Raw genomic sequence first — 141583 nt, 5'->3', positions numbered from 1 at the left:
ATATTCAAAAGTTTGTCTTCATGTATTATCTAATGTTTTTATTCCTTGACTAGTTTGTAGATAGGCAGTCCAATGTAAGGATTTCTATTTACCAAAACAGAAATCTCTCCCTTCCTAGTTTAGCAGCTAATACCACTCACTTGTAACAGATCTATAAATAAAATAAAATTTTAAATTGAAATTTTAAGATAGCTTATGAACCCAATATAAAGAATGTGATCTTTCAAATTATAGAAGAATCTGTGTATGTGCATTTCAGTGAATTTACCCTATCGGACACGAAAAAGACTATTTACCATAGCTAATGAAAAGTTCACTCCAGAAAGTGTAGATAGAGGAGAAAATAGCACTGTCATTACTGTTCTTGCGTTCACTTTTGGAAAGGCTGATTCAATAATGTTTGAATTTAAAATTAGGGTTGCATGTTAGCACTTCCTTTGTGCTTCTGTTCATTCCCAGAATCACTCTAGCTATTTGTAGAAGAATGCACCATAATTTCAGAATCTCTGTTCAGAACAGTATATCACTGGAAAAAGTTTGGTGTGGCAGATTATGCTATCCTGGCAACAGGATAACATTCTGTTCCTAGAATGTTCTTAACGTTCTGTTTGCTAGCTCTGGGTCTGACTCAACTTTATAAATTCACTTTGCTTTCATAATAATTCAGGCCACCCTTACATGTTAAGTGGTTCTAAGACAACAAAAGACTTGCAAATATCACTTGACTTGGTTTATAAAACTTTGTTAATATATTAGAAATACTTGAGCTCAGATGAAATAGTAAGCAATATCTTTTTGTAGATAAACTTTCTGGCGACAGAATAAAGCAAGTCATGGAACACATCTGGAAACTTCAGGAGTTCTGTAACAGCATGGCCAAGCTTGATATTGATGGATATGAATATGCATACCTTAAAGCTATAGTCCTTTTTAGCCCTGGTAAGGAATTTAGTAACCATATCTTTTTAAATAATAATCCTTAATATGTCAATTCTTTACATTTTTAAATGAAACTAGTATCTTGAGATGAGACTCATCTGTTTAGTTGCAGATAAAATTACTGTTTCATAATGTTCATCACAATATGTTTTAAAATAACTTCAGGGCAACATATCCATGTTATTTACAGTTCCAATCTATGAGGTGTTTCCTGTACATCCATCCTAGAAGATTAGATTCTCAAGTTACTTTATTACTCATAGATTCTCAGCTGAAGGTATCTGGAATGTGTACTAGCAATATTAGTGAGGTAAATGGTGAGAAGGATTAGAAGAAATGCATTCTCTGAGTGACAAAAAGAAATTTGCTTCAGTTTTAGTATTTTTAATATACTTTTAAGAGGAATAGCTGAAATATGAGCAGAAATACCTATTTTATATGAAACTTCCTCAAAATCTCAAAGATTGAATGTAAACAGGCTGTCTTCCATTTGTTTTGAAAAAATGACAGCAGATAGCTAAAGCAGAGTCAAGTGTTTCTGAAATACGGAAATTTACTCAAAGAAGATACTTGAAATTTTCTGGAATGATTAGGTAAGGACATTAAAGAAACTGGAAGTGGCAGTCTTTTCAGCAGAGATGGCAAATGTTTCTAGGACACACAAAGGTTAATCTACAACTGCTGACAGGCTGAGTAAAAGGGAAAGTTTTGCTCTGAAATGCATATTATTTATTTTAATTTGAAGGTATTTACCACTTTGTATTTAATAGAATACAAAGTAAAAGGATATATTGTTATTGGTGTGTTTGCTTGGGTTTTTTTTTTGCATTGATAACTATTTTTCTCTTTGTAATAAAACTTAATTAGAAGATTGTGGTGTCCTGAAATGTTCTTTTGAATTTTTCTGGGGAGATTGTCCCATTAGAGTTAGGTTTATTAGGGGTTTTATTTGAGTTGGAAAAGCAAGACACACTACCCAAGCTCAAGGTAGCCTTTCCTATTTCAAGGGACAAGCAGTTTGGACACAAGAGTGAAGATATTTTGGCATACAAAGAGAGGTGATATTTTGTGGGTTTGCTTTTTTTTTGCTCTGATCATGTGGCTGTCTGAGGAGCTGAGGCAGCTGGAATTAAAACATGAGACAGACTAAAGAAGATTAAGACACTGATCTATCAAAAAAATAACCTTAGATACTGCTTAGCCAGCCTAGTTAGAAAAAATAACAGAGGCAAACATGTTTACATGTAAACAGGCAAAGTTAAAAACAAATGCCGTGTCATTGCCTGGTACACACATACAGGCTTAATCTTTGTCCACTTTCTTATGGACCCACACAGCTCTAGAGAGAAAAGTGAACAAACTAATTCTGAAGCCAGGAAGTAAACGCTTACCTTTATACAGCTAGCATGTTAAACATCACAATACCAGAGAAATATTTCATTGAAATTAAATGTGAGAGTCTTATAAATACATCTATTTCACAATGTATAGGGAAACAATCGACATACAGAAATGTTTTGTTTCTTTAGATCACCCTGGTCTGACCAGTTCAACCCAAATAGAAAAATTCCAGGAGAAGGCACAGATGGAATTGCAGGACTATGTACAAAAAACCTATCCAGAAGACACTTATAGGTATTTATTGTCTAAAGTACCCAAAGTAATGTTGTGGGCTGTAACTAACAGAACTACAAAATAATGTAATCAATGTTTTTGACATCTGGGGTTTGGGTTTTTTTCTGACTGTGGATGAGAAAGAACTAAAACCTAATTTGTAAAAGCAAGCAGGTTTGTTTAAAAATATGTAGAAACAAGAACAGCTGTCTAACTTCCTCCATGTAAATTGAATTTATTAGTACTTTCTTGGTTTTTGAGTGGGTTTTTGAGACTCTCATAGTTGTGTTTAGAAAAGTAAACAGACTTACTTACTTACTTATTTTTTTAGAAGTTTGGGGGACAACTGCTTCAACTGACTAATTCACACTGCTTCTTTTTTCAAGTTATTATTTTAAAGTCTCTCTGACAACTAAAAGATGATTATCATCCTTGAAATGTTTTTCAAGTTGCATATGCAGAAAAATGTTAGAACTGTCAGTTATAGCCCTTGGAAAAACAACAATTACATATAACAAGGAACAATAACCACTGCTCAAACTTCTGTTTGTAAGAAATTCCCACATCCTAGTTATTTTGTCCTCTGGGTTTGTTTGGTTTGTTTTTGTAATTTCTAAGGACTTCTCTGAAATTATCTAGCTTGCTCTTTTCACTTCTCAACTATTCTGTTTGTTATGTGCTAGAAACAATTACTGTATTTTCTAACAATCTCCATTAAAATGTAAAATTCATCAACAAAATTATTTTCTGCACTATCAGGGAACTTCTTACCTCTGTCTGCAAGATATACTAGAACATGTTCTTTTTTTTACTGTGAAAGGCATCCTCATGTAAAGAAGAAATCCCAAACACTTAAGCACTGTCTGGGGGTAGAATAACTAAAAAGGAGAAAAAAAACTGTCTGAAAAAGAGAGTTTTTCCCATCTCTGTTTTCTGCACTGATCTTACAGAATTAACACTGTGGTGCCATGAAAATAGGATTCTCTGCCTCAGAAATATCCTCAGATCCCACATTCTTCCATGTACAGTTGAGGCGTTCTGGTTTGATTAGTGAGAGCTGAATATCTACCATAAAACTAAATATAAAATTTGTTCCATATACTTACTTCTCATAATAGTGTCTCAGAGAAGAAAATCAGAGTTGCATTCCCCAAGCAGTGTCTTGTATTTTAAGTAAATAGTGTCTCCATCTCCATGCTCACCCATAGACAAGTTTACAGAACAAATCTGATTATTTCTGAGCAACTGAGATGGGGGACAAGTGTTACAATTTTCATAAAAACAACAGCATAGTTTTAATATTTTTGCCTTGAAGTTTACAAGGTATGGTATGTTAGCAGAATGGAACATAGATATTTTCTCCATAAATATTCAAGCATTTTCCAGAGCACCTGTGGTCAGTCCTACCTGAGGTGTTTCCTATTACAAGGTTCTGGTTCAGAAAATTTATTTGGTTTAGCATTTGTGATGCACATCTGCCATATGAATGGCAGCAAAATGCTTTCATCACTGTCCTAAATTTCATAGTAATGGGAAGTCTAGCATTTCAATAGTCACTTAATTGTACTGGATATCTGTTAACATAGTAGTAAATAAAACACCAAGGCAATTTGGGAATATTTATGCTTAACAGTACATTCCCCCAAATTCCTTCTCTCATTAGAAGCAGATTCTCTTTTTTTCTGTTTCTACACATCCAGTCCCCTTCCTGCTATCTCATTTGGCATGAAGTTGCTAGGCAACTGAGGACTATGCTGTTTATGGCTGAAATTTTAATTAAGCATTGTACTCTTAAAATGGTACAAATGTTCACACCAATCAACATGAATATTATTAGTCCCAGCATTGTTTGTCCAGAGCTGGGAATTTCAAAAGCAGGCCAAGAAAACTGTGTGCTTGTACATACATGTTCTATCTACAAAAGGCATTAACATGTCCCTTTCATTGGAAAACTACAAAGCTACTTGGCTTTCATTTTGCTTGCAGGATAGAACAGCAACCGTTCTTTTTGTCACATAGCCAAATTAGCTTTAATTTCCTCTTTATGCCTATTCATGAATTATGGTAATAATAAAGGCAGATCCAGCTCTTTAGCCATAGAGTCTTAAACTGGTCTTACATGTATTTATAATCCACTGAACTTCTTTTTCAGGCTAGCCCGGATCCTAGTTCGCCTGCCAGCACTAAGGCTGATGAGCTCTAGCATCACCGAGGAACTGTTTTTCACAGGTCTCATTGGAAATGTTCCCATTGACAGCATAATCCCCTACATTCTCAAAATGGAAACAGCAGAATATAATGGTCAAATAACTGGCACGTCTGCATAGAGGGAACAATGTCATATGAGGGATTGAAGTAATTTTCACAAAAACTGTATAATTACAAAGTTAAAACAGTAGTGTTTTGGTATGTGCAGATAATTCCAACTTGTTATCAGTTTCCTGACAGATTTCTCCTTGTCTTTTTCTGATGTTGACAAAATTTAAAGCAGCTATTAAAACACCTACTATAGGACCTTTCCTGCCACAAGGAATATTTTTGATGCCTTTCATTTAAAAGGCCGTAGATTACTGAACATACTTTTCACATGCTTTGTATTTAGAAACTATCAGTGGTTAAAAAGAGTTTTATAATATCAGAGTAGTAATAAAATTACTTTAAAAGTAAAAAGAACAGTATGTATATATTTAAAAATATCCTTGGAATGAATGTCTAGCAAATGCCAGGGTATAATACTAGCACTTTGTAATCACTTCTTGTCAGAGCAACAGCATCATCAACATCCTGCTTATGAGTATGGAAAATGAAAAAAATGCATATGTCCTTAGTCAAAATGCTAGTGATTTTTGTAAAAATGTAGAATGCTAAAGAAGACAATCATTTAATCTACAGAAAGTCACTTGCTGTTATGTTATGCATGAAATATTAATGTGGGTCCTTAAATCAGATATCCACATTATATGAAACTATATCTGTTAAATTAGTGCAGTTGTAATACATGGTACAGTGCAGTCATAGTGACTATTATGTGCTACAGGAATTCCCCACGCTAGAGAAAAAAAAGTGTTTGTCACAATAATGATTAAATATGCAGGTTCCTTAAAGTGTTTATTCAGACAAACACAATCATGCCAAATGTTATTCTAAGAAGCAGCCTTTCGACTTTGGGGAAAAGCAGTCATTAACTGGAAGAGCGGTAATTTTCAAATAGAGCGGTGTGATGCTCTTTGAGTGTGCTCTTTGTATGCTCCAAATTTACTCCTCCTCTCTGTACTCTGAGCACCCTCATAATGTGGCCACAGGGTACAATTTAAGACCTGAAATGTGTAGAACCTCTGGTTGTCAGCATGAGTTTATTACAAAGCTCTCTCACTTTTATCTCTCGCTCCCTCCTTCACGGAGCCCTCCCAGTTTTGCAGTGTTCTCAACTTTCCTGTCACTCAGTATGAAACCAAAATATAGTTAGGATTTACTCTCACTCATGTACAATTGCAGTTGATGATTGATGCACCATGGAGGTATTAAATGAACTACTTTTTAATTGTCTCGGGTGATGAGCCATCATCATGTTTGCTACTAGCTGCTAGCATAGGTTTCATTTTAGTATAATTTACTATTATGGCTGTTCACTATTTTAAAATCAGTAGGGTTTTTTAAGTCATAGCAATTAATACCTTCATCTGATCCTGGCACATTAGATGCATTAATTATTTTAATTATTTGTGTGTTAGAGGCATTCGTACTTTAGTAGATTTATGTGACAAAACTTATCTAATGGTAAGTTCAGCACTTTGGTTTTTCTTCTGTTATTGATACTTATTTAGAAACATCAACTAGGTTGGTGTTTGTGACTTTTCAGAGTCTGAATTGTAGCCAGAAGACCTTAAGCAGCTTTAGATGAGGCTTCTAAAGTAACAAAAAGAGCTTGTATACTTCATGCTTGTTAGGAGGCTGACATTTGTAGCACTTACTGTGACACAAAAGACAATTTAATTTTAGCTTCTAGATGCATTAAAGTCTTCTACTGTTACTATTTTTAGCACATTCAGAATCTTCTTTTCTCAGAAGGGTATTACAGAGTCCAGTATCCTTACAGAGATTTGGAGTCAAATTATCACAGTCACAAAGTGATTCCAGGAAAAGTTCATCTCACTGAAGCTCTACTTCGTGCCAATGTTTATTCTCTTCAGAACTTCTGAGGTTCTATTTCTGCTGCTCTTGAAATGAAAATATTTTAACTTGACAGACATACAGTAATAAATTATCTGATTTATCTGAACCTGAGCAAATGTGTATACTAGTCACAATTCCATCAGAATTGTTAGAATTCTATGCTGACTGAGACTGGGGCATGATAATGAGGCAATGTAGGGAATGATAATGAGGCAGTAATGTCCACTGTGCTTCATTTGTTTTCCAACTCTTTTGCAAAGGAACTGGATTTGAATCTTGTAGATAAAAAGCACTTGGGACTAGCTTTGTCCCATATGATTTTAATCGCATTTGTGACAAATGTAGGTATACTCTTTTCTTCCTTTTATTTACTTACATGGGACTGTAGAGTCAGAACTAACATCATGTACAAAAGTAATCTTTCTCAGCGTATTTACATTGCTTATGAATTGGCTGCAATGCTTTGGTGTCTGTGAAGTTACTCTGGCATGAAACTGGTAGAAGAGGAAAAAATCTCCAGGGAGAGATCCTTCTAAGAAGTCATACAAAGCTTTCTTTTAGCTGCCTTAAAATGTTAGATCATTAAGAAGGCTTAGTTTTCAGAGCACACTGTGGCAAGAAACTATGGTTGCTCTCCACTGATTAGCTGGCGTCATTGGCCAAGTCTCCTTTCACCATCTTCTGAAGCCCATGGCCCCCCAGACAGCCACGACGCCTCTGGTGAGGAGCTCTGGTTCCAGATCTGTGCGCAGAATCCAGCAGCTCTGCATCACCATTACAGTTCCCTTTGGCAAAGGGCACATTCTGAGGCTGCCATAGAGAAGCCAAGTCAGGGCTGAAGCTGACTGAAGTAGGTGAAATCAGTTTCCTGACTCTTGTTTCTCCTTTGGCAGAGACTGTAAAACACTTGTGTGGTTTTTTTATTGTTCTGTATAGTACACAGAACTCATTCTTGAATGAATTATTTCATTCAGGATACTGCAGGTGTCAGTAGATTTTCCTGCCCATTAAAGTTCAGAGAGTAGTTAGGATTCTTTCCTGATTACCTGCTGTTTAATTAGTAAAAGACAATTTTAAATAAATAGCACCAAATAGCATGACTAGGAAAGGGTTTCAGGAATATAGATTAACCAGGAAGACAGAACTGGAAATGAATGGGCTGAGGGTACTGCTCAATCAGTGACAAAGCAGCTTCCTGCACTAACAGCACCAGTCAGGGTCCTGTTTGAAACAGGAGAAGTGAGCAGTAGAACTGGCAGATCAGTCAGACACACAGGTGTACCAACACATACCTATTGGATGATACCATCCTGGAAAGAACAAAAATGTTGATTTTCTATTTGAGATCCCTCTCTTCCTCCCCAGTTACTCTTAATAGTGCAAAACCAGGGCATGTTGGGTTTTTTTTTCACCTACTCTTGTCCATAAGAGGAAAAGAATAAACGCCAGAAAACACAGGCAGATTCCCCCCTGTTCCCAGGGTTTGCCACATTGGCCACACAGCAACAGAAGAACTTTTGCAGGAGTTGGCTTTGGTGATAAGCATGGGCCAGCTGACAACAGCACACAACAGTGTGCAGTCCTAACAGCTCCAAACATCCAGGACGAAACAGCCAAATGAGCGCATGGTCACCCTAGAGAGGAAAGTGAGGGCTAGAGGAAGGACAAGTTGCCAGCATCTACTGGATCTTGAATGACAGGAACTTAGTTTAGAAACAGCTTTATATGAAAAATTATCAAGAGGGGATGGAAAAGGAGAGAAAACGAAAGCATTTACTTTTTGCACCTTTTAATTCTAAAGTTGCTGAGTCATTTTAATAGTAAATACTCCTGAATTAAGTTCAGGCTTATTGTTTGATGCCATTAGCCCTTGTTAGATAATGCTCCAACCCTACTTCAGCTGCAATCAGTGTTATCAACATATGGGAAATTATTTGTGAAAAAAAAAAAAAATAGAAAGTTCTTTATACTGGGGTTACAAGTTAAAGTAAAATTCTTTGTAAAGTTTAGATGCTCTAAGTTTAAGCATCTAAAGTTTAGATGTTTTTTATTGTGAAGTCAAGCTAAGTTCATCACAGGTAATACTGTTGTAATGTTCCATTAATGCCCACAATCTGTTCAATCCTCTGAGTTACGTGAATGCTTTATGAAAATGGCTTATTATTGGAAAATTCCTGCCTTTCTTTTTAAGGGGTTTGATAGAGTTATACATGTCTGTTTTGTGCCTCCCACCATGGTGCATTTCTGCATGTTCAGTTCTAGAACTCACTCGAGCAGCTGATGCATATGTACATAGCTGTATGTATGTGTGTATGAATGTATATGTTTATACCTGTCTAAATATATTCTGTACAGTGTATAGGAAATGTGTAGTGTATGTATATATGTACAGATATGGAGCCATTATTCATCTATTCTGTGTGCTAAAGTTTTTTATTCATTTGCTAATCAAGAGCATCCTAATTTGGTGAATCCTCACAAATTTCAGAGCTTTGCACCTTTTTTCTAAAGCAGTCTGAATCCACTATTTGCTGTTCAGAACTGACACATATATTCCATGAATTTTCTTGCTTTTATATTATTCTCTTTACCTTTTCTCATTTGACCTATAGAGGTCTGCTCATCAATAGTCAATATTAAGCGTATAATGCCTTTTAAAAATAATGAATAAATAACTATAGTCATAGAAAATGCTTCCCTGCTCATTATATACTCATTCTTTTCCAGCCCTCCTGAGATACTTTTGTAAAGTTGTATTTTTTGTGAAGCTTGGTAAGAGACTGATTTTTTGGTTTTAAGTCTTCATCTATGGCTAATTGAAAGTAAACCAATTTGCCAGTTATCACTGAACTGCAGCACACAGAACAGGAGGTGACAGATGCTGTTTAATAAATCAGTAGTCCTATTGTCATAGCAATCTCATGAAATCAACCTGTGAGTTAGAGACTGTGTGCTCTGGTCAGTGAAACAGCAGCTCTGGTATAATGGTAATTAAATAGTAGGGACATTGCAGGTTGTTTATTTCTTAGCAAGCATCAAGACATCTTCAGGATTTTCACAATGCGTTTCAATTGTATATTTACTTTCCAAAGTTTTTATTTTCCAACCTAAACTGAACATAGCTAGTTTCTTAATTTAGTTGTCAGACTAATGTCCCTTTCCACATTCTGTCCTCTCCTGGGTCTGCAATCTGTGCAGCTCCTGCACTGCCTGTGACAGTGCCACTGTCCATGTGGGACCTGTGCACACAGTTGGGAAATGAGATGTGGAGAAAGACAATTTCTTATTCATAATGAGGACTCAAACATTTACATTATCAAGGCTTGTTCTTCTTCCCTTTAGATGAAGTTAAAAAGGAAGCCTTCATAAAGTAAATATGTTTGTTAACTGTGGGTTTTTAAAAAACCATTTCGCAGACCATGCAGTGCTGTAGTTCGGCAAGTCTTGTTTCAGTCATTAAAAAGGTGAAACAGAATTTTCTGGGCATTTATTTCCACCTTTTGTGCTCACTGTGACAAAGACTTGTGTATGCTTAATCCGATACTAAGACACTAATCAAAACAGCATGAACTTTGTGCATGCTTAAAGTGAACCACAAGTCTGAGGAAAGTTTGCTATGGAAAATGCTGAGAATGCTCTTTCTTAGTATATTGGTTAGTGAGCATTTGTAAGCTTTTATTTCAAATACAGGAATAAACCTATAGCATTTCAAAACCTTATTTCTGTGATTTTCAGCAGGAAAAATATGTAAATTAATGTCAGGAATTTCTGTGACAGATGTTCCTTCGATGGTGTCTGGACAATTGGTGGTGTTTGAATGCTTGCTTTCCTCTCTAAAGGTAAACAGAAACCTGAAAGTCTGTTAAAGTCACTGTACTGCAGGAACACTTTTAAAGTTTAGGATGCCAATTGGGGCATTAATGCAAGACTGAATATGTTTAAAAACTCAACTGTGAATTCAGGAAAAAAAAATGCAAAGTTCAGTGAACCAAATGTGTTATATCCACATTTGAATTGTTTGCATTCTGAAGGACAAAATGTGCTCAAATTTAGTGGCAATAAAGGCTCTGCAATAATACAACACAGGTCCATTTTACAGTATTTTCATGACTGTGGGTTAAAATAGGACTTAATAAATTTGAAACAAAAAGCACAGTCTTTAAGAAGAAAACATTTTACTTACAGCCGGTATATGTTAAATTTTCTGTATATGGAATCAAGATCAAATGTTGGAATATTTTTAGTAATTAATCTGTACTCTGAAATACACTGGAAGCCAGTGTTCATAGTTTCCTAACTGAAAACTGCACAGTTGTATCTGCATTGGCATACTATGGAGTGCTGAGCTCCTAAAAAACAGCAAATTTTTTAAAAAAGGAAGTATCTGCTTTCAGTTCCTTGGGGTATTTTCTGGAAGTCTGTATTCCTTATAATTTAGAAAACGAAAACTGCAAAAATTTCTAATTTCTCACAGCTTCTTTTCTGAAATCGGTATTGTTGTGTGTGATAGCATTTAAAAATAATAGCATGTTCTTTTTTTAAACTAAATTTTATATCCAAACAATGTTTTCAGTCACAAAGAGGAATTTGCATTGTCGTGTTTGTATATAGAGTATTGCAGTGCATGATTTAGCTTATGCATTTTATTAAATGCTGTTGTGACATTATATTGTTGCAGTTAATACTAGTAGCTAAATGAGGTTTCTACCATTAAAGTGAATTACAAATGTAATTGCATTCTTGAGTTTTATTTTGAAGTTCATTTAAGTTCCTCATGAACAGGAGCTGCCTAAGCCAAAGACATAATTTACTATCTTTTAGGGAGAAACATAATTTTGCCTTCACCACAGTGATTATCTTAGGAGAGATTTAACGGGGTCTGGTATAGAAAAGAAATTCCATTACCTTACTGACTCCAAGAAGCTTCTCTAGGAGGAGACAGAGCTTTTCCTAAGTTTTTAATTCATCGTGAACAGATAAGCTTTGGGTGGCCCCAAAGCTGTCGCCGCTGTGCGCGGGGCCCCTCACGGGCCCTCACAGCCCCCTCACGGGCGCCCACGGCCCCTCACGGGCGCCCACGGCCCCTCACGAGCCCCTCACGGCCCCTCACGAGCCCCTCACGTCCCCTCCCGGCCCCCGCGCGGCCGGGCCCGGGCACAGCGCGCGCCCTCCGCGGGCACTGCCGCGAACGGGATGGGCGGAGCCTCCGCCAGGGGGCGCGCGGGAGCGCTGCCCGCCCTTCCGGCCGCCGCCGCGATGCCGATGAAGGGCCGCTTCCCGGTGCGCCGGACCCTGCAGTACCTCAACCAGGGCGACATCGTGTTCAAGAGCTCGGTGAAGGTGATGACCGTGAACTACAACACGGCGGGAGAGCTGAGCGAAGGCGCAAGGTGAGCGCAGGGCGCGGCGGGAGCGCGGGCTGCCCCTGCAAACACACCAGGGCTTGCGCGGGACGCGCCCTCCGCACCGACAACGGGCCAGCCCTCGTGTGCTTTTCTTTCTTTCCAGAAAGTTCGTGTTTTTCAACATCCCCCAGATCCAGTACAAGAACCCCTGGGTGCAGATCATGCTGTTCAGGAACATGACTCCCTCGCCCTTCCTCCGGTTCTACCTGGGTGAGTCCCGCCCGCCGCGGGGCCCGCTGGGCCGCACCGGCAGCGTCGTTACCGCCCCTTCGTGTCGCGCTCGCTCGGCCCTGCCTGGCTGCTGTGGGGAAAGAAGCTGCTTGATCGGAAAAGAGCTTTAGCCGTTAGCAGCGCCCCTAGACTCATCCTCATAGAGATTTTGTTTTTCTACTAAAAATATTGCATTACACATTAACCGCCGAAGGGAGGTAGATCCTTCATTTCTGTGCGTTTAAAGCCTCTCTAAACAGCATGCAGGAGGAAGTGGTATCCTTTGATACACTATTATGAATTTTTCTTGACAGACAGTGGAGAACAAGTTTTGGTTGATGTGGAAGATAAAACAAACAAAGAGATAACAGAGCATGTCAAAAAAATCCTGGGGAAAAGCAAGTAAGTAGCACACAGTAAGCAGACATCATCTACCACACATATTACAAACTTTTGTGGAATACAGAAGGAAATACCACATTTCCTGGATAAAAGTGACACAAGCAAGGTAAAGTCCATAAGGTAGGAACTATAAACCCATCTTTCTGATAACCTGGGTCCAGGGAAGGGAGAGGAAGTATTGCAAGTCAGACTTCTGATAGTAACAAATAGATCTCTTTTCTAGAGAAATGCTTGACAAAGAAGAAAGAGAAAGGAAAAAACTATCACATCCAGCAACCTTCGGGCCCAAGAAGTATCATCTGCGAGAATGCATGTGTGAGATTGAAGGCCAAGTTCCCTGCCCTGCTTTTGTACCATTGCCCAAAGAGATGAGAGGAAAATACAAAGCTGCTGTGAAAACTGAGGCATGAGCCTGATATTTCAACATGTCAAGTCATGCAGCTGTTTTTCCTCAGGGCTGGACAATGAAAGTGCTTCAGTGAGAGAAGAGCCAACAGTTCCTGGGAACAGGAACAAGCAAGTTCATTCAATACAGACAACTCTGCCTCATAAGCCTTCTTACATCTGCAACTAGAATAAAGTGAAAAATAAATAAAAGTTAAAACTGGCACAAAAAAAGCTGTGGTTCTACAAAGTATTGCAAGTCAACACTGGAAAACAAAATTAATATTGTCTTATTTCTTATTCGTGCCTGCAGGTAACAAATTATGGCAAAACCAAGATCATGTTTTCTTTGGGATAGAGGCTAGACTAAAAAGTTCAATCTTAGAAGTAGAGCAGAATTCTGTAATTTGTAGAAAGTGGTGCAAAAGTCTGTATTGTACCAACTGACAACAGCCAAATTATAATAGAACTCCAGTCTCAATTGAATTTTCCTAATTTATGTAGTTACCAATTAGAAACAGTTCAGAGTTTCATTTCCAGCAAGATACAACTTTTGCAGTTGATACAGCAGCTCTGAGAAGCACTGATCAAGTCAGGAACATCAGCAGGAAAGAAGAATGGTATATGAAAGGTAAGTTTTACAATTATAAAAAAACCCCCTCCTAAATCATCACAGTTTCTGCCTCACCAAACAATGACACCATCCCTGTAATATGTATAAATGTGATACATTGTACTCTACTGTACAGACCTTTATGTCAGGTTTATCGAGTCACTGTAGAACTGTACTGCAGCACTTCTGAATTCACAATTGAATACAAAATTTCACACTGATGCAAGCACCCTGTACAAACTGTCAAGGACAAACACAACACAAAATAAACATGTTGTTTTATTTAATCTCTTTTACAAAGTTTTCATATGGAGTAGTGCATGCAGTTGTAACAAAAGTCCATGCTAATTATGCTAATTAGTTATTGAGCTTTATGCTTAAGACATCTTCATTCCCTTGTGCCTTGCAAGCCTTACAGCAGTACCTATACCAACAAAGGTCTTCATATTAGAGACAATTTTAGTATTAGCTGTCTAGTCTATCACAGTTAACACTGACAAAGATCATGAGGTATCCTAGTCTGTTATCTGCTTGTAAAAATAATGTATTACATATACAATAGGAATACTTCAGGTTTTAGTGTATTAGCCAGAAAATATAAACAAGGCAGGATAGTTGCAACAAGGAAAAGAACACTTTTTAATGTGAAAGCTGAAGCCACTGAAACATTTTTTCATGTTGATACTTAAAAAAGCATTAGGTTAGAGTGCAATCCTCCTGACTAGCAACCAAGTATGTCCTAAATAACAACCTTATACTATCTCTTAAATAATTCCAGGGATTCTGCTTAGCTATCAACAAATTTTGCCTTCATGAATCTGGTGCCAAGCACCTATGTTCTGTCAAGACCTTTCAGAATCCTGTGTTCTTCTGCTTGGTGCAAAATAACACTTGGAGATTAAATCAGCTCTAATAAAACATCAGTATAAGAACTTCACGGTCTTAACTACCCTTTTCTGCACACCTTTGAAACCCAGAATTAGGCTACACCAGGCAGACCATCAGGTATCCTTGACTGGCTGGTCTGAGTTACTTCAACCCTTTGCTAGTGGTATTAAGTGAGGATATAGGTGGCTTGGTCTTTTTAAACAACAGTTCCACAAGTCCCTACCTCCACTTACAGCTAGGAACCTGAGTTCCTGCTCTTTAGGTAACAGAATTATTTGTCTCTAAAATTTTAAGCAGCGTTGGGTTTACAGCTCTGCCAATATCAGAGACATAGTTGAAAGATAAGTCCCATTCCACAGAACTTCACACTTCTGAGTAAGCCCACTGTTGTTAGTGCTATACAGTGTGATCTGATTTTCCTCTACTTCAGTTTAAAAAAAAACCTTTTAAGATTAACTCACCACCACCACTCCTGCAAACAGTGATTCCTGCTGATGGATCTGTGCCTCTCACAGATAAAAATCAATGCAGTTAGATTTCATCTTTCTCAAGAACCCTGCATTTGCCCAGCTGTAGGCCTCCTGCATCACAGGTACTGGCTGTCACCTGGTCGTCCCCTAGGCCACAAGATCACAAGAGGTCTTCAATCTGAAGTTCCTTATTTAAAACAGGTATGCCTGATTCTCATAAAAACTGAGGGGAATCTAACATGAGAGAGAATTGCCATTTGGCACTATTGCAGCTAAATTGTCTTCCAGCTTTCACAAAATTCCAGTGGCATCTCAGCTTTCCATTATAAACAATTTTTTCTGTTGCTTGGGTGCTACAAAATATTCCAGTCTCACAAACACAACAAACATGATCATTCTGTCACCCAGAGGATTTAAAGGAATGTGTAGATTCCATAATGTAATTAGCAATTGGAGCTTCACCTTTTATATTGCAGATAGAAGTTGGCCTGATGCTCCTTTCCCTGGAAATGAGCAAATGCTTGCTTCCTCATGAGCAGGTCTGAAGCCAGCATGATGCTATGACACAATTGCGCTCAGAGCAAATGGGAAACCGGAACTGATGAAAAGAAGCATCCAAATTTTACTTGGGAATCTTTATACAGACACTAAAAAGTTACTCATACTAAGATCAGTTAGAAAGTTTTTCTCAGTCTTAAGATCCCTTTTATGTATTTATTAGCATTGCATAAACTTGATCTGCGAGCCTGTACATTCAGCACCCCAGAGAATCACAGCAGCTCTTTAACAGCACATTGCCAGAACACCATTAGCTGTTCAATTACCCTGGGTCAGGAGAGGATGAAGAAGTTTTGGAAAAGTTTTCATCTCTCTTTATTCAAAGCCACACTTGAAAGACCAACACTACAGCAGAAAGCAGGAAAGAGGGCAAACCAACATTCCAACCACTTCCACATCATAGTTCCCTATTAGCACTTAACCCCTGGACCAAAATAAGCATTCAGTAAGACCAGTTAGAATTAAAAAGTGCTGTAAGAAGTTATTTTAAAATTTCTTACTCCAAGCTTTTGAGACCAGCAGCATTCCTCAGTAATTCTTTCTTCAAGACTGTGTAGTAGTGGCAATATAAATGAAAGTGCTTTAAAGTCAGGATTCTCCCAATTCCCTCTTGTGAGCTGTACTCCTGTCTGTAAGTATCTGCTTTACCTTCCCACATTCAACAGCAGACTGAATTATTACACTGCCCTATTGCTGCTTCAGCAGTTAGATTTCTCCTTCTGCTTTGCTAATGTGTGTTTCAGTTCCTTTAAGTTCTCTGTCAGTACCTCCACCTCATCCAGTCGTCCACTATGTTTGGCATCAAATATGTAAGCTTTAATATTATCTATCTGTTGGAGAAGCAGCTCTTCCTCTATAGCGTCCTCTCCAGAGATATCACTGCCATCCTCCACTTCAAAGGGATTCATAGAGGATCCCTCTTCAAATGGATTCCCTGAATTCCAACTGCCCCCAGGCTTTTCAAATGTATTTTCATCCTCTTCAAAGGGGTTTGAAGTACTGCCAGGTGCTCCATTACTTTGTTCATCCTCCTCCTCACTTTCAAATGGATTATATTCTTTTTTATCCCTTTGCTGAGGTGTGTTACAGAAAGAAACCACTGGAGAGGTGTCTTTGGCAAATGGATTAGCAGGATCTTCTTCTACTTGAGGGATATCTGCTTCATCCTCAAAGGGGTTTAGACAGGCTGGCTGATTGCAGTCTTTGTCACGCTGTGGGACATTCTGGGGTTTGAGTGTGAAGGTCGAGTGCTCTTTTGCTGGCAGCTGCTCAACAGCAGGAGTTTCAAAACTCGTGTCCCCTTTGATCCAAGTAACATCCAAATGCTGTTTGACTTCTCTGAAGTCTAAGGAGCGCGTCCTTGAATGCTGAGATGTGAATTTATGGTGCTCTCTTTCCCACTCTTTTTCACGAAGGACCTGAAGTTCCTCCCTCTGTATCTCCTCCTCTTCTGCCTGTTTTTTAGAAAGCTCAATAGCTTTCAGAGTTTGTTGTTGATCATATTCATCCTGAAGCTGCATCAGGTTCTCTTGCAATGTATGAACCTCATCTATCCTATTAGCTGCCTTTGCTTGCTTAATAAAGGATGTGATATTGTCAATCTGCTGAAGAAGTGGGTCTGCTCTCTCGCACTCTCTCGAAATGCTAGATGTGGGTAACCAGCCTTCAGATTTTTTGACTGTTCCTTTTTTTACGTGAGTTTCATCACCATTAACTGCAGATGCAGATATGGAGACAAACTCCTGCTTTTCCTCTTGTTTTCCCTGTGTTTCAAGAGTGACCTAAACCGAAAAACATGTAGTAAGAAAACACCACAAGCTTGAAAATTTTCATTCTAAGTATCCATAAGTACAAGTTAGCTGATCTTAAGACATTGTTGGCTGATGCTTAAAGGGATCAGCTGCCATTTTGGTTACTTTGCAGAAGATTCTTACTTTCATACCATTCCTTTTCTCCCTTGAGTTTGTGATGATACTGATGAAAAATTGATGACATCTGCATCTGCAAACTTGAGGGAAAGTAGGAGCAATAATTCTCTTTATAGAGGAAAAAAAAATGCCTAATGCAGCTGTGCAAAGAGTGATCTAGATTGATTTGGACATCAATCGTATCACATAGAACACATCAATGTTTAAGGTCACTAATATCACTGGCTTTTGGAGTGGGATTATTCTTATTTCTCAACTTATACCTCAAGATGAAGTTGGCTTTAGTTTATAATTAAAGATATCCTCCCTCCTAAACGAAAAAAAAAGCCTCTCTCCCTGCAGGGGCATCCTTATTCTAGTATGTCCTTTCCCACCAACAAAAGAAGTTTCCAAATTCTACTTATGTGAGTGAATTCCTGAACACAATTTCGAAGTCAGTGCAAACTAACACACTCACTTCAGGGCTTGCTCTGCATGCACTGCAGCAGAAACAGTCCGTGCACCCAACTTCCTGCTGCTTTCTAGAAGTGTCCAGCTTTGTGCCCACCTACTTCTCTTCTGGGCAGAACAAAGCAGCAGTTAGGCAAATCCCTGGAAAAGGGGGTGGGACGACATGGACGAAAAAATAACAAACTGAAATCCAGTATTGAAGGCAGCTACGCACATGCCCACGCAGCTCCCAGGCTTATATCTATGAGAAAGCCTGATGCAAGATGTAACAGATCCCAACCTGTCTTACCATATGCAGTCTTCTCTTCTTCAGTTCTTCATACTGATCCTTAGTTGGCAGCGACATTAGGCCAAGCAATTTTTCCTGGCAAAAATTGAAATATTTACAATATTGCTTGCAGGTATTCAGCCCATTTTTCAAGTCCTTGAGAAGAGAGATGCTACCAGCAGAAACCCCACAAACACATTTAAAATGCTTCTATATGCAGTCCCTGCTGCAGGTCTCCATGCACCTCTGCTGCCACAACTGCACTGCTGGATGGGCTCATACCTCAGCAAGAGGAAGAGCCAAGGCTCACACACCTCTTGGGTTCCCCAGACCCAATGCTGCTATGAATGAAAGATCTGTGTTCAAGACACCTTGTTTAAGGCTATCATAAGTCATTAGGGGAGCTACAAAAAAATGCAGAAAACGTATAGAACTAAGGCCCCTGTCAAAATAGTTTCAAACCACAGGGAGGCCTGGAAAAGAAGAGAACAATATCTAAAATGAACATTCATCTCGCAGCATATGCTCTACTTACCTGAACAAAAAGTGTAGCTGAATATCTTATCATTCGCTGAAGTTGTAGTATTTTAGGATGAGGTTGAGGATCTTCGTGCAAGCCAAGACTCAAAATCTTCTTACTGAATCAAAGAAAACATACAGCCTCATCAGTTCAAAACCAAAATCGGGGAAAATGCCACAGAAGTGGAGAGACAATACTGGATTAAAGACTTCTGATGTTCCTTTAGATAAACAGTTTTGGACATTAAAATTTGCAACACTTTCCACTCTCAGCCTTAGAAAAACAAAGAAACCCCAAACAAACAATTCCTTTCCCCTCAATGGTGCTGCTACTTGTTTCCTCTATGCTTACTTATTCCTACTGCAGAGGAATGCATGAATTTTAAGGCTGGAGAGGAAAGTAGAAATTGTTAGTGTACAGGAACAGCATCTACCTTTTCAAATGCTCTTTACAACTGAGCAGACAAATTGATCATCCATATAATCAGTTAAGTCATAACAGAGATACATACATGCTGGGGGGAAAAGGGAGAGAGAATCTTTTACCTTAATGAATCTATAAACTCATACATTTTTTGAATCTCCACCCTCAAGTCATTAGCATGATCAAGGTTGTAGGCTGACTCTCCAGCACTAAAGAATAAACAGAAATTTACTGTAAGCCATGCATCCAGTTAACAACATGTACAACACCACTAGTTATTCCAAGATGACCAAGATTCAACAATGGTAAGAACTGCTAACACTAAAGGGCTGAATGATTTTATTTCAAGCTCATGTTTAAAAAACCTTTTCTTGTGACAGAAGTGGAAAATTACAATAATTTTGTGAACATGAACACTTCACAGAAGATAACTAATTATGATTTAATACAATTATTTAATCATATACATATATATATATCATTATTGTTACTTATATATTATTACTTTCCACTCTATGAGAAACTGTATTCTAACACAAAAATGCCATTCTATAGGCAATATCTAAAATATATATATATATATATATACTTAGCAAATGTCTCTATTTTGTGGGGATTTCTTTTGAGACAACTTGGTGGGAAAAATCTCTGAGTAACTAACTACACCATTAAAGCAAAATACTATGCTGAACAGGGTGTAGTATTTGAAATGCCAGTAAATGACTGCCCACATGGGGACACAATCATTACAGGCACTTTACTAGAGTCTCCTCTTTATTGATAAAATAAATTAGGACTTAGTGGAGAAAACTCTTCACAAGTTTTTAGCTTCCCTGTCCTTTTGTATTTCAAATATAAATAATAAGAATCACTTTCTCAAAAGCAACTTCACTGTCCATAGGATTCCAATTTCCAGGACACACTACTAGTAAGAAATCTTTAATTTCATCCATAACAAGCCTGTTGTTTTCTGACATTTACTTCCATTATCTAGGACATCTGTGTTTTTACTTTTCTCCAGCTACCAAGCCACAACCCAATCTTTCATAAATTCGTGAGAAAAAGCAGTAAGATCTTAGCAGGCTTTTCACTTTCTGTACTTCTTCCTATTGCAAGGAGTGTTTTTACAAAGCACTTTCGTTCTTAATTTTTCTACAACCAATAGATCTAAAGGACAGGTATAGCAATATTTATTAACTTTAACTTTTCAAAAGGAAAAGTCAAACACCAATGTGTGTATTTCTCTTACTATACGAGCCAAAAGTATATCTGGCAACCTCCTGCAGAGAGAGTTGGAGAGACTTAAGTTGCCCCAGTGAGAGAATACTACCGCAAGAAATTATACACAAAACTGAAATACGAGATTGTTGCTTATCCACTGCAGCACAGGGTACCCAGCTACACTCAGAACAACTGCCAAGTAAAGGTGCTTCACACAGAACAGAAGCGTTCTAATCATCTGCTTCTGCCGGCACTCCTTGGAAGCCAGAGCATCCCAGCTGACAGCAACAGCTTACTGCAGCTGTTTTGAAGAGTCTCATTTACACAAGAACTGTACCCTTGTACTTCCTTTTTTTGGAAAGATGATGTGTCGAAGTATGACAGTAATACCTCACTGGGAAGTGGCTTTAAAAAATTAACAAATTGAACTCCTCTGTATGTTACCATTAATAATTAATTCAGTACACTTTGTTTGAAAAGCATCTAGAAGACAACAGATAATGAAGCACTGATTTTTCTTTAAATTTACACAATCTTGCAGCCTTAGTACACCACTTCCTTACTACTTCTCACACCTAGAGGACAAATACACGTATTCATTACACAGCCAGCAATGGGACTTACTTTAGTGATTCTGCCATCTTTATGTATTCTGGTGCCTTCTGGTCAACCTTCTCCATGCAGAGTCTGAGTTTCTTGTTGTAATATTAAAACAAAATGTATAAAAAAAGAACTGACATTAAAACACTAATGCAAGAACATGTTGACATGTTGAATCTTTTTATGTTGCTGGTGCAGATTTGAAGTTAACCATGATGAAAAGCACTTTAACTGTTCAGGATGAAAAGACTCTCCAGTTATCTCCAGAACACATATGGCATTGTCAGGAACAGACAAAGACTCACTGTACCACTACAAGGTCGACTTTGAATCTTGAAGCTGTTTGAATGGCTGAATTGGACAACTTCTAGCCTTACATGTCTTCACCAACAACAGCACCAACAAAAACTTCCACTAACACAAACCAGGGGAGTTTGTGGACTCTACTGAAAAGATATCTGGTGATCATCAGTACCTGCTGTGAAGCATTTGAATGTAATGTTGATAGAGATGGTGCAAAAAAAGCATTTGTCATCAGTGTAAAGACTGATGGCAACAGTGGTGACATTGAGTGCTATGGTTCCAGTGCAGTCCACCACTCAAATGCACAGCATATCACACTCACTGGTTTAAACAAGTTCACAATTTTAAGAGAGGCATGTCTGAACTACTAGTTCCAGATGATGAGAATGAAGATGTATTTTAAAAATATGCATGAAGTTAACATGGGCTGTAAATACTATATTGCAACTGATTCCAACATTTCAGGTATGTCTTTGCTACATGGCATAAACGCCCAATGGTCTCTTCTAACATAAGTCAGTATTAAGTCACAGAGTTTAGACATAAGGTAACAAGCTGAAAGTCAAGTAGTGACCACTGCAGACACGTACGCTGTAGCACAGAGCTCGACTTACCTCATAGAGTTTCACAATCTCTGGTGTGTATTCTTTCTCATCAATCTGTTGCTCTCTTTTCAACAGGGTGTCTTTGCAGTGCTGACAACAACGGATTCGTTCATCATCCTTCTCATCCAGAACAGAGCTCACACTGCTTATGCTGCTCATGCTACCACGGCGGGAGCCATGGACACTGCTGGGTGAGGAGTTCGGGCTTGTATGAGAACCCAAGGCTTCTTTGCTGGCACTAGTGAGTTTGCCTGAAAGTTATACACAGGTAATTTTACAGTAACTGGAGAAGCCAACAGATTTTAACAACACAAACAAACTGCCCTTTAACAGAAAATTTACATTCAGGTGGTACTAAAAAAAACAGTCTGAAAGAGTCTGCTGAAAGACATGCAAGGATTGCACAACAACCACCACTGCAAGTCAGAATTTGGGTCTTCACTGCAAAGAGCAGACTGCTGAGCATCACCTACATTGCTTATGCCTAGAAGCATTCTCAGGTTTGAGCCTGCACAATCAAAACAATGTGTAAAACAGGTATGATAATGGCTTCCAGGCACTGTCCTTGCACACTCTAAATGGCACAGTTAATGTCATTTATCTCCACAGAACACACAGTCTCCTATCCAGTGCACCAGGTGAGAAAAAAAAAAGTTTAAAGTCGTTCTTAAAGACCTACACATGAATTTCCCTAAGTTGTTGTCTCAAGTTCTAACATTTGGACAAAACAGGCAAAACTCGAAATATCCACAAGATTTTCAAATGTCAGGAATCTTGGCAGTTCCTAAAGTTAATAGCCCCATAATTATAGTACTCAGTAGAATACCTGTATTTACCAGGACTTACTACTTTTTTACTACTTAGTATTTATTTACTATTATGACTATTACTGCTAGTAAATTTTTCAGTGTTATGCAACACTTCCAAATCTGAAGAAGGAACAGAGAAAAAGAATGGAGAAATAATTCCTTGTATTCTGCTTCACAGACAAGTGTCTGCATGAAACTGAATGGAATTTTTCTGCAGAGCCAGACTATTACCAGCATATTTTTTTCTAATGGCAGAAAGCCAGGATCCACCCTAAGTGAGCTAAGAAAATGAAGAATTAACTCTGCAGTACATACTTGCCAAAGGAAGACTGACAAATTCCATGCACTTCTTGCACATAATAGACCCACAAAGGCGGCAGTGGTGACGTCGGTTTCGGATACTGAACTTACTGCCACAGTCTGGGCAAAATGGAACGTCCTGATCACTGACCCAAGGCACAACAGACTTCTCTATAGCTGTGAGCAAGAATACACACCACGTAAGTGTTCAATTGATTCCTCAGCTGGTTTAACTATAGGGGCAAATAGTCTCAGGTAGGCTCACACTAACCTCTTATTTTAGCTGACTCAGTGTTTGCTCTGTCAAATGATGTAAGCTGGTTGAAGATAAACAATATATTCAAGAGAATTATACTTTTGCAAGGAAAAAACTCAACACAACTCAGCCCAACAAGAAAAAGAAACCTGATATTTTTAAGAGAGTGGTTTCAGCTGGTTTTACACCAGACTTATGCAACTATCTGTTTGTTTTCTAATTCCATGTTCATACCAGTGCTAAACAATGATTTATCAAACCTGTACAAATCAGCACATTTTGGACATAATCCTTATTACAGCCAACATTACTGCATCTGAGCCAAAATGCAGGTGTACCATTGGCAGATTTTGAAGAACACGAGGCTGGAAGAATCATGACAAAAATATTGGGGAGCAATTTAGTAAAGCAAAACATGGAAAAATAAATCAGGAGAACAGATGGCTCTTGAAGCATGTGGAAGTACCATCTTCAGCTTGAAAATAGTGCATAGAACCAGAAATCATACCTATGGCACAGAGTCAAATCATGACAGTTGTCAAGTTAATGTCCATAGAGAGTCACAGTTTAGTATTTTTTACGAAGTGTATTCCTAGATAAGTGGACACAATTCATATGCAAATATCTTTTTTTTTTTTAATCTAGGAAACATTTAGAAGGCTGGAATATTAAAAAGCACCAAATTTACCTTTTCTAACCTGATTATTAACTTATTGACTTCAACTACATAGTGATCAATCCTGGCTGCTCGGTGTTTCTTGAATTCAGAAAGATGGCTTCTCACAGCACCTGCAGGGATAACAGAAAATTGTCCTGGTCACCCAAGTACTCTACATGGATTTAAATGCCACTTGAATTTCACCATTTATTTCTCATGTTCAAATTTGATTTTAAAGACACATTGGAATCCTACATTTTCACAGTGTTGCTGTAAATAAAACATGCTGGTTAAAGACTAATATTCAGGCTAGCAATAAACAGTGTTTTACTTCTACTACAGAAAACAAGCAGCACTATGTTAAAGAGAAAATCTGCAACAATTTTTTTTTCTCCATCTTCATCTGTCAGTTACATTTGGTAAGCTGTTACCTACTAGTAGTGCTCTCAAAACCAACTCCCTTTAGTTTCCTGGCTACATGTTAGGCAAAGGGAAGAGGCAAGCCCAAGGATTACTGGACGTCTATGCAGCAGAATTTTGTTTCAGATTTCTGATGATCTCTCTACACTTTTAGGGGCCTGAACCAAATCCTTGATGACAGTTTAAATTGCAGAAATCTGACCACCAAATATTTAAATGAACTATACAGCATCTCTAAGACACATACAATTCATAGTTGATAACACTGGTTTAATATTACTCCTTTTCCAAGTAAGGTGGGTGAGGTGTTAAAAATCAAAGTTACAGACAAAAAACTAAAGACCCCAAACCAATCAAAAACAACAACAACAAAAAAATCTTTCTTCTAGCTGGTAGAACTCAAAATCAGATATTGCTTTTTGATGCAACCTATGTAAATCTGAGAATCTCATTTCCTCATGCTGATGAAGTAACCAAAAATCTCCAAAGATGCATTCATAGTAGTGGAAGAGTCCCTCTGGGTAACTGATTTAAACCACTGCTTTGGAGACACAATCCCTTTCACTGATCCATCAAATCACATGCCAAAAGGCAGTTTTCACTCCACTAATGTTCATAAACCTTCTCCCTAAATTTATTCTTAGCTAATATTTACACTATGATTGCTGCTCAAACAGTTACAAAGTCAAAAGTAAAGAAATATACAGAACACAGATCCAAAGGACTCAGTCCTAGTCTGTCAGCACCACAGTGGAAACTTTCCCAGGATCCACAAAAGATGGTGCTGCTTCCTTCTCCAAAAATAACCACAGTATTTCAGTTATGGTACAGGCAATTGCCAGTAGCAGTATTTATAATTACGGGCTCAATCAGCTTATCACTGAAATTCTACAAATGTAGATTTATATTTAGAGGAGTGGAGTTTGTTTGTTAGTTGATTTTTCTAGCTTGGTCTTTTTAAAGTAGGCCCCCTTTTAATAAGAGGTGATTGCCACCTCAAAGGAAAAAGCTGAAAGTTTACATAGGTGGGTAATCTTTTTGTCAAACATGCAAACTAACAAACTACTTCAAGTGTAGCCCAAAAGCTAAGAGATTTTATATACTTATAACTTAGCTTTTAATTAGTGGATTATCTGTTTTGTAAAGTCACAAGATGAAGCTAGTTGCACAGAGGTAAACACAGATTAAGCAGATCTCAGCAGGACAGCAACAATGACATGACTAACAGCTACCTGAAGGGTAGTTTAGGTACTAATTCTATACATGTCTTTTCTTCTCCCCATTAATTGTTGTTTTCCCCACATTCCACACAATGCAGATAGGCTGCTCAGTCTGTGCAAACCATAACCCCCTGCTAGCGAATCCAGTGCAGCACAGACACAATTCCAAGCCACTTCAGCAATACTGTAGCACTTTCCTAATTCAGATCAAAACTTATCCCCACTGTGTATTGCTTTCTAGCTCTCCTACCTACTTCCTGGGGCTCCCACATGTATGGATCTACTCCACCATAGCTGAATGACTCATATCGTTCCTGAGATCCAGAATCAGTTCTGTCATCATCTTCTTGTTTCAGCAATTTCTTCTTTGCTCTTTTGGCCTTCTGGACTAGATCTGAAAAAAATAAACCCAAGTTATCTAACATATCAGGTAATCACCCAATATTTGTCATGTGAAGCCAGTATAGAATATTCCTCTTCTTTTAGCAGAAATCTTTTTGGTGGATAAATTTATCCTCAAAATATTCTTAGAACAAAAATGCAGTTCAAGCACCACAGATAACACAAAACGCTCTCTGCTGTCTCTCATAAAGTAGCATGGGGTCCTAAGGACAAGACAGTAGATGAAACCATTCCATTGTCGGACTTCACTGTAAAACAGCAACATGTCTTAAACTATGGGACCTGTCTCCCTGCATGGGGCATCATATAGTTTTATCTTAATTCTCATATTTCTCTATTATTTTCTTCAGATTCAAGGACGTTCAACACATCCTTATCTTATTGCACAAGCTACCAATTTCAGTGTGCCTGTACACATAAAGACTTTTTCAAATACTAGTTCCTACTTTAGAATCAATTTATGGAAAGTATCGGGAGAAGGTAAATACTATGCTTGGCCCAAGGAGTTTTACAGAAGAATGTAACTGCATACCTCGCCTGTAAGTCACTTCAATTAATGTTTTATTATTGTCAGACATTTGGGAGCACTCGAAGCACAAGCAGGGACTTCCCACGGCCAAACCGAACGCGTTTACCGCGGCCGCCCTTACTTCGGAGCTGCGCCCTGACGTCCCGGTCTTCGCCCGAGTGCTGCTCCTCGTAGTGCGCCTGGAGCTGCCGGAACGCCTGGAGATCCTTCAGGCACAGCGGGCACAGGAAGCCCTCGCGCACTTCGGTCGGGTCCCCGAAGGCCGCCGGGCAGCCCGACGCCATCGCGGCCGCGCGTGCTGCCCTCACCGGCTGCCGGGATGCGGGGGCCGCATCGTCCCGAGACACTGCCTGAAACGAACCAGGGCAGGGCCGTGCGACCGGCGGCGCAGGGGCCCGGGCTGGACGCGAGCCCCTCCGCGCTCCCCGCCCGCTCCCCGCCCGGTCCCTCCGCGCCCCCGCGCAGCCCCGCCCGGGACAGGAGAGAGGCCGCGCAGGGAGATGGGCGGGGCTCGAGGCGCACCGCCCGCCGGGGAGAGGCCGCTGAGGGCTGCTCCGCCCGCCTGAGGGTCCGCGGCCCAGCGAGAGCCCAGGGACGGCCCGGGAAGAGCCCGGGGCAGGGTCCGCCTTACCTCAGCGCCCGGGCGGCCGGTGACCGTCTCCAAAGCAGGGCGGCTGCGGCCTGTCCCGGCTGCCGGCAGCGACGGAGCGCGGCTGAGGGCGGCGCGAGCGCTGAGCCATCGATGAGAGGAAAGGGCGGGGACAGGAGGGCTCGTCCGGCACCGCGGGGAGGCTGCGGAGCGCAGAGCTGTCGATGGCGGGCGGGAGCGGAAGCGGAAGCGGAGGGCCGGGCCGGTGTCGGTGTCGGGGTCGGGGTCGGTGTCGGTGTCGGTGTCGGTGTCTCTTCCGAGGCCGGGCCCGCTCCTAACCAGAGCAGCCGGTGACGTACTTAGCGCAGGAGTCCAGCAGGTGCCTCCTGAGGAAGAGCTGTATAAATCAACGGCAGGGCATTTTCAGTGCGCCCTGTCTGAGGCCAGCTTTTGTTTAGTCTCAGCTGGCAGCAGTCCCTTCTCTCACACACTCTCAAACAGAAACAATAGGACTGTGTAACCACACTTCGGCGTCATGCGTTAGGATTACAAGCTCTTGGAGGCAGAAGTTTTCTTACGTGGCAATGCTATTTACACTTGAGTCCTGTCCATTAAAAGTGGGCTTTGTCTCATCATGCCCTGCTCTTCTACCCTCCATATTAAGCCCTTTAAAACCTTTTCAGCACGGATCGTGATGGGGTGGGGAGGAAGAGAACGAGCCTGAGGGTCGGTGTCTCGGAGGACTCTGCTGCGGTGTCATGCCCTGGATTTGCTGGAGCCGGGCAGGTTCCTGGCGGTGAGCCATACCTGTGCCACCGAGTGCCACCAGCTGCCCTTGTTGTTCCTTGCTCCTTTTGCCCCCAGTTGCGGCCAGGGAGTTACACTCACCGAGCAGTGAAAGAACGCTACAGCGGTACGCGTGTGTCTAGAAGAACCGCACGATGCCTGTAGGCACAAAGCCCTTAGGGGGGTTTCTGTTGGTGTTTCGGTTTTCTGATCCCTGTTCCACGTGCGTGGTTTGTCACCAGTGTGTAGGGAGCGGGCAGAAACGGGCGGGTGAAGGACGGGAGCCGTGGCGGTCACTAGATGGCACACCGAGCCCGGGGGAGAGCGGCCCGGGCCGCGGCCGCGTTTCGCACGCCTCTGCTGTAAAGGCTCTTCTCCTGCCTGTGTGCCTGCTGCCCCTCAGGTGTGCAGCAAAAAGCGGGGCTCTACTGCCTCTGCTGTAAAGGCTCTTCTGCCTGTGTGCCTGCTGCCCCTCAGGTGTGCAGCAAAAAGCGGGGCTCTACACAACAGCAAGCTCTTTCTTCAACCCTGTCTCTCCACAGCTTCAGTAACTGCTCTTTTTTCAAAAACAAAGTGTTAAAGGCTAATTAAAGTGGTAAAGAGAACAATTGAAGCCTGGTAGCCTCCTGTTGGGATACAAGCCATGCAGCGAGGACTGTCTGCAGTGAGTTGTCAGGAGGATGGTGGCGTGCTTGGGTGCACACAAGAAATCAAACATTTCATTGTATCTTCAGTTATTTGTGCTCCTTTGCATGTTCTACATGACCACAGATTTGAGAACACATCTCACCAAATGACTCTTTTTCAAGTACTGATAAAACACCGTGTAGTGTCAATCCCTTTTGCAAAGAGAAATTTCATTCAACATTTTTAAAGAAAAATGCCACTTGTTTGCCTGTCTCTGAATATAAGTGGACTTTATCCCTTCCACTTTGTTTGTTCCCCATTAAGTGACTGCACCTGCTCAGTATGATTTGGGTCTTTATGTGGGTATTAGACTTACTGGGAATATCTCAGAGTCAATTAGAGAACTGATACTACAAAGTTAGGCCAGATGCAGTGATGTGTGGAATGGTATCAGTTTGCTTCCAAAGAGAAATTTGAGTTTCTGTGTCCCTTAACAGGTGTTGAGCATGATCTAGTTTTGTGCTGGTATAAACAAGAAGACTGGCTGCTGTTATTTGGTCAGTCTCTCACACTTCCCCATACAGAGAGTGTTCACAAAGTGAAAACATCCAGATCAGTCTAAAGCAATTCAGTTTACAGTGCTTCAAAAATTAATTTGTCTCCATCCAGCTAGTTGCAATAAGAAGAGGTATTTGGACACAAATTAAACCTTACTGCATGTTATCGTTGGGTTGGACGTGACATACACACACGTGATCAGGGTTCAAGAAGAAAAAGTTTTTATTCTGCGTGTTTTCTAGCTTATATACTTTCAACAAAGCATGATCTTAAGTCATTAACTGCATCACAATAACTTATTATATTTATTGGTGTAAAGCAATTAACGTTAATATAATTGGCAAAAGTTTTACAGAAATTTAATAAGGTACGTATACACATCTACTTATGCACGTAGCTTAGCATACAAAAATGTTCATGTATCTTTTCTAATCTGTTTCTATGCTGATGGCCTTGTGTTTTTCTTTGCTATGGATACACTTGAAAATCATCAATTGTTATTTCTTCTATTAACAAAGCTTTACCTGTAGGCCAGCTGTCAAGACCCTCCATAACTGCAATTCTACAGGTTCTCTTGGGGACTGCATTTGTATCAGTAATGTCTCACAGAGAATGAATGCAAACAAGCAGTAGCACAGAAGGACTCACTCCAGCAGCAAAGTCAGACCTGTATGGCCCATCCTGCTGGTGGGATATGAAAGCTCAGATGACAAAACCCCACTTCTATTAGGTAACTCCTCCTCTGGCGCAGTCAAGGTCCTTTGCAAACAGTGAGAAAGTAAGTGGTAAAATATGTTTGTGAGTTGTGATAACTCTTAACTGTGAATTTTAGGACCTGGTCTGTTGCTAAGTTGGTAATTGCTACTGATGTCCAAGAGGAGAAATTTCAGTGGGCTGAATTTCAGAATACAGAAGGGGGACCCAGTTGGCCCCATAGCCATGGCAAAGCTCAATCAGAAATATGTTCCAGTTGGGGTCATCTGTGTTCTTTGACTTCTTGTAATACCTTCAGTACTATTTGGAATGTTTAATAATGGAATCTGACCTCAGCACAGGAGAGGTAAATGCAAAAGCTACCTGTCTACTTCTCAGGGTATTCAAGTGGAATGTTTTTCACAAACATAGTGAAAAAAAGGTTTAAAATACCTGAAATTTAACAGCATTGAGTTCAATATAGACTCTCTAAACAGAGTGTAAGCAGAGTGAAAAATCAGACTGTTCTTGGGAAAATCAGAATGTTCTTTGTAAACATTCCCTACACGAAATGGTCACTTAATTTAATGCAGTTTTGTAAATTTGCTTGAATTCAATTTTATAATTTAATGATAGATTTTTTAAAAATTCATTTCAAATTTCCTAACATTGAAATGGGTAGTACAAAACTCATCTTACAACGTTAATGATCTTTAATTTTAATTTATCAGAGGATTTGTTTTTGTTTGTTTGTTTAGGTGGATCTGATTTCCTGTATTTTTCATTTTGTTCAGAGAACTAAAATATTTTCATGTTGCTGTTCATTTTACCAAAGCTCATATATTCAATATACTCAAGTTGCTCATACTAAACATTTTGATATATAACGAATCTGTTTAATTAGTCTGTGTAGACAGGATAGAAGCTACATTTCCATGCCAAATCCATGATTTTTACTGTGTTTGCAGTCTCATCAATCTAAACTGACAGCCTCATGGTTTGTAAGAGTGGCAGCTGACTACTCGTTGTGCCTCTTTTATCTGATTTGTTCATTAACTGCTTTGTTACCTGCAAGCCAGTCATCATCTCAAGTTTGATTGGTCCCTTAACACTGCTGAATAATGTCATATTGGTCCAGAGTGCCATGGAGTGGCAGCATTTACATAAAGTAGGTGAATTATAAAGAGGAGAGGTGGGAAGATTTGTAATTCCTTTGCATTTGCATTTAATTTAATGGATTACTCTGTAAGAGCCATGCACCACAATGCTTGGATTCCACTCAGGGCTCGTTTCAAATGTCAAGTACTCCACATTTGGGTGCTGGCTCTTCTAGCCTCTCATCTTCTCTTTTGTCTACAGACTTGTGCAGCAAGTGATGCCCTTCTTGAAGACATCATGTCTAAAAGCAATAAGTAGAATACCCCTACCCGCTGGTATTTGACAGGGAGTGATTTATGATTTTTTTTTTTGTAGGTTTGTCATTGCTCTCTTTTTCAACACCGCTTGCTTGTCCAAAGAGATTGCTTTTTGTCTTTCCTTTTTTGGCTCAGAGAACCTTTCATAAATTCTTACTATATTTTTAATTTGTCTAGACTTTTCTCCTCTTCCTCTTCTTTTTTCACAAAGCTTCTTCAGACACCCCACACAGTACCAGCTTCAAAATCAAGAGGGAATTCATGGTGGAAATATATGCTCCTCTGTGAAAATTACTTTAAATCAGCAATCATATTTCAGGCAGACTCTTCAGATCACTTCCCCTAGTTTTCTGAGTCATAATCTAACATTTTTCCCTATACCGATCAGTCTATGCTGCCTATTAATGACATCCATTATAGAGAGAAGATGGCAGTGAACTAGCTATGGCATGTTGAATCCTTGTTTACCTGCATTCCATTTTGTAGGAGTATTCGTGCAATCTATGATGTCCAGATTCCCCCTCTTTCCAAAGCATATGAACAGGAAGAAAGTGAGGAAATGTTAGCTGTAAGTAAGGAAGGTGTTCCTTCAGTCAACCCTTCTGTGACATACTGCTGTCTTGTCTGGACCACTGGCTGTCAGTTCAAACCAGAGTGTCTGAAAAAAGTTCAAGAGTGGTTTCATCCTTTGGCTGGGATCATTCCATTGTATTGGTATCTGAATGCCCCAAGTCTACCAGAAATGGGTATCCTGCTCTAGCATACCACTACAATTTATGATCTACTAACACTCCTTCAGCCAGTGTTCCTTCCATCTCGTGGAAGCAGTCAAGGTGAATTGGCTGGTAGCTGACAAATGTTCTTTCCTTGGCTTCCTTCTTAGTACTTTTAAGCTGTATTAGTTTCATCAAGGAAACAAAGCATGAATGTCTTCACACAAGTGTAAAAGTAGTCTTAAGGCAGGTACATTAGCTCATTTTTTTCAAGGAGTTTCCCATCTGATTTTATTGAAGGTCTCTGTGTCCAATCTTTCCTCATTACCCTGCAGGGGTGTTCATGCTGTTCTTATCATAAGGGGAAGAGAGGCTTCTGCACTTCAGTGCTGATAATCCACATACCCATTTCCTAGTATCAAAAGGATTTCCCTGTCTTAATTTTTTGTGTCATGTCTCTGTACAATCTAGACCTCACAGTCTCATCCCTCTTGCATTCTCTACTTGACTTCTTTCAATCATATATTTTATTTATAACGATGTCCTGACCTGACTGATGCTTTAAAGTTGCAGCTGACCTTTTAATGTTAACTGAGTGAGTCACCAGGCAAGCAGTGACTCTACTTCAACTGTGGTTATGATGCTGTTTTCAAACTTTCTTCAACTAATGAGCTATTATAAGTAGTAATAAACGTGTTTGTTGGGGCCACATGTCCCTCGGAAACACTCAGCCCGTGCTAATTACAGTGGGTCAGTAAAGAGGTCAAGGCTTATAAGTGTGTGGGAGGGGACATTGAATGGTGATGCTGAGAGATGTTGAAAATAGTTGCAGGGAATGTTAATTACACAGCTGGTTCACATGAACCAGCTTCTCCACCCATTAAAAACAAAACTCATTTTGAAGACACTTATAAAACCTGTGCTTTATGAATCAAGCTCCCTTATGTCTCAGTAACTGGTAATAATACCCAGATATGTGAAACTGCAATGGAATCAACAAAGAACTCATCTGTGCGAGGTGGCTTTAGTCTCAATTAAAGCTAGAAATAAGATTTTGCGTGACTATGCTGCCATATTAGAGCCATTGCACAGCTTTGCTCTGTGGATTTAATTCAGATTCTGCAGATTTTGCTACTGACTTCCATGACCTTTGGACCATGTCTGCTGCTGGTTTGTTCTCATTCCTGAGGAGCCCCAGCCTGTCTGACAGACAGACAGTGCACTTCCTCTGGGAACAGTGCAACTGTAAGGGCTGGTTCTGCAGTTGTCACAGTGTGAGTGACAGAGCAAAGCTAGTTATTGTGGATGTTTGCATGGCTATTAAATTCTCTTAAGTTCTAATAAAAAGTGACAGTGAGGGGAAGGTATACAATATAAATAAGATGATGAGAGAGAGATGTGCAATTGATTAATTCTTATGTTATAATTGAACAGTATATATGTATCTAAGTTGTTCATATTGCTAAGATATTGCACTATATTTACTATTCAAAGAAGCATAGCATTACAGGATAAAAGCTGTATATTTTCTGCTTGGTTTCTTAGCCAAACTCCAGAGCCAAAAAGCTTTTAAGGTGTAGATAAATCTGACAAATACTTAACTTTGAACTTGTACTTGTGTGTGCTTCATAGTCACAAAAGATTGAAATCCACTGTGGTAGTCAATGCTCTGAGAATGATGTCTGTAGGAGAAAGAGTGTACTTGCCTGTTAGTATGTCTGCAACACCGCAGGAAACAGGAAGAAATTAATAAATAGAGATGAAATTTTCATGCAGATACTGGGAGAAAAATGTCCTTTTGGTTAAAACAAGAATCAGACAATTTGAAATATTGGAGTGAGTTAAAAAACAAAAAGGAACTTTTGAAATATATAATCCTTGCCGTCACCCATGTTTACCCAGTTGATATTTTTTATTTTGTGTTTTTCACTTATTTTGAAGATTTCATAGCAAGTAGGTTTCCCCAAGGTTTAAGAAGCATTTGTTCACTGCCAAAAGTGGTATATGAAATGGTATTCTTCAGGGAAATCGGTTTTTCCCTGATAAAATGCAAATGAAACATTTTAAAAAGCATCATATACAGAAAGTGTGCTGAAGGAAGTTGAAGTACATGGAATGTCTCCACATATCTTTTCTAAGGGTTTCTTCAGCGCTTTTTTATTAGAAACCCCCTGTCAATAGATTATGTCTGTCCATTGTCACATACTGAACATCATATTACCTCCAAAGTTAGAAATTGTTTGATAGACCACGTTAAGAGTTAAGCCTGTGAGGATTTAACTTCAGTGAAACTTGGGAGATGATTAATTATTTTTCTTCAGGGTAGCTAAACTGATTTCTGCAAAGCTGACTTTTGTAACTGAGGAGGAATTCCAAGTCAGCTAATGTGTCTCGATGATATTGGATGAACGTTTATGGAAAATATACTCATTTGTTCATAAAAATAACATTCTAGCAAAATATTGACATGCTGTAACCTCTTTGAATGTACAAGAAGTGATATGAGTAACACAGTGTGCTCAGTAACTGCGTATTAATTGCAAAAATCAGTAAATCTATTGTTTAGACCCACAAACAGGAAATCAGCTTCTTGTCAAGGTCCCTGTGAAGTGGGTGACACAACTGATGTGAGTTTCACCCTGATGGATAATTATGTGTGTCATACAGGTGGAAGATTTTAAAAGGGACTCCATCATCCTTCCACTTCAGGATGTGCTGACCACCAGCATGCAAGGAGATTGTACATAGAAAAATACCCTTTGATTTTATTTTATTTAGCTTGAGTTGGTTGTATGTTTTTCACACTATTGCAGTGTGTTTGCACAACCAATAAGGACACCAGAGTTGACTATTCTTGTTTATTGAATAATTCATATCAAATAAACACTTTTGGAAGTCTGACCACAGAAAGGAAAAGCATTTCTTTGAGAGGAAAGAAATCAGAAATCCTCACTGCAAGGGAAGGATCTCTTCTTGCTTTATTATTAAATGCCTAAGGAGAAGACATGATTTCAAGTGGCATGACTGAAGTGTGGGCACACCAGGGTGGGAGTTCTTGTGTGGGCTGTACACAGTCAGGGGGGTCACAATGTGTGCTTGAGATGTTCAGGGATGCATTAACAGTTTGCACTCTGTAACCTCTTAGGTGAAGAGGGTTTTCCTGTGCCAGTTTCAAGAAAGACTATGAAGTCACTCATTTATTTTGCTCCAGTTGAAACTGTTCCTGTCTCTCTATAGTGCTTACTGTCTGGACAGATTGTAGTGTACAAGGACTCAGGTGTCCAGAATGTTATCATTTAGAACTGAAAACCTGTTCTATTTAATTTTGAAACAATTGGCATCTGTTCTTTTTTCTTCCTCACTATTTACTGATTTCACTGATGTGAGAGGAAACCATATAATTATTCTGCTTCAGTAGCGTCAGAACAGAAATTTAAGAGCCTGTTTTATTTTATTTAGGAACACACAGTCAGATTATTCTGGGGTCTGGACTCCTAAGAAAATGAGCACTCTTCCTAAAGTGGGGGAATTGAAGATTCTCAGTACTTGCCTGTTCCATTCAGATGGGTTCTTTAGTTCCTTTGCTTTAAGTGTGTGACAAAGCCATTAACTTGGATGGGAGCATTAACACACTGAAAGGTAGGTGCAGAGGTCAGCAGCAGGAAGCCAAAAAGGAGTGAACTGGATGTTTTGGTGATCTGGCAATTTATTTCACCAAATGAAAGTGCTACACAATTATTTTCTCATTCCTCTGTTTCACTTTCCCATGCTGATCTCTTTCCTGGGTGCTGACGCTTTTCTTCTACCCTGTCTCTGCTAACATCTATTAAATCAAGCAACAAGCTGCCTTTGTGACAAGTGAGTGACTCCTGAAAATTGCAGGGACCTGTGTCATCTGAGCTGTCAGAATTCCAGTGCCTTTTCCCAGGATGCTGGCGTTTCTCATCATATACATCTACCTCATAATTCCAGCCTCTTTTGCTAGGACGCTGGTGCTTGTACATTGGATATCTTCTGCCTGGATGTTCTGTTTTGGATAACTCGTTCATGTAAGTTAGCTGTGCCCTAGGACTGTAAGCAAACTGATCCAACAGTGACTTTCTGCTGGAAGGCTGTTGCCTTTTCAACCCCAGATAGACATCAAGGTCATCTTCCATCTCCCTTTTTCCGGGATGCTGCCTCTTCTGAATGCCTCCATAAGATGTCTCTTCCTCAACATCTCTTTTTCCAGGATGCTGTCTCTTTTCCAGGTTACTTAGGTACTTTTCCCCAGGGTGTTGTCTTTTGGAAAGCCGTTGTAGCAGAGGGGCATTTGAGTCTGTCCAAGGAAAAGAATAAGGTTAATAAAACACCATAATCCTCCCTAAGGAAGTTGTAATGGGAATTTGTGGAGCAGGATCATAATCTTTTGAAGCCCAACTCAGTATTTCCAGCTACCAGTCATAACACAATTGGTATCTCTTACTCATTCTTAGGCTCTTTTTACTATTTCAGTGCTTGGATCAACACAACCAATTCTCAGCATTGATGTGAAGAGGGAGAATGGCTTTTCCTGTGGGTGCTTGTGGCCAGCTCGTCTTCCACTCTGGAAGGGCCCAGTGCTCCTGTTTGCTGGCAGGTACCTCTGTGCTGTTTCTTGCAATCCCTGAGTCTGATCTTCCCCTGCTGTGACTACTGGTAGCAGAGCATCTACAAGGTGGGAGATGCAGACACTGGAGCATTCCCATCTGTGGAAAAAGCCCGCCTCTGTTGGGGAGTAGAAACCAGTGGATCAAGGCAGTAGGTGAATGGCAGCACCCCCACCTCGAATTTACATTAGGTGCAGGGTCCACAGCTGCAGAATGTGCTTCATGGGACCTCTTAGAGCTTCCCTAGGGAAATACCTGCTGAACAGGCAGGTTTTCTGTAACAGGCTTCTACCTTTTTATTGTGCAGCAGCTGCTTAGTGATAGTACAGCCTTTCCTGGGCAAAGAGATCTTAGAGAAAAAAGCATCTGTGAAGAACTGTCAGTGTATTGCTGCAGCCCTCTTATCCTTCCCTTCCCTTTAGTTCCAGTGATAAGTATGAACATTAAGACCTGGAAATCATACATTGGATCTAATGATCTCAGTCAAGTACTATGCCATCACCAAATGGGTGTACCCAGTGAGATATATACCTTTATTAATCTCTTCAGCTTTCTTGAGGACAGACTGAAGAATGAGGCTTTCAGATCTCTGAAGGATGTGATCTAGGGGACTTTTTCCCATGTTCTCACTCTCCTCTGGAAGGAGATGTCCCCCGTTGAAGCAAACACCACACGAGGTCAAGCAGAGGAGTAGCAGTGGCAGCTGGATGGATGTCATTGTGGGTTCCTGCAACTTCCATTGGACAGAGAACAACAGGGGAGGAGGATGGAGCAAGCAAACCTAGCAATAACAGCAATATTTCCAGACACTGAAAAACAAATATGGCACTGCTGCAAGGACTGAAGTCTCAGGGTCTTTCCTCATTTCTGTTACTAACCTCTCAGTTTGTTTTTTATCCTTCAAAACATCTAAATTCTTCATAATCAAAACCAGGTAGTTGTTAATTTTTCTGGCTGAATAAATATGATATTAACTTCCTGAGACACGGGTGATTCTGAAAAACAGTGATTTTACTCTGCCTTCTGACAAGAGGCAAACATAATTTCTCCCTTGAACTCTGTATGCACAAGGTATAGACATCTATATCTGCTGCCTTCATCAGGCAATTCCCTTTGCTAAGAGTTAATTTTAAAATTATACTGAGATTAGCAGCACTTCCATTCCACCTTTAATTAAAGCCAAACCTAAATGATCCACTAGTTTTTTGCTATCTTTTTCTATACATTCAAAGTAGCTGTGTGCCTGGGTATTCATCAGGCTAAGAAGACAGCTATGCTCTGTGTGGCAGGGAGATTTCTTGCATGGAAAGAAATGAGGGAAGTATCTTATATTTTTTTCGGAGACGTAATAATAATGGTATCCTCTATTACCTCTTGCCCAGATACCAAGTGTTTTCCTATTTCTTCTAGCTAGCACTGAATTCCTAACATGCTTAGGGATTTATTTTACAGTAAGCAGAGTTCCTTCAGTAGAATGGAATATATCTTTAATACTAGTATAGCAGTCATTTATATTTATATCTTCAGAATGTAAAAGAAATGCCCAATTTTATGAAGTCCTACAAATTTCCCAAATAGAGAATGAGTTCATTACCTTTTTTATTAGCAGGTCTTTGTCAGTTCTGATAAAATCCTTGAGTAACAGTCCTAAGAACATCACATAGGCAATTTGACTCAGAGCAATCTTTAGACAGAAAGGTAAAATCTGCTAAAAAGGAAATTATTTGATAAATTACCTGATTTGTAGTTTCAGATTTTTGCTTGATGCATCTGCCAAGTCCTTTAAAGCTGTTTGTGCACCTGAGCTTCAGTTGCCCTTTTGCTGCTGCAGGCACACAGAGTGTCCAACAGAAGCGTTGCCGTGTGCTCTCTGCACGGCTCACGTCTCTGTACTTATAGTGTACTGCCTCTGGACCCTTTATGCAAACAGCTCTGAGGTAATTTAGGGGATGTGATGGGGGGGTTTTTTGGTTGGTTTTTTTTACTGCTCTCAGAGAGCTGCATTTTGAATGCATTTTAAGATTCACAGGTATCTGCTGGCCTCCATATATCCATGCTCGGCTCCCAGAAACAGTTATTTTCCCATTCTCTAAAGAGATTATGTTGAACTTTATGTAACTCAGCATAAAGAAAAGGAGGTTTTCTTTGCTTAACAACACTAAGCTTGTTTGTCCTCTATTAAGCAAGTGTTTTGGAGTAAAAGCAGAGAGGTAGGTAATTAATTAGGCTAGGGAAGAAAGACAATGGCAAAAATGTAATGGATTAAATTTAAATAAGTGTATACTCTGGGTTCTTATTCCGATGACACTATACAGTTTCTGGCTCACAGTTCCATATTTTTTTAGCTTAGGCTTCCACAAAAAGTATTTTAGAATATGAGGTGCATAGCATTAAATATTAAAATATGTTTATGTTGCTGCTCTGTGCTTCAAAAAGCATTATACTATTGTAACTTGAAATAAGACTCCCTGTCTTTAACCTGCTGTCTACATAAGATACTGCTCCACACAGTACTGCTCATACAGGCTGGACAGCTCCTTGGTATTTCCTAGGTGTAGTAACTCCATAAGGTCTCTCAGGTGTGACACCTGAGTTTAAACAGTTACTGCATTGCCCTATAAATGAAAGCAGGCATTGATGAAATGGGAAACTGCCTGGTTTCATTCTCCTTAAAATCTGCTTCTTGACATTTTTGAGCTTACTTTTAGAGAACATGTGTGAAGTACTGTGTTTTTATTACATCCCCATGTAAAGCTCCTCAGCAGGTGCAAAATTATATTCATAGTGCAATGCCCAGGACTTCCAGTCTGGCCAGCTTTGCCTCTTTGCTCGGACTTATTTTATCTTATTTTGGACTCATTTAGTAGAGTTTTAATGCTTTGTTTAAAGGAAGAAACTTAAAATTCAGCACCTCAAAGAGTCGGAGTTTTTAATGAAAAATGTCCTTTTTCTATTTCACAGCTGGAAAACTGATTTTGTTATGATATCCTTTCTTTTAGATTTCTGATTTTCTTTTTTCCGGCTACATTTTTTTCAGTTTCATTTTTCCTACAGGTGATTTTTCTATTTAAAAGATTTCTGGAGGTTTGTTTTATAAATGTAAATGTTCTTTCCTCCCCCTCACTGCACAGTTACTCATGGCACTCAGATGAATTCATGGGTAGGAGGGAGAGTTTGTTTTCTCAAATCCAGAGTGTTCCAAGCTATACTTTTTTGTCTTGTGACAACTGCATTGACACCCCAGACTTGCTCAGAGCTTGTATCAGCACAGGGTTTGGCTCCCAGTCCACATCTAAGTCTGTGGTAGGTTTTAGAATTGCACAGAGATGTTGAACAACCACATTTCATGCATAAACACAGCATTTTAGTATCACTGTGATCCTCAATCCCTTGTCCAACTGCTGTATTTTATCACAAGTGCAAATCCCTTGATCTTTTGTGTCAGCTCTGTTGAGGAAGTTCCTAAATTTTCTTTTAAACATTCTCAAGGGCACCCCAGCTTCTCAAGGGGCTTCTAAATGAAGAAACTGGGAGGCAGACAACTCCTCCAAAAGCAGAGTCAGGCCCATACAGTGATCTGTGAGGACTGAGCTCTGTGCTGCTCCCCTCTCCAGCTTGCATGTTGCATGTGTTGCTGACTGCTGTCACTCACCACGCGTCACCAGAGTCCACTGGTCACCCCTGGTGCCTCCACTTGTGCTGAGCACTTGTCCAGCTCAGTGCTGGTGTTCACAGCAATGGGGCCTTCGCACTGGGGCTGTCGCGGGGCACAGAGCTGGTCCCTAAAATGATCTCAAAGGGGAATAATGAGAAAATCTGCTGCTAGCCCCAGACTCATCTCTGTTTTAAAGAATATAGACACACGTTTTGTGCAGTTAGTCAACCATGGCATCGTGAAGTCAGGGAGAAAGTTCTCCTTGGCAAATTTTTCTACATCTTATTTTGACTGTCTTGCTCTTGTCACTGTTGGAGATAAGTAACTGAAGTACATTGCTCATTTTTAGTATAGTCATCCCTCCAGGAATCCTGTAATATAGAAGTTGGTATGGGAACTGCTTTTTTTACCTATAGGAATAAAAAATACTTTTGTTTGGAATTAATGGCTCATTGCATTTGTTACCAGTTTCACTAGGAGATGGTGAATTTTAAGTGGTTTGCCCTTTGTCACAGATCTGTAGTTTTAGAATTAGGAAGTGAAACTAGAATCTGTTCAGTTAGCATTCCTTTATAGAAAACAGGTTTGGTTTCTGGTAGAGCCTCACAAGACACACATCTTTCTCATTTAAAAGGTTAGCTACATGACAGTACTTCTGTGTGCAAGAATGAGAAATACCTCCACTGAATACTTAAGGCATCCCATTAATTTTTATTAACTGTACGCTGTCACTAGGACTGTAGTTTCTATCTTCTAATCTCTTTAAATAACTTTAACCTCTTGGGTATTTCCTGAATTGTATTTCTTGCAATGACTGCAAATCTAAGCTGTTCTCTCTGAACTTCCTCTTGTTAACAGTGCTATGAATTAGGAATTACTTGTTTGCTAACAGAAATTAGAGTCAAATCAGCTCTTTTGTTTTCTCTGGAAAATGTAAAAGCACAGTTTTTTATATCACTCCTCCCAGTGCGTTCCTTGATTGAACTACTCAGGCAGAAAATTAGGGAGATGGATTTCAGTAATTTTTTCTTTCCATGTGACCTTCTTAACATGATCTTTCCTGCATAAGAAGAGGCAAATAGTTTGCCTGGAGGAGGATTGTATTGTATTTTTGTGAGAGGTATAATTCCAGCTTTTCTTCATTTTGATTTTAATGACATCAGAGTGCCAGAGTGTGTATAGCCACAATGATCTTTAGATGGTTTATTATTAGACCCATAATATAGTTTTACAAGGGAGGCAAGCCTTCAGGAGTACAAACCTTTCTTAGGCCTGAGGAAATGCATTCATATCTGAAAGTTTGTCTCTCCTCTTAGAACTGAAAAAGGACTTGTGATCTCCCAGAACTGTCATCTTTTCATGACAATAGAAGATATTATACCTAATCTACAAACCTCGTATTAAATATTAATCATTACTGGAGGCAGGGTTCCAAGCAACTTCTATCTGCTAGTCCCCAAAATTCATTTGCTAAGTAAATGGACCTAGACAGTACTGAGTGGATGTAATGACACATGCAGGAAGTTTTTTGAAATGCAGCCTACTGTGGTCACCACTAGTATTAGCAAAAGTGATCCCTTTTTGTAGACATACTCAGCCAGGGGGGCTTCACTGTGGGCAGCAGATCAGCTTATCATAGCCCAGCTGGTTTTGCTGCAAGTCATCACAAAACCAAAACCCTTGAGGAATAATAAGGACAGCTTTCCTATTCATTTTCATTAGCTGTGAATATAAAATCTAGGAAGGGAAATGAAGGTAACTCGTCTATCATGTTCTTTTCTTCCAGGTCTGAGCCCCCACCATGGTACTTCTTGTGTTGTCTAGAGCAAGAGTCTGTAGTGGTAAACACTTGTTTGTGATGTGAGCTCTGAGGCCGGTTTGGGGGTGAGCTTTAGTTAGAGCCAGGTGAAGGAATTGGCCTGGAGAATCTGGTGAAATTATCAGAAGCTCTGCTGGCTGATGTTGAATGGCACTTGAAGCACGACCTGAACATGGTAAGGATGTGTAGAGAATTCCTTTTGAAGGCTGTGTAACCTTCAATTGACACCTCCTTCTCAAAAATTCTGGAAATAGCAAAACTTTCTGCTCTGACTGTAAGGCCAAGAGTTTCATAGTTTTGCAAACATAAAAGGGTTGAAGCCCAATTTTTTGAATTCATTGAAACTAATAGAAAACCCTTTGAGGAAACTTAATATATGGAGAGATTAGGCCTTCTGTTTTAAATAATGAGTAGGATGAGTATTGAAGGAGATTGAGAACATTTATTTCTTTGTGAGGAAGTCGTTAATAGAATTACTGAGTAAATTCCACATGGAACACATACACAGCTCCCTTCATCAATTTCAATCCAAAAAGGGAACTATTATATTAGAAGGAAAGGGCAGTATCCCACATATCATTAAAACTGTTGCCAAAAGGTGTATAAATAACGCATTGCTTGTCTCGGCTAAATAGTTTTATTGTTCCATGAGGAAGCAAACCCAAAGCACTATGGCATTAATGCCACATATTGGTTTACTGACAGATTTTTCAATATTAAACAGCATATTATGCAGCCAAAACTTGACAGGCTTAATTGTATACTTAAGAGTCAGACTAACTCACAGTTTATTCTTTCTGGGATGGTGGCAGTTTGGAATTAAAAATCTCAATAGATTCATTGTAGTGATTCTTTATTTTGTAATTATCTCCACAATGTTTATGCAGAATCATTTCTATAGTTTTCTAGTCAAGTGAACCCTGTGACTGGAGAAGAAAATTGCCATCGTCAGAAAGAATAATTCTGTGCCCTGATTCTTTTTTCAGGCACAGTCCAGGATCTTTCAAAGCAAATAATGTCACTAAATGAAAAAAGCATGGCACTATGCCTCCAAGCACCAAAAAAACTTCCAGCTGCTGTTTTTTCACAACTACTGATGACAAGATTCAAGATCTTGTTCACTTCCAACGGTCATCAGATGAAGAAAATTTACAGCTCAGTTCACCTTGCCAAAATACTATGTTTGAACTGGGGCAAGTTTCATCATATAGCAAGAATAGATTTTGGGAAATTTGATTTGGAATGATAGAAAACATTCAGCTTAATTTTCAGAAACAAGTCTGAGTCACACTGTCAGGTAAATTGCAAAGTCAATTGGATTGTTGTAGATAGAAGATCACTACTTCCATAGAAATTAACGAAGTGACATGGTGATATGTTTGCTCTGTGCCTGTCTCCTATACTCACTGCTAAGACATACTAATTATGACAGAGAAGCTATAATTTGGTGTGAAGAGGTGGAAATTTGTGAGGTAGAGTTACTAAGAAATTTAGTGTTTGGCACCAAGTGTTGAAAGTGCTGGTTTAATTTTGAAGTCCATAATCCTCAGCTTGCAGCCAGTACTCCTGTCCAGTTCACTAGGAGCAATCAGCACAGAGCATACTTGGATAGTCTGCCTGCCAGTCCTGGCTGGTTCAGTTGTCAGGTAAAGGCTCCAAAGCTGCTGAAGGCTTGATACAGATGGTGCATCCCCAGTGTTTGGGAATCGGAGAGCACAAGTAAGAAGAGGATGTAAAAGCAGAATGAAAAAGTTCCAGAACTGTCCCTGGAACTTCACTGTAGAACATCATCCTCTCAAAACTGATATATTTCTATAGCAGCTTTTAAAATTAAAGACATGTATATCTTATTGTTACCTTTGGCTGTTGTAAAAGACAGCTGTTCATTTAAAATTATTCTGTAAAGTGAGATCAAGCCTGGCTTTAAGGATGCAGCACGAATGTGATTTACCCTTAACTTGTCTGTGTTCATGTGCCAAGAAAGGGAAATGGGCCCATGGCAGGACCCCCTCAGCAAGGCAAATGTGTTTATGCCTACCTATACACAACACCTAAGAACAGCTCTTCTACTGGAGGAGCATCCTGGAATCAGACATAGAGAGGGATTTTGAACAGGAATCCGGTTTAACTAACCAAATTAACTTCTGGTGCCAGTCATGCCAGCTGATCTGGTTGAAATAGGTAACAGTTCAGGTATTGCTCCTTCTTCTCAGATGTTCCTGTCTGATGAGATGATGAATGTGTGCTATGCTGGATTTTACTAATGAACTGTTCCTGCCTTTTTTTCTAGTACTTTTGTCTTTCTTAATAGTTACTAAGTTATTTGGTCTGCTCATTTTGTGAGGGCTTAAATTTGCTGACCATGTTCCTGCAGTAAGATTAGACATTTTATCTTTTCAGCTACTGATTTTAAGAGTCCTGTAGCACAGCAACAGTGAAGATCAGAATCCTGTTGTCGTAAGTACTATGGTGAAGTAAAATCTGAAACTGTCTTCCCAAGAGAGTTAAAATGAAACCTAGATGTATATGCATACACGTCCATGTGCACCTACACCTATCATACATCTACACATGCTTCTGGAGGTGTATGAAATGATGAAGCGAGAGGGTGGAGTAATCATTTCAGTTGTGTTGGCCATAAATATGATATTTCAAGAGTTTGGGTAGCTGTAAGTCAGCATAAAGCTAATCAGGACCAGGTTGAAGTTGATTTGTGAGCTTTGCTGCAGTGTTGCAAAAGGATGTGAAAGAAAGAAGACAGAAATTTTATCCTGGCATGGATTTTCTCCCTTGTGTAAGAGAAGGCTTATAAGAAAGCTGGTCACTTGCCATTACCAGGATAAAGACGTACATTCAAGTTTTGCTGTCTGATTTCAGCACAGGCCATTTATAGGAAGGTCTTAGCAAATATTAATGACACAGTTTACTGTTTCTGGTATTGTCCATTAGTCTCACTGTGTCTGCAGGGCACATGGCTACAGGAATTTTTATTCCTGTCACTTGGAACCATTACCAATAATACCAGTGAAACTGGAAGCTCTTACTTAGAATCCAAGCCTTCACTGTAGCAAATATATGGATTTGTGGCACCAGAGGTGTGCTGGAAGTCAACTGGGAAGTGCTACTGCCTGTACTTGACTAAACACAGAAGCCACCAGAGATCTGATATGCTGCCATGAGTCCTTGTGTAGAGCACAGTAGGTTGGGAGTCCTTTCTTTGGTGGATTGTGTGAATTAACTGATTAATATGAAGGAAGTTTATGGAGTACTCAGTATAGAACTGCTCCCTTGTCCATTGTGCACAGTCATTTAGATGGAGCTTGGTGTGCAGCTGCGAGACTTGGAGGGGGAGGAAGGTCTCCACAACCAGTTGCTGAAGACAATTTTCATATTGTACTATGAGCTACATAACAACAATGACCTTTATCTAATTTGCACCTTTATAACTTGCATAGTCGTTGTAATAACAACAGACTCTTCAACGGGTGCTTAATGGGTTTGTTTACGAGCAAACAGAATAAAGTGAGAATCAATAGGTATTCAGATGCCATTTTGGGGGCAGGAATTGTAATTATTGAACAAACACTGGACATTGTTCTTTATGGGGCAATAAAGGCACACATGGGGTCAGTGAGGTATCTGCTGAGACCAGGAGTAGTATTGATTTTTAGAAATGACTTCTGTGATCTTCTCGTGGATTTCTCTTCACATCAGTCCAGCTGGCAGATTCTGTGCATCCCAGGGGAGGCTGAGTGAATGCACACGTAGCACTGGAGTAAAACTTCCTTGAATCATTTAACACCTGCTTCTGCTGAGAAGACTGTGAGACACAAAGTCTATATGCCTCTCAGGTTTTGGGTCATTCTCTTCCCCTGGGTGTTTTCAGCTAAGCCAGAACATGAACAAAGATACATTTAAAAGTAACTGGAGAATGGTTTGCTGATGCAAACTACAGCATGTGTGTTGTATTTTCATAAGCACCAAGCTGGGAGACCACATGGTTATTTCGTTAGAATGGAATCTGAGAACTAGCTGATTTTGTTTCTGTCTCTTACATTGAATTGCTCTGTGATTGTCAGTCACTCATTGAGGCAAAAATCCAACTGTAGGTAAAATCAGAGTCCGACTTTTCATAGGTGGTAACTGGAATTAAGTAAGCCCTTAAATACCTTGAGTTTTGTGTTCCCTGTCCATAGTGATATGATAAAGAGAGTTTTGATGCTTGTGATATGCTTTAAAAGTCACAAATGACAAGAGAAGTAAAAATTGTTATTTATAGTTTGTTGGGGTTTTTCCTAGGGAGCAAGTAGACTTCACCAAGCCCAGTGGGCATGGCATGCAAATTTCAGTAAAGAAAATGGTGAAGAGAAAACTCATGTTTAATTGGACTCTAGTGAAGCTTTGGTGTGGTCAGTTGTGACAAAAACGACAATTGTATGTCATACATATATTAAATATCAGCAATATCACAGGATTCTTTCTACAAACTGCTGATGCCTCTAATAAACAGTTTTCTCCTCCAGATTTCTTTCTTTCCTCGTGGAAGCTGCTATCAGATTCAAAATGTTCTATGTTGACACCTAAATGGTGTGATAGAATCCTAGAATGCACTCCTGGAATGGCTGGTGATAGTCTTCCTTGAATGTGGTACAAGAGAATACAGGAATTACTTCTAAAGGATGAAAAAAGGACATTAATAAAAGCAATCCTTTTGTTAAATTTCCTCTGTGATGATCTATAGGTACCCTAGCAAATGCTTACACATCTAGAAAATATAACAAAAGTAAAGCAACTAGAAAAAGTAAAAAAAAAACACCTCTTGGGAGTTGCTTTCAGTCCTGCATTTCCATGAGTAATTCAGAGACCATCATGGAAAATACAAAGTTAAATCTTTCATAACATTGTATTTTATAGCTTTTATTCAAAAATATGACCCAGTATTTTGACATTTGAAATAGCTTATCAAGACAAAGAAGCTGACAGACAGTTTTTAAAATACTTTCTGGATGATCCCAACAATAATCTGTGATTAATTTTGAGCTTCTGCTGTTCATGTTGAGTAAATGAAACTTAGGTTTTATTGCTTGGGCAAATTATGAAAATGCCACGGATTGCCTGATAAGTAGGTAATGCCTTTGATCACTAGCTGTACTTACAAACATATTACCACTGTCATTTGGATAACAAATTATCCCTAAGACAACACCAGGGTAATAAAATTGACCTTTTACAACTACTTGTGCTTTTATTGATTATTAGTTCTACACTAACAGAACTAACAGAACTTATTTTTTCTTCTGCACTAACTTCCGTTCTTAGAGGTCTCAGCTGCCTGACAAATTGACAACACAAAAAAATTAAAACCAATGTAATGACAGTGAATTTACAGTTAAGTGGTGACATTTTCAAAGGGTTGTCGTTCCCATTTAAACACAAAGGAAGTTGCCAGGTTTGCTCAAGTAGTTGTTGTCTTGGTTGCTTTGGTCCTTTGAAGATCTGACAACATATGGAACAGTGGCAGCTTCTAGGTACCAGGTACTGTCCTCTTTTTCTGTGAGAGCAGAAACAGAGCCCTACTATAGCATGTGAATCAACTTCAACCCTTTAAATTGTATAGATGTAGAGTAAGTTTGTGACTGTAGCAGAATTTAAGTGTTATCTCCTAGGAACCCAAGTGAAAAGATTAAGTTAAATAAGTAAATGATATTGTGTCATCTTACTTGATATTGCTGGAGGTTGCTAAAAGATCTTTGCTTATTTAATGTTTATCTACTTCAGAAAATATATTCATGTCTGAGCCAGGTAAGGAAAACTGGTCTTTGAGAGGGAGTAGAAACTGCAAAGGGGCCTCAGTCCCAGCTCAGGTGGTGCAAATGTGAATGCCAGAGTGGCTCCTGGATGGTCAGACAGGGACATTTCCCTAACACTGCTTAGAGAGTTGTACCTGCAGGTGCTTGCTGTGCTGTTCAGAGCTCAGTGAACCAAAGGGGAGCTATAGCCATGCTATTATCTTTAACTGGTATAAAGTAATATTGTCCTTGTGTTATTGAATTTTCAGCATCCAAATGATGGTGGAAATTTTCCAACCAGATGTGATTTTCTCCAGGATCCTTGCAGATGTTTCTAATTAACGCGACTGTGCCTGAACAACTGTCTCAAGTGGCAATTCTCCTGGTACTCAGGAGTGTAAGAGTTTAGGCTTGACTTGTTCAAACTTGTATTTGTCTTATCCCAGTAATATTAACACAAACCCTGTAGCCTGTCTAGCAATGGGAACAGAGCACAAATAACGAACAGTTTGTTTTTAAAGAGACTTACATATCCAACAATGGAAAAACAATCAATGACAATTTAGATGCTTCTGACTGAACAAGATGTCTTTAAATTAAGTCTCACATCTCATATGAGACTTGGAAACAAGAACACTCTGACTTCCTAATTTAGCCACTGAAGAGCAAAGAAAGAAGTCTGAGTCGTTAGGCCAGGTGACATGTATGCTTCCACCAGGGATCTTCAGCAGGGGAGCCTTTTTTCTTTGGGCATCTGTCACAGGGAAGAACTGCCTTTAGGGGGGCAGAAAGACTGGGGAGAAAACTAAAACACTCAGTTGGTGACCCTGAAATTAAGCAGCAGTTGGTGATAATTTTCTGATATTTTTCTTCATTCAAAGAACTCACTAGTTTTAGATGAAATTGGTGGTGCAAGAGTTGGAGCACAGTCACCCAGCTGGAGTACTGAGAGTAGAATTGGGGCAGCTAGTGTTAGACCTGTCATCTGTGTCACTGTAAACCACAATCAGATCTAATTGCACACAATCACTGAAAAGACACTCTCATTCCTCTTTCTTCCTATCCACACTGCTCCAAATTTATGTTTGCATAAATTGTAGGGACTTCTCAGCCCTAGTTGATTTAATTCAGCATACTAATCAGATGTATCAAGAAGGGTCAAAATTTGGCACAGAGCTAGACATTCCCATGACAAAGACTGAAATGATACTCTGCTTTCATCCTGATGTAATAAAACCTTCTCAGTGCAAGTAATCCTAGAATGGCAATAATTGTGTTGTTGATCTTTGCTTATTTTGTCAAGGGTGGACGTGATGTTATCTGCCTTTTTAGAAAGACCTGAATAAGCTATATGTATTAGTATTATTAGGAATTAAAAGCCTCTTGAATCTGCTACTTACCTGAGCCATGAAAGTGGAGCTGCCAAGTTGCTCTCATAATTATCAAAAAGTTAGATTTTGTATGGAAATAAGAGCCAAAGTGAATAAGAATTCATTTGCAAAGGAAGGAAAGATTACAAACTTGTTTTCTAACACCTGCTCTCCACTTTGGCAGTACAATAAAGCAAGGCATAGTTAATGCACTTTTCCCCAAAATTATTAATGCACTCAGGGGAATATGATCAGCTGAGGCTTTGGAGATCACACTGCCACTTGCCCAATTATACCTAATGACAACATATCGTTCCAGCAAAATGTGTCTATTCTTTGGTAGGTTACATTTCCTCCCAGCCTTTTACTTATCGATCCAGTAGTACCTCATGCAGAACAAACTTCTTTGTTGGCAAGTCACATTTATGAGAACAGAAAAATCTTTTATGTTACATTTTTAACATCTGACTGAGTCCGTGAGAGGAAAAGCTTCTTGTATGGAGCATGACAAATTGTTGTGATTTTTGTAAAACAAAGCAATAAGCAGATCTGCATTACATATTTTGTCATCATCGTTGCTGTTGTTAGGGTGTTTTTTTTGTTTGTTTGGGTTTTTTTGTTTGTTTTTTTTCTTTGTTGTTGTTGTTTTGTTTTGCTGGTTTTGTTATTTGGTTGGTTGGTTTGCTTTGGGTTTTTTTTGTTTGGTTGGTTAGTTTGCTTTGGGGGGTTTTTTTTGTTTGGGGTTTTGGTTTTGGTTTTGTTTTTTTTTGTGGAAGTGGAAGGGCTTGAAGAAAGCTGGTGAAATCATGTATCCCTGACTAAAACACTTAAAACATTTTTGTGTCTGCTGTGAGTGTTCATGACAAAAAGTACAAGCTGATGAGTAAGGGAAGGGTTGAATTCTGATTGATCTTACAAATTGTCTCTCTAGTTACTGTTTGAATAGTTGTAACCTGCAACAAAAGAAATAGTTTTTTCAAATGCAGACCCATATCAAGGTAGCTCACTACCATCATTCAGCACTTTCTAGCTGGATTACTGCTGTGGTCTTCAGGCCCTTTGGAGTTTAGTCTTTAAAATATTCAACCTCGTCATTATTGCTGTCTTGCCTTCCAGCATTTCTCCTGAAGTTCTCTCTTGTATGCTGGCCTTCTTCCTGTAAGAACCTCCCATCTTGCTCTCACAAAGGTTCTTACCAGTAAATTGAGCTGGGGGAGTATACATGGGCTTTGTATTTCCCTTATGAAGCCTGAAAGCACTGAGTCTGAGAAATGCAGCTGAGTGCACTGGTCACTGCTTGAATTCATTTTGTCTCCCCTACAGCCTTCATTTTCTATATGCATCCTCAGAAAGATGGCAAACCTGGCAGTTTTTACTTACAGGAAAACATGTTTTTTCTCTCCCAGTGTATGAGAACTGGGAGTTTATCATTCAATGTCACAAAGAGAGAAACTCATTATGCCCCCAAATCATTCTTCCCAAGCTCAGTATTGATCCTTCGTTCTTAAGTAAACCCTGCAGTTAATCATAATCATTCTGAGACATTTCATTCCTGTGAGCGGATCAATAATGTCTTTGATGGCATCCTGCAGTGTTTTCCTGTCATTCCTCAGGACCTCTCTGTCACCTACTGTTCTTCCAGATCCCAGTGCAATAACCTGCTGCAGTGGTGAGAATGCTGTCAGTCCCTTCCTACTCATGTAGGACTCAGCCAGGAGCACGCGGATGAGGCCTCGGATGAGTGTTTATAATCAATGTCCATGTGAACTCCACACTTTGACTCACACTGACGCTGGGAGATTTCCCCCTCCATGTCAGATTAGTCAGACCTAATGCCCACAGGATGATTGTCATGAGCCTGCCTTTGGGCAGAAATACAGAAAAATATCCAAGTTGCCCTTCTCATCCAGAGGCTCAGAGTAAACCTGCCAGAGGGCAGTGAGTCCAGGGACTCACTGAGGGATGGAGAACCAGGAGGTGAGTGGCCACAAGGCAGGTGGGGCAGGGGCCTCCCAGTGTGGCACTGAGGGCACACCTGTGTGCAGGGCACAGGGCAGCACTGGCGATGGCAGCCAGAGCCAACCAGAGCATCGGGGCAGTTTGTGGTGACAAGGTCCAGCCACGACATCAGTCCATGGGTCAGGATCAGGTCTAGTGACAGTAACCAGGGTTACATGGTCAAGTCATTGTCAGGCAGGTCCATGGCGTCAAGACAGGTGGTCTAGGCTTGGTAGACCTGGCCACAGCCTCTGGGCCTCTCCTGTTGATCCTGCTCAGGAGGAGGGGGAGGCCTTTGGAGGCCACTGCCTTGACAGCTGTGCTATGGTGTTTGGCTCCTGGCTCTCTATTGAGTAGTCAGCCCTTGCTGTGCCCTTTTTTTACCTTTTCTCTCCTCCCATTGTAAAACATGCAGCTTAGGGATGGGAAGAAATCCGAGCAGACAATTTTAAAAATGGAGTTGCGAAAGAGAATAGTGCTGTGTCGCCTGCTTACCCAGAGTTAGATGTGCTAATCTTAAATAATTTCTGAATCTTTCTGATAGACAAGGCTGGTTGCATGTTTGTTACACAGAAGCCTTGGTAATTCAAAAATTGTCAAACAAGGGTGTGGGCTTTCTGTGGGGCTTAAGTTTCTCAGGGATGTAGTTTCTTCTTTCTATATTACTTTGGTGACACAAATCCCATCATGTTCAGATGTAGTTATAGAGAAAACAACAATATGTGCTACAAGTTCCTGTAAGATCTAGTATACCTGTATCCTCATGAAAACTTTTGAGTGCTGATGCCTCCCACCAACTTCAATGGTTTTATCCCACTTACACACCTGGAGAGTAAGAAATATTTGTATTTGCCTTAGAAGTGTAAACACATAAGTCTGTAACGGTATTGCAGTAAAAAGCTTTATACAAAATATAATAAAAATTTTAAAAGGCACTTTGCCCCATACTCTCTTAGTCCTCTTCACCTGAAAGCAAAGCTGCGTTCTTAGATCATAGCTGGGAACCTTCAAGACATAGGCCACACACAATAAGATTTTGTTCTGAGGGATGTCAGGGGGGAATTTGCTCTCTTTACTGCATTATAGGCCAACAGTCTTCCTATGGTTGTAACATACCTCTACTAAACTCAGAGGAAAAATGTTAAGGTACGCTTTAAAATGATTGTAAGTGAATTTCTAGTAGATTACTTGCCTGCAAGTCAAGAACTGAGCTTGGCCTAGCATGTTCCCACACTTTGTTCTTATGATGTGACTTTACTCCAAGGTTAATTCCACACTGGTTAGTTAACTGAAGTATATCAAAAGTAATTTTAGGTTAATGCACTGGGATTGAACTACATAATATTGCATAGCCTTTTTGCAGCAGTCTGAATAGAAGATAGCTAAGGGCTCTAAAATATGGTGCATATCTAGATGCTGTAAACTGACCAAGGTTCAAAGCGGGACGGACGGACATATTTTAAAATTTGTAGAATTTAATTTTAATCCTGGATTTAAATATCCCAAATTCAGATGTTGTCATCCAGATCTCAAGTCAATTACCTGAATTCATCATAAAGCCCAGCATCAGTTGTTCACCTCGGGCTATTCCTCAGGTCCCTGATATTCTGTACTTCAGGGCACACAGTACATAATGCAGTTCTTCAGACACTCTTACTCTCTTGTTCTCTCTCCTATACAGTTAAAATGGAAGACAGAGAAGAAGTGGAAAACAAGGACCTCCTGCATTCTTGCATTTCTTTTTTTCCCAGCCAGATTTGCGCTTCTAGGCAGACTGTGAAATTCAGGTCACACAGTACCGCCAAAGCTGAGTCTATCCCAGAAGTCTGTTGAAAATGGAGAGAATATGCTTTGTACAAGTCTGTCCTTCACAGTCTGTTCCCTGAACCAGCTCATTTGGCCTGAATAACTCAAAGGCCTGCAGTTTCCACATTTCATTTGTAACCCAGCATTTTAGTGGATAGAAAGTTCTTAGGTATTTCAACTGCAGTTTGCAAAAAACTTTGTAAGGAAAAAATGCAGAAATGTATTTGTGAATTTATAATAGGTTTGATTATTGATTTCTAAATGACCTGAATCTATGTTTCCCAAATCCATCTTAGCACTACATTGGTTTGAATAAAACCCCACTTTTACTACCGCCCTCCCAACTTTGTAATTCAGTGTTACAAGGTTAGCTCCTTGTATAACCTCTCTACGGACATGAAGTGTGAGGCAGGACAGACATGTAGATGGCAAGAGCAGCTGCTGACGGGAGGTGCCAACAGGCAGTGAAGCTCTTGTGGTCCTTCCAAGGGTGAACACAGTGATGAGTGATGTAGTGCTGTTGGGTACTTTTACAGGATTCAGACTAATGAGTGGTGTGGTAACATTTGGTTAATTGTCAGTAGTGACAATCTAGCCGAGTACTGCATTAGAGGGCAGGATGAACTCCTAGGAACGGCAGCAGGAGCAGCGCCTGCCCACTCCTTTCCATGGCAGAGGGACACCACTTAGCTATCCAGTCTGAGACACATGCTATGATTTATTTCACTTGCAGATCCAAGCCCACATAGGATCCTGAAGCCTCTGCTATGATTAAGGAGTGCTGTGTGCATTCCCCATGTGTCCAACAGTGACCTGCTACCAAAGGTTTCAGTAGTTCCGTACTTCCTCAGTTCAGGCATTCTTCCCTTTTTGTACAATGGAAGGATTAAACCATTTCTGTCTTGACTCTCAGAGATCAACAAAGTTTGGGTTTTAAGGTTTTCTACAGAAAATAAAACTCGTGTTGAGTTGAAGTGCAGGTTATGGGTCAGTAAACAGCAAAGGGCCAGTATGAAAGTCTAGCCCGGACAATGGATATGAAACGGGTGTTTCAGCCCTAAGGTGAGTGTGCCCTGTCCCTGGAGCTATCGGTGTGTGCGGTCTGCCCGAGTGTGCGTCCATAACACCTACTGCCGGTGCCGCTCAGTCGCACTTTGGTCCCAGCTCGGTCCCAGCCCGTTCCCAGTTCGGTCCCAGCCCGTTCCCAGCTCAGTCCCAGCCCGGTCCCAGCTCAGTCTCAGCCCGATCCCAGCGCGGTCCCAGCCCGGTCCCAGCTCAATCCCAGCCCGTTCCCAGTTCGGTCCCAGCTCAATCCCAGCCCGTTCCCAGTTCGGTCCCAGCCCGGTCCCAGCCCGGTCCCAGCTCGGTCCCAGCTCCGCTCACCTGGCTGGGGCGCTGCTGCCCCCTGCCGGACGGACCTGCCACCGCGGGGTGCGGGGCTGCGCCCGGCGTGTCCCCCGAGTGCCCCATGTCCCTGAGTGCCCCGTGTCCCTCTGTACCCCGTGTCCCTCGGGCCCTGTGCTCAGCCTACGCGAGCGCAGCCGACACGCTGTGACATGCCTGCCCTGGGGTCTGGCTGCTGGGCACTCCCCGGGGTCAGGCCCTGCGAGGTGTGGGTGCCCGTGGGGTGCACGGCCGCTGACGTGAGCGAGCCCGGTGCTGCGAGGTGCCGCCAGTGCCGGGGACAAGCAGGAGGTTGCACAGGGTCAGTTTACGCTCACGCCGTGCAGCAGTGTGCCTCACCAGCGGGAAGAGCTGTCCAGGGTTTCACTGCAGCGCTCCGCACAGCACCGGGACCCCAGGGCAATCCAGGCACACAACACGGACACGCGCTGCTGTGTGCAGAGAGGTCGTGCAGATCAGCTGTGGGGCCCTGGTGCTCCTTGCTGATGTTGAGCATGATGCTGGGCTGGACGGGTGCCCTCTGAGCATCGGGTGCCCTGTGCCTGGACACTTGAGAAATGTGTTTTTAATACAGCACCTCCATCTGCAGTGGGGGTTAATCACATTTATCTAGCTCAGGAGCAATGATATGAGGCTTTCTTGGAAATGGCACATGGAAGAGACTAAATTTTTATTACTATTTGCATTAATTGCTTTTCTTTTATTAACTTCTTTGGCTGCATTGGAGCAGTTACAACAGAGAGAGCATCTTGCGAATGGAAGTGTATTTTTCATTGTATTATTGCATTACACCATTATCTAGAGAGTACAGTACATCCTTCAAAGTTATAATGAGCCATCATTTCTTTGAAGGCTCTCTAGGATTTCTGGACCACGAGAGCAAAGCTACAGCAATTTAGTCATGGGAGCCAGAAAATCAGGTGACAGCCCCTTTAATGCTCAGCTGGGAATATGCTATTGATCTGAGATACCTCAGGCTGGACAGTCTGCTGTGGTGGAATTCACGGATTTTACCTTTTAAGGACGTTTCAAGCCACAGTAACTATTCAGAGCTAACCCTGGCATGCCCGTCCTTTCCTGCTGCTTCGACACAGAGGTCGGAGCCGAGGGTGTGTGGCAGGGGGAGGCGGGCTTTCCCCGCTCTTTGGAAGGCTGTGCTTCAGTCAGCGCTGAGGGGGCCGTGACTCACCTGAGCGGGCTCACACCCGAGCGGGGCCGGGCTCTCAAGGCCAGGAGCCACGCGAGGGGCCGGCCCAGCGGCGAGGGGCTGCGGGAGACGGAGGAGGTGAGGAGAGAAGAACTGGGTCTGGATTGCGAGCCTGCCGGAGCGAGACCGGGACAGGGACAGGGACCGGGACAGGGACCGGGCCAGGCCGGGCCGGGCCGGGCCAGCGCGAGCGGGAGCGCACGTGACCCCGCCCCGCTCGCACGTGACCGCGGCAGCCGTGCTGGGGCGGGGCCTCAGCGCGCAGGCGCCGCGGGGAGGGCGTGCCCTACCGCAGGGCCCGCCCNNGCCCGCGGCCCTGCCGGGCCCCGCCGGGCCCCGCGATCGCCCCGCTCCCCGCGGCCCCTCCCGGGCGGCCCCACGCGCCCCGGTGCTGGGCTTCGCGAGGCGCTGCCTCGGCTGAGGCGCGTGTGCGCTTCACTGATTGCTGCTCGCCTTGGCTGTCTTTGATGAGATGGCTTTCATGGCGAGCTCAGAGTTCGCCGGCTTAAAAGCAGATTGTCATTGACAGGCCTTTGAAGTAAAGAGCTTAAGGGGTAAAGCAGCAGCTTCGAAGCTTTATGAGTGCCAGAATTCACAAGACTTGGAGCTGACACTGTTTGTGACTTGTGTGCAGCTGCTGTCACTGGAGACACAGAAGCACCTGATGTGCGTTAGTGACAAATGCGGTGGCCAGCAAAACTCCTATGGTGGGTGGAAGCATCACTTTCCCTAAAAAACTATCAATAAAGAAACTTAATGAGGTTTCTTGGTGGGTAGGAAGTGTAAAGGTCTGAACTGAAGGTGCAAAATTTGAGTGGAAGTCTAGGGGAGGGAGAGACAGAAGAGGGTAATGTAACTCCCACTGCATCAGTAAACAGTGTCCGTCATCCACAAACCTTAAAATCAGGTGTTTCTGCAGGTTGGAAGCCCTTAGTTCAGGCTACTGGTGTAGCACTGAAGTAGTGATGCTTTGACCTGAGCCAGTACCACTGGCTTCTCCTCAGCCCAGGGAGTAAGTGCTGCTGTCCCTGAGGCTCACTGCTCACTCTGTCTTACTGAAGATTAACATGTAGCAGGTGACTCCATTTTTGGTCCTGAGCCTTCCCTTGGGGTGAATTCTTGGTCCATCTGGAAGTGTCTAGAGGCAAGGAAGGCCTGGTGAGTAGGTGTGCTCACTGGAAGGGCTGTTTCTGTCCTGGTTCTGGGGGAGCTCTTCCTTCTCTTGTCTAGGGACTGTGGGGCTCCCCAGCTTGCAGGGCTTGCGCTGCTCAGCAGCTCTGCAGCCACACAGGGTTCTGGCACCAAACAAACTAGTTTGTTGGAGCTTTGTATACACAGTGTCCAGTTCTGCTGCCTGATGAACCCACCCAGCTGGTCTGGAAGCCATCCAAAATATGGAAGACGGAGAAAGATCTACTTTGTGTGGAATTTGCTTTAGGAAGAAATTGGAACTTGGGGTTTCCCTCCTCCATTTACCACATAAAAGTTGCTGAGTTTGGTTTTCTAAGCATTTCTGTGTCATAGTTTGGGCTGTCTCGCATTCCTGTAATTAAAACTTCTGTCTAATTCAATACAAAGTAGAAATCATTGGAAGTCTACAGATTTTGTTTCCATGTGTTTAGAGAGGTGCATTCTGCAGGAAATGGGTTGTATCTAGTGGGTCTGGGGAAGGGGGAGCAAGGAGCTCCTCCACTTCTCGGGTGAATGGCCTTTGCCTGACTGTGAGCTGGCAACTGTGGCTGCTCTGGAGTCAGGCAAACCTCGTGTTAGTGTTTTCTCTGGTCTTTCTGAGAATTGTTTTGAACCATTCAAAAAGACTTGGTGTGATAATATCTTGGGCTTGGTTTCTAGGAATTTCTGCTAAGCACTCTGGAGGAGGAGTCTTCCCTTTCCACCGGCTTCCCCAGCACATTTAGTGGTGTGGCATGTTCTCCTCAGGTGGCTCTGCAGCTGTCTGCCAGTGAGAGCTGGGTTTTGGCAGCTGAATTCACTGAGTGCAAGTTGTTTCTCAGATGAGCTAGCTGGTTGGCTGCCTCTTGATAGACCTGGAGTGTCCTCACCCCTGAAATACAGGGAGTGGTTTTTGCTGTCCCCCTGAGGCCTGGTGAAGGCTGGTGGCTGTGGCACACTGAATGCTGCTTGGCACAGAGGTCGTGCACTCTCTGTGGGGGCTGGAGCTTGCTAGGGCCAAGAACAGGGGGTCTCTCATTAGCAAGGCTTTTAAAAATGGTGTGTAGGCAATGAACCCTGGGTGGCCCAGGTGACATCCATGGGTCCCTTCCAAGGTCAGCAAATCTGTGAACTTGGTACAATGTTTCCTAGAGGATAAACTGACATCCCTGGAAAGAGTGATGATGGCTGAATGAAATGGAACGTGAAGGTGGCAGTCTAGATGTGCGTTGTCTGCGCTTCTGGAAACTTAGTATTCCTCTATGATTAAATACTTAAAATACTTAACTCCCCTAAGCAGTTGAGACCCTGGATATCGCTACAGCACAGTGAGCTGATTCTTTGGGCTTGAATTTAAGCTTCAAATTCTCAAAATTGTTCTTCCAGCCAAGCAGTTAAGGAAAAAAGAAAGAAGAAAACAAGCAATTGTGTGGAGTTAAATATATTTTTGCAAAATATGTCTTCATACTTTCAGAAACATTTTACAGTAATGCAGGTCTAGTTGACCCTTTTTATTTATAGAGAAGAATCCTACTCATGGACCAAAAATACAAAATGCTTCTATCAAAATAAGATTGAGAACTTTGATTAGGAATCTAGATCTGACACACCATATGAAATGCAAACACAAAACAGGAGTTCTTTGCCCCAAAACCATTTATGTTTTATTAACTTAAATCCAAACCTGAGAAGTTCAGAAGTTTGCCAACACTCCTGAACATTTATGCTATGCAGGTACCCCCCAAGTATGTACTTTATGTGCATGCTGTGTTGGGGCTTCCATCATGCTCTTTGTTGGTCCTTGTTTTGGACAGTGCCTTGATTCTTTAGTCTGACACTGGTCACACAGGCACTCCTGTGGCAAAATACCCAGTGAATATCAAGGCATTTGGTGAGCTGGGAAGTTCTTTCTGAATCGGGGCAATCTGTGATGTGGTATAGTGTTGTATGCCCTGATATGATCAAATTTCATTTGAATGCTTAGAGGATCTCCTTGAGATAATTTATTAGGTTAAATAGTCAGAGTATGAGGTAACTTCAGAGGCTGCTTCTAATTTCAAATATGTCAAAGCCAGTAGAAACACAGTATTTCAAATGAGTTAATTATTTTCTATGAAGGGGACTCTGAATATGTGTGCTGTTTTATTGTTTATCAGGTATTAATGATGTTTGTTATTATGCTTGTTAATTTTGGCAGGTCTTTCTTCTCTACAAAGAAGCTTTGTTGCCAAGATTTACTCTGAAAATGACCTACAGTACTTACTGCAGATGTCTGCAAATGTAGAAGCTGATAAATCATATCTTCTTCCCTCCCCTGACTTTCCTGTTTCCTTTGGAATTTATACTTCTGAATTTTTAAAGTTAGACGTCTGTTGATGATATTTGGATTACAACTGTGAGCATACCTATGCAAAGAGACAAGCTACCCTGAGCACTTTTGAGGTACGTATGCCTGCTGTGACTTAGAACACGTAGAAGAGAAAGGCCATCTGATTAGGGCAAAGAGAGCTCTAGGTATACATATTCTAGATTTAGGCTGATGTGCACTGTTCTGCATGGTTTTAGCAGCAGAATATATATGTACACAGTGAGGCTGTAGGATCACCACAATACCCAGCTGGCATTGTATGGAGAATGACCTTGGTTGAACCTGCTGTGGGAGTACTCAAAAGATTGTCTTGAGAAAAGCTGTATCCACTGCTCACCCATTCAGTTCCTGAATACCACCATGGTCTGCAGAAATTTTCTTCGTCAATGTATGTGACAAACATGCCGCAGTCATTGAAATGTGCCTGGGAGGCCATGGTGGTTGCTCTGTTTGCTTAGGTAAAGCACTCACATGAAGTTACAAAGTACTTGCCTTGAATTTGGAAGCATCTGGAATGATGGTTTGGAAAGAAGGGTATTTTGCTTGCCTTCCTGTGCACAGGTGCTGGCACAGTGGTCTCTGCTCCCAGAAAGGAGCAGTCTCATTAGACAATATGCCTGTCATGTACAAGACACAAGCAGATCTGGGTGGGATTTGCCTTGTTGTTGTGCAGGTTTGTCCCACCCAGGTAACAAGAGATGGACAGCCTTGGCTGTTTCCACAGCATAGAAAGTAACCAGCATGCAGTTTTATTTTCCTGGAAGCTTTTAGCTGTCTATACATATTCTAAACCTGGAATGAGGAAGCTGGCTAACTGCCTCTGTCTGGGCTTAGAGGAGGCTGGTGTGCACTGATAACATCTTTTCCTTCTGTAGACTATTTGGAACTCCCTTTGGTTATCCCTTCTGTGATGTAGATGCCAACGTTCCAGAGCAGTGGTGGTCTTGTCAGTTAATGGTGGCTTACAGTGAAAGGCAGCCAAACATACACCTCTCTGGCTTCCAGAAGAGACATTCATTAGTGGGTTTAGTTTAAAAGGAAAACTAGTTGTGCTGAAAGTAGCTACCCGACTGAATCATTCATCATGGCACATTGCTGGACAGGATGTATTTAGCAGACATCACACACGCTTTTGTTGATAAGCTCCAGTGATTCAGACTGACATGATACTGGAGGGACACAAATCTGACCTACCTCCCTGTCTGGCTTAAAACAGCCTGATGGTGTTGCTGTAACAGGAAGGCAGAATGGGCTGTGTTGCAGTGCAAGTGTGAACTGTGATGGGCAGCAAAGTGCAGTGGTTGGGAAGGGGATCCCTTACATGGAGGAACTGCATCATTCGCCTGCAAGCAGAGCTGGGGCCAGGGATTGGCACCTTGGTGAGATTCGCTGCTACAAGTGGGCAGAAGTTGGTGCAGCACACTTTAAATGTGTTTCTCAGTCTGCCTGGGCAGTGTTATTTGGCTGTGGCAGTGTGCAAATGTAGCATTGGGCAGAAAGGAGGAGCATTGTTTCCTGTAAGCTGCTTTCATAGAAGCTGTAGGAACACATCAGGAGTGGTTTGCTGAGCTGCCCTTTGCCAGCTTAGTGGTGCTTTATGCAGTGTACCAGGGATGTGGATTCTGTAACCCAACGTGGTGCATTTTTTTGGTTATATATAAGTAGGTTATGATCTCTGTAATCCTATCAATTAATGGTGCACATTTAAAAAAAACCTTACCATTCTGTGAAAATAGAACAACTCCTGCAGTATCTTTGAACACCTGTAAGAATACATGGAGTGCCTGTCTCTGTGAGTGTGTATTCCTAAACAGAGTATTAGTAATTATTTCCTTAACTGTAAGATAATGTTGACCTGCCTTTTTAAAACATTGTTTAATGAAAAAACATAACCGCAGTTTAGTTATTCAAACTCATATAACTAAAAGTGAATTACTAAAATGTTAGGTGACAAGGAGATTGAGTATAAAATAGTTTTCGTTTGATATAAAGAAACGGTCTGAAAGGTGAAATTGTGTACATTAAAGAACGTTGCATTAAAACTGTTCTACAGGGTGTCTAAAAAGTTCACAGAACATTAAATGACATTGCAGTGTTGAGGTGAATGGTACTGCCTTTGATAAAGGCAGGTGGGATGCGTTATTACAGTAGGTTTGCAGATACCTATTTACAGTTTCTTCAGGCATAAATTTGGTGAATTTCAGTATATTTTGTATTTGTGTGAGCTGATGGTGTCCTTAACAAATCCAATGGCCTTCCTTACTGAAGCTGTTGACTATTCTTTTCCTGGAAGCCAGTTGCCATGGTGATTATCCTGAGGGCAAATAAATGTTCTTTTCATGGTTCCCAGTTATACTAGTTTTGAGCAAAAGGATTGTGGCCTTTTCTGGGATCACTGAAATGCTGCACCCATAGCACTCCATGTTTGTAAATGACTGCCTGCATCTCATGCTTTAGTGGATCACAGTCATAAGGGGTAGTGTCAGTTGTCTGTGAGAAGCAGTGAGTGTCCTTGCTGTGATCCTGAGGTTGAATAGCAGTTAAAATGGGAGAAATGAACACAGAGTGACTTTGGGTCAGATTTTCTTAAAACTGAACTTAGCCCATTCAGGCCAGTGATGGCTGACTGACTAGTAAGGCAAAAGCTCTGTTGGTGAAAGCCAGTCCCTCCAATGTGTGTGGGGCTGTGGTCCTTTCCTGTGCTGGCTTTCAGCTGGGGTAGCCTCTAGCTCTGGTTGCTACTGATTTATATTAAATGCTTTGTGGAGTAAAATATTCTGTATATGTGAGCCTTTGCATAACAGAAGAACTTGGCTAGTATGCATTGGATACCTCTGAGAAGTTTGACTGCCTGGGCTGCAGAGCATGCTGTGGCAAGAGGAGCAGAGGGGGAGACTGTGTCAGTGGCTGCTTGCTGCTCTGCAGTGCAGTTTCTGTGCTGGTCATGCTTTTGCTGTGGGAGTTAGTTCTCAGCTGGTTTGTTGTGCTGAAAGTTTTGGTTCTGGTTTACTAAAATCCTTTAAATATTTCTCGTGTAATTCCAGTCTGTGGGAGAAGTACAGGGTCCAGTACTGTACAATCTCTTTATTAATAAAATATTAATAGGGCCAGGTAAGGAATTTTGTACATGATGCAAGGTGAGAAGTTGATAGACCTGATGATAGTACTGCCATTCAGAGGCGCCTGGATAGACTTGATGAATAGGCAGGCAGGAACCTCACGAGGTTCATTAAAGGGAAAGAGGAAGCTCTGCACCTGGGGAGGACCCACCCGGTGTAGTTGGTGTTCTGTAGCAACCCATGTACCTGTACTGGGGGCCTGACCAGCTGCAAAGCTGCTCTGCAGCTAGCAAACAGGTGTTCTGGCAGAAACCCAAACTGCACAACAGCTCTGTAAGGGGCCGTTAACTTGGGTCTTGCTTTTGGCTCTGATTATAAGCCTGCACCTTCTCAGTGGTAGCTGAAATTCAGCCTTATTTCAAATAAGACTGCTCTCTTCTTGTGCTGCTTCGGGTAAAGATTTGTGGATTTTTTTATGTGGACTCTACCATGAATGTGGGAGGAAACGTTCTGATTTTGGCTGAGGTTTTAAATGCGTGACTACTTGTTTCCCATTGGCAACAAAGTAGTCAAGCCCAATTGCTTTGTACCACATTACTGCCTCTGTGCAGCTGGATGTGGAGGCGGATGTTGAAGAGCAGCATATTTGTGAGTGGCTGCTTTGCTGTGCTGTGTTTGTGCAGTTTGTGTATGTGTGTCTCTAAAATCCATTATAAGATCTAATAGAAGAAAAGGACCATAGATATGCATCAGTATTTTTATTGCAGGAGTCCAACAAGTGAGCAAAGCAGGGAATTCACAAGTCCGTGTGGTAGCAGTTGATGGATGGCTAACATGGGTCCTGTTCCAAAAGGTGCTGCTCTGAGGGGATAGGGAGTTGTGGCTGTGCTGGGCTGGTTCCTTGGCACCTGAAGAGGCCTGGCAGCATGTCTGTGTGCTGCAGGGCAGGTGCCCATGGCTCTGCTCACACGGTGTCTCTGAGATACACGGGCCAGGCTGATGCTGTTCCTACTCGTTAGGGTACATAGGAATGGAGTTCTACTGTTCCTTGTCTCAAGCTCTGCTTGAGCCTACCTGGGACTGGGAGAAGTGGCTCTAATGAGTCAAGCCAAAAACACCTTTTACATGTCTCCTGTTTCTGTTGACAGCTGATAGCAGGTTTTTAATACTGAGAACAGGTAAGAAGGTGTGGGTGGGGGTAGTCTTTTACTGATAGGTCCTCCCAGTCTCCTGCAAGTGCTGACTGAAGGACTTCAAGCAGTGTTTGCTGGGCAACCTGAACATCTTGTTTGTAGTCCTGCAGGGAGGAATGTGCTAATGCTTGATTAGAAAAGGCCATGTAAACAAACTGGCCCCAGATTAAGGCCACTACTATTACACAATTTTTTAAAAGAGTTGCACTTAAGTAAAAGTTCCCTAGAGTAGCAGTCTTGAAGAAGGATTAGGAGGGAGAATTTTCTTCTGAAGAGCAGGATGAAGCTGTCCATGGTTGAGCAGCATCAACAGTCAGAATAGCGATGACTATTGACTTCTGGTCAGAATTTGTCTTGCCAGATTTGTGTCACATTTTAAACAATGCTGGTAGAAAGAGCTGGTTTTGAATCATCAGTGGGAGTATTTTACCACTCTGTGTGAGGTTAGTTCTACTTCTTTCACGAGTCATTGTAAATATGATACTTTCCAAAATTCAGGGCTAAAAGCACATGTTAAAATCACACATAGTGTGGGGTGTGGGTTGGTGGTAGATGATATCTTTCTTTACAAGCCCGCTAATTTAACTTGTTTTAACCTCCTTACAACTGTAAGCCTGGAATAAACCTTTCTTTTAGAACTAGAGTTGCTAAATCTTGCCAGCTTCTCTGCTGGCATTATCACAAGTAATTCTACTAGGAGTTAAAATGAGAGGCCATCTCTTCTTTTCTTTGTATTATTAGAGTGCTTAGACGTTGTTCTCTTTAATGCCAGAAATAGGTGTAGTATAACCTTGTGTCTTCCCTTGGAAGTGGAATGAAAATACCTGTATTTCCACTTTATGGTTCTCTTGTTCCTGACATTTGAGTCAGCTTTGACACACAGAAGGTGGCAGTGTCTCTGGCAGACAGGCAATGAGGAGATAAGAGCAGCTTTGATCTCTCCCCTGCATCCCTTCCTCTCCTGAAAAGATCCTGCTGAAATTCTTGCCATGGCCTAGTACTGTTGCATTTTTCCAGAGACTGAAGAATCAGATCCAGATAATGCAAATGTTAATAGGGGAGGTTAATAGTAGGAGTGCAACTGACCACTAAAATATTGGAGATGCTTCAAGGAATTAAATCCATTCTTTTCTTTGTGGAAGACACATTGTTTTGAATATTTGCTTAACACTTCTTCAGTCTTTTCCTTTAGGGGAGGGAGTTTCTCTGTTTGCAAAATGCATATTTGATCTGTGGAAGTGAAATCACTTGTATCCTGATAAGTCTGTGCTGAACCTCATGCAAGTTCCTGTTTCTGCAGCTGTTGTGGGCATAGCATCAGATAGGAAGTTTTTGGTAACACCATTTGGGAGTAATTATGTACCCTGTCTATTTCCTCTCTTTAACCTTATTCTAAAGTTGTTATAACTGGGTTTATGGTCAGATTTGTCCCTCAGTCCTGTCTTCCTTCAAATAAGAGGGTTTTTTTGTATTGGTTCATATCACAGCCCTGGAAATATCTGTGCCTACAAAAGCTAAAATTGGATGCCATGCTGTGGTTCTGAAAATGAGCCCCAGGGGACAAAAGAGGTTGGAAATTCCTTAAGTTGCTATTTCTGTTGTACTTCTTGTGTTGTGAAAGGACGGCTTCATATCCCTGCTTGGACTGTGGCTGGAGATGTCCCTTCAGTGTTCTTCAGTGAAGCCTTGAGTTCAGAGCATGCACTTGCTTGGTTTGTAGAACACGTAAATATGGGTGCAACATTTTTCCCTTTTGCAGAGGTGTTTTAGTGGAAATGCTGCTGTTTGGCCTTAACTTCTGTTTGGTTTTGAGGAAGAGCGGGTGAGGATATCCGTTTTCTGAAACAAGCCACTAAATTAAGTGGAAGCATCAACTGTCAGCCCTCCTGTGGCAGACCACACACTTTTGAATTGCAGGTTTCCTCTTGAGCCTAATAAAGCAGGCTGTCTTTATAATAATTCTTCATCCAGTTTGTTTTTCTTCTAAAATCCCTGCATATTGGTAGTATAGAAATGGAATTTCTTCTATATGAAGATCTTTTTCAAAAATGTGTTCATTCATTTTTTCCAAGTTCCTAATATTTGCTGTCATCACTTTCTTCATATTCTAGCATCTCACTTCAGTGGATCAGAGTGACCCTTTCTTTCCGTCTCTCTGTCTTGGACGTGGGAATCTGATGTGGAATAAAACAGTCAAAATACTCCTCTTGTGCAGAGTTCTTGTGGTGTTCATCTGAAGAATAGTGTGCTCCCTGTTTTCAAGAACTGGTTGAGTTAATGATTATCTTTGGAAAATCTGAGTGATTTGGCTGTATTTCAGAATAGTCCTTGAGGCTGGCTAGGGAAGTGTGGTCACCGTGTCTGGTCTCAGCTGTCCTCTTGTCATCCCCTAGCAAGCACCTGGCCTTAGGGTCGTTTTCAGAAATGTACAGGCAGGAGCTGCCCATGCAAGGAGCTGTGGCAGGTGCAAATGTGTCTGAGTGCTCACAGCTTTTAACTCCTGTGAGGTGAACATCAGGTAAACCAGAGACAGCTGTTTGACCTGTGCTGGGAGTGTGGAGAATGACTAAATAGGAGAAGAAAATAAAATCTATATGGTGCAGGTTGGAGCGCTGACATCTTCCTCTGCTTTCAGCCTGTGGTGGAGGCCATAAATCCCAACAGAAAATGCTCCTTCACAAGAAGTTCTTGATTAACTCCATAAGATTCAGTTTTAACTTCAGTTAAACTTTCAGTTTAAATGCAGTCATATTTGTATCCCTTCAGTTATTTGAAAGAGTTTAAAATAGAACAGCTTCCAGGGGCACTTACATTTCAATGGGAAAAAATTACTAAAAAAAAAAAAAAAAATTAGAAGTTGGAATCATGCTCGTTCTTTGTTGTTTTTGTATATCTTTCCTCCTGTTTTCAGTATTGTATCTCATACCCAATTTCTTTTGCAGTTCTGTTCGGTGGAGGGACTGCTGTGGGTCAGCCATGCTAAAGGGCAAATGATGGAGGCAAGTACAAGTTTATCCTTTCACTATTATTTAATGTTGGTTTTGCCAGTTCTTCCTTTTGAACTGTTTTGTTTCCCAGGGCTCCTGGGAAATAATTACACAAATGAAGGACTGTGTTGGAATGTTCTGGGATGTAATAATGTTATAACATCTGCTCAGTTGGCTCTATATGTTATTGTGAATTTTGTTCCTGATGTAGTATATTCTTGTACAAATCAGAAATTCATGTTTTTGAACTTTATGCTATAAAGTATTGTTTCCTCCCACTAACAGAATATAAAGGTGGTTGTAAGTAGAGAAAACAAAAGTGAGCACAAAAGTTGAATCCTAATGCAAATAAGTGTGCTAATTAATTCTGAAGATTTGCAATTCTTCACACTTATTTTTTTTCCCCAGAAGTAAATACTAGAACAAATAAATATTTGTAAGGATCTTCGTACCACATGTGTAATTTGCAGAGCTCATTTCAGGCTCACAACAGATTCATCCTATGGAAATAGAAATAGGAGATGACTACAAAGCTCCCATTAGGAGCCTCTGAGAGGCCATATAATTTCAGAAATCTGTCCCAGAATACAGAGGGTGATCATGCCTAGTTTGTGAGCTCACTGTGGGCTGGTTTGTAAACTGCCAGAGGGTTAATTTAAGCAGGCTAGTTTTTTGTAGCAGATAATGCATGGAATTCCAGTTAGACTCAGGTGGTGTTCTTTAAGACCAGTGGCATTGCCAGTGATGATGTGGATAGAGAGCATGCAAGAGATCAAAGAGATCCTGGCTGGAGAGTTTACCAATCATCTTAGATAAGAACTGAAGTTCTTCAGTGAGTCCTGACTGAAAATAAATGCTGAGTGAATTAGCTAAAATGAAAAAGGCAGTTATGGGTCAGCTGTCAGGTTTGTATTTTATATGCCAAATAGTTTTGGGACTCTTGCTTTTTAAGATGGTGAGTTTTGTTCACTGAACCATTTGGTCTGTTGGTTAAAAAAAGAGCATCTAGTTTGAAGATTTTTTGTCCCAAAACATAAATTGAGTGGAGACCTGTAGTCTAATTTTCTGCAAAACCTGTTACCTGAGGGGGAAAAAAAAAGATTAAGAAAGAGGAAGCTCAAAAGCCAAAGCATACTACTAGACAGAAAGGTACTTTAATTAATTTAAGAAAGTGTTAAGTATGCAGGTACGTTGTTGGCACATCTTTTTTCTTCTGCCACACAATTGCTGAATGAATGTGGGTCACTATATTTTTCTTGGATGTAGTTTATTCCTTTGCATTTAATGTGTTACTGATTAAACTGGCCAGTTTATTTACACTCAATGCTTATAGCATCTTCAAAGCACTGAGATAAAGTCCTGCATGATTCCAGTGTTCTGCTTTCTGTAAGTACTGAGTTTCTTCTTGCCTCTAGCTAATAGCAGTGACACTTGGAAAAAGAGAGAAGCAGCTCTTCTGATATTTTTGGACGGCAATTTGGAAAGCATTTTGAATATCTGTTTAACCCACTGTGTTAGGCTTCAGATGCACAAAATCAAGAGCACTCCAGTTGTAAACTCAATGCATTATGTTTCTGCAGCTGTTCTAGCATAGAAATGAACATTCTCAAATCCGAAATATGCTGAGTTTCAAATAATTATTTTCTGAAGCACAAACTGCTTTCTGCCAAGATTGAGGTAGACCTCTGTGAGCTGGTTTCTATATTTATAGAAACCTAATCAAAGTTCTGTCTTGCAGAAAACAGTGGTCAGCTTCTGAGCATGTGATCTCATGGTGCTGATGTAAAACCCTTTCAGTTACTGTATCCTTCCTTCCTTCCTCCCTTTCTTCCCCATACCTTTGCTGACCTTCTCCCACAGTTGTTGCTATGAGCAAGTGCTGAGCTGCACTGTTGTATAATCCAGTCCTGCGTGAGCCCAGGGAATGACTCGGGTTGAGCTCTCTAAGAACAGCTGCGTAGTTCCTGTGCCAGAGGCTGAACTCCACATACCTGGTGCTGATCCCTTGCAGATTTGGTTGCTTAATCTACTTTTCAAAAGGCATTCTTCTTTCCTCTGAGAACTGTGGACAAGAGCATGCCAATAGAAAGCATTTCCCTTGCCTGTTCTTGCTTGAAGATAGATTTTCACATCTAGTTTCCAGTGCCGTCAGTGGATGCTGGCTGTAATAAAGCATTTCTCACTATGTGGAAATGAATAACTCATTTGGAAATGTTCTGGTTTTTTGCATGTATTAAATACTGTTAAGTTAGAGTCTTAGTATCAGATCTTTGTCAAAGAGCAAAATTAATTCTGCCTAAGACTAACATGCTCTTCAGAAGTTTAACCTCATGTTAGATGTTATTATGGGCTTGTTCTTAATAAACAAAACTCCACTGGTTTCTTCTTGCTTCTCCCCTTTTTGAACAGCTTTTTTACCTTTCTTGCTTTCCTGCACCCTCTGTGCTGGACTTCTCCCCCCAGGCAATGAATGACTTGTCTCACACAAGCTTTGGCTTCTGCGTACAGCCTAGATGCAACTAATGCCACATGGAGGGGTGCTCCAAGGACTGATACTTTTTATTTTGTTAATGGCATGTTTTGCACATTGGATTTTTAACCCACACTTGCTGCATGGATGTATAATAATGACTACTCTTTTGTTTAACATTAGATAAGCATGAGATCACCGTGGCACAGCTGCATGTATAGTCACTCTTGAAGCAATTACACACCTAATTGGCTGGCAGTCTTGGCATTTTCAAAATAAACACAAGCCTTTTAAAGAAAGGGGACGTATTTATGTATGAATAGTCAAATAAACTTGTTGGGTGTCAGCAATGGAGCCGTCGGGCACTGAACAGTTGTCTGATGACCCTGATCCTGGAGGCAAATCCCAAGATCAAGAGACCAAAAAACAACATGAATCAGAGCAAAAATTATCCAAAATAACGCATAATGCTTTGGAGAACATTAATGTCATTGGTCAAGGCTTGAAGCACCTGTTCCAGCATCAGCGCAGGAGGTCGTCTGTTTCTCCACATGATGTCCAGCAAGCTCAGGCTGAGCTGGAGCCTGACCTGGATTTGGAAAGCCAAAGCGTCTGTGCTGAAATTGATGGTGTCTCCACCCACCCCACAGCTCTGAACCGGGTGCTTCAGCAGATCAGAGTGCCACCCAAAATGAAGAGAGGGACCAGCCTGCACAGCAGGTGGGGCAAGGGAGATGCCCCGAAAGGAAGCCCGCAGATCAACAGAAGGTCTGCTCAGGATATTCAGTCGGGTCGGCCCAGATCATCATCCACTACAGATGCTCCCACAAACTTGTCTGTGATGGAGATTGCTTCTTCTATCTATGTAGGTGGAGAAGAGGCCACAGCAGCAGCAGTAAGTTACTCAGATTTACCTTTGATCTTTATCATCTCTTTGTATGTTTTCTTAAGCCCTTTGAAATCTTGTTTTGAAAAGCAGGTTTCTTTCAGCAAATTCAAGTGATGCTGTGTTCAAAAGCTTCTTCAGTGGTGAAGCAAAGAGTTTAAAAGATGCAAGCATTAGTCATTTTCTCACATGGCAGGTGGCTGATTTTATATGTATTTGATCAGTGAAATGAGAGCTACTTCTGAAACATATTAGGTTGTTTGGATGGCACACCTCAATCAAACAAGGAGCGATGGGCTGAGCAGCAGCCAGAGTAGTCCTTTTTAGCAACTCTTAGCTAGTTCCTGCAAAAAAACCTTCCATTTTCCTAGTCATTTGGTAAATCTTTTTAATTCCTCTCTTATTTTCTTTTGTATTTTATAAAAGCAAAGAATTCTAGTGTGAGTGGATGGTGCTGTTGGTCTTTTAGGCTGTGAGAGGCTCTGGGAGCATGGGCTGCAGCCTGTGCTACTGTCCAACACCTCAGTGCTGGGTTGCCTGCACATGGTTTAGATCAGCCTGGCTGCTCTGCTGATGGGGGATTACTGCTGTCTCCTTCAGTTTGTCCTGCCTATGTGGGAAAAGGATTCAGTGAAATGACAGTCTCTGTTCTGTGACATTCTTGCAAAGTTTGCCTGTCAGCTTATTGATGATACCAAAATGCAAGCAGTGTTTGTCTTACCGTTTCTCTCCTTTCCCAGATCAATTTAGTTGAAGCATTCTTGAAGTTTGATGGGGTTTTGTTTGTTTGCTTTTTGGAATACTAGTTTTCTGATAAGCTAATTTTAGCTTGTTCAGGACACTGGTTCAGAGAGTCCTCTGAAAAACAGCCCTTAATAACAAAGGGGTCTGTGGAGGCTGGATATACTTTAGGTAGTTCCCTCTTGCAGGGAACATGGGAGGAGTCTGCCTGGAGCTGTGTCTGAAGCTTTTGCCTCTTGCCAACTGTTGCAACAACAGAGATAGTAATAAAGTAGTTGTGAAAAGCATGCACTCTCCTGGGCTGGTTAAGTTAGTCAAGCTATTGAGAGTTGCGAGAAAGAGACCTCATAATATTTTCAGGTTTATTTCTATATTGCCTCTCTTCATTGTGAGTGAACTCATGATACTTGTTTCAGGAGAATTTTAGGGAAAATTGTTCATTTGTTGATTTAAAACTGTAGTCCCTTTACTTCATGTATGAGCAGGGAGGTTGAACAGGCCTAAGCATATTAGGTAAATAATGTGGGAATATGGGGAAAGGTCTTTTCTCCCAACTGCACAGTTTGTCTGATGAAATGTTTGCCCGGAGTGGTGGTTTCCAAAGCGGAATGTGGGTAGGACAGTCCCCTGGAGTAGGAAGGAAGTACTTTTTGGTTTGTTTTTATCTTTATTTTCCTTTATAGTTTGGATTTCTGTGTATGTTTTAAAATAAGCATATTGTATTAGTTGAGTAGTATATACACATAGTTTATAAATAAGCATATATGTATTGGGAGTCCATGGTCAAACATTTTGTACTGATTGAGTGTGCAAAGTTTGGAAACCACTGGGATCATGTGGCAGGAGTGACAGGAAAAATGGAGACTGTTAATCTGATAGCATTCTGCTACAGCATTGTGCAGATGTGAGAGCAAGTTTAGGAGTCACTTTTTGGCATATAAGGGCCTGTGATTAGGTGAAGCAGCCACTTTCACCTGCAGCTGCTGTTCTCTGGAGCAGCATGTGGTGTGGAAGAGTGGCTGGGGACGGGGCCCCTGGCCTTGTCAGGCAGCTGGGGAGCCATCCTTGGTGCTGCTGGCTGTGCCCTTGGTGGCCTGAGGGATAGGGGCTGCACGGGCTTTCTTCCCTCCCTCTTGGAGAGAGGAGAGAGCGGGACTGGAGTCTGACAGAAGAAAACAAAATGAGGGAGGAAAGGCCACCTTTGGGAACTAAACCATCAGAGACCTCTGTGACCAGTTGAGTCTTGGTAGAGCTTAGTGAATTTCTAGCTGCTTTTTAATATTTGCATCATCTTGTGACAGACAATAACAATGTATAGTGTAGGTCTAAAGTGACACCGCCAAAGAAATACTGCTGTGGGGAATGAGACATAAAATGAGAGGGAGATGTGAAGGTCAGTCCCTTGTACTGAAATCAGGTTGCACGTGCCTCTTTTCTGTTACTACCTTTGTCTTTTAGCAGGTAGTCTGTAGGAGGGGGGAAAAAAGATGGGCGGGAGAGTTGGACTCTTTCTTTTCCTGGAAAATTTTCACAGGTCGGGGTGGTGTACTTCATTTTATCTCCTGAGAGCAGGTAACAGCACTATCTCACAGTGTGGCACAAGGGTTGGAAGAGTTATTCATTAGTTTAGTGCCACCTTCCAAAAGCGGGGATCTCTATCCCTTCATGCCTCCAAGAGCCTGAAAGGTCAAGACTGCTGCAATATTGCTATGCAATCTGCATAATGTTGGGAGCTGTAAAAATCACATGAACTACATTTGACTTAATTTGCACGGGAAACAAAAAGTAAAAATTGGAAAATACAAATGTTGTTTTTTTTCACAGAGAGCAACAGAAGGTTGTCTGATACTCCATGAAAAGCACTGTGTGTGTTTGCTGTATTAACAAAATGTCTTGCTGTTATTTTAGTCTTGAGACGTACTGTCTTGGCTATGCCATGTGTTTGTACATACTAGGTTTAAAGTATGTTGATGCCACTCGAAGTTACAAATTAATGGGAGACAGCTTCAGGTTAAATGCAGATGATTGTACAGCTTTAAATAATATATAGCAGCTTTTACTGAATTTTCAGTAGAGATGTAATGCATTTGTAAATCAACTCTATGTAAATTTTAAATCACTTATATGATTATTAACAGAGCTTCTTGGTTTCTAAAATCAGTAAAGCATAATGCAGTCATTTGGTAAATCATCCTTATAATAGATGTCAGTGCTGTTTTCTTTGGAGAAGCAGAAGCCAGCTTAACACTCAGGCTGCTTTATTGCTGGAATTTATGACTACAAATTAATGAGTTGTTAAGTTGCAAAAACTAATTCTTCTTTCAACAATTTGTATTGGAAAATTATTTACAACACACTTCAAATGAGAATCAGTAAAGGGCCAGGAAAAATCTGAAATCATTAGAGTAAACAAAGTTTGATGTAAATTCAAACTTTAAATACTGTCTTTACATTCTGAGGTATTTGAAGTTGTTTCATACAGTGTTACTTTAACCCTAAATTCTCCTATTTTATTTAACCTCACTGAGATTAGATTTACATAATGAAGCTTAAGAAATAGAAATAGTTTGTTTGAAGTGTCTGGCAGATAATGCTCAGTCATCAGGGCTGAGGCCTCCAGACCCCTGGGTTCTACCAAGCCTGCATGGATTGTCTCTACATCTAACTTTCACTTAATTTTTTTTTTGTTGTTTTGTGCTCACTTTCTCAACACTTTGCCTATTTGTCTACTTCAGCTTCTTGTGATGTTATCTTTTAAATAAATTTTTTACCTTTTCCTTTTAATAAAGCCACACCAATTTCACTTCCTTGGTTTTGGTGTTTGCTGCTGACAGTGGTGCTACACTGACTCACCTTCCATCAGCAGGGAGTATTTCCTTCAAAATTATTTAAGAATTTCATAAATCCATCTATAATTAGAAAAATGTCACTGAGCTACAGCATTGATCCATCTGTTGTGAACATATGGGCTCTACAAGCTACAAGGAACAGAGAAAGAACTCATAGAATGGAAAAGTTGTGATTTAATTATGACAAGAACTACATAACATAGGATTTGTAGTCAACCAATATAACTGTTTTCTGGTTCCTGTCTTCCACCATTGTTTGCTTTGCTGGTACCTCCCCTGTCATGACACAGCTTGTTCCTGCTGGTGTTGGATGTGTGCCAGTGGCTCTGGGGCTCCTCTGCCCTGTCAGGTAACAGGTGTTGAGCTGCACAGGGCTGTGACCATGCCTTGATGTCACCTGTGTCACTGTGCTGGCACTGCTCTTGTGGCAGGAATTCTGCTCTGCATTCCTTTCTTTCATTATTTTTCTCCCAGTATTGAGATCTTTGACAGTTAGGAAGAGTAGCGAACATTTTGTTTGCTTCACATGCTCTGTACCTGCTTACTAGGGCATTGAAGTGAGAGGTGATGGGCTCAGTCAGGGAGCTGCAGGCACTGCACACCCTTGTGTGCCATGCAGCCTTACTGCTTTTAGGATTTGACTGTGACTGCAGAAGGTTTTGCTATGAGTAGATGAAGGAAGTCAGCAGGCTTGCATTGCTGAGAAATTAGCCTTCATTTATATTTTATCAGAGGATTATGTTATCAGAGCATTATTCTATATGCTTTTGTGGGCTACTGTGAAATTGTCAGTGCTTCTTATTGGAACAGCAGGAGTGTTACTTGTTGCAGAACTGTTTTGTCAGGCATGGATGAGCAGGAGCCCATGTGCTTCAGTCTTGCTTACTACTGAAGCTTAAAGACCTGTTAAACACATCTGGGCTATTTCCACATCTTCCATGTTTTGTGGAGTCAAGCCCTGCGTGTCATCCTTCTGTGCAAGGCTGCACAGTGATTGGAGTTTATGCTTGATGCTGCCTACATAAATGCTGTGTTGAGCTTAGCTAAAGCTTGTGATTTATTTGCTTGTTGGGTTGGTCCTGGTCGATGCTATTACATTTGCTTTTTAACCGTAGGTGCTATGTCTGAACACAGACACTTTCTTTGGAAAAGGAAACCTTATCAGGCTGGCCATATCCACGAGGTAAATTGCAGAAGCGCAAAGGGAAATTTTGTAATTAAATTCCAGGGTGTGCTAAGAAACCAGGCCTGCCTCATGGGGCAGCTGTGGAAGGGCAGGGCTCAGAGCAGGGAAGCTCCAGGAACTGAGTTTTCCAGCCAGCTCCTGAGAGTCCCCTTCTGCCTGCGTCACATGCAGAGTACTGTGTGCAAGGAAAAGATATGTGCAAGATATGGTCTTGATATTAGTTTGTCTTGCCTCTGTTCTGTCTTGGACTGTTTAAACTTCTGAAAGCTCCTATCCCATCACCGTTTTTTCCCACCCCTTTTTTTCTTTGTTCCAGCTATATGAACCAGATGGAAGTTATCTTTCTTCATGTGCTGGGCACCATTTTGTCATTTACATTGCATTTTTAAAAATAGCTGTAGCCAATGTGTGTCTTTCACTCCTGATCCACAGTTTCTGGCATGTGAGATGTCTTCTTAGGCCTCATGCTTCCTTTTTCAGGAGCTTCCTCTTTCCCCAGCTTGCTTATTTCACATAGCAGGGTCAGTTTCCAGCTGTCTCCTGATTAGATACACCTACACTTTCCTTTTCATGTCTATAAGCCCATTACACACACACAACCTCCCCCACTAAACACTGTGCCAGAAAGCTTTGGAGGGTGATGTCCTCAAAATGTTGTATTGTTAACTGAAGCGGGGCGGGGGGGGGGTTGGTTAGGTGTTGATATTTTTTTCCCCTGCCAATGTTTTATGCGTGGATGCTGCCAAGTTTTGGAGACAGGAGTCCTTATTTCTTGTCTGTTCTGCAAAGCCCCTGGGCCAAGGTTGGACCCTGGGTGCTGGGGCCAGGCTGCAGTGTTACTGCACTGGCCCTGGGGCTCGCAGAGGCAACAGAGCTGCCTGCTCAGGCTGTTCAGAGAACTTAGAGGTTCTCTTGCCATACAACAAAAGCATCATACAATCTCTGCTTTAAGCACTGGTTTATGTGAAGAACAAGGTTAAGCCTAGAGCAGCTGTCAGAGTTTAGCAAGGGCTGTGATAGTCTCTTTCAGGTAAAGGTGGAAAACTCTGATGGTGGTGTAACTTTGCCTGTAAATAGGTTGACCTTGTGTTAACTCATGTTTGTATGTCTCTTCAGAATAATGAGTTTTGGATGAGCCTGATTCTGTGGTGCTGAGCTCCTCCACTCTCAGTGGGAATGAAGGACATTGAGTATTTTGTGGTGTAAGGGAGAATAAATTCTTAATAAACCTCTGCACACAACATGGTTTTAGTTCACAGTATTGTTCCATTCTCTGTTTTCTCAATTTGTTGTTGAAATAGAAGGGCAAATGCTAGCCCAAAACAGCAGATCAGATTTTTCTGAATACCTCATTTACATATATTTGCATGTGAAATAATCCTGCCACATGTTGTTAGGCTTTGTATAGAAGCTGAGAAATGAGATTGTCATAGCATTGAAAGTGTAATAATTAAAATCTTACTGAGATACTTCAGTTGGGCTTTTATTTCAAGCAGTCTAAACATTCTTGCAGAGTTCTTTTCTTGTAGAGGCAGCCCACTGAGCTGAGAAAATCAGGATAGTGGTTGTTTGAAAATGGCTGAGCCTGCACCGATCTCATTTGGGTCTCATGTACTTATAAAGCTTTTTGTGGGGTAATTAATTATGTGTCCAGACCAGAACAATATTGATGTTTGAGAGATATGAAATTATTGGTACTTTGGTGAGCAGTTGTGCCCACATGAACTTTTATCCATGCTGTGACCCACATGCAGGGCCCAGCACCTGGCCTTGTGAAACCTCACTGTGATTTTTACCAAACCTGTATGGTTTGCTGTCACCTGGGCATGACACCAGCGTTGGTGCTGGAGCATGGCTGTAGTGAGGTCAGGTTATTCAGCTTGGGTTCTGGACAGGGAATTGGTTTGGAATGTTTGGTGGAAGCCCTTGGCTGACACCTTCTGGCATCACTGAGAAGACAGACCAACTTGGATTAATTTAGTATGAAGCCGTTTGGTGGATTTTTTGCTTTTTGCCTCCATAGGCCCAGACATTTTCAGGTTGCCGTTTGCTTGTCTTAGGGCTGCAGGGATGAGAGAACGGATTTAACTGTCCTGCAGTGGGATTCTCACAGAGCAGCTTTTCAAGGCTTCGCTCACTTCAGTCCTACTGTATCCTGACAGAACTTCACATGTCCTCATCCACTTGTCAGTTTTGACAATAAGTTTTCATAAATATTTCAAATATCTTTGGGTTTTGGTTATCAACTTAAATCTATATTCTGTTAATGTCCATATTTTAGAAAATTACTACATATACTTTTGGCATAAGTTTACAGTCCAGTTTGCAGCTGCATCAATATTTTCCAGATGATGTTAATCCCATAGGTATCACAAACCTACCAGCAATAAGCTTGCTTTTCTTAATTACTTACAGTGACTCTTTCCAACTGTTCACACTGGTTTGCACACTGCATGATAACATAAACAAGACAGCAAGGTGCCATCCTTTCAGTATATGTAGCACAGTTGTGAAAAAATGAACAGTTTCTCTCCAGCTGTAAATAGTCTTAGTGGTAACTTATTTGCCAGAATTTTTTTGCAAATTCTTCTGTCTTAAACACCATGAAAATACAGCTGGGAGAACCACCTGTGAAAAGGCAAAAGATAAGAGTTTTTTATAACATTAAAACCATGCGGAAAGTCTACTGTGGCTGTGAAGAGTGTGTCCTGGATCTCTAAAAGATGACTTTGGCTTTAACCCATTTCCCCAAAGAACAAGCAATCTTTACACCATCTTCTAGTGTTGGCTCTCCTCTTCAGCTTGCATTTGTGGTGAGCGTTTGGTAATTTTTTTTATTTTTTTTTTTTTGTAACTGATTGAAGTAAAACATTTTGTAGTTTTGGCTGTAAGGGACTGGAAATGCTAAAAATTATTTCACTTTCAGCATCGGCATCTGAGTAATGTTCAGCCAGCACCAACGTGCCCAGTTCCTGTGAAGGGAGAACTTGTTCTCTTTTGGGAGGGTGAAGCAGGAACTACCCTGACAGCCAGGTGTACAAGAACCTCGATAGACAGTGCACAAAGAGCATTTCAGGACAGCAGGAATTTATCTCTTTCTTAAAAGTGGCCCTATACACCCCTGGAGCTGCAGCTCCAGGCTCCCAGCATATCCGAACAGGGTTGTGTCTCTGTGTCCAGGGCAGCTCTGGCTCCTGTGTGCCCGTGCCACTCTACTCTCAGGGGAAAAGTCAGCCCAGCATTTGTGCAGTGCAGGGTGATAGGGTTGCACTGTTTGTGTCTTGCTGCAAGATAAGATACTGGCAGATCACTGGGGTGGCTTAATTGCAAGTTGAGACAGGTCAGGAGTAGGCTGAGGGTTATTGCACAAGCTCAGAAATTAGTCTTCAGTTGCTTAATTGCCCCAGAAGCCCATTCTGTAGCGGGCACTGTTTTCCCTCTCTGGGAGCAGTGACCTTTGTGCAGCAGAGAGGGGCATTAGGCTCAGTTTTGTGGGTAAAGAATACAAATACACACACTCTATATGGGAAGAGCCAAGGGTCCCATCCTTATTAGTCTAGATCTAATTTTTTACAGAAGGAAAAGTATTATTGGTGTTCAAATGTTATATACACACTTCTTATTTTATAATCCCTTCCCTCCATTTACACTCACCCTTCCAGTGTTCCTCAGGTCCTACAGTTGATGATGTTGTTCTGGACAGGTGTTGTCATCTCAAGTTGTCTACAGCTAGTGCCTTCACTGGGAGGTTACATGGTTGCTCAATTACAAGGCTAAAAATGTAACCTTCTCTAGGCAGTGCTGTTAAAACTCAGTGCTACATCTTTTGCTGAGAGGTTCAGCCATGATAGAGCAAGGTGTGTGCTGCAGCAGGTAGCAGAGCCACTGCAGATGTGTCATCGATGTTTTGACTGGTCCACATCTTTCACAGAATACCATCCAAGATCATCCCCAAATTTCTCTTAGGACTGGGGTCAATTTCAATAAAATCATGATTTTTAGCCATTGGAAAAGGGGCTGCACCATCTTTATCCTCATTAACTGCGGGGATGTCACCAAAGTGACAAATGCTTTGTTTGCCTGTTATTTACTGTACCAACACTGTCTATGATAGTTACAGTGCTAGTATCAAATTTCATGGCAACTCAAAAACATTTTAAGTAATTTCTAATTGTAGATTTGACTGTGATATATACCTTAGTTGTCAAGTTGTCATCCTTTGCAAAAGTTGTCATGAGTGCTTTCTGAAACAGTTATGTAGAAATTCTAAGTGTAATTTAGTTGGAAATTAATGATAAAGTAATAAAACCCAGGCTTTTGCTTTGCAGTGGCCCATACAGGAAGTGGGCAGCAGAGAGGAGAGATGTTGAGTGGTACCATGACACTCTGCCAGGGTGCTAGGATCAGGCAGGGTTGTGGCACCACTGGGTGTGTTTATCTGCCTTGTGCAGTTGCAGGTGGAAGTCCTGAATAAAAGAGCTAATCTAATCTCCCGGTTCCAAATGGTGTGCAGGAAGGAAGCATATTTTACTGAGGCATGTTCAAATATTTTACAGCTATGGGAATGCTGTAACTTTCCTGATGAGAAGTGGAAATCTGTTGTACTTGAGCAGCAAACTTGTGCTGGCCAGGAACAGAAACATGGTCCCTGAAAAAAATGAAGTAATTTTTACTCTAAGCAGTGCAATGCTGCCTGTGTCCCACTTTCTGCGAGTACTGAATGCGGGCAGGACAGGTGAGTCTTATCCAAAGTAAGACTGCCTAAACGAAAGTAGACATGGAGGCCTGGGTTAGCTGTGTTCGGGACTGAGAGAGGCGAAGGTGTGCTGATGGTGGCTGCATCCTGTCAGCAGCCAAGCTGCTGCAGTGGGGGACGTGGGCTTCTTTTTCCTCTCAGTCAACTTCATTTGTGAACTTGTTGAGAATTTTCTTAGGAGGACATGGCATCTTTTAAATACATGAGTTTCTGGTGATCCTTAAATGTGAAGGGCTTTGATATACCCCAAATCTGGAAGTGCTCATGGTAAGGTGGGAGGCTTGGAGCAATCTGGTCTAGTGGAAGGCATCCCTGCCAGCAGCAGTGGGGTGGAATGAGATGGTTTCTGAAATGCTACCCCAGTCAGTGACGGGAAGAGGTGCTGGGCTGTTCTGGCGGAGGTGCAGGTGCGGCGGCAGGTGCGGCGCTCTCCCGTAGGTGTTCTCCCGTAGGTGTTCTCCCGGCAGTGCGGCGCTCTCCCGCAGGTGCTCTCCCGGCAGGTGCGGCGCTCTCCCGGCAGGTGCGGCGCTCTCCCGGCAGGTGCGGCGCTCTCCCGCAGGCGTTCTCCCGGCAGGTGTTCTCCCGGCAGGTGCGGCGCTCTCCCGCAGGTGCTCTCCCGGCAGTGCGGCGCTCTCCCGCAGGTGCGGCGGGTCCTGCCCGTGCCCGCAGCGCTCAGCGCACAGCGGCGCTCCGGCCCGCAGAGGGCGCCGCGGGAGCGGGGAGCCCGCTCCGGGAGCGGGGTGTCTGATAACGCGGGGCAGGGAACTCGGAGAGAGCTCCAGTGCTGCCTCCTACAGCAGCCCATACCTGCTGCGTGCGGAGACCTGGGGCTCGCTGTCATGAATCCAGAGCACTGAGGTGTCTTTAAGTGTTTTATTTCGAAATACATATAAAATAAGTTGAAAGGGTTGATCCTGAGAACGTGTAGGTTTCAAAACATGAAATTTTAATCTTCCAAACCTTCTGCAATAAGAAAATGTCTCTCCTGTTGGTGATCTCAAAAGGTCCCTCTGTAAGAGTTATCAGGAAGATGCCTTCCTGTTCATTTACATATGTCAAGCATTGATGTAACATTCATACATATGTATTTCTCCTAGCTTTATATGGTTCTAAAAGATAATTTTTAAAAACCGCTAAATACTGTGTATTTGATATACAAGTAAAAAGCTGTAGAAGATCTCCGTGAGAGGGATATTAAAATAAATAATTCTCTTCTTTACTGAGCATTTTTGAAAAGAAATTAATTTACAAGATATTTTGTACCAAAGATTAATTCTAATTGTGTTTTGTGTTCTCATGAAAGGCTATCAGGCAGAGGCACTAGTTCATTATGTCAAGTTCATTTTAAATTTGAAAATAAAATGTAGTGCCTTTTACTGAAATTTTGCTTTTTCTCCCTGCTTTTTCATCATGTTCCTGAATAAAAACAGAAGAATTCACCAATTAAGCTATTGCACAGAAATTAACTGCTGTAGGAAGGTAATATTAGGGAAAAAAGTGGTAATAGCCCAGCAACAGGGGACTAAGGCATGTGTTCAGAACAGGAGCCATTAATTAACTGAAGATCATAAGCATCAGTTTGGAAATGCTGAATGTGAGGCCTTGGCTCCAGAGACAAAGGAGAATTTTGCTACCATCGACTTTGCTAATCTGGCCGTCCCATCTCGGTCTGATGTGGATTGTATCCCAGCCAAGCTGGCTCCAGTCCTTATCTGTATCTCTGTGACCCAGACTGAGCCCAGGAGCCTGTTGGAGAAGGGAGAGCTGAGTGTCTGTGGAGGAAATGAGGCACCCTGAGTCCGAGGTGCAGGACAGTGGGTAGTCCTCAGGACCTTGGGCACCGAGCCCAGCGGGTGAGAGGCTGATTACCCAGAGCCATTGGTATCTTCTGTCAAGCAGCATGGAAGCAGGGAGGTTTGGGTGCAGCAGATAAGGTGAGCAGCTGGCTGTCCAGGCTCCAGCGCTTTACTCCAGTGCTGTGGTGGCTGCCACACTGCATCACTGACTGACTGCATAAGTGCACACTCTCACACTCTCTCGCACTCCCATGCCATCTCACTCACTCTTACACTCTCTCATCTCACACACACTTGCCCTGTTGGTCTCTGCAGAATGGGCATGTGAGCTTTCCCAGGCGCACAGCTGTTCAAGGTGGTGGTATGGATTTTCTGCAGTAGGAATTGAACGGTGTTCATGAGGCTTCTGAATATAGCCAAACTGCAGAACAAGAAGTACTGACCCAGTTCAGGGAGGAGGAGGATGCAGCTGCTAGACGCAAAATCCCCATAGTATCTGGTGTCTCCTCTGCCAGTACAAGGAGGTGCTTCTAGTGTCCCAGTCCTTTTAGTTTTCTGTGCAGTCAGCTCTCCATGGTCATCACAAAACTGAGGCCTAGTAACTGGGTAATGTACTTTCTGTATATTACAAAAAAAGGAGAGCATTTTGAAAAGGAGCCCAAGTTCTGTCAGGGAATACTTTCCCTGTCCAGAACGTGTCTGCATTCAATATCCCCGAGGTACCCCTGGCTGGGAAGAATGCTGCTGAATCCTGCTCTCATTTTACAGTTGGGATTTCAGTACTGAAGAATGCATCTCTTGATGTTACTTTTGGATGACAGTTATAAAGTAAACACCTCTGTTTAATCTTCATGTAACTTTCCCTTCAACATCTAAAGAACCACACTGACTGTTCTCATAACCTTCCATGGCCCAACTGCAAATGTCTCTTCTATCTGTAGTGTCTTGATCACCTGATGACCTTAAAAATAGTCTAGAAACATTTGCCTTAACAAGGCAAAGATTCTGGCCTAAGACCCCTTCCTTTTTCTACAAGACTCTGCAATCATGCATGGCAGTAATCTGTACTTACCTATTACCTGCCATTGGGAAGGATTTTGTATGGAGTTAATGCACAGCTGACTCCTAACAGCCGGGTCATGCATACGGTGCTGTCTGGAGCCCCAGATTTGTCCTAGCTGAAGCTACAAGGGTCCCTTTAGCCACTGGGTAAAGGTACTTGGTACCCGGTGAAGCCACTTGGTACCAGTGAAGCTGAGGTCTGAGCAGAGTGCTAGTGAGGACTCTCCTGGGTAATCCAGTGCTGATACAGAGTCAAGGCTCATCAGAGACATGCTCTGGCATGGGAGCTGTTCCTTATCCAGTAGACTTGCTGAAATTTACTGAGAAACTATATTTGTGTGTAGATAAGGCCATGTACTGGAGTGATCAAGCCACGGCCATTTCAGTGTGGTGCAAAAAGGAAGCCTTTCCTATTGCATGCAGGAGGCCATTACAAAATGAGTTGGAAATAAAATCCTAAGAAGTCCAAAACTAAAATGGTGAGACAGGACTATTTCAGAAATAGACTGGTTTCCAGAGATTTTTAGCTCCTCATTGTGTTTGGGGTTTTCCTCCTTCGTGTATGACCATCCTGGCAGCTGCCCGAGCCCATGCATTGAGAGCCGGCTCCCTCTGCACAGCCCAGGCTGGCACTGTGTGTGTCCTGGCTGCTGGACTCCTGCAGCCCCTCGGATCATTGCTGCCAAGCCAAGGCTGGAGCCCTGCAATCCCTGTTCTGCAAGATTGTACTGTGTCCCTCGCTCACCAGAGCTGTGAGCGGAGGAGTCCTGGAAGGCTTTCAGGATCCGAAAGCCACTCTTGCCACGGCGTTTGAAGAACTGCAAGTGTACCTGCTTTATCACACATCTGTATTGCATATTTATGGCGGGGAGGGAGAACTACTTTCTTGAATTATTTCCTAGTGATTGCAGCGGGGTGTTCTGTGCTGATTCCGGGGGCAGAGTTGACGCTCCCGTGCCACAATGTGCCAAGGCAGCGGGAGCTGCGCGGGGCCCGCGTCCGGCGTGGCTCGGCCGGAGCGCTGGGTCGGGCTCGCCCTTCAGGGGGCCCCGGGGCGGGCGCAGCGCTCGCCGGAGCCCCGCAGGGCCGGGCCTTGGCCGCCCCTCGCCCGCCGCGCCCCGCGCTGCCCGGGCCCGCGGCGGACCATGGTGCAGCGCTTCAGCCTGCGCAGGCAGCTCTCGAAGGTGGGTGCGAGCCGCGGGTCCCGCAGAGCCGCGCCCGTGCAGGAGCCCCTCCGCCTTTGTTCGCACGGACACAAAGGCTCGGCGGGCGGGGGTCCGCCGATACCGCAGCGGTGCCGGGTCTGGGAGTCAGCGCAGGCTCCGCGCGGGAGGGGACAGCGGAACTAGCGGGTGTGCCCGGGAGGTGCCTGTGAGAGCGCTCACGCGTGTGCTTTGTCCTGGGCAGAAGGTCCTTAGCGGTGTGAGCCGTGCCAGTGACATACCTGCGGGGACGGGGGAGCATGCCCTGCCTGTGCAGGCTCAATAGCCCGCACTGGCAGCACGGAGCTTCAGAACAAAGGAGCTGCCGTGCACAGGTTTTGCTGTTCATTAATTGAAAGTGTTCGACTTTGTTTTAAGAAGCTGCCTTAAGAGTGAGAATAGTTAATCCAAGTAGGTTGTAGATTGTCACTGAATTCAGTGCATGTAGTTGGAAAAACCCATCCATGAACAAAAGTGAGTCTGTGTAGGACACTGCAGGTACAAACTGTTCTAGAGCTGCCAGCACAGCCCCGTTTGTACACCATTTGTACACCATTCCCAGGGAGCAGACTTGACTATGGATGTAGGAGTTACAGTATTGGACTCGTAGAAGGCAAGCTGAACTTTCACATTACATTTAAGCTGTCCTTCTCTGTCCCTCCCACCCCCTTGTGTGTATTTGTAAAGGTTTTAAAACACAGTCATCAGAATTCTATAATGCTGTCGTCAGCATTTAAAATGGGTCAGAATTCATATCCTGCAAACTGTCTTGGGAAAAGCTTTGCAATAATGTGGTATCTTTCTAATTAATTTGTAAATTTTTTTACTACCTTCTCATCTTAAAGAAACTGATGTGGCCATTTCAGGGAAAAGTGAAACTTGCATCTTTTAAAGGTTTGCCTTTTTACGTGTCAGGCTGTGTCTGCAAGCAGAAGTCTCCACAGACACTCTGGAGTTTATTCTTCCCCTCAAAAGAGACTTGATCTAGTTAGTAATGAACTTTGTATCTAAGCTTTATTTATGTAGGGCAGCCAAAATAGTTTTAAATGAACTCATTTGGATAACTCCATTTTAATCCTTGTCTTTCTAGGTGGGCAGGGTGATTTGGAAAAATGTTTTCACTGATTTTTTTACTCTAGGAAAACTATTTTCAATTTGTTTTTCTGGCTCTGTCCATTTTTGTGTTGTCTGACACAATTGTGTCTTGCACTGCATTAGCTCTGATTATGTCAAACCTACTTTATACAATTGTCTAGCCCTGACATTCTTGACTTCTCTGTTTTAATTGTAAAAGTTGCACATCTCTTATAGCATGGTGAACTGAAGGAGCTTGGTTTGTGTTTACCCAAACAAAAAGCATAGTTGTGTGAACAATTGGAAGGAATTATGTTTATCTCAGTTTGGATATAGGATGAGAACCCTGTCTGCTCACCGTGCTTTAGATAGGACTGGGAAGTCCCTGTGTGTTGGAGTCCTTGGTGGAAGAGAGGCAAATGGTGCTAAAAACCACCTTTTGTCTGCTGGAAGGAAAGCATAGAAAATATGTATGATTTTGCTGATACCTTTATCAGCTGAAGTGCAATGACTGCCAGACTGTGTAAAAATGAACCAGAACTTTATTAGTATTTCTTGTGTGAAAACCTTGGTTCTGTTATAGATGATGACTTACACTTCAGAGTTGGCAAATCCTTTTGTAGGACTGGAGCACCTGCTCCCAGGGTGTGTCCACTTCCTGTGTGAAATAGGACATTATTATGTGGCATGCCTGTGTTATGCAGCTGCAAGGTCAAAATTGCAATTTCTAACCACATTTAATGGTGGAGGTTTCAAATAGAATGGGGCTGTGCAGATTTGAGAGCTGCAAACTGAAAAATGCTGCCACCAGTGCTTATAAAACTTGAGCAAAGAAAAAGTAGGACTTCATGCAGGAAGGAGAAATATGGCCTCATGATCCAGGCTTTAATCTCCAAGATCTGCTTTTCCATGGGGCTATTTGCACTGCATGGCTTCCATCAAATCATTTCAGTTTTCCCACTCTCCATCTTCCTCCTATGAATGAGGTTAATGCCTTTCTCTTATTTACATAATGGCTATCCAGTTTTAAAATACTATTCTGAAGAGGGCTGTGTAAGCATTTAACTGTATCTTAATTTATGAAATGTTTGCATTTGATAACCAGTTTCCCCTGGCCAAATTTGGTTTGTTCACTTTGTCATCCTCGGGTTCTGTGGGAGGTCTCCATGCCTTTTTTTCTTTTTTCATGTTTTCCCTTCCTCTTTTAAGTATCCAAGGTGTTTTCAGAGTATATTGGTTCAAACTGCTCTCTATCTTGTACTGTTTGGAAGTTCTTGGAGGCCCTGCAGTTAGTCACCTAAGATCTCAAGAAGTGCAGTTGCTGATGCATTTGGAGAAATCCCTCACTGTTGGGGTGATAGTACAGAAGTGTATCCAGCTGTTACACAACTTGAATTTGTTCAGATGTTTTAGCTGGGTTTATGGAAGGAGAATAATGGAGACAAATTGAACTGTATTTGAGGATGTTTTCCTAAGTTATCATGTATCCCCTTTTTCAAAAGTTGGGATTTGCCTGTTCTTTCAGTAATATTTGCTCAGTGTTCCCAAAGTGGAGGGAGCTGACTTGCTCACCATACAGCAACCTATTCATATGGACAGGAAAAGTAAAGGAGCAAGATGGCTTTTTGGTTTTGGGTGTTTGGTTGGTTTTGTTGTTGGCTTTGTTTGTTTGTTTTGGCTTTTTCCTAACTTGAGATATGGTTTGGATCTCCCTGAGATCAACTGGTATTTGAATAGGGAGTTCAGCATAGAAAACATTCCTTTCTTGAGTTCTCAGCTTTGATACAATTTAAAATAGACAGGAAGAATTGCTAAGGAAACAAGGTTCTTGTCCTTCAAAGATTTGCTGTGAAAGTTTTGGTTTGCATGAAATAGAAAACTGTATTTGGATTTGAAATATAAGTAATAAAATATTTCAGCAGCACATTATAATTGCTGTTGTTTGAGCTTTGTGATAGGGCATTCAAAGAGCACACACTTAGCAAGAACGGAATCCAAGATCACCAGAATGCAAACTGAAATTTTGCTACAAGAAGGTTTTTGTTCAGTTTTTTTCCTGGAGTGCCCTTGGTAAATGTTCAACTGCAGAAAAATATTTTCTCTGTGTTATCTTCACATTTTGTGGTTTTACTTAACTCTTGGAAGCCTGTGAACACTGAAGTCATGTCCGGAAAATCTGTAACTTGTAAAAGTCTCCATTCTTAGAATCACTAACTTCTTCCAAAGAAAAAGAAATGTTGGAGTGCTTCAGATGGCACAGGATGGTCTTTGTGCAGGCACAGTTTGTGCTTGTTCAGGCATGTCTGCCTCGGAAGTGCACTGAGACCCACTGCCTACATTGTGGTGTGAGAGGTCCCAGGATCCTGTTGATAGTTGACAAAAGCTTACAGGGGAAAGAAATATTTCTATAATCGGAAAGAAATAATTTCAGCCTGCTAGCATTGGCAACAGGAGCAGAGGAAATGAAGAGCTTCAGGTTGATGGGGAGGTGGTGTTTCACTGGAGCCTGAACTGCAAATACTGGTGCAGAACTGCTGCCCAAAGGTCATCAGTGTCTGGAACTGATGGAGTGGGACTAAAGTTTCTTTTCTGCCCACCAGAAAGAATATAGGATTTTAATAGCTTGTGTGAAAAGTAGAGGAAGAAGAAAATACTGCTTTTCATGTCAGAAGAGAGCAAAAAAGCTGAAGACTCTGCAAAGGTTATAGATTGTTATAGATTTAAACAATTGGGTCGCAAACTGCTGTGCAAGGAGTTTTCCTTGGCCACTGAAGTTCAGTCACAGTGCACGTAGTGTGGCTGAAACTCCTGTTTTTCCAGACTCAGATGAGGAATCCTTGGATAGGTGTTCCCCTACAGCCCCACGTGGAATACTGGCAGGACTTGGGCACCACAGAGCTCTGTGGCCTCAGTGCTACAGGTTTCTCCTAGCAAATTCCTGTGGTGTGGCTGGCTGTTGAAACCAGAAAGCTGGTTGCTACGGGTTTTTTGGTTTCAGAGCTCATCAGCTATTGTTCAGCTGTTTTTCACACTGAACAAATTATAAACATCTGCATTAAAGGGAAATCCTTCCCATGTAGAGTCTGGTTTGGAGGGGCCCTTGTTTTTCTGTTACATATGTTCTCAAAACGATTGAGATATGTTGATCATTTCTTGTTCTTCACTAACTACTTAATTTCTACATAGTCTTCGAGAGTTTTCTTATGTAAAATAGCATGAGAATGCCTTCATTCATTGTGTGGGAAGAACTGTGGATAACTGGGAGGGACAGTAGGTCAACTTTAGCAGTTCACTGACAGCCTGTGCCAGGGGTTTATCATCCTTCTGTATTGATGTAGGCAGGAGAACTGTGAAGATTCAAAGAGGATCCTTTTACATGAGCTTGACTTAATTGTTTTGTTAGATACTTGGAAGTCAGGACAGTGCTAGGTTTCATGTTATCCTAATACTGATAAAATTTGGGAAGTACGGGACTTGCTGCTACTGCTCGGAAATGCAGAGAGTGGACCTTGCTGCAGGTGTCGCTGGAGAGCTGCTGGAATTTAGTCAGACAAATGTTTATTGTTTGACCGATAAATATTGAAATTGTATGCTTTCAGAATCCAAGTTAAATGTATATATTGGTGGAAACAGGGTAATAGAAGGGATAAGCTTTAATGCTGTTTTGCTTTTAACTAAGGAAGTGCCTGCACTAGGTACTGTACAATCTCTGTGTGGTGCTTTGCTGCTGTTACCCTATGTCTGTGTGGGTTTTTGGGGTTTGGCCCATTACCTGCTCATGCTGCAGAAGTGCTTATGGGGCCATGGTCAGGTTCATGCTGACAGCTGGATGGGGCTGCATTACCTGGGACTGCATGCTCCAGCAGAGGCCCAGGAGCTTGGCTTTCCCTGCTGCTACCAGGCTCATTCCCGTGGGCCCTGGCTGCTTGGATCTGGGAAGGTGATGTGCCTCTCCTGCTGGTGAGGCTGGTTTGATTGTTGTTCAGAAAACTAGACTCTCACTTGAGATGTGTTCCTGACAGGGACAGGGATAAAATATTTTTAGCAGCCTCGGTGGCTCTGCTTGCAGCGCGTTCGTGCCTCGCTTGTTCAGGGTTGCAGTTGCTTTTTCAAACACGTGTTTGGGGCTCCTGCCAAGACACCCAGGGCACTAGAGCGTCATGTTACAAGGTCCTGCTTTGTGCAGGCAGAGCTTGGCCCGGCAGGGCTAAGTCTGGGCTCTGCCAGCACAGGGCTGTGGTACAGTGTGTTTGGCCAGTGGAGGGGTGCTGGGGTTCACACTGCGTGCTGCTCTCGCCGCACACTCAGCATGGAGAACTCGCTGCCTGCCTCTGGAACCGTATGTCCTGGGGCTTTCTCCTTTCTTGGATGTCAGCTGTACTGGGGTTGTGAATGTGGCTGGTTTGCTGGGCAGAGCCCTGAGTCACCTCTGAACATCCAGGCTCTGCATGTCTGTTTGCTGATGCTGCTGGAGTTTGCGTATTAAAAAAATTGGTCAGCAAGGTGCTGTGTGTTGGAACACTGAGGGAATGAAATCGAAATCCTGTCCATCCTCTCATCTGAATGATTTAGGTTTTTTCTGCTGCTGTTTTTCTGCTCCACAGCAAGCAATGTTTGTGGCCCAGCTTGTGCTCAACATTAAAATAAGGAAACCTACTTGCGCTGCTGAGGTGTTGGTTTTGTTTTAAATGCTTGATCTGTTCTGGATGTGGCAGTAGAAATTGCTCATTGGGAGACTCCCCATAAATGCAAATAATCTGTGGTTTGAATGGTTTAGTGATTAGAAAGGTTTGTAATACCAGAAGTCCATTTCAGGAGTATGGTTAATGCTTCTCCAGTTATGGTGATTTCTTCCAGAGAGCTTTGAGGTCTGGCTTCCTCATGGGAATCCTCTGCAAAGTCTTCTGGAATTTGTCCCAAACAGCACAGAATGTGGGGAATTTGTCAGAAAGTGCCATGTACAGATTCAGTGAGCAACAGGGAATATGAACAGCAGAAAAAGCATGGCTGAGATAAGTTTTAGTAGTGTTTAAGACCTCTAGCATATAGAGGCTGCATTTTATCAGGACAGTAAGACAATTCTAGGAAACTCTATTTTTCAGGAGAGAAACGTGCTGGTCTTTGAAAGTCTACCTGCATATTTCAATGGAAATATTTTGGTCAACTAAAATCGGGTGTTTCATGAAGAAAACAGTGGTGAACCCCCCAGGAGCTCCCTCCCCTTGGTGCAGAGGAAATCCAGTCCCTGCTGGGATTGCTGCTGTCATCAGCGCTGGTTTGAGCTCCGTGGTTCCCCCTCCTGTCGCCTGTGCGTTGGCTCTGCCGGGTGCAGGCTCTGCTGCGTGCGGCTCTGGCCCTGGTGGGGTGGCCTGTCCCAGGCTGCAGCAGGGGTGGGCTGCGGGTGTCCCTGCAGAGCCGGGGCACTGCCATGCGTCCGGGCTGCTCCGTGGGGATGGGATGTAAAAATAACACTCTGTGTTCAGCCTGAGCACGCTCCTTCCCAGAGGACAGAGCTGCATTGTTGGGACAATGAAATGTGAAAATACTAAAAGCATTCAAACTATTTTCTTTTTATTTGGGAGCCTTTTGTGGAGCTCTGCAAAGCAGCCAGCCCAGTGTGTGGAGCCACTGGCAGAATTCAAAGGTGAGCTGGGAGTAGAAGGTAAACTATAAGCTTTTTGGATTTTTTGCTGCTTTCAAGGAAGGGTTCTTATATTTTTATAGGGGACATTATCAGTGTCAGGCTAAGATGCCTGGATACGTGTTGGCTGATCTGTTTAAAAGGAAAAAAATGTTCAGTCAATCTGGTTTCAGGTGGTTTATGGTATATACTCTATTTCAATGACTAATACTTTGGTTTTAAAAATTCAGCTTTCTTATGTTGTCATCATAGCAACAAGTATCTGGGACTTCAATACCTCTCCAACAAAGCCAGGAAGGATCAGATTTTCTGCTTGTCATATTCCAGCAGTTGAAGGAAATATGAGTTAAAGGGAAGAAGGTTTCACTTTTATGCTGAGAGGAGAGCTGTTCAATGTTTCCAAGCCATCTTAGTGAGCGTAAGGCCTCAGGTACATTACTGAATTAACAAACAAGCCTGTGTCAGCTAAACTGCAGTAACACATCATATTCTGTGCTTGCTGCACACTTTGGGCTTATTGCAAGGTAGAAACAAAACCTTCAATTGTGCCTTGCACATGTGGTGACCAGGACGACTCACATTTGCAGGTATGGTGATTGACACACAGCCCTCTCCGCGTGTCAGTGTGGGCTTGTGTTGACACTTTAATGAAGTTCAGTCACTAAATGGCAAAACCCAACTGCCAAGATAGTTGCTGAAAAGTGAGAAAATGCTTTTAGTGGGTTTGAACTGTGGCTGTTTTTTTTTTTTCCCCCTAATACTTTAATAAAAGGAAAAAAGTGAGAAGGTGAAGTTTGGTAGCTCAAAAAGCTTTACATGATAACCGAAAGTAATCAATTTGATTTACAGATGTGCAGCAAAACTAAAAACTGGCAAGTTAAATTCTGTTTGAAGAAAATTAAAGCAATTTCAACCACAGCTGTGTACCTTCCCAAGTTGTCATTAGAGAAAACAGAGCTTTAAGACTAAAAGAAATGTGTTTTTTGGGGAGTGTGTGTATTTTGTATCAGTTAGACTTAGATATTAAACACTGTGGTGATGTTCATGCCAGCAATATGGAGAAATGACAAACCAAGTCTTCTTGGAAATGTTCCATTTCATCACTCTGCAGTTTTTAGGTTGCTTTATTGATAAACTTAATCCTTTATGCAGACTGGGCATTTTGCCCTGATTGTGGTTTCTACGGAACTGGAGCCATGTTGGATAGTGTGCTAAGTGTCTTTATTTTTAATTTTATGTATCATGAAGAAGGAAGATCATGTTCTATATGCAGATTTCTAACAGATTAACCAATTCATTGCTTATTTAAAAAAAACCAAGACTATGGTTTATGGACAAAACAAACATGGGTTTAAAGCCCATGCTGCAGGTCTCAGGTCTGCTGAAGTTTAACTTTGTTTGCCCCTTGCTTTCCCTTGTGGCTGGAAGCAGATCCCAGTGATCATGAAGTAGCAGCCATTGGTGAGCCCTAATCTGCTAGTGCCAGACTGAGGTGTATGCAATTATCTTGGACTTGTCAGTTTTTCCTGTACCTGGAGAAATGGAAAGAAAAGAAGGCAGGACTAGAATTTAATGAAGTTTTGCAGGTCCTTTGGATGTAATTCTTTAAAGCTCCATTCTATGTTTTAAAGTAGAGCTTAACCAGTACTAACAGATTAAAGTGAGGCTTTGGATCATCACATAAGTAGCCAGAATAGACAAACTGTTTAGTCTCCCCTAGAGAGAGACTAAGTTGGAAATACTGATAAATCTGTTTCTAACTAGACATCATTTAACCATGTATGCAGATCTGGTCTAGTAGCAATCTGGCAGGCAGCAGCTGGATTTCCTTCATTTATTGCTGTGGGCGAGTCAACTTGATGCAGCAGTGATCACAAGAACACCCTTGGAAAATGTCCTTGGTGTTGATACCTCCTGAAGGGTGACCTGCCCATCCACGCAGCCGTTCCCTCTCCAACATGGTCCCTGGGGACTTCTGCCAAGTGATAGCTACTCTGGCTGTGGGCTGCCCTTGTTGGTACCCCAGTCCTGAGCTGCATGGTCTCAGCCTGCCATGGTCTTTCCTTCAGACTCACGGTGGTGGTTTTGTGCTGAACTGGTTATGAAAAGTCCCATCAGTATGGCTGCACTTCATATCAGTGTCATTGGATTGCGGGATTTACGAATTAACCTTTCTCTCTCTTATTTCCCCACACCCCAGCCCCCATGTGCTAATGGAAACATTTGAAGTACTTCTGGAAACAGGTGTGGAAAAAGGGAAGGCTATTTTTCTTCGATTAAAGAAGAAAAAAAACCAATTAAAACTGGGGCAAGAATCTGTGACTAGTAAAAAGAAAGCAAGTCGTGTGCAGAGCATCCTCTGAGGAAATCTGCAAAAGGCAAATATAGTCAAAACTGGCTTTATTCCAATGGGTGTGTACAGGGGAGGGGAACTCCAGCTCTGTGCAGTGACTTTGAAGTCTAGGATCTTAAATTAGAAGATAAATGTTAAATAATGTATTAGCTTAAAGTGCTTCTGGCCTAAATGGTACCTCATACGATTAGGCTATTGCAGCATTTATAATCACACACAGGTTCATAATTTGTATATGCCAGCAGAATGTTCAGGTGGCTTCAGCCCCTGTCCTGGGCAGTAAGCATGGGAACAGTCTGGTGGGCTTCAGTTTGGGGATTAGTATGGATCAAGACCAGGGATCTGTGACTGTGGTCTTGCAACTGTGCAGGAACTTACTGATCACCACAGAATTAAGCAGCAAGCCTTATGCAAGAGGCCTCATATCACTGAGGTTATTTATCCAGGAGTGCCTTTGGGATATTAAGTCTTCACTGGCTCTACAACATTCTAGTCAATAAAGGCAACTTGAAACTTGAATTTTCTGCTAGTTTCTCACTCTCTGACTTGATGTTTTGCATTACTTAATATTTTGCAGCATTCAGATTTTCCCTTGTAAATGTATTTAGCCCCTGCTGTATTTTTTCCAAAACCTTTTGGTTTTAAGGGGTCCTGCAAAGAGTTCTCATCTTGTTACACGGGTCATATGAGCATCTAATTTTCAAAAGTTTTAACCTCCATAAAAACTCATTTGCTCCCACCTCTACAGTTAGTCGTCTTTCCAGTTTTACTGTGTAACTTGAGGAAATAAATACTCTAGAATGTAAGCTGCTCCTGGCTGCATCCCTGTACTGAGAACACTTGCAGCAGGGAGAGGTGCTTAGTGCCCCATCCCTTCCCTGCCCTTCTCAGTGGTGGCTCAAGTTAGGAGACTTAGTTCCTGGCTGAGGCACCTGGAATGTCTGTCTTCCCCCACGTAGCTGAGGCTTGATGCCATCATCTGGCTCCAGCTGCAATGGCCACTATCTCCTGCTGTGTCAGGCTGTCGCTGAAGGGAGGTGAGGGAGGCAGTGCTGCAGGAGTTCCTGCAGCAGTGAGACCTGCTCAGACTTGCTGCAGGATTGCAACATGCCAGAGCTGTTTGAGTTTTGTTTGCGTGGAACAGTACCTGTTGATGCTCTTTGTATCATGTTTTTATTTCTTTGTGGGTATAGATGTCTCCTTTTTACAGCATGGGACACCAGTGCTCTGTTGCCACATGAACTCACTGAGGAAAGCATATGTTCCTTTTGGATGACTGAGACAGAGTCCTCTTATTGGTGGTGAAATTCAGCCTGGTAGGTTGGGTTTGGTTTTATTGCTCTGTAGCAATAAAACTTTTGAAGGCTCTCTGATTATATTAAGTAGACTAATTAGCATATTTTCATAGATGTGTTTATTGCTTTATGTGGTGAAATGATCTATGTGAATATCAATCAGACTGGGTTGTACCCAGCATCAACTGCTTCCTAAATAAGTCTAACGGCATTCTTTCTGCACAAGCAATTTCACCGTCCTTCCATCTCACCCCTATTAAGTCAGATCTGCTGTTGTTAACAGAAAAAATGTCTTGGGCACCTGGAGGTTTCTCAGTATAAATACTGCTCTCTGAGAGGGAAATCTGCTGCATGAATTTGAAACAGCTCCTTGAAAAAGAGACTTTCTTCTTTTTTCTCTAAATTTCTTGCTGTTGTGTTAGATTGTGATTCCAAATCCAGGGTGTGCTCTGAACTTGTGCAAGAATAGAAATTATTCCACTTCTGCATTTAGCCTGGACAGTGGCTTTTTAGTAGAGATTTCTCACTAAACTCTTGCAACAGAATGGATGCCTCTTAGCCTGGTTCTTGCTCGCTGTTGCTGTGTGGCACAGTGGATGGAGTCAGGCGCTCTCCACAGTGTTGTGCAGTGTGGTCAGGGTGTTTGTGATGAGACCCTGCTGCATGCCCTGGACAAGTCGGTGATCACAGAGATGGGGCAGATGTGGGCTGGGATCCTCGTTTGGTACAGATCAGTGACTAGCACCAATGTTTCTGTTTAAGAGCCTTTTTTTACAGCTTGAATGTGTTTGTTAGTGCACTCAATAGTCAGAGAATATCAATATCTAATACTCCTATAAGTTGCTAAATTTTTAGAGATCCTTTTACCATTTAACCCTGAAAATAGCCACAGAGAAATAGTAATGGAAATGTCAGTTGAATTAGATTTCCTGTAGTTTTCTGGAGTTTGCAGCCATTTTCGCGTCAGTATGTTGCAGTTTGCAATCCCTGATATTATGGTCAGTTGCAGTAGTTTCATTTTCATTTGCGTTCTTTGCACATCTTGGCCTTGGTTACTGCAGTGCTGCTTCCTGGGCTCCTCCCAGGGCACGGAGCCGCTGACAGGTGCAGCTCTGAGGCAGCTGGCACGACAGAGCAGGGTGGGAGCGGCGGTGCTGGCAGCAGTTCCCCACTGCAGGGTCCAGGTACACCAGGCACCTGTCAGCGGTGGGGCAACGGGGACTGCAGGTGACCCAGCTGCAGAGTTGCACCACAGACTCTTCTGAGATCCACCTTCCTCTTGCCTTTTCCCTCATCATCCATTGCCCTTCATGTCCTGTTCTCTGATGTCACAGAAATGACCACAGAAATACTTTTAGGGCTGTATAATTGAACATCTCCGCCCCAACATGGCTTGTCTCCTTCATGAATCAGATGTTACCTCTCCTGCCCTGTGGTGTGTTTTCATTCTCAGTTCTTGTGTGTTCTAAATGGCCTGTACAATGCCCTTGCCATTTTGTCATAATGCTTTTTCAGAAATGCCACCTGATGTACCAGTATAATTTGAGACAATGCATTTTCAGCTATTCTTCCTCTAATTTTGGTTCATACAGAATACATTTTTGGGTTTTAATTCCTCTTCTCTTTTTTCCTAATGAAAACTGAATTTTGCACATAAAAATATTTTCTTCCACATTACCTGTGATCTGAGTCAGTCAGGAGTTTCTCCTCTGTTACATTCCTGAAATTTATATTTTAGGAATTAACATTTTGGTGCAGAATTTCTTCACATTACCTGTGCATTACTGCAGGTGAAGAAAGTGATTTGAAAAAAACCACAAATCCACCAAACCCTAGCACTGTGATGTCTGTCAGAGCCTCAAAGAGTCATTGCCTCAAAGTGACGGACATAAATTAAAATGGGAAAGTTCAGTGCTTGTGTTGATGCTGGTGGCAGACATGCTGCAGGACTCATGCAGTGGGGAACTCCTAAAAGGCCATTCCTGTCAGGTTGGGTGGTTCCTGGTATTTCAGCCTTGAGAGCACCTTGCATGCTCTAAATATAATGGTTCTGAAGATCCTAAACTTAGATTATGTATGGCTTGTCTTTGGATCATCTTGTCTCTGTCCTGTGTGAGTGATAATATTTGCTACAAACAGAATATCACTGAGACAAAGAAGAGCAAGGGGAGAAGTAGCCATGGGGGTGAGGGTGGCTTTTTACACTTGTGTCTGAAGGAGTGGGGCTGGGTGGCATGAGGTGCTGTGAGTCAGAGCTGTCGAATAGCCTGTTGAGCCCTTGCTTTACCTCTTTGAAATACGATAGTAAAACACATTTTCTTTGACAAAGCAGTTGAGGGTAGGGGATAAGAGGTGCTGAGGTTTCTTCATGCCCCGGAGTCAGTTGTGGTAACAGTGCTGTGCTGTGTGCGGGAGTCCTTATATGACAAAATTAGAGCTTCAGCCTTGCAGGAGATCACGCTAATATTTGGAAAATTTTGTTTAGTGAATATTAAATAGTGTTTCATCACTGTTATAGTTAGAGCTTATAGTTTATAGGTGGATTTATGTGGAAAATCCGTGCATTTTTGAATCTCCACTGTCACTTCTGCTTGGCCTTTGCTCCCAGGTCTGTTATGTTGTGTTGCTGAGGAACAACTGTGTCACTTAGACTCTATTCATCTGCTCTTGATTTGGTTGTCTGTTATCCTGAACTATTCTTCTGGCTCAAAGCATAGTTCTAAAAGCAGTGTCAGGCGTTGCACAGTGCCTGGGAAGCCGTGTAGCTTTAAGTCCCGCGTCGCGGTCGTGCTGCGCGCGGAGCGGGGCTCGGCCGGCGCTCAGCCTGCTCGCCCGGCGCGGCCGGCGCTCCGTGCGGCCGATGGCCGCGGCGCTGCGCGGGCGCTGCCCGGCGCCGGGGCCGCCCATGGCTGCACCGTGATGTTTATGTGGTGCTGCTGTACCTGCGTGTGCTGTGAAAGGGACTTCTGCGAGCCCACCAAGGTGAGGAGGTTGCAGGGGAGCAGTTGTAGCTGTCATGTTTGGCTGTTTTAGTTAAGTCTCCAGTAGAACTTGACCTCATTTTGTGCATCAGCCTTGGAAGCACTCCGTTTTTCCTCTGGGCACTGCTGTTGAATTTCAGTCGTTGTTTTGGTTTTTTTTAATATAGCTTTTCTTTGCTTTTGAAGCTGAGAAGTGCGAAAAGGCTCCTGTCTGAGTGAGTGTTGGAATCCATAAACAAGATCAAATGTGGTGCTGCTTTTTGGGATTCTCTGGTATTGTTGTTTTGGGATTTGGTTTCTATGATACAGTGAGTGATGAAAGAGATGGGAGATGCAGATGCAGCAGATGCAGCCCAGTGTCAGAGAGAAGTATTTGCATTGGTAGCTTTTTTAATGTGACCTCTTGTTTTGCTGTTTTAAGCTGTACAAAATGTATTTTCAGGAAGTAGTAAACAAACTGCAGAACCATATTCTTCTTGAGGTAAAAAAGGAGTAAGTGTGCTGCCTCCCATAGACCCAGTGACCTTCAGAAATGATTAAGTATTTTTCTTCTGTTTCATTGAGCTGTGTAGCTCAGCATTGCCCTTTTTTAGTCTGCGTTAACAGTAAGCTGTATCTTCCCCTCCTCCCCCATTTATTAAATACCGAAGAGAGACAGTAAGGTCTTTGATGCTCTGATCTGCAACGCAAAATAGAAGCTATTTCTCTTTGAATTGTTGCGGTTAGCTCTCCCATGCTCTGTGTTCCAGTGTTTGGGGAAAAAAGAAATCTGGGATCCAAATCGGTTTTTTGCCATAGCTGATGGTTTACCTGGGGTCTGTTACAGTCAGCAGAAGACATGGCTGAAAGGTTGAATAGTATTCCTGTTGTGTTTGAAACACATATGTCTAATGCATTTATTTCATTAACTCAGATTTTCCCAAAGGAAAATAATATCTTCTATATGTGTACTTTGTATTACTGCATTCATTAGTCTTCTCTCAAGAAAAATGCCTGTTACTGCGTTGCAGAGGTACAGACTGTAGTGGTACAGGGCAGCAGGAGAGCCCGGGGGTTACAGATGTTTCACCTCCCAGGTTGATAGATCTGCGTGCTTTGCATCTTGTCACACCTAACTTCAGGCTACTGCATCACTTCTTGAGAGCTGAAGAGAGTAATAGTCAATACAGGATACCTTGTTCTTTGCTCTCTAGGCCGGGTCAGGGTAGCCTGAACAGCTTTCCACCGTGTGTGGAGGAGATGCTGCACTGAGGGCTATCTCTAAATGGAGTTCTCTATGAGGATTCTTAGTTTTTGCAGGAATACTGAAAGCAGCATAGTGATTTCACTATTTACCTAATTCAGTGTTCCTTGTGGATTTCTGGACAAGTGCCCTGTTGCCTGACCCTGACAGGTGCTTGTCATCCCTTGAATGTGTCTTCCTCTCTGATGTCTCATTGCTTGCTGTTCTCTTCCAGGTTTCCAAAGGCATCCATGCCACGTGTCAGCCGCCCTGAGGAGGGCATGTTCATGGGCTGAAGGAACTGCCCTTGCTCACAGTGTCTTGTCCTTTATGAGCTGTGTTTGCCACTTGGAGCGATCTTAAGAGATTTAGTTGGTGCTAATGCAGGAGCACCTGCAGCACTTGGAGTAAACAAGCTGCTTTTGAACAAAGCAGGAGTCTGAAGCAGCTGTACTGCTGCTTGTATTTGTGACAAGTGTGATCTTATCTGGTAGTTTGTGAATGTTGTACTACAAAGGCTTTAAATAAGGAAATATGTCAAGAAATGCTCTATGGCAATGGCAAAACAGTATATTCAAAGGAAGCATGAATCTTATTGCTTTTAATTACTTAATATTGTATGAACTGTTGATTGGATAAAATTCAGGGAGGAATTTTGCTTATGGTCACTATGTGTTGTACCTGATTTTTAGTTACTGGAGCCCTTCAGATTAAACACTTGAAGGGGATGTGCATGTTAAACCTCAGCAGAGACACATCCCCTGAAAAAGGGAGAATCTTTGCTCTCGCACAGGGCTGTTGTGTGCAGAAGGATCACGTCCTTCCAGACTTCAGACCCAGTTTGCTCCAATGCTTTGCAAGTCAAAGTTAACTTGCAACCATAAAATTAAACTGTGTTCTTTACAAATTAGTATATAACATGCAATAATAATCTCTGTTCATCAGATAGCAGTTTGAAGCATAAAAAACCAAAACCAAAACTGCTCTGCTCTCTGGGAAGTATTAACAAAAATTTTGTCTCTCAGGTAATGAGATGTGACTCAAACACTGGGGAAAATGGGATGAGGAAAAAAAAAATCAGAACCAAAGGAAAAAACCACATATCATTTTACATAGTCACTTTCTTACAGAAGCTTGTATAAACTTGTTTCTTAATCTACCCTCTTCTGCTGGTTCCTATTCTTAACTTTTGCTCAGCTTTACCTCATTTCCTATCCTTATTTTTGTAACTTCTAGCCTGATTGGCACTCCCCACTAGAAATCAGGACCTGCTAAAGTAAACATCCATGGTTGTTATTTTGGCCGTATCTTTTGCTGTGTCATCCCTTATCACCTCCTACAAGTTCTTGTGTATAATTCAGTTCTTTCCTATTTTTATGACCAGATTGTTGCATCCATTCCCTTGGACTTCCCTCACCCTCAATGTTGCCTTGTTTATTTAGTCAACACCAATGATTTTCTGCTTGACTAGTCTAGCTTTAGGAAACCATTACTGAATTGCGCCATCAAGCCTTACTTTTTTGTGCTCAAAAATATCTTTTTCTCAAGATTTCAGAAATTTGAAGTCAATAAGGTGATGTCTTTTGGCAGCAATGCTGTTTAAAAGGAATTAAAGGGGCTGTAGGCAACCTCTTAAGGGAGACTTTACACTGCATTGTGTCAATCCCTTCTGTCTCTGGGATGTCAGTAAGTACTTGTAGGACAAGCTGGTACCTGGTCCCACATGTTCCAGTCCTGCTTGAGAGAACAGCTTGTGCAGCATTCCTTGCTTCAGCCCACCACACTGAGCTGATAGGTGTCAGGGATGCAAGTGCCTGAACCACAGCTGGGAAAGGTGGAGGTCAGCTCTGTAGCTTCAGCTACCTCTTAACCAGTTAGTAAGCGAAACATTTGCTTCCTGAGAGGTGGGGGAGACAAGCAGGGGGAACATGTGGAGCCTGCTGACCTCCCCTGCGCTGTCAGCAAGGTGCTGGGGGGGAAGCATCTGTGACCAGCAATTGCCTTCATAGACGACGCTTCGCTGGAGCTCCTCTGTGGAATGTGTAGTGTTGGTTGTGACAGAAGCTGCCTCTGGTACAGAAGTATGATGCTGTGTGGCAGCAGCATCTTTCATCATTGCTCCCAACACCAGAGAGGGCTGCAGCTGAATACCGGTCTGCTTTGGGAAGAATTTCTGCTGCTGACAGCTCTGAGGAAAAGACAGCTGGCTGCTTTACAGCTAAACTATTTTTGGCACTTGATGTGACACATGAAGTCACATCTCCATTTCATACTGAATTAGGTACAAGGCCATGGGCAAGTTGCCCTGCAGCTGGCTTTACCAAATCCCAAGCCGAGGATTTGTTCGTGTGCCTCGGGCCATTGCTTGAGGGATGCTGCTCTTGGCACCAGTGCCAAGTGAAGAAGTCCCAAGTCACCTTTCCCTCCAGTGGTGTTTCTGCTGTCTTGGGCCTGATGGTGAACCACGTGCTAGTGAACCAGATTTGGGAAAGTAGTGAGAACATCCCCAAGCACTTTATCACTTGGTTCCCAGTGAAGTCGCAGCTTGGCTCTAGAGGGAGCTGCTCTCCTGTCTGTCCGCAGGCTGTGGCAGTACAGGGTTAGGCAGGGAGCTGCTTGGCTTGGACGCCCCTAAAGAAAGGGAATGCCCAGTTGCATGCAGCATGTGTGAAATGTTTCCCCTTTGTGGTTGCCCACAGCCCTTCTGTCCTGCAGGACCTGCCCTCTCCCCTCTCTCCAGAGCAGGCTTGTGGGGTTCTGTGTTGGCAGATGTACCACTAGCGCATTCCTGTTGCAGCAGTCATCACTCATGACTGTTTAGCTACTGTGAGTCAGGTGTAAAGCCATTTCCTCTTGGTGTCACAGTGTTGGTTCCCTGCTCAAGCTGTTGTCTGAGGCATTGTACTGGAATTTTTTCTTGAATATTTTTCAGAGTAATTTTTCATTTTTTGTTTTCTCACAGTTTGTTTTTTTTTAACCCATAACCATGGTGATATTCTCATCATTTTGAGGGTTAATTGTTCATAAGCAAAGGCTGTAAAACTTTCAGAAATCCCCATTTTATTATCTAAACAATGAGCTGTGCTGTGAAAAACACACAGCAAGACTTCCTTGAGCTGTCCATCTGTTTGTGTGCCTTCCTTAGCCAGGTTTAATTTGGATTTCGATTTAGGAGCATGCTAGAGATGCCTCAGAACAGTTGCTGTCAAGGACGACCATAGGTTCCTGTGGGTGAGTGGCTGGAGCCTGTTAAAAAGCAGAGCTGCTGCAGCTTCTGAAGATTTAGTCAGTCAATACAGTTTTTCAGGGTAACTACAGTGTATCAACAAGGAATCACACTGGACATGGTTTTTGCTTGTCCTTTTTCTTGACAGTAAATCTAAGGCAGATGTTTTGTAGAGCGGGAGCATGTATGCACCCTGAGCACTTGCTGAGGGAAGGTGTAAGGTGGATTCATAAATGAATCCACATGTGAGTGAGCAGTTGCAGCAGTATTTAGATCTTCTGTCTATATTTACCTGAGAGATGAATGAACAGAAATATTCTCCCTTACATATGCTGTTGTGCAGGATTTGGAATCAGAGAAATGCAACTAGAAATAAATAGTAACCCATAGAGTTGGTGGTATCAGATGTGTGGCAGTGTTGCAGCAGACAGATCCAACTTTCTGTCACAGACAGATCCACAAATGCAGAATGTGGAAGCAGTATCTGGGAGATACTCAAAAGCTTTCTGGACATCATCCTGGGCAGCTGCTGGCTCTTGGTGGCCCTGCCTGAGCCAGAGGTTGGACCAGGTGAACTCCAGAGGTCCCTTCCAACCCCAACTGATCTGTGATTCAGTAACAACCTTTAAAAAGCAAAGCATTAGAAAAACAGATTCTTAATTCTAGATCAGGTGTAGGTAATAAAGAGCTTATTGCATCACCCAAGTGGGTGAGGCAGGGGAGTTTGTGACACTTTTTTGTTTCCTTTGGGACCTGTGATAAGTTGTGCCATATACAATGACTGTTTTGGATCCACAGGAGCAGGGCACTGACTTCTCATGAGGCAGTGGGACTGGTGCCACGTTAACCCATGTGTTTCAAGAGTCATGTGCTGCAGGTGGCATGCAAGGAGGTGACTTGTGGCTGTTGATGGCACTTAATCTGTGTTAATGGTACCTCATAGTAATTTGTGATGTTTAAGTATCTCTTCATTGTACCTGCTGGGAGTTCTGTGCGTGTTTATTCAAATGTGCACTTAGGTGTTTTAATGCAGATCCAATGAAATGGGGCCTGGGGGGGCTTTTACTCTGCAGATGCAGTCGGGCACAAAGAATGGTGGGTTTTTCTCCCTTGTGATTTTTATTTCCTCTAAGGCGTCGATTAGAGACCTTACTAACAAACCAACTCCCTTGTAACTGTCATCAGAGATTTTGAGTCTCTGCTCCTGTGCCTGCCTGAGGCTGGAGACCATCTGTCCACCTAGTTGGAGGGGTTGGCCAAGTCCCCATGCCCATCCCTGTGCCTGCCATGCACTAATGATGCTGTTGACTGGTGTTTCCAAACAGGAAGTCTAAAACCTATGACTTTCTATGAGTCTCATAGATTTTCTGTCTGTATGACTGCATTGCCTTCAGCACAGTGGGAACAGGAAGCAAAACAAGTTCTGAATGTTTTCATGGTTAGTTTTAGCTGCCAGTCAGGTGTGCAGTCGCTGGGAAGGTGATTAACCCAGGCACCTCAGGTGCTGTTAGCTCCTTTCTGGGGCTGTGCAATCTCACTCTAGCTCCCCTGTCTCACTTTGCCCTGTATGTGTTTATTTTAAGTACCATGACAATTTTCAGTCACACTTGTGAAGCTCCAGGATTCACAAGGGGAGGGAGGAGGATGCAGGAGTTGCCCTCTTGCAGCAGGCTTGCTCTGAAAGCTGCTGTTTGCTTAGGCCAGCTGCCCTGAATGTTTAGAAGCAACAATCCATCTTCTTGGTAATGATGGGTATATGCTTTTACTGAAGGAGTTTTAGGAGGGCGAAATACCTTTAAAGGAACTGCTGTATTTAATCTTCAGCAGCAGCAAAAGGCAGAATCATGAGGTGCTTTTTGGGCTGTGTGCTGCAAAATAGAGACATTGGAAAGTGTGTACAGGAGTGAAAGCGTGAGACCATTAACAGCTGAGAATTTGGTAAGATCTTGAGAGAGAGAAAGCATAAGGCCCTCACATGATTTCATCTGGTTTGAGGCATAATGCAAAAGCAGTTCTCAGTGTACCTCCTGGTGGAAGGGCACACAGCTCCTCTTAACTGGACTGTCAGATATAATGGAAAATTGTATTGCAAGGGAGATTGACTATTGAATTGTAACCCCTATTCTTATAAAAGCATTGATCATTATATATTTAATTTACCAACATCTTTTCAGGACAGATTGACCATCATCTCAAATTCGATAATATGTCATCAGCATTTCCTAGGGACCCAGTTTGTGCTAAGTCTTCCCTTTACAAAGCCTTATCAATATGGACAAAATACTTAAACTATCTCAGTTCTGTTCCAGAACTGCACTTGTTCAGCTTTTTCCTTTTGAATTGGAAAGAACCCTTTTTGTTATTTCAGAATAACATCCACACAGCTGGTAATTACAAAGCAATTATCCCAACTTGGTTTATTCTATTACTGCTGTTCTAGTTCATTTTCTACCACAGGTGTAAGGAGATAACCTGGGCAGATTTGCTGAAGTCAACTGACTTTAAAAGGGGGGGGAAGAGAAAGTTTCTACCAATTTTTTCTCTCACAAAACTTGTGTCATGAGAGCAAGAGTGTACTATTAGTGTAATTTATTGTAATTATCCATACATACACACTAGTTAGACCAAACCTGGAGTAAATTAAGCTGATAGAAGCTCTTTATTGCAAAGTAGTGTTGAAGCCCCAGTAGTTCTATGACACTGATATGTGCAGATTTCACCTGAGAGCCTCTGGGCTGCAAAAGAACTGGTGATAAGCGATTGTTTGGTTCTGAGACACTGGGTGAGTCCCATGCTCGCTCACCCTTACCACTGCCCAGAAAAAAATCAATTATGAAAAGAAAAAAATAAATTGTGGAAGTTTTGCATCAAAACTGTGAATCTTTCTGGTTTTCTTTGTCTGCCATTAAATACTAAAATGACCTTGCTCTGGAGGAGGTAGAGATTGTTAAGAATGGATTGAGAAGCCCTTGGTTCATAGGCAGTTAACAGTAATATGATTGTCTTGGTGTACTGCACAGAGCTCTGTGCTGCTCTTGGGGTGGCGGCTGGTTGGCAGAGCTGCTCTGTGGGCGAGGCACAGACCAGCTGTGCCATGGGTGCTGGGTGATGCTCCCAGGCCAGGCATGCCCTGCACAGGCAGGGTCTTTGTGTTCATCTAGGCCATAGAGAGAAATCTGATCACTGACAGCCCTGGAAAAATCTTAATGAAATTACAGTTACAATTACAAATTCCAATAAGAGGTATCTTTACAAGTGTGTATTTCTTCCAAATGCATGTCCCTACATCTCAGAGACAGCACGTTCGCTGTGCAGTACTGATATCATGCATAGTGTTGGTCCTGTGGATTAGTATTAATTCTTAGCACCAATTTTCCGTTGATCTATCCAGAGCTCCAGGGTTTCTACACCTAAACCCTCTTAAAAAAGCAGTTGATATTTCAGGAGTCGCAACAGACCGAGAAATTATATTCTATGGTTTCCAGCAGCTGAAGTCCTCTAGAAAATGAATCAATTGCTTTCCCAGGTGTCTGGTTTTCCTGTTGATGGGACAACAGAGAACCTCAGGGTTATGGGAAGAAGCCTGGCTAACCCCTGGCGCCGGCCAGTGTTGCAGCCTGCGAGGTTTTTCTGCATTAAATATGGAATGATGAATCATGAGAGAGGGTACAGTTAAGTGTAACAGCACTTCTGTTTCGTAAAGCGCATATTCACAAACACGGCCGTGGTTCTGCGACTGGGCAGTAGCGGTGGGTCAGCTGGCAGCTGTTCCAGCAGAACGAGCCGGGGAGCTGCCGGCTGGTGCAGCAGGGCCGCGGGAGCGGAGCGTGCGGGCCGCAATCGCGGCGGCTCACCGGCTCCGCGCCGGGACAGGGCCCGCGGGATCCAAAGGAACTGACGAGTGGCGACGGGCGGCGGGAGGCGGTGGCCGCGGCCCGGGCTGCGCGGCCCGGCTCGGCCTCCGTGCCGCGAGGGGGCGGGCGGGAGCCATGCACGGGCGGCGGGCGGCCGGCCGGAGCCATGCACGGGGAGCGGGCGCTGCTGCCCCGCCGCGACAAGGTATGGCGGGGGGCCGCCGGGGGGCCTCCGCCGGAGGAGCCACCGTGGCCGCGACCCGGGGCTGGCCGGGGTCGGAGCGTGGTCGGCTCCAGGGAGGAATGCCTGGGTCAGGAGCCGCCGGTGCGACTCCTGCCTGCCTGCCCGGTCCTTCGTGGGTTCGCGGCGGGTACTTGGCGGGTTGGATTCCGCCGAAACAGCCTGTAACCTTTTTTTTTTTTTTTATTGCCTCCATACGTTGGGTCTGTCTTTTCCTCCCACTCGGAGACACCTGCTCGCAGCGTTTGCCGCGGCAAGGCGTGCATTCGAGTGCCTCTCAGGCTCCATTTTTCTGTTAAAACCACTGACCGTAGTAGATCGGTTGTAGGTTTCACTGCTGCTGCTGTTCAGACAGGTGAAGCACTAGGAATGATTCGGGTGTGCTGTATTGTACAGTAAACCGTGTGGCTTCTGCTCTCAATTACCCCTTCTTGGTCTCTTCACTCTAACTGAGCCCCTGCTGTTGTACTGGTATCTTGGAGTGCTTGGTCTGCCAAACTGGGGTGCCCTATTGCACATTTGTGCTTGTGTTTTGAATTGTTTGAGGTGATTTAAGTGGAGTCAAGTATGAGAGATTTACCTTTTTTCAGCTTTTGCTGGATCTCTGTAAAACATGTGAAGGTCTCCTAATTAATACTGTCATCTGGCCAGCTGAAAAAAGGTACATTTTTTCAGAATTATATCAATTTGCCAGGTTGGTTGGCATAAAGAAGGAAAGCTTTTCTGTTGGTGAAGCTGCTGATTAGCACTCATGTTTCTCTCTCTCTCTGTGCTTAGATTGAGCGATTGGAAGTCAGCAGCTTGGCGCAGACCTCCAGTGCCGTGGCCTCCAGCACTGATGGCAGCATCAATGCAGACTCTGTTGATGGGACCCCAGATCCGCAGCGGACAAAAGTGGCCATCACACACCTGCAGCAGAAGATACTGAAGCTGACAGAGCAGATCAAAATTGAGCAAACAGCCCGTGACGACAACGTAGCAGAGTACCTGAAATTGGCCAACAATGCAGACAAGCAGCAGAGTGCCCGCATTAAGCAAGTGTTTGAGAAGAAAAATCAAAAGTCAGCCCAGACCATCTTGCAGCTGCAGAAGAAATTGGAACATTACCATCGAAAGCTGCGAGAGATTGAACAGAATGGAATCCCTCGGCAGCCAAAGGATGTCTTCAGGGATATGCATCAGGGTTTGAAAGACGTTGGAGCAAAAGTCACTGGCTTCAGCGAGGGAGTGGTAGACAGTGTAAAAGGTGGACTTTCCAGTTTCTCCCAGGCCACACATTCAGCAGCAGGAGCTGTGGTTTCCAAACCCCGGGAGATTGCCTCCCTCATAAGGAACAAGTTTGGGAGTGCAGACAATATTGCTAATCTGAAAGACTCCTTAGAAGAAGGCCAGGAAGATGGGACAGGTAGCAAGGCTCTAGGTGTTATTCAGAACTTTCAGTCAAGCCCAAAGTATGGCAGTGAAGAGGATTGTTCCAGTGCCACATCAGGCTCGGTGGGAGCCAACAGTACAACAGGGGGCCCTGTGGGAGCTTCTAGCTCCAAAACAAACACTCTGGATATGCAGAGCTCAGGGTTTGATGCAATACTGCATGAGATTCAAGAAATTCGAGAGACACAGGCAAGACTGGAAGAATCATTTGAGGACCTTAAGGTTCGCTACCAGAGGGATTACACGTTGATAATGCAGACCCTGCAGGAGGAGCGGTACAGGTATGTGCTGTGGTACTTTGTTTGGCAATCCAATGCTGTGATTGCAAAGCACCAGAGTTGGGGATGGTAGTGCTCAGCAGGCTGTTCCCAGCAGCCTGATTCAAGTGGATAGTTCTGAGGTCTTCTCAGGACTTTTCCCTCCCAGTTCTGCCTTTTATAAGTATTGCTGTCTTGCTGCTCACCTCCCTCTCTGTACAAGAAAAAGATTGTAAGGAAAAAGGTTCTTTCAAAGTGTTTTCAAGATAAAAACTGAAGCTGAAGAGGTCTAATAAGGTGTCCCAAACCCACGAGTACATTGATGCAATTACTGTTATCAGACAGTGCTTTGCCCTGCAAAAAATCCTGAAAATGTTTGGATCAAAGCAAATGACAGGGAACTAATGTGGACATAACTTGACCCTGCCTTCTCCAACACTCAGAGCCATATCTACCAGAGAAAGAAACATTCCAGCTTTCTTCAGGTTCTCTAAAAAGACATGCTCTTACCCATGTGCCAAAACTAAGATATCCCTTCCCTTCTCTGCTCAGTCCACAGTGGCAGCACTTGGGGAAATTAAGTTGAATTAAATGTCAGATGCTGACAGTGCTCTTGTCTTGGAGATTATAGGGTGCTGGAAGCAGGTGACCCATGTTTCCGTCAGTCTTCCCCTCACTGGAAGGAATGGAAAGGTGGAGCATTTGCTGCAGTACTGCTGATCCTTGATGAAGTCACGGGGGAGAGGTGACAGTGGCCTTCAGTAAGGCAGCCTGACCGGCTGCCCCCACCTCCCTGCTGAGGAAGGCTGCCCATGGAGGGGTGCTGAGGGAATACTTCCCTTTCCTTGGTGGGTGGGAGAGGCGCTCTGCAGACTGCCTTGTGCTGTCCTGCCGAGCACCTGACATCCCCCTACACGCACGCTGGGAGCAAGGGCTTGACTCCAGGCTCTGAAGGGAAGAGTTACTAGCTGCTTTTCTGCAGGCATCCTGGACAGGATTCTTAAACTTTAAATAACGAATGCAAAGCCTGAGCCCTCGTTCTGGTGAAGGACAGCACGCTGTTGTCGTGAGGTTCTTTATGGCCTTCATTACTTTGCCAGGATGTGAAACACAACCTGAAAGGCACAGCAGAGCTGCTGGGGGTGTGTACAGGCTTGCTGTAAGTGCCCTGTGCCACTTGCTGCACTGGTTTGTGCAGCGTAACATGGAGTTGCCCTACAGCTCTTTAGACATGCTTATGCCAAAACACTTGAAAAACTCTGGAAAAGTCAAACCTGCTAGGATCTGGTAGAGACAGCAGGCTCTCAGTGTGCTTTGCAGAGCTTGGGCAAACAAAGCCAGACCAACACTACTTTCTAATCCCGCTTTGCAATAATCAGCAGTTTGACTGAAGCCAGCAGCCAGCACAGCAGCTTTGGTTCCTAGTGCCTCAGTGTCATCAAGTCATCCCAAAGTGATGTGGAACTGGATCTTCTGCTCCTCAGCAGAGAGGTGCTGTTGTCTATTGCTGTGTAGGTTGTTGTTTCACACATACAGCAGCAGCCATTCATGGTGGAATGCTGAATGCAAGCATGGCACAGCTGAAGGAGTGGCCTGAAAGTACAATAGCAGACCTTGGGACTGATGTGTGCTGTCAGCTAAGTGGGCTGGTTACTGCCCAACACCTCTGAGCAAGGTTCATGTAGGTCCCGTACTAAGGCACCATGAAGTCATATCTGTTATGTGCCATTAACCTTTGCAGAGCTCTCCCCTGAGGTCAGCCCAGACCCCAAGCTCTAACCGAGGCAGCCTGGAGTGAAAAGCAGGGAGAATCTGCATTTGGCTTATAAAAGCTTAAGATAGTAATTTAGACCTGTCATTTAGAATGTTGATGCAAATTAATTAAAGGTGTGACCTTTAAAGAGGACCAGTTAAACCACACTCAGTGCCCTTGTCTTTGTGGGTAACTGCATGATCAGCAAGAGCTCATGGGTTAATCATGGTTAGATGACTACAGGACTGTATAAATGTAGATTCTTGTTTTTATAGCTTCTGTATTTTGAACCATCACAATGATAAAAGCCGACATCACCTGAGAAGTGGAAAGTGACGTGATGTGTCCAAGGGCAGAGGGCACTGCTGCCTTGGCAGGGAGGGGTGGTGCCTGTTCCTCCAACTGGAACCCCTCTTGCTCCTCAGCTCTCCTCAGAAAAAGCCTAAAAGAAGGGAAAGGAAGTTGTGGTTTAATGCTGGTAGGCTGGGGATTCAGATTAATCATAACTGGCTTTAAAAATTGTAAATATCTCCTAACTCTGCTCTGTTTATGGGAAGCTTTGAAAAACAAACACAGACTTCAGTTGGAGCTTAAAAAAAATGTTTTGGAGAAGTCTTTTTCTTGTCAGGTGACACTGTGTGTTTACATTGTACCTGGAAGCTGGAACAAAGAACATGCCATGACATTTTCTCACCTGGTCTTAATCCATTTCCTCTTTCTTAAATCATCTACTGTTTTGCAAGTTCTGATCTTTTTTCCCATTTGTGTTTGTGCAGTTTCTGTTTATCAGCCATGGCTTGCCTCACAGGTTTTCCATGACCTCCTTCATCTCCTCCCTCCCCTCTCCCTGCTTCCAAATCTTGTCTACCACTCCACGTGGCTGCCAGTTTGCTAACCCTAGTCTCTGAGGTAGGGACTCACCTGTCCAGTTGCTCCAGTTCTCCTGCCCTGGTGCAGGCCTGGTGGGCTGTGCTGCCCAGCACGTGCTGGCCCGGGAGCACTGCTCTGCTCTGCTGAAGCTGAGCCACTGAGGAAGGAAGAGTCTGACGCTACTTGGCCATCATTGTTTTCTTCTGCACCGGGAGCAAGCACTGAAATGGCTTGTTGCTAATCTCATTATTGGAAGGTGGCAGTTGTTTACTGGTACAAGCAGGGACTTTCTGTGCTATTGAGACTGAAATAAAGTTCCTGCTGAGTATTTTCATCTTGCTTGTCCCTTCAGGAACCTGTTTGTACATGGCAAAACCATAAGCTCACATATTTGGAGTGTGGCCAGTCTAAGGTTTTGGATTTCTTCCCAAGCCTGACAGCCTTGGAAAGGGCATTTAGGTCTCCCATGCTCTTGTCCGAAGAAAACCTTCAGCCGAAAGGCTAGTCACTGGTGCTCCCATTTGTCTGGGTTTAATGTAGTCCAGTTGTCACACTTCAGTCTGTCCTCATGATGTGTTTTAAAATAGATCAAAGGAGCTAAACCGCTGGGGTCTGGGAGGGTTGGCAAGGCTGTTCTGGAGTGTGGCCGGGCAGTGGAGGCGGCGTGTTGGTGTTCACCCAGGACAGCACAAAAACACCCCTGCAAAGCTGTCTGTCCTCCTTCCAGGGAGGCTTGGAGCTGGAAGTACAGGGAAGTGTGCGGGTGTCATGAGCAGCTCGTGCTCCCTGTCGGGAGCAAGCTCTGTCCTTCGTGTACCCTTCTAGGCAGAGGACTTGGAGCGTACTACAAATAACTTCTGGTTTTAGCTGTTTACTCCACTATTGGAAGCGGTGTGCTCAGTAGCATAAAGATGTACTTAGTGACAAGTAAAGATGACATGAAGGTTTGTATGTCATAGCTGTAAAAAGAAAAAGGTCCATCTTGAGAGACATCTGAAGACAGGTACTAAACTTCATTCACAGTCTACTGCAGATGTCTTTGTAGCATTAGTTTGATTAGAGTTTCTTTACACACCATAGCACTGAGTGCAGATCAAATGTCTTTTTTTATCACATCCCTCCCTTCCATATGCTGTGTTAGCTGTGCATTTTGCAACTATTACTTTAAAATGCCTTAAAGCTTTTTTAAAAAATGAGATGGTCATAATTGTGTTTCTGAGCCTTTTTCAGACCACTTGCCCAGTTCCCACGCAGTGAGCACCAGAAAACATGTGGAAATACAACACGGCTATTTAAGTGTTCCCATATCCCACACTTGAGCCAAGCACCCCAGCTATTTATTGTGTCTGTAGGAACAGCTCTGATGATCTCTGTGATACTTGTGACAGGCAGCATTGGTCTGCTGCATAGAGATGTTTCTGGGCTGGAGCTTGTTCTTCTAAGGATAAATTTCACACTTTAAATAGTAATTAAATAGTTCTTGAGGCATTTTCCATACATGAAGTGAAGTGGGATTTGATTATTCAGGGTGCTGCTATATTCACAGACAAGTTCAGTTTGTTCAATAGACCCTGGCAGTCATTAATTAGAGGCATGTATTTCATCTTAACCCTCTTGACAGGCAGTCTATCCCTTTTATTTGTGTAATACTCCCACTTAAATGCAAACCATCTTTCAATAGGGAAACTGTGGTTCTGGGCCCCGTAAGTCACATAAACCTCTCCTTGCTTTTTAAATTTGAACACCAGTAGAAAGCAGCTGGAATAAATTCATTTTCTAAATTGTAGATATTGGGACAAGAAGTAAAAAGAAGCTGAATGGAGGATGTGTCATTTAAAAAATAAGTCAGGGTAGGTTAGTGGGGGCAGGGATGTGGTTTTTTAAATAATCCAGTTCTAGCAGTTGCCTGACACAGTGAGTTCTGGAAGTGCAGGTGATTCTTGGATGCAAACTGCAGCAGTTCTGGGGTTGAGCAGAGAGTGAAGTGTGGATTGGGAACGAGCTGGTCGTTCTACAGTCTTCAGGGCAGGAAGATTGGAGCCAACCCTTCTGCTAATCATGTTCTGTTTAAATTCTTAACTATACAGATTAGCAGTGTTTCCTTATGTTTCCTGTAGATTGAGGTAGTTTTGAAGTAATTAAAATACAATTGTTTCCTGTTAGAGAACAGGATTTAAGCTGCTTGGCAACAGCTGCTTTATGAAAGGTATTTATGTGAGAGGAGGTTAAAAAATATAATCATGCTATTTGCAGAAATGCTTGAGTTTCTTTTTCTCTAATAAACACACTGGTGAATTTTATAATGTAATAACAAACTGAATATATTTCAAGTACTTGATGCTGCCTTTGGGGGTTGGAGTGGGTTTAGTTGTGATTTTTTGGTTGTTGGCAAGTTGTTGTCAGTTTTAAGTTGTGTGGGAACAAAGGGCAATATTAACTATCTGGGCTCCTTCTTCATTAGCTGGTCTTCACATGGCCATTCCCTTGTCAGTCCTGGGAAACCAGTTCTCTGGTGTGTCCCAGCACAGTTGCACAGCTCTGCTGGCACCTTTCTGGGCTCAGCCGTGTCAGCTGGCACTTGTCTTGGTTTCACTGCTGGTTGACCACATGCGTTTTACTGCTGCAGATTGTCATGCTGTGTCTGACTCCTCCTTAGTTTAAAGTAATATTGCACTGGGAGCATGAATGAAAATTCTTTTCATACTTGTCTATTAAAAACAAAACCCCAAGACAGTTTTTAAAGGCTAGCTTTTGACTGCAGATTCTAAAACACAAAAAAAAAAATCTTGAAAAAAAAGAGAAGCAGGATTTGTGTCTTAGTTTCAGAACTTGCAATTAAATTCTTCATCTAGATAAATATTTCTTATTCATCTTGTTAGGTTTTTTTTTTGTTAGGAATTAAATTCAGTGGAGTCAGAAGAAAACCAAAATTTAAACAAGGAATTATCTCTGTGGTTAATTCCTTAGAAATGTCTTGGTTATTAGTATCAAGATTCAGATGGTAAGGACTGTGGGTTAAGCTTTTTCCATCTGCTACAATGAGTAGACAGTGGAAAAAGCCCAATGGCCACCACAGCTGTGCCCATACCTTTGTTACCATCAGAGCTACCATTTCAGTTAATTTATAACTCTCTTAGTGAGAAGCAAAACCTTATCTCTCAGAATTATTATAACTCAGTTTGTTTAAGCAACCCTCTTCCTCAGGACTGCTCCTGGTCCATTCACCAGGAGCAAACTGAAAAAAAGCCTGCAGGTTAGTGATTCATGTGTCCTTCTTACAAATAATGTGATGGTATTTGTTTGTTAAGTTGCATCATTCAACTTAACAAGGATAAAGGAAAAGCAAATCAAAGATCCATGTGACCTCATGCAGAGATCAGACAGTAACAGCATGTTCTCTGAGGCATCAGTCACATGTCATTTCCATGTAATTTTTATGCCCATTACTGTTCCAACTGTGGATAAAAATGCTTAGGAGTTTATGGTATTAGTAGGGAACTGTTTGGTTTACACAGAAGTTTGGTGAATACCTCATTCTGTTCTTATTCTGTCCTCAATTTCTTGCATCACTCAACAGTTACCATGTAATTGTGTGTTTTCTCCAGGTTAGGAACAGTATCACAGCGTTTATCAGGTAGAAAGAACTAATTCCCAGCAAGAAGGTGTCAGTGCCAGAGTGTGCTGTGTGCTGACTGAGGCAGCCGTGCTGGTTTCAGTACACAGGCCATGGTGTTCATTGCTTGCTTGTCACTGATGTCATTTTGCCATCCTCTTCTCATTAAAGCCATTGTACCATGTGTTGTCATTTCTAGATGTGAAAGACTTGAAGAGCAGTTAAATGACCTGACTGAGCTCCACCAGAACGAGATCCTCAATTTAAAACAGGAACTGGCCAGCATGGAGGAAAAGATTGCCTATCAGTCTTACGAGCGAGCCCGGGACATCCAGGTGGGTGACAGAAGCAAGGACCCAAGTCCTGCCCTTTGCCTGCTCTTTCAGGAACTCATTCACTTTTGAAGTATGCCTGCGCTTCAGTATTGGATTTTATCCTTGTAGCTTTATTGCTAAACTGCTGCATTCCAAAAGGTCCTTTTTCCATCTCTGACCTGTGGGTATCTCTCCAGGTAACCTCCTCTGTAACTCAGGGCTGTGTCCCACACAGAGGGAACCTGCTGCTCAGCTGGAGCAGAGCAGGAGCCAGGGCCCACTTTTTGTGCAGGCTTTTGTATTGGACACCCAATGGGCCGTGACCCAAACACTTCTTTTACAGTAGTGTTCCCAGTACACGTCCCTGGGGTGTGGTTGTGTCACTGATTTTACAGCAGTGGTTGCATACATCTAAGAAAAAATGGCTTTGTGTGTGCACTGCATTGAGTCAGGAAACAATTCTTTCTGTTGGCTTTGAAGAAATAAGGAGGTGTTTCTAAAAGAAAAGTTTCTTTTAGTATGTAAAAAAGGCTATGAAACAGAGGTCTTGCAGTCTGAGGCCCTTCTACAAAGCAAAACAGCTGCTGACCCTTACAGAGAAAGGCCTATACAGAAACAAGTCTCTTGACTATTACAAATAATTGCTGTGGTAGTTTTAACAGGTATCTCAGTTCTGATTGCTGGTGGGAGATATTTGTAGTGTGAGCAGAGAGTTGTGGGTTAAGAGTTCTCCCTTTTTCCTGCCGAGGGGCTTCAGCGAGGTGATTTCCTCTGAAGGCCAAGCAGGCTATGCTGTTCACACACCAGCTGCAACTCCGGTTGTCAAACGTTCTTCCTGGTCACTGCTGTGTGGGGCAGCTGAGCAATTCTGCCCTGTGTTTTCAGGGGTCTTAACCATGGAGAAGCTCTCATGTTTCATTGACCCCCACAGACATGGTGCAGTGAGAAATGTAACAGGTGACAATGACCTTTAAGTTAAATTTAATCAGTGTCTGTGGACAGCGGTACAATGGCCCCTGGCAGTGTAAACAGGAGGCTCTCCCTTGGGGGAGTGTTACAACAGTTGGCTTTTGTTTTCCTCTCTAAATTCAGATAGCAGGAAAATTGAATTGAAGTGGGGATTGCTCAACAGCTTTTTTTTAAATCTTCATTGTATAATTCAATGATTTTAGTGTAAACTTAAATGTTGGGACAGCCTATTTCTCAGCACTGTTGAGGAAGAGGGAAGTGTTTTGTTGTATGAAAAACTGTTTAAGAGCATGGGCTACTGTTGCAGAGGAACAGTCCTGGTTCCTTTTTTGGTGATTAGTCTGGGAAGGACTGCTGCAGACTTGTATATCATATTTGCAGTTGGCCTATGTGTCTGGAAAAGGTGACTCTGAGGGAAGATTAGTGGAAATATTGTAACTTGGTATCTTAAAGAGCAGAAGTCTCTCTTGGTGTTAATTGCCTGAAAACCTCTCCTTCTCCCTAGCCCCCTGTGTTGCATGTCACCAGTGTTTTAGTGCAGGTTGGGTTGGTCCAGTTGGGGTTCAGCCTGGTGAAAAGGTCTGACAAATCCCCCCTGAGTCAGTGGGGCTTTAAAGAGGTGGATTTGTGCAGGGTAGTCTTCTCCTTCTACCTCCTTTCATTTTGCCTCTTCCTGTGGACAGTTCCATAAATCTCATGCTTCTTTCACTTCTAGATGTCTTTCCCCAGTCCTCGCAGAGTCAGCTGGAGCTGTGCCAGTGCCACAGCTTGCTGCAGTCTGGAGAAGACGTCCTTCCTGCAATGGCAGCTGTGCAGTTACAGCCCTAGTTCCCCTCAGACCTTTCTCTGAGCTCACAGCTCACTAAGCAAGCAGAACACAGCCGAGCCTTGGGTAGTTATTTTTGTTGATGTAGTTTTCTGCGAAGTTGCCTAGTTTTCTGAAAAGAGATCAGATAAGCATGAGCAACTCTAAGGAAGGTGATGGAAGTTGAGGTTCTGGGAATGCACATCCCAGAAGATTAAGATTTCTGGCTAGGTACAGCACCTCTGTCCTCTGAATGGCCTCTTGGAAGCAAAGCTTGAAGTGACCAGGTGGCTGGGTAGCCCCCTTCTGGCAGAAGCTGTGGGGTTTCCCAGCCTGGCGTCTCCATGTCCAGCCTTCTGGGTGTGGATGAGGCACCGTGGTTATTGTAGGCTGCAGTGCCCAGTCAGCAAGGGGCTTCTCACCACTGCTTCCTCTGCTCCCGCTGCAGGGCAGGAGCTCGGTGCATGAGCAGTGTGAGGTATGGGGATGGTTGGTGAGGTAACATTTGTGAACTTGAGTAACCCAGAATGTGCTCTTGCCCACAGGAGGCACTGGAAGCATGCCAGACGCGCATCTCCAAGATGGAGCTGCAGCAGCAGCAGCAGCAAGTGGTGCAGTTGGAGGGGCTGGAGAATGCCACAGCCAGGAACCTACTGGGGAAGTTCATCAACATCTTGCTGGCTGTCATGGCTGTCCTCCTCGTCTTTGTCTCCACTGTAGCCAACTGTGTTGTGCCCCTGATGAAGACTCGCAATAGGACGTTCAGCACTTTATTTATAGTGGTTTTCATTGCCTTTTTGTGGAAGCACTGGGATGCCATCACCGGCTACTTGGAACGATTCTTGTCTCCCCCCAGATGATGGTGGCAGGAATGGGCTGCCTCGCTCCCTCCTGGCGCTCTTGGTGAGCAAGTGTGGCAAAGATTAGTCAGCGACTACTCTGCTGAAATTTTAAAGTGTCCGAGTGAATTTGTTTACATTTAGAATAACGTTTTTTCTCTGCAAGATGCATTGCAATAGTATTTTTTAGATTTTATTCAAGAACTCTTTTGGCAAGAATCCTGGATAATTTTTATGTAGCATGGTTCTCTTTGGATGCAAATCTTAAGATTCTTTAAAGTGTACAAAAGAAAAGAATAAAATACAGAAATTTGGAGCATACCAATGGGCAATTTAAATTGTGGCTTGAACTACTGTACTAAACCTGTCAGGAAGAAGAGAACGTGGTTAGCTTAAGATGAGCAAAGCTCAATCTAGTGCACAGCCTTGAATGATGGTACCACAGCAAACCTGTAACACTAAACTTTTACTGTGAAGTCTGCTCACATTCCATGTCCGAGTGTATGCGTTGAGTGGTTTCTTTCCTTAACAAGAGAAAAACAACGTGTGGATCCCTCTCCCAGCTCAGCATCTGAGTTCGCCGTTTGTGTTAACCTGACTTCAATAACTTTCTGTAAGGCTGGCTAACTTGGCTGAGTGTATGGAGTGGAAGCCTCATGCCATACACAGTAACTGCACAGTTGTGCTACAGTATTTTGAAGTAGTCCTTGAAATACTTATACTCTTTAAGCAGAAGCCCTTGGTCGCACTTTTAAGGTTTTTTTTTAATATATGTATATTCACAGATTTAAAAAAAATCCAAACAGCATACTTGAAGAGTGTAATACTCAAACTCTCAGTGCTTCCTTATTGTTTCTAATAGGATTTTTTATTATTATTATAATTATTATTATTATTATTGGGGGTTTTTTTTGAAGGGGTTGGGAGGGTCATTACTTTTTTTTCTTTCAAATAAAGAAGTGATGTTTTTAAATGAAGAAATGCGTGAATAATTGTGAGCCGTCTTGTCCTGAAGCAGTTCTGAGGAGGGCAGAGAGTAGTTTCTAGTGTCAGCCTGTTGAATGCAGCACTGTCCATATGCCATTTGTCTGTCCTCCTGAGCTTAAAAATGCAGCATCATGGAAAACATCTGTCTTCTCCACACCTTTTTGTCATGCAGGGCTTTTTTTTTCTTTTTCCACATCTGAAGTATGTGGTATATTTGTATTTTTTGTTTGCATGTCATCTCTCATTCCTGGCCTCAGGATAAGAGCAAGGAATTTCTGTTCATCTCTTCCTAGGGAAAAGACAGGTTCTTTTGAGGAAAGAAATACTGACTCAACAGTTCACTTAACAGAATGATTATCCCAAAAATAGTTCTAATTAAAAAGAAAAAAACAAACCCTGAAAAGTGAAACCAAAGTTTTCCTCCTGTCAGGCTCTGGTAAGATTATTTGTGTGTCTGTATCTGTGGTGTGCCATCCTCTTTTTCAGCCACAGGGGCCAGCACTTGGTGCAGACACCTTTGCAAATCTTGAAAGGAAATGCCAGCTTCAAATGTAACCCCAAGTCCTCACAATGTGCCATTGCTGGTGACCTGTTGGTACAGGCAGGCAGCCCTCAAGTCCAAGGAATCTGTGTTCATTCTGTGCTGATTTTTAACTGCTGTCCCTTTCACCATAACAGTGCCAAGATTCATCTTTTGTCTTCATGAAATGTAAAAAAAAACCTCCAGGATTCTGTCACAACCATTTATGGTGTTTAGTTAGGTCTTACTGTTTTCCTTCTTTCCAGGATCAACTTCCCTCTGGGAATCAAATGTTGCCCAAGTGACCTAAACCAGCTGAAATCATACATGGGCATGTATGAGATGTGCAACATATATATACACACATACGTGGGCATTGTGCTATGATGCAGATTCTGGGTTCTGAGAAATTCCCTCAAACAAGGTTAATACCTTGAGTGTTTTCTGATTGCCAGCAAAGGCAAACCCTCCACTGTCCAACCATCTTTCTTCCTTTCCAAGGGTTCTTTTTTTCTGTAGTCACAGGAAACTCAGGTGCCCTTCCCCCAGGGATCCCAGTACACCTCTCTGTCACCATGTGCACTAATAATCTGCTCCTATCGCAATTAAAACAAAGATTGCCATTTACAGCTGACTCAAGCCAAACCTGCTTGTGCTTTCTGCAGTGCCACAGCCAGAGCAGAGGTGTGTGGCCATTCCCTCCCTTGCTCCTGGCTCCGGTGAGGCTCTTCTCTAGTGACTCATATTTCTTGGCTAACTATCATCTTCCCATTATGCAGGTTTTGTTAGAAACAAATGTGTGAACAACAGTAAGAACTGATTTGGCACATAACTGAAATACTTTGTTGCCTTTTTTTTCTGAAGCCTGGCCTTTGTACATCTTTTTCTCAGTCTTGTTCACACTAGAATTGCTTAAGGTAGGTTTTTATGTGGTCAAATCAGGAAGGAGTTAAAAGCCAGTGGCTCTGGATACTCAGTGTCTGTTGTATTTAAGGAAGTGTTTGTCCCTCTTCTTTATATCCTAATTTCATTTATTTTCTCAACTGTCATATTCAGTAAATACCATTTGCTAGCTTGCCAGAAGGTGCAGGCTTAATAGAAACTGACATCTCAGAACTCTTTGGTGAAGGCCATATACATATGGGTCTGGACAAAGTGTCTGTCTCTTTCTCTCTCAACAGTTTCTTCCATTCCAGACAGTTGTCTGCAGTAGCGTCATGTGTGATGCTGCATCCGCTTCTCATATCCTAACACAACTGCCATGTGTTTTGCCTTTTGCACTAGCAGAACATTTTGGGGTTTTCCTCCCTCTTCAATTTGAAAGTCTGTGATGATTTCTGATAGCTTAATGATGATGTTGTTGGAAATGTGATTCTAGCTTTAAAGCTCCCTTTCCTTGTACATGGTTGTGTTTGCTTTCCTGATGGAGTGTTTCTGGATGACGCGTAGAGGACAGTTTCTGCTATGGATGTGAGTGTGTGTGTGAGTACCTTTAATAGCCTCCTTTGTAGATAAAAACTTTTTAGTGACCATCTCTGAGTTGCAGAATGTTTCCCAAAACATTTCATATTCGGAGTTAAAGTGATTCAGAAATTGTTTAGATGTGTTTAGCACATACTGCCTTGGCACATAAAAAGGGAAAAATATAATGGACTGTGTAAGTTCCAAGAACAGCACCTCCTCATTAACATTCGAGGGTTCAAGTGAAGTTCATCTGTTTCCCCCATTTCCTTCAATATAAAGAAGAAAGAAAATCTTGATGCAAAAAAAATTACTTCTAAAACTTTTACAAAGTTCTTTTTTCTCTCAGCCTCATTAGTTTAGTTCAAGAATACTCAGCACGCTCCCAGCAGCTACTCTATTGGTTTATTCCAATCCTATATGTGCTTAGGTGGGATCAGATGAACTGCTGACTTAGGTGCATGTTACAGGAAAGCACTGTCTGTCAGCTTTGAAAATATGCATTTTTTAAATTGAAAAAAAGAAAAGGCATTATAACAAAAGAAGCCAAGCTACAAAGGGTTCAAGATTGAGTAGTTTTGCCAGTTTTTAAATGAATTCTGAAAGTGGCTAAAGAGTTACCCTGTGTGTCTGTGTTGTGTATGCCAGGTGGTATAGTCGTAGGCAATTGACTTAGCTGTAAGTGTGTTTTAAAAGTGTAAAAAAATAAACAGAAAAACTCACTTGCACGGGTTGAAAAGTACAGAAATGACACTTGTGAACGTAACACTGTAGTTTATAGATCTTAAGCTGCTAATTGTTGAGAGAGATTTACATTTGTCTTGTCTGATTGTCACAGATTTATCTGTGGCACTTTTACTGTATATAAAAAACTTTAAATAAAGACCTCAGCTATTAACATTGGTCTAGTTTGGATCTTTCCAGAGGGGTGGGGGCAGGGGAAGGGAGGTGCTATCATGCAGAAGAAGAAGGGTGTGTCAAAACTGCTGAGCCCTGAGAGCTTAAATGTGAGCAAGTTTTCCATAGCTCTGATTATCAGACTTCATCCTACACTCAGCCAGCCACACACCACTAGGCCACAATGAAAATAAGCTGGTGTCAGTATCTGGTCTTTGCAGGTAGAGGAAAGGAGCAGCAGCATTGCATTCATCCTCGTTGGTCTTTTCCAGCCCCCTTGTGCCTGGGACAGCCTCTGGCAGGGTCCCTGCGGCCACACTGCGACTCAATTGCAGCTCCTTCAGTCAGACTTACCTAAGAGGTGTCTGTCTTGGAAGGACCAGAAGTTGGTCCTGTATTTTTCCACCACTGGTCTGTGGCCTGCCCTGTCCCAGATGAGAACGGCCCTTGCTTCTGTGGACTTTGTCCTTAAGGGATTTCAGGGCCCACTCTGATGTGTATTTAGAGGCAGGTGCAATTGCAGCATCACCCATGTGTCTCGGGCTTGTGAAGGAGCAGTTCCAGGCTGGCTCAGTTTGGATGAGGAAGGCTGCAGCTGGCAGGACAGCACTCCGTAGCAGAAAGCTCCCTCTCCCTGAGCAGAGGCAAGAGACTGAACAATGTTGGTTGAGCCACTGCTGTAAACGAGGTATTTTGGCTACCGTGTTTCATAGAATAATTTCTGAATCCTTTATTATTTATACAAACTGAAAGTGAGCAGATTGCTCACTGGTGTGGAGAAGATACTTGTTTCTCTTGGTTTTTGGTCATGTGGTATCAGGAACAAAGAACCAAGAAGGGAATGAAAACAATGTTTTAAGGAGAAGGGTACTGAGTCCTTTTCTCTGTTTTCACAGAGATGCAAGTGCTGTAAAACCAGCAAGAGATCAAAAAAGCAAAAGCAGCTGTTTGCAGCATTTTTCCCCCTGTAATCACCTCACAACCAGAATGCAAATTCCAGCAGTTTATGGATGAAGCAAGTGCACGGTGCTGCTTTTGCTAAAGCTGTCTGGCTCAGGATGGGACACGGTTGTGAGGGTAAATGGTTCTGCATTCTTTTGCGGCGGTCCCCTGAGAGGTGCTGGCCGTGCCTCAGGACCAGCAGGGGACCATGATGACCAAAGGTGAAAGCACTGGCCTTCCACTCCCATGTCAACAGAATTAATCTGATAATACAGGGGATTAGGTGGTGTTACTCAGCTTTTTGGTTAGTCTGTGGGAAGTGGTTTGGTAGCTCCACCCAGGTCCTGGGGAACAAACAGGGATATGGCAAGCGTGCAGCCATGCTGGGTTGCAGCAGTGGAGGTGAGGAATTGGCTCATATTTCTCACTGGAGCAGTCCTTCTCCCCGGCCAAATAACATCACTTTGATGTGCTAATAGTGGAAATTTTTGCAAACAGCCAGCTCCCTACCACAAAATGCCTGTCTTCAAGTTGTCTCTTAAACACCAAATCAACTGGTGTTTTAAGTGTTGGTCAGTGGTTCATCAGCCTCAGTGGATCCTCCCTCACTGGCTGGAGTTAGAAATAGGAAGAAGGTTGTTTGCTGCCTGAGTTAGCATGAAATGGAATATCCCAGGGCAAACCAGCTCTGCTGAGTGGCTCGTACTCTAGCCAGATCCCCTCTGAAATTAGGAATAAGAGTCACCTTGTATGTGTTCTCAGCCTTTGTACCAGCCTTGTGCCAACCCTGGCCAAAGGGGAAAAAATAAGTAATATTGCCTGAGGAGAAAGGCCAGAGCAGGTTGGGAAGATGCAGTGTGTTTTCAGCCCTCCTCCTCAGTGCAGCTGTTCCTGTAGCCCTGCCTACTTTCAGCTGATACTCTCCTTGCCTTACAACCAAGTGGTCTGAAGGCATTCAAAAGTTCCTCCACTACACATAAAACTGTGTTTTCAGATTGGGGTCACCTATCAGACCTCTGTTGCAACAGCTTGAGGACACTTCTGGCTCCATATCATTGTTTGAAGAACACCTTTATGCCTAATCCTAATTGTGATCTCTAGGGGAGGAGGATGCCTGAGAGCCTGTCTGGCCAGAAGAGAGAAGCAGATGAGTGTGACACCACATTGAGCTATCTGGTCAGTCAGCTCCTCAATTCCACCTGATTCTGGCACTACTGACACATCTGCATATCACGGATGTGCCTCCCCAGTCCCTGAGGGTGACCAGGAGCTCTGGGCCAAGCCAGCTCCCGTTCCTCCTCAGCTCTGCTGAACGTGTCCCTGAACGGGATGGTGCTGACACAGATGAGCACACACTGGGGGGAGGCAGCTGCTTGGTTTGTCCTGGGAAGGACTGTGACCAGAAAGCATGGCTCGTCCTTGTCTCAGGCACACCCTGAGAGCTAAATGGGACATTTTACAAATATCCCATCCTGCTTACCTGGGCAAAGGGTCCTGAAAAGAGAACGGGGATTGTATGAGGAAGCAGGTGACGTTTCACTGATGGAGCACTCCTCAGCAGAAAACATCTTCAAGAAGCAACATCCCTCGACCCTCCTGATTGTTATCTCACACATCTTGAAGCAGTTGTGGCCCTTGGCATGGGTCAAATAGCCCTGTCCTACATGCTCAAGAACTTGGGCTATGTTCCTCCAAAAATGTTTCTTTGAAAGATCGTTTGCTTTTTTTAGATCAGCTCTCCACCTAAATTGGGCATATCGGCATTTCCCTCCACCTTTGGAAACAGACTGGCAGATAGGTATCAGCTGGCATTCCATCTGTCCCGTCCATTGCTTTCCCAGCTGGCAAAGGCGGGTTGTTGCTGGGAGCAGCCAGCCTGGCCCGGGCGGCTTCGCTCTCCCGAGCGCCCCGAGCCGGGCCCGGGGGTGCCTGGGCCGGCGGCTCCCGGCCTGCGGCGGAGGCGGGCAAACCCCGCCCCTCCGAACTGCGGGGAAGACCCGTGCTCTCGGCCGGAGCGGCCGGGAAGGAGCCGGACCGCCGCACGGCCCTGGGGCGCTGCCGCCGCGAAGTTCAGGGACGGGATGTGGAGCGGCCGGCGGGATTTCGCTCGCGGAGCTCCGCAGGCTCCGAGCCCGGCGCCCTGAGGGGACCCGCGGCCCCGGCGCCGCCTGGCGGCCGTGCCGGGCACTGCGCGGGCACCGGGAACGGGCACCGGGAACGGGCACCGGGAGCCGAGAACAGGCACCGGGAACGGGCACCGGGAACGGGAACGGGCACCGGGAACGGGCATCGGGCACGGGCACCGGGAGCCGAGAACGGGCACCGGGAACGGGCACCGGGAACGGGCACCGGGAACGGGGCACAGGGAACGGGCACCGGCACCGGGAACGGGCACCGGGAAACAGGCCGGGCACTGCGCGCGCGCCGCCCGCGGTCTCAGGCGACCCCTGGCGGCCACGGCCGGCAGCGCGGCTGGAGCGCCGGCACGGGCACCGGGAACGGGCACCGGGCACGGGAGCCGGGCACGGGAGCCGGGCTGCGCACCGGGCGCCGGGCACCGGGAACGGGCACGGGCACCGGGAACGGGCACGGGCACCGGGAACGGGAACGGGGCACAGGGAACGGGCACCGGGCACCGGGAACGGGCACCGGCACCGGGAACGGGCACCGGGAACGGGCACCGGGAACGGGAACGGGCACCGGGCACCGGGAACGGGCACGGGCACGGGGCACAGGGAACGGGCACCGGGCACAGGGAACGGGAACGGGGCACAGGGAACGGGCACCGGGAACGGGCACGGGCACCGGGAACGGGCACTGGCACCGGGAACGGGCACCGGGAACGGGCACCGGGAACGGGAACGGGCACCGGGCACCGGGAACGGGCACGGGCACGGGGCACAGGGAACGGGCACCGGGCACAGGGAACGGGAACGGGGCACAGGGAACGGGCACCGGGCACCGGGAACGGGCACCAGGAACGGGCACCGGGCACAGGGAACGGGCACAGGCACCGGCACCGGGAACGGGCACGGGCACCGGGCACCGGGAGCCGGACACCCTGCTCTACTCGGCGCGCCCGCCCGCAGGCACTGCCGGAGCGCCCCAGCCCTGCGCTGTGCTCGGTCCGTGCTGCCGCACCCCGGAGCGGCACGCGCAGACCCGGACCTGCTCGGTCATACAAACGCCTCGCCGAGGCTCTCCCGGGCTCCGGGGCATCCCGGACGTACAAACGGCTTTGCCGTGCAAACGTCCCGGCCGCTCCACCGCCGGGCCGCGGGCAGCAGCTGCAGCCGCACACCGAAGTCCCTGCGCTGGTTCTGCTGAGCACGGCCGCTCTCCCCCGTGGTTCAGCACCATTCCAGCAGTGACTCGGTGGTTATCGCTCGGATGCTGTCCTGTATCGTGCTGCTCGTCTCCCCGCTCAGGCCCTGCAGCTCCTCTCCCGCTCCGGCACAGCCCGGCCTGCGCTCGGCTCCGTTGTCCACGTGGAAAGGGAGTACGCAGACACGGGCTGCAGATCGGCAATGCCTCGTTGCTCCCTGCTCTGAAGGGAGCCATTCCGAGGCGTAATTGTTCACGGGACGTGCTTGATGGCTCTCAAACCAGCAGTCACGTAAGGCTGAATGCTCTGCTTCTGTTGTTAAGCATGTCTGGGTCTGTGATTACAGTGAAAATCAGTCATTTTTCTGATCTGGACCTTTCCTCTCTTCTCCTCAAAGTGGGGCTGGAGTCTACAAGATCTGCTGACAAGCTCCTCCCTGCTTCATCCACTGCAGCTCTCTGGGCACTCAGACCTGCTCTCCTGCTGCTGCCTGTCCTGTTCCCATTCCCGTTGTGATGTCTTTGCTCGCAGTTCTGGCTCTAGAGGCTTCGTGTCTCCTCTGGCTCCCAGAAAACGTGCTGCCTGTGTGCTGGCTTGTCCCAGAAACAAAGGGGAAACCATGCTGATCAAGGCTCCCCAAGCACCAGCCTCAGCCCTGCTCTTTGGAATGGTGTCCCCACCTGCAGGGCTCACACTAAAAGGAACTTTTTCTTGGATGCTGGGTAGCTTCCTAAGAGAAAAAAAAATTGAAAAATCATATGAGATTTTGAGGTTCTTCAAGAAGAGGACAGAGAGAACGTAGCAAAGTGGCTACATTGATAAATTTCCCATTTCCTGACACGGGCTGGGAAGGAGGGACCCCTGCAGAGGCAGAACTGCAGAGTGATGGGGACTGGAGGTGGCAGACAGGCCAGCTCAGCAGGCACATGGTAGTGCAAACAGAGCTGGCAAGCACAAGCTGCCTGTGGCCCTAGGGCAAGATAAACCTGCAGATTCTCAGCCTGAAGGTGTTCTTTCCTATTAGAAAAATGCCCATCGTCGTTGTGCCACATCCCCCTCTGAGGAGTTGCCAAAAGCTGCACTTTTCCCCAGGTGTTACCTACATTGTTAATTACTGGGGGCAAGGTGTGGCCCCAGTTGAAAATAGGGAGGCTGTGGAGTGAGAGATGTGGGGACAGGGCACAACTGTGGGTTGGGAACGTAGGGAAGTGGTTGGGAAAGGGCCAGTTTTTAACTGAGCTGCTGAAATCCTTCCCCCTCTGCCCATCAACAGAATGAAATTGGGGGTTCTGCTGTCCAAGATAATACTTTTGTTTTGCTCTGGTGTATGGACAGTTGTGGGAGCTGCTGGTGGAACCCCGTGCAGGAATTCAAGGAACGTAAAAGGTGGGTGAGCCGGTGTGTCCCATCTGACCCCAAAAATACAAAAAAAACCCCAAAACAAGGCAGGTCCTTGTGTGGGGAGAGCTCAGCCCCACAGCAGGTTGCCTGCACAGCAGAGGTGAGCCTGGGGCCAGGACTTGGTGCTGCAGGGCTGTGGTGTGCCAGGGCACCAACGGGGCTGCGGGCACACACAGGGCCATGGGCACACACGGGGCTGACGGGGCTGTGGTGTGCCAGGGCACTGACGGGGCCGCGGGCACACACTGCTGCACTTTGCCCTGTTTCCTTCAGCACAAGCAGTGTCAGTGACTCGTCAGGTCACTGACACAGGCTGAGGTTCAGGCCCCTAATCGCTGCTCCCCCACGGCCTGCTGAGCAGCAGTGAGCCAACACTAATAGTGATTGAGTTTGTTTCGTTTATTGTTGGCTTTCAGCTTGTGGGCTCTTGCCCAGGTTTGGTTTGTTTTTGTCTGGAGCACCTGGAACCCCAGAGAGTTTCACACTGTGCAGGTAGTTGTCCAACATCCAGGTTGTGACAACTCATCCCTGTCCTTTCAGGGGAGGTTCTGTGAAGGGCTGAAGATTTCCATCAAGTGAGTTTCTAACACTGTTAATTAATACTGGCTAAGAATGTGTTAATTAATACTCAGGGTTCCTGCCAAGCAGCGTGGGAGGCCAGCCCTCCTCCAGCCAGGCGTGGGGAGGTGAAATGACAAGGTCTCTGATGGTATTGCCTAAGGTCTCTTGGAGAGGTGGGAGAGATGTTGTGGCACCTGCCATCCTCCAGTGCATCTCCTCTGTTCCATGAGGGGAAAATCAGTTTTTGTCATGGTCAGAAAAAAAATAATTCACAAAGCCTGGTTGCTCTTCCACCTTGAATTATTATCAGCTTTGACAAGCTTTGTCTCTTGGCTGCCAGGATACTGCCAGCTGAATCTAATGCTGTTGATTTGATAATATATCTAATCTGACTTTCTTGAAAATGCCCAGTATATCAGAGCTTCTGTTTTCCTACTTGAACCATCTTCCCTCTTTGCCTTCCTTCTCTTTCCCAGCTGGGGCCAATCTGTCTGGGAAATAGTCCAATTTATTTCCATCTGATGGGAGTGGATCCCAGCTCCATTCCTTCCGTCTACTTCAGAGTTGAAATCAGCCTAGGTCATTATTTTGAAATCCCTCATTTTCCTGCTCTGCATTTTTGCTGCAGCTTTTCTCCCTCATCAGAGGCATCAGTGGAAACACCTCTAAATATCTCTTTCTGAGGGGTGTTCCCAGAGCAACCATCACACAGTCAGCATGACCTGGATGATTGAGGTCCCGACGAGGTGTTCCCCACAGTTTAGACCTTCCTGGGGTCTGAGCAGAAGCACAAGTATCCCATGTGGGATAAAACTTAAACTAGCAGGTCTGGCCAGGCCTCAGTCTTTCCACAGTCATTCCCACGACCCCCTAAGGGTCAAGGCACACAGCACACAGCACTTTCTCTGCTGTGGCTCTCGTGGCTGCTGGTCACCATGTGGGACAGCCAGGTCTCCATTACCCAGCAGCATGTGGCCATGGACCCGTCTGCCTGTGCTCCTGGGGGATCCCCTGCAGGCCCTGGACCTGGCGTGGTGGCTCTGCTGGTGTGGGGCCCCCAGCGCTGCTGCCCTGCTCCGTGTGGGCAGGGATTTGCTGTTTGCTCTGCTGCTGTTCTCCACTTGCCATGCTGCCTACCCGGGGCTGCACTTGCTCCTCTGAAATGAGCCCTGAGCTGCTGCTAACTTTGTTGTGGGGACAAGAGAATCACAGCTGAATTGTCCAGTCCCCGAGTAAATGAACTGTGATTAATAAGCCACGGCCAGAATGAACCACACTGCAGGCTTATCTGTGTAATCCCTGTTTGCGTGTTTAAAGACTGACAGGAATGCAAAAAAAAATCCAAACAAAAAGATAAGGGCTGAAGATGCAGGATGGTGTCTTGAAAATTTAATTTAGCAGAGAAAATATCCCTTCTAAAACCACTTTATTAACTGCTGTCAAGTGACAGCCATTTGGCCTTCACGTGCTGTGGATGAATTCAGCCAAGTTGTGTCAGACTGCTCTGAAGTGTGGCGTGTGCCATGACCCAGGCCCTTCCCTGGGCTCTGGGTGCATAAAATCTGCACGATTGCTCTGCAATGGGGCTTGTCAGCAGGGACTGCAGCTGGCTTATGAATCACTTTCATTTGTCATGTGAGCTGGTTTCACACCAGCATCTCTGGAGGGAAAATGCTGGAAAACTGGGGGAGGGAGGAGAGGGGGAATGTCAGACACTACCCTCCTCTTCTACCCCACCCCTTGCCTGGGTTCTTGATGGAAATTATTTTCCCTCTCCACCAGCTAATGACTAGTCCTAAATTAATAAGATGGAGAGAAGTGGCCAATGTAAAATGTATGTGTTTTGTTTTCACTTCTAAGGTGGCCACAAGTCATAGTCTGTAATGATGGGGGTGTTATCAGTCACACAATCTGACATTTTGCCAAAAGGTCTCTTTTTTCTCTTCTCTGAAGTGTGAAAACAAGGGATGCTGTTTCTGGTGTTCTGTAAAGAAAAATGTGGGTTGCAGAGCCTTAAGGAGCCATTAGATGAAGGAAACCAAAGAAGGAAAGAAAAGGCCTCTTTCTTCAGATAATTACACAAATATTGGACCTCTAGGGACACTTAATGGAAAACATTTTAGAAAGCACCTAAAAATCTGCCACGGAAATTTCCCATCCTGGCCATCCCATTGTCTCCTGCATCCTTTATTGGGGTAATCCTGAGAAAAATCAAAGACTCAATAATTTGGTTTTTCCTTTATTTTGTATTTACTTATTCAGTTGCTGTTAAGGACAATAAAAATGAAATTACCCACTCCTGACTGAGTTCCCTCAACACTTAGGTAAGGTACAGAATTATACAAAACACATAGATTCCCACTGCATATTATCCTAAGCAGCAAAAGCATAAACCAAACATAAGCCCCTCCATGGAGACAAATTATTCACCCAACAAAAGAATTACTCACTGTGGGCAAGTAGGCTTTTACAAGGTTGATTTTTAAGCGTGCAGATGAATGTTATAGGTGGTAAGAATTCATTAGAATCTGCAGCAAAGGAAAAAATAAGGAGACAGTGATTTGTTTTTCCTAAGTGGAAAGGGTCCCACATTATGATGCTGGAAAATTAATGCCCTGGTCTCTTCCTTTCTCAAATCAGAAAAGTGTTTGGTTGTCTGTTTTAGCTTTAAGCTCACAATAAGATCTCCTGAAATTAAAGAATTACTTGTTTTCTTCCACAGAGTGGTACCATTAGACGTCTTGAGAGACAGCTGCTCCCTGGAGAGGTGCAGTGAGTGTGAAGGCCCCATGCAAACACCCTTTCCCAGTGCTCCCCTCAGCAGGCTGCCTCTCCTCTCCAGGCGTGCCCGGAGCTGTGTGCCCACTGCGCAGTCTGGATTGCGGCTCGGGGGCACCTGGCACCATCGGGGTGAGAAACGAGCTGGGTGCTGGGCTCCAGCCAGCCAAGCCCTCCGCTCCGGCCAGCGAACGGTTAACTGGCCTTCCACAGGCAGCTCCGCACAGCAGCGAGCTGCAGTCCTGGTAAACAACATATGTGAGCATGAGCTGGTGGAGCTGCCGGGAAGACTTTCGGTTTTTCCACATTCCGGCTCCCGCACCGCACACGGACGTGAGGCTGGGGCAGGAGAGCACCTCTGGGCGGGCGGGTCCTGCTCAGCACAGCGCACCTGTGCTGCATCCTGTGCTGCATCCTGTGCTCCATCCTGTGCTCCTGTGCTGCTCCCTGTGCTCCCCGCTCTACCTGTGCTGCTCCCTGCGCTCCTGCCCGTGCTCCCTGCGCTGCTCCCTGTGCTGCATCCTGTGCTCCCTGCGCTGCATCCTGTGCTCCCCGTGCTGCCCGTGCTGACAGCCGCCGTGCTCACCTGCCTGTGTGCAGCAGGCATTTAGAGGTGCCATGCACATCTACTGCCGCCCAAAGGACCAACTTCCTCGGTTTCTTTGCATTTCCTGAATCCATTCACTCTTCTGTCGGTTTCTCTGGTGCTTCCCTCCCCCCTTCTCCATCCTGTGCTCCATCCTGTGCTCCCTGTGCTGCTCCCTGTGCTCCTGCCAGTGCTCCTTGTGCTCCCCGCGCTCCCTGTGCTCCATCCTGTGCTCCCTGTGCTGCTCCCTGTGCTCCTGCCCGTGCTCCCTGTGCTCCCCGTGCTGCCCGTGCTGACAGCCGCCGTGCTCACCTGCCTGTGTGCAGCAGGCATTTAGAGGTGCCATGCACATCTACTGCCGCCCAAAGGACCAACTTCCTCGGTTTCTTTGCATTTCCTGAATCCATTCACTCTTCTGTCGGTTTCTCTGGTGCTTCCCTCCCCCCTTGCTCCAAAGACTGCGTGGAGGATGCACACATGAAGGGAAGGAAGAGTTGGCCTCTCAGAGAGGAAGTAGACATTAGTGCTTTTTTTTTTTTTTTGGTCCAATTCTGGAACTAAAAAAGCTCCAGCCAGGACCCGGTCTGATTAGGTTTTAGGATGAAACAGATGCAAAGTTTCATGTGACAAAGTAAATTGGCACATAGAAACTGATGAATTTTTACATTCTGTTGTTCCCCATCTCTTGCGTGGGATCAGAGCTGTTAGACCTGTAGCTGATTAAGTGTGAGACCCAGCACAATAACAAAAGAGTTGGCTATCAGTTTCTTAATGGTCATTCTGGAGCTGGAGTGCAATATTCTTTTGAAATAAAGACAACAAACAGGGTCTTCCCATTTTTAAACAACCCCACTTTCTGTCTTAAAAAGAAAGAGAGCAGGTTTGTTAATAGTGCCAGAGCAGAGGTACATTTACATTCCAAAACTTGCATTAATGCCCAGCTGCAAGAGTTTCCAAGCAGGCAAAAGCCAGCAAGTTAAAGGAGTTGGACTCATTTGTCTGCCTTGTTGGCATTGAAATAATTCAGGCAAGGCCAACTGTGTCACTGGGATTCTCTAAGGTATAATTTAGGCATGAGATGTTTACAATCAACTCTCATTTACATCAGCTGTGAGAAAAACACAGAATTTATTGGTTATTTCAACTGGTGGGTTAATTGCTAGTTTAACCACTAATATTTATTCAACCTTCTGCATCTGAAGAGCCCCATGGCCAGATCCTGCACTCTAGCTGCCACGCTTGCTCTGCAAGTTTCCTGCGAGTGAGAGGAGCAAGGCCAGGACCTACCACTGTGGTTCAAGTTTTGCAAAGCAGAATTGGTGCCTGCCCCATGTGGGTGTCTGACTGAGTCCCAGAACAGTCAGAGCCATTGGGAGCCATATGCACATCCTCTTTCAGTCCCAGGAACAAGCCAGAACAAAGGTGCAGTTTGCCATGGGCCGGGCTCTGTGTGCCTGCCAGTGGTGGTTACAGAACTGCTTAGCAAAGAGCTTGATAAGATCAGTGGGGTCGTTTGTGAGCTAGGAAGTGCCTCCATGTGTGCCAGGATCTTGGAGACTGGCCCCCAGACTGCTTTGTGAGTGCTGCACAAGGAAATCTAAATGCTGCTGAGCAAGGCTGCGATGAGCAAGGTGATGGATTGACAGATTTGGTTGAAACTGGAAGTAAGTTTTGCTGGGTTTTTTTAATCCTAGGCTTAAAAGACATCACTTAGAAGAGGAACATTGACAGAGAGCACCAAGAGGGAGATGAGAAGATTAGGAGGTGAGATTCCAGGCTACAGAAATCTCTGTAGTCTCTGAGGCTCTGCCCATCTTGGGCACCTCTGCATGGGTAGCAGGGGAAAGGCTAATGACTGCTGGCTGTGATGGCTTTGGTGCCACTCATACCTCTTCTCCAGGAGCTCACCCAAGCCTTTCAGCTAATTCCTGTGTGCCAGTGGCTCTCTCTTTGTGAACAAATCTTTGGTATTTAGCTGCCAGCCTGAAAGGACTATTCTTAGGGAGGAGAAAGATCCCATATTTCATCCTAAAGGCACCTAGTAAAACGCATGTTTTCCCATTGTGACCCCTGACAGATTCTTGGCCATCTCCCCTGGCCAGCATTTACCAGGGAGAAGTTAGACAGCCCTGGGCTGGGGCTGACCCCACAGAGTGGGAGGGGGACTGACCCTAGTCCTGCCCTGGCTGGAGGTGGGAATCCCAGGTTTGGGTCTCGGAGGAGACAAAAGCTGACAGAGCACAAATCTGACCTGATGGTGTGCCACAGGATTTGCCTCCTTCCAGCTTTTGGTGAACAAATCCTGCCCATCCACAGCTCAGCTCGCGAGGCAGAGGAGCCCAGCGCCCAGGCTGTCACCTGCAGTGCAGCCCCTGCAGCACCCTGGTGGGCAGAGTAGGCTGAGAGACACCAGGGACACTCAGGACTCCTGAAACACACTGCACAGCTGTGTGCAATGTAGTACATGGGTGTGGAACAGCACAAGCACGCTTAGACAGACAGAACAGCTGAGCTGGCATTCAAGTGATAAAAGTACCCCAGTCTCTAACTGTGTGGTGTTTACACTTTAAAACAATGATAAAAGCTCATTTTTACTACTAAGGTAGTTTGATTGCCTTTTCCACTCTCCTCAGGCATGTCAGCTGAGGTTGCTTCATCTCCCTTTGCTTTACCACTACTTCTGCTCAGTTTCAGGGTCACATTAAATGGTGGGTAAAATACCTTGGGTGCCCATTCCACTGGGATCTCTGGATAAAAATTGGTTTCAAGTATTAATGGGACTGTTTCCATCAGCACACTTCTAACAGCATGAATTTTACATTCTTGAATTTGTGATGAATTCAAACACAAATACATATCTGTGCACAGAAACATGTGGATTGTGCAGGGGCTGTATCTTTGCAAGCCAATCTGGAGCCATCTGAGACCTCTCCTTCTGTGCTAAAAATTCAAAATGCAACCAAGTCCAGCACGGGGCTTGCCAACATTTTAAACGTGTATGTGGGCACAGTTTTTACACACGTGTGTATGTGTGTGTGTGACTTTTGACTTATCTCTAAGGTTAATGAATGTGTTTCCTGTACCTAAGCGATGTGGAAGCCTTTAGAACTGTTGGGGTCACCAGGGAAATGTTGAGAGCGAGATCACACTCTGTGCATACCACATATCCAAAAACATACAAGCCAGCTCAGTGCAACATGGTGTATCTTTTAAAGCAACATGAAATGTTAACCAAAATGCTTAGGATTGTATTAAGCCATGCAAAACAAACAATTAATTTACAATTAACCACATTTAACCCTTTCACTTCAAAGCACAAAATGAGCATCAACACTGAAGGCTCAGTAAACTCAGTGAACATGGGAGAGAATAATACTGAAGCCACTGAGGTAAGTCAAATTGGTTGGAATCAACAAGGGTACTATGGGTTGTAGTAATATATTTACAGGCTGATGATTATGCTGTGGGAAGGAAGGGAAGGGAATTAAATTCCTGTTTAGTTTAGTCTGCATTTTAGTGCAGCCTGTTCTTCAGTAGTACACAGTTAAAAATGTAGTCTGTCAAATCCCACTGACATATTTTGGCAATAGATATATCCTCTAATTGAAAGCAATTGTTGTGTTGTAAGCTTTCCCCTTTTCCCATTTGTTTTGGTTAACGAGTAGTGGTGGCCTGTCTACTTAAACACGTATTGAGCAACTGCTCACGGGGAAGCTAGCATATTGCAGAGCATGCAGCACGATCCTGCCTGGCTTCATAAGGACAACTCCTCCTGGCTTTGGTGGAGAACAAAGCTGGTGGGATCAGCCTTGCTGGTTGTTGTTGCAGGGCTTTGCTGTGTGGGTCCGCTGGGGCTTCCATGTGTGAGCCCTGGGGTAGGAGTCAGGCTTCTTCCCAGGGCAGCTGAGCTTTGTTTTGGGCAATCAGCACTGGCCTCTGCTGGGGTTCCCATGAAGGGATGCTCTGCTTTGTGTGAACTTGCTTCCTTTGCTGGAGCCAGGTCCTGCATCCTGGGTGGCTGGCAGGAGTCAGGACACGCAGGGCCTGGCACGGGTGGGACAGGGATGGCCCTTGTGCCATAATGCTGTGAGCAGTGCCCCACAGCTCGGGGGGCTTAACAAGCCCCTGCTCGGCCAGCCCAGGCAAAATGGTGTGAAACCATTGCTCCTCACAGGAACCCTGTGGGGCTGGTGCTAGCTGGAGCCAGGGCCCTGCTCTGCCATGCCCACCTGCACCCACGCCTGCCTGTGATGCCCATGTTGGCAAGAGACAGGTATGGGTGAGAGACTCAGTGTAACCGGGGTGGAAGGGACTGTGCTCCACCTGGCCACCACCTCAGCACAGGCTGAGCTTCCCACGGACCAGAACTGGAGCTGCGTTTGAACTCATGAGCCACATCTCCAGCCCTGACCAATGTGAAGCTGGGATAAGTGAGTGCTGGGTCCTCCCTAAGCCTCTAAGGAAAATAAAAGTAACAAGTCACCAAGAAGGTCTGGGGAAAACTGGGAAACCTGCTGCTTTTGCATCCAGTGAGGGTCCAAGTGGTGAAAGATCTTCTGTCCACCCACAGGGCCCAGGTCAAACCCAGCACAGGCACATTTTTATTGCCTTGTGATAAACCTCCCAGTCCAGAAAGTCCTGGCATTATTGTGTGTGAACTTTCACCATCACTGAATATGTCATTAACCCAGAAAGAAACCTTTTTGTGCTCACAGTCTCTGTCTGCACAGCTCCTCTCAGGAGGCAAATCCCTCATGGTGAACACGTCAGCCGGCTGCCTGCTGCAGACAAGGTTATGACTGCATTACACATGCTGAGGAGAGCAAGGCTCTATATTACACTGGGAAAGGCTCATCTTCGAAAACAAAGAGGCTCAAGGAAGAAAAGGCTGGTTTTAGTGAGAAAGTGGCTGAGGTCCCCATAAATCCCTGTCGCCCTTCCCCAGACAGGGCTGGAGGCCAGCAGCACGGTGGCAGCAGAGCGTGCTGTGCCCCTGCAGTTCCTGTCACAGCCGTCTGCAGCGGAGCCCGGGACCACACCGGAGCGTGGGTTTAGATTAAAGGACGCTGGGGAAGTGACCTTGCCTTAGTCTTTCTGCTAAGCACCTAGCAGACTGCCAGTGTGCTAAATCATTAGTAAAAACCGTAATGACAGTCTGGCCTCATCCATGAGCAGTTCCTGCAGCACAGATTAGTAACAATAAAATGGGGTCTCGGTCCACGCTCATCCAAAAATACACTGAGGATTGCTAATCACTCCATTTCCAAATCCACTGTTATTTCTGAGTGCCCTGAAGCGCCTGAGTGAGCACTTGCTGATGTATCCAGCCTGATGATTTGGGACACTAACAAGTGAGAGCATCAGGGCAAGGCAACAGGCATGGCTGGAGAGAGTTGGGAAGTGTGGTGATCAGGGAACAGCTCTAGCTCAGGCAGCGATTTCTCTGTGTCCAAGTGCTTCTCTGCTCCTCCTCATCTCACCTCGTGTTTCCCTGGTGAATGGCTCTTTGTTCAGAAATGCTGCTCGGGGGACAGCCTTGTTCTGGCCATCTCTGGGCTGGGACAGGGCACACCAAGGGGACCATTCCACTTTCTGCTGCCTGTTACCTTCTTCTGTAGGATAACCACTCATGGCCTCTGGCAGGATGGGGAGCAGATAGGGACTGGACCCTTGCTCTGATGCAACACAGCTATCCAGTGGCCATTTTCCACCAGCACAGGTTTCTGAGATAGAAAGCAAGCAGCTAGAGAAATCCAAAAATTGTCTGTGTTTGTGAATTCACCTTGTGGTTGACTGCCAACCTGCTCTGCAATTGTATAGAGCCAAATTGCACACAGGGGCAGGAATAAAGGAGATGAGAAAAAGGGGGACTGGCTGCCTGGGTCAGAGCGGAGGCACCTTCTGATCCCTGCACTGCCAGGGCTCTCCCACAGCAGCTCTGGGGTGGGAGCTCCCCTGCCAGGTGCCCCGTGGGCCTGCTGTGGTGACTGCCCCGGGCTTTTCCCTGTGCGGGGCAGAGGAGGGCAGCTGCCCCGTGTGCCAGCACGTGCTGCCCGGTCCGGCCTTCCCCGCGCCCTCGGTGTCACACAAAGGCACGGAGCACGCTGCTCTGCTCCCGGCCCCTGGGGGTCCCTGCCACCCCGGCACTGCGGTACCAGGGGTGCTGCACGGTGCCCTGTGAGCAGCCCCTCTGCCCTGCCCTGCCCTGCCCTGCCCTGCCCTGCCCTGCCCTGCCCGGGGCTGCTGGGCCAAGCGCTGCCGAGGCAAACCCGGCCACCTCTGCTCCAGGGGGAGCGTCCTTCCCAAATCCACAGGGCACCCCATGGGCACTTCACAGCTAACCCCCACTAAATAAACAGATGTTTATACTCTCTGTACTAAAGTGATGAAATCCAGGGGCTTGACAGTGTTGAGTCAATATAACCTGAGTAATTGCATGAGTAACTCATGTTTCCCCTAAAGGGAAAGTGTTCTTGTGTAAATATATTTATCAATAATTAAAGCAGTTTTCAGTTCTTTGTGCACAGCCTCTCTCCCCCTGCCCCAGCTGAGAGGTTGGCATCCTCAGACCTGCACAGGAGTCAAAGAGGAAGGGATTTTGCCAGGGGGTGATGCTCTGTGACAAAAGGCTTGTGGTTTAATTTTGACCTTTTTCTCTTCCTGAACAAAAAATAATGGTGAGATCTGTGTATGAGAGATTTAAAAACCTCTACTACTCCATTAGGAGCATTATCCTGAAATACTCACTGGAGCTCATAACAGCCCAGATAATAGGGGTGGGAAATCATTTCTGGAAAATATTCCCCTCAAAGCATCTTACCAGAAAATTGTTTCCTAACAGCAACAATAGCAATAAAATCTTTGTCAAATAATCCTTGAATACCACAAATATTTTGTCTTTAATTGTATCAGTGTAGACAAATGTTTGGCATAGGCAATAGGAGTCAGAGTTCCTGGGGAATTTTTTCTGACAGAGCCAGTACTGGATACCTTTGGGTAAGTCACATATTTTTCAATGTTCTTTGGCCTATTTTTTTTTTAATTCACTGTAATCTGGAACCTAATTTGATATGCCTTAAAAGGCTGATTTCACATGGAAGATGCTCTGCTATCAGGGTAAGCAGCCATAAGAAATCCTAAAATAGGCAGATTAAGGGTTTGGGATCATGTGGATTTATTTCCATGCAATTAAAGACATGATCACATTTAAAAATTGCTAACTTGTAGTTTAAGGGAAAAAAGCCACTAACAACTGTGAGTCCCACATTTAAAAACAGCTAATAATTCTTAATTAAGGATATGATTAGCAGAGACAATGAGTAAGATAGCAAGAAAGCACAGCATTTAATTCCATGCAGATTTTCAGTGGACATGGCATGGCCAAGGCAGTTGTGTATTAATTAGTGCTCTGAAGAGGGAGAGGAGACAGGAAGGGGAAAGGAAAATTGGCAGGTGTAGAAATGAGATTAGACAACAACAGAGGATTTTTCTATCCAGAACAGAAGTCGTGCAGAATCCCCATCAGCCTCACTAACATGTTTTGTATAACTAAAGTTCCATGGCACAGGAATGGGCAGGGGCCTAAGGCACAGCCTGGGGAGAGGGAGGACAGCTCTTCAGGGATCGCCTGGGCAGCAGTTCCAGGCAGCTGTGACCAAACACCAGCCTCCATTTCCCACCCTCCCCAGCCTTTCAGAGGCTGCTAGCTGCTTGTGGCTGGTGCGATGCCTCGCTGACACAACTGCCGCACCGCGAGACCACCGCTGCCTTCCTGCAGCGCACGGGTGCTCCAGCCAGCTCTCTGCTCTTGGTGGGAGCCCAGGCTGCCGGCAAGGGCGCTGTGCCCACGTCCCCCACTTGCCTGAAGCCAGTGCTTCGGCTTGAAGCGTGCACATAGCGCTGAGCATGTCATGACCTTGGCATTTGCCATGCGCTGCAGCACGCCCGCGTCCCCTCCTGCACGGGGACCTGGCTGGGCTGCCCAGGGATTCGGGACCCTGCGCGACCTACGGCTGTGCCCTGTGTCACGGTACTGTGGCAGGAGGCCAGCTGGGTAATGGGCTGGCTAATTGCTCAGGGCTGGCTCATGAAGCCTGCGGGGACGTGAGATCCATGGGCAAAGAAGGTATCTGCTGCAGGATGCGTGGCCCCGTCTGGATGGAGCGGGATGGACCCTGGCTCTCGGCGCAGCCTTGCCCGGGAGCGCTCCTCAGGCGCGGCCGTGTCCCCTCGCCACGGGGACTCAGCCGACACACCCGGCAGCGAGCCCGCTCGGGTGGAGCGATCCCTCGGGGTGGGGCGGAGGTTCAGGGGCTGTCCCCTACATCGTCCCAGTGCGTAATTTGGGAAATCACTTTGGGAATTGTTAAAGCGGCGCCCGTTGGAGGGCAGAGGAGACGCGCAGGCCGGTCTGCGCTCCGCTTGTGACGAGCGGTGCGGACAGAGCCGCTGCAGGGGTGCGGCCTGTCCCCCGCCCGGGCCCGGGAGCGAGCGCGGGTATTGCGGGGGATCTGCGGGCTGGGGGCTTGCGAGGGGGCTCCGGGGGGGCTGTTCCGGCTCGCCGTGCTGCTCCGCAGCCGGGAAAAGTGCTTCTTCCCCCGCCCGTTCCCGCCCGGCCTGTCCTGCTCCAAAACGCGAAGGGGGCAGAGGAGAGGAGGGGGACAGCCCGGGGCAGCCCCTGGCGCGGCGGGGGGACGCGCCGTCCGGAGCCCCCCGAGCCGCTCGGTGCCGCCCGGTGCTGCTGCCGCTGCTGCCGCTGCTGCTGCCCGGCCGAGCCGCCGGCCTGGAGGTGCAGCGCAAGTTCCTCTCGCCCACCCTCACCAACAACTTTGCGCTGGACGGCCCCGGCTCCCGCGTTTACCTGGCGGCCGTCAACCGGCTGTTCCAGCTGTCGGGGGGCGAGCTGGCGCTGGAGGCGGAGGCGGCGGTGGGGCCGGTGCTGGACAGCCCGCTGTGCCACGCACCGCAGCTGCCGCAGGCCTCCTGTGAGCACCCCAGGGTGCTCACCAACAACTACAACAAGATCCTGCAGCCCGACCCGGAGCAGGGCGTCCTCGTCGTCTGCGGCTCCATCTACCAGGGCCTCTGCCAGCTGCGCAGCATGGCAAACATCTCGGCAGTGGCCGTGCGCTTCCCGCCGGGCGGGAGCGACTCGGTCACTGTCTTCCCTAGCATGCTGAACGTGGCGGCCAACCACCCCAACGCCTCCACCGTGGGGCTGGTGCTGCGCCGCGGCGGCGGTGGCGGGGCGCGGCTGCTGGTGGCCGCCACCTACACTGGCTTCGGCAGCCCCTTCTTCCCCCGCAACCACAGCCTGGAGGACCACCGCTTCGAGAACACGCCCGAGATCGCTATCCGTGCCCTCAACGCCCGCGGCGACCTGGCCAAGCTTTTCACCTTCGACATCAACCCCTCCGACGACAACATCCTCAAGATCAAGGCGGGCGACAAGGCGCGGCACAAGCTCAGCTTCGTCCGCGCCTTCTTGCAGCACGGGGCCGCGCCGCCCGCCCGCCGCCCGTACGCCTACCTGGCGCTCAACAGCGAGGCCAACGCGGGCGACAAGGAGAGCCCGGCGCACAGCCTGCTGGCCCGCATCTGCCTGGGCGAGCCGGCCGAGGCCACCCTCAACGGCAGCGGCGAGACCAAGAAGCTGACCGAGTCCTACATCCAGCTGGGGCTGCGCTGCGGCGGCGCCGCCGACGCCTTCACCCGCCTCGTCTCCGTCTTCCCGGCGCGGGCAGCCTGGCGCAGCCCCGCCGGCCCCGCCGCCCCCCGAGGAGCTGCTCTTCGGCGTCTTCGAGCGGGCCGGAGCCGGCGGCGGCCGGGGGCGGCCGCAGTCCGCGCTCTGCGTCTTCCGCTTCGCCGAGATCGAGGAGACCATCCGGGCCGCCCGCAACTCCTGCTTCGTCAGCCCGGCCGCCGGCATGGTTACCGTGCTGGACAGTGTGGTGCAGGGCACCGGCCCGGCCTGCGAGAAGAGAAATATACAGGTACGGCGGGCGGCGGGCACCTGCCGGGGCGAGGGGGCGAGGGGCGCGGGGAGCCGGCAGCCGGCGGCGGACAGCGGCCCCATCCCGTTGTGTCCCGTCCCGTGGCCGCTGCTGTCGCCGCCTCTCCCGAGCTGGAGCGAATCCCCCGGGCGGGCGGCTGAGCCTCGCAGCCCGCTGCCCTCCCTGCTCTCCCCAGAGACCCTCCCTCCTGCTCGGGGACAGCATCGTTCCCCTCACCTGGTCGCCGGTGCCCCGCTTCTCGTGGGTGCCCTGCGCGCCCGGGTGTCCGTGGGCATCGCCAGCCCCGTGTCCCGGCCCGCGGCGCACAGCCCTGCCAGGGACGGCACACAGGCAGCCTCGGCTCCCCGCGTTCGTGGCAGAAGTTTGCCATTGTCACAGTTTGTTACCGAGTGGCCGTAAATGTTAGCGCGAGACAGAGTCGCCTGTTTCCCTTTTCACTAAAAGTATGTGATGCTTGGGAAAAAAGAGAGGGGAAAGGGCTGCTTTAACGCTGCATTTTTTCCTTCCTCTGGGACGAGTGCACAGCTCGGCTCCATCAAAGATTGTGAAAACATCTGTTTGATTTCAGAGGCGAGATAGAGAGCATTTGGGCTTGGGCTTCCCTGTGCAATGCCAGTGGCAAAGAGAGAAAGGTTTCCCATGGTAACCGGAGTGTTTAGTGTGGCATCTCCACTCTGTGGTAAAATATGTAGTCTTAATGCACTTGGTTCATAGACCTACTCTAGCAAAGTTGAACAGTTTTTCCCTGGTGGCAAAGTACAAGCTGCCTGGCAGCCAGCAAATCTAGTAGCTGGCGCTAATTCCACAAAGACTGGGTGTGTTAAACACTGGGAGCTCAGTCCTGACATCTTGGCATGGTCACGGCTCTCAGAGGACTCACTGGGAGTCAGGAATCCTGTTTAGGGGATGTGAAGGCACCCGTAGCTCCCGTTGGCTGTGGCTGATGCTTGGCATCCCTGCGGAGCAGCCCCTCAGCCCCGGCGGGATCGAGCTGTCTCTGCCAAGGCGGGTCAAGCAGCAGCATCGGGCTGGGGCTGCTGGAGGCGCTTGGGAAGTGAGCAAACTGCCTGGCCATAATTGAAACATCGTGGCAGAAGCACCCATCACCCTTGAGCTTCCCCAGGACTGCTGTGGAGATACAGCTTTTTCTAACTTCTGTTCAGCAAAGAAAATAATCGTGACTATCACCACTCTGCTGATGTTGAAAATATCAAGTGCTGTGTCCAGTAAGGTATTTAGACAGATAATTAATGAGTGGCTCAAAGGAGACTGTGCACAGATGAGATTTCACTCCATCTTTGGTCCTGGCTTGTCACACTGCTCCTCTGTAATGAGTGTTCCTGGTAGCACCTTCCTCTCCAAACACTACCTGGGTAGGCAGGGAGGGCAACCAGGAGCCTGCTGTCACTGGTGCCATAAAGGATGCTCTGTTCTTGAAGGGATGAGCAACAGGAGATGAGGGTCGGGGGATTGAGCTAAAATAACTGGGCACTGCCAAGCCATTGGCAGTCAGTGGGAGCCCTCCGTGCTTGCAACCGTGGCAAAACCCGGCTGCAAGGCAATTTGTTCATTTGTTCTCTTGTGGAGACAGCAGAAAGAGCAGTGGTGATAAAAGATGGGTGGGGAGATCGGGTTCTAGTACCAACTGATATTGCTACTGTGTCACTGGCCTTGAACCAGTCATAGAACCCGAGGTACCTCGGTTTCCCACGTACTCCTGTATTTATTGTTATTCAGAAATCCAACTCGTGTAGCGTCAGATTGCGTTTGTAAAGCTGCTTTGAGATCCTTTGATGTCAAGTACAGCAGGATATAAATGAAGCATAACATTAATATTCGTTCATGCCTAATATTTCTACACTTCCCACTTATTTGAAGCATATTCCTCTAAAATTGCTGATCGAGCCTGCTGGGAAGCCATCCTGCTAGTCAGGAGAGCCTTTTTTTTTTGCCTTTTCCTTAATTGTTAGAATTGCCAACAAGTTAACAAGCTGTTTTTATTTTTAAGTCCCAGAGTGGCAGTA

The 141583-nt window shown here is 44.2% G+C and overlaps 6 protein-coding genes and 1 long non-coding RNA gene across 32 annotated transcripts in view; 4 read left to right on the top strand and 3 right to left on the bottom strand.

Annotated features, from left to right (window-relative positions):
* NR2C2 (nuclear receptor subfamily 2 group C member 2) overlaps nt 1-11458 on the top strand; it is a 37574-nt gene extending 26116 nt beyond the window's left edge. For 7 of the 10 annotated variants that reach the window (XM_039733984.1, XM_039733980.1, XM_039733982.1 and 4 more), the window contains 3 exons: nt 802-939; nt 2469-2574; nt 4706-11458. In XM_039733984.1, coding sequence (XP_039589918.1) covers nt 802-939; nt 2469-2574; nt 4706-4880 — 419 coding nt within the window. In that variant the 3' untranslated portion in view covers nt 4881-11458. The remainder of the gene's footprint in view (nt 1-801; nt 940-2468; nt 2575-4705) is intronic. The other 3 variants (XM_039733986.1, XM_039733987.1, XM_039733990.1) reach the window with 3 other exon arrangements.
* A 490-nt stretch (nt 11459-11948) lies between these two features.
* On the top strand, nt 11949-13361 carry MRPS25 (mitochondrial ribosomal protein S25). The gene is made up of 4 exons (XM_039734016.1): nt 11949-12116; nt 12235-12341; nt 12656-12743; nt 12967-13361. Exons 1-4 carry the CDS (start codon nt 11983-11985, stop codon nt 13151-13153), a joined length of 516 nt encoding a protein of 171 aa, XP_039589950.1. The 5' UTR covers nt 11949-11982; the 3' UTR covers nt 13154-13361.
* A 637-nt stretch (nt 13362-13998) lies between these two features.
* RBSN (rabenosyn, RAB effector) lies at nt 13999-27323 on the bottom strand. The gene is given in 13 exon segments (XM_039734015.1): nt 13999-17437; nt 18324-18398; nt 18838-18940; nt 19368-19454; nt 21091-21161; nt 21984-22225; nt 23099-23260; nt 23355-23400; nt 24028-24128; nt 25888-26031; nt 26690-26918; nt 27200-27277; nt 27279-27323. Coding segments are annotated over 13 exon segments (2451 nt in total). The 5' UTR covers nt 27309-27323; the 3' UTR covers nt 13999-16354.
* A 7385-nt stretch (nt 27324-34708) lies between these two features.
* On the bottom strand, nt 34709-55933 carry TRH (thyrotropin releasing hormone). Of its 12 annotated transcripts, none has more exons than XM_039734007.1 (7): nt 55608-55933; nt 54758-54967; nt 52751-53034; nt 40230-40359; nt 38172-38282; nt 37109-37310; nt 34709-36267 (listed from the first exon to the last, which is right to left on the bottom strand). In XM_039734007.1, exons 5-7 carry the CDS (start codon nt 38232-38234, stop codon nt 35693-35695), a joined length of 840 nt encoding a protein of 279 aa, XP_039589941.1. In that variant the 5' UTR covers nt 38235-38282; nt 40230-40359; nt 52751-53034; nt 54758-54967; nt 55608-55933; the 3' UTR covers nt 34709-35692. The 12 variants fall into 12 exon arrangements, 8 of the variants coding, with proteins under 8 accessions (XP_039589941.1, XP_039589942.1, XP_039589943.1 ...); XM_039734008.1 differs by having other exon boundaries at nt 52751-52881; XM_039734009.1 differs by lacking the exon at nt 54758-54967 and having other exon boundaries at nt 52751-52881.
* Nucleotides 55934-55996: 63 nt separating this feature from the next.
* Nucleotides 55997-119954, top strand: TMCC1 (transmembrane and coiled-coil domain family 1). Of its 6 annotated transcripts, none has more exons than XM_039733999.1 (7): nt 55997-56332; nt 58993-59237; nt 66358-66414; nt 69056-69767; nt 106015-106949; nt 113361-113496; nt 115795-119954. In XM_039733999.1, exons 4-7 carry the CDS (start codon nt 69222-69224, stop codon nt 116107-116109), a joined length of 1932 nt encoding a protein of 643 aa, XP_039589933.1. In that variant the 5' UTR covers nt 55997-56332; nt 58993-59237; nt 66358-66414; nt 69056-69221; the 3' UTR covers nt 116110-119954. The 6 variants fall into 6 exon arrangements, with proteins under 6 accessions (XP_039589933.1, XP_039589935.1, XP_039589937.1 ...); XM_039734001.1 differs by having other exon boundaries at nt 56005-56332; nt 69523-69767; XM_039734003.1 differs by lacking the exon at nt 69056-69767 and having other exon boundaries at nt 56012-56332.
* LOC120514017 lies at nt 108937-113324 on the bottom strand. Its single transcript, XR_005630401.1, has 2 exons — nt 109600-113324; nt 108937-109120 (listed from the first exon to the last, which is right to left on the bottom strand). It is a non-coding gene; the product is annotated as an uncharacterized LOC120514017 (long non-coding RNA).
* Nucleotides 119955-137934: 17980 nt separating the features above from the next.
* Nucleotides 137935-141583, top strand: part of PLXND1 (plexin D1) — a 66487-nt gene continuing 62838 nt past the window's right edge. Inside the window, 2 exon segments of the mRNA XM_039695535.1 lie at nt 137935-139318; nt 139320-139538. Of these exon segments, the coding sequence (XP_039551469.1) occupies nt 138647-139318; nt 139320-139538 (891 nt within the window). The 5' untranslated portion in view covers nt 137935-138646.

The sequence above is a fragment of the Passer montanus genome, unplaced genomic scaffold, assembly GCF_014805655.1.
Source record: "Passer montanus isolate IOZ18808 unplaced genomic scaffold, ASM1480565v1 scaffold9, whole genome shotgun sequence".
Taxonomy (NCBI): Eukaryota; Metazoa; Chordata; class Aves; order Passeriformes; family Passeridae; genus Passer; species Passer montanus.
Note: the sequence above shows the minus strand (reverse complement) of the source record. Positions and strands in the feature narration are given on the sequence as shown.

Excerpts from the sequence above, each read along its gene's own strand:
- MRPS25 (XM_039734016.1), top strand. The coding sequence starts at position 11,983 with ATGCCGATGAAGGGCCGCTTCCCGGTGCGCCGGACCCTGCAGTACCTC. Across the intron at positions 12,342-12,655 it reads CTTCCTCCGGTTCTACCTGG|ACAGTGGAGAACAAGTTTTG; the intron begins GTGAGTCCCGCC and ends TTTTCTTGACAG. Across the intron at positions 12,744-12,966 it reads AAAATCCTGGGGAAAAGCAA|AGAAATGCTTGACAAAGAAG; the intron begins GTAAGTAGCACA and ends TCTCTTTTCTAG.
- TRH (XM_039734006.1), bottom strand. The coding sequence starts at position 38,703 with ATGCTGAGTTACATAAAGTTCAACATAATCTCTTTAGAGAATGGGAAA. Across the intron at positions 37,311-38,313 it reads AATCTGAAACTACAAATCAG|TTGCAGGAACCCACAATGAC; the intron begins GTAATTTATCAA and ends GTCCAATGGAAG. Across the intron at positions 36,268-37,108 it reads AGCTGAAGAGATTAATAAAG|ACTCAAATGCCCCTCTGCTA; the intron begins GTATATATCTCA and ends TTCCTTGGACAG.
- TMCC1 (XM_039733999.1), top strand. The coding sequence starts at position 69,222 with ATGGAGCCGTCGGGCACTGAACAGTTGTCTGATGACCCTGATCCTGGA. Across the intron at positions 69,768-106,014 it reads AAGAGGCCACAGCAGCAGCA|ATTGAGCGATTGGAAGTCAG; the intron begins GTAAGTTACTCA and ends CTCTGTGCTTAG. Across the intron at positions 106,950-113,360 it reads CTGCAGGAGGAGCGGTACAG|ATGTGAAAGACTTGAAGAGC; the intron begins GTATGTGCTGTG and ends TGTCATTTCTAG.